The sequence below is a fragment of the Scleropages formosus genome, chromosome 6 (assembly GCF_900964775.1).
Source record: "Scleropages formosus chromosome 6, fSclFor1.1, whole genome shotgun sequence".
In the NCBI taxonomy this organism is placed as follows: domain Eukaryota; kingdom Metazoa; phylum Chordata; class Actinopteri; order Osteoglossiformes; family Osteoglossidae; genus Scleropages; species Scleropages formosus.
This window is the reverse complement of record NC_041811.1, coordinates 4288928-4433106: the sequence shown is the minus strand read 5'-3', so window position 1 is coordinate 4433106 and position 144179 is coordinate 4288928. Positions and strand designations below refer to the sequence as shown.

General features: G+C 44.7%; 4 protein-coding genes across 10 annotated transcripts; 1 reads left to right on the top strand and 3 right to left on the bottom strand.

The window, feature by feature from the left end:
• The first annotated feature begins 8706 nt into the window (after positions 1-8706).
• On the top strand, positions 8707-15884 carry trim69 (tripartite motif containing 69). Of its 2 annotated transcripts, none has more exons than XM_018734423.2 (6): positions 8707-9290; positions 9382-9477; positions 9692-9925; positions 11288-11310; positions 11404-11534; positions 14608-15884. In XM_018734423.2, the coding sequence occupies exons 1-6, from the start codon at positions 8808-8810 to the stop codon at positions 15150-15152; spliced, it is 1512 nt and encodes a 503-aa protein (XP_018589939.1). In that variant the 5' UTR covers positions 8707-8807; the 3' UTR covers positions 15153-15884. The 2 variants fall into 2 exon arrangements, with proteins under 2 accessions (XP_018589939.1, XP_018589938.1); XM_018734422.2 differs by having other exon boundaries at positions 11401-11534.
• A 12133-nt stretch (positions 15885-28017) lies between these two features.
• Positions 28018-58669, bottom strand: LOC108923610 (bone morphogenetic protein 1-like). Its single transcript, XM_029252946.1, has 18 exons — positions 58406-58669; positions 47429-47716; positions 44235-44352; positions 43225-43403; positions 42809-42914; positions 37979-38103; positions 36957-37072; positions 36231-36333; positions 35063-35179; positions 34671-34816; positions 32033-32228; positions 31716-31841; positions 30811-30992; positions 30071-30251; positions 29290-29415; positions 28899-29026; positions 28545-28758; positions 28018-28411 (listed from the first exon to the last, which is right to left on the bottom strand). Exons 1-18 carry the CDS (start codon positions 58572-58574, stop codon positions 28041-28043), a joined length of 2991 nt encoding a protein of 996 aa, XP_029108779.1. The 5' UTR covers positions 58575-58669; the 3' UTR covers positions 28018-28040.
• Positions 58670-66530: 7861 nt separating this feature from the next.
• On the bottom strand, positions 66531-70236 carry LOC108923584 (neuropeptide FF receptor 1). Its single transcript, XM_074559697.1, is given in 4 exon segments — positions 66531-67328; positions 67330-67413; positions 68536-68566; positions 69929-70236. Coding segments are annotated over 4 exon segments (1221 nt in total).
• A 2811-nt stretch (positions 70237-73047) lies between these two features.
• kansl3 (KAT8 regulatory NSL complex subunit 3) lies at positions 73048-121999 on the bottom strand. Of its 6 annotated transcripts, none has more exons than XM_018734493.2 (22): positions 121629-121999; positions 120811-121084; positions 119090-119260; positions 118897-118987; positions 118093-118278; positions 117205-117351; positions 116938-117054; positions 116518-116619; positions 113798-113869; positions 113393-113467; positions 108235-108392; positions 108089-108152; positions 103311-103514; positions 99724-99880; positions 98928-99005; positions 98322-98501; positions 96106-96190; positions 95823-95935; positions 95485-95639; positions 94153-94357; positions 93924-94039; positions 73048-73484 (listed from the first exon to the last, which is right to left on the bottom strand). In XM_018734493.2, exons 2-22 carry the CDS (start codon positions 121020-121022, stop codon positions 73482-73484), a joined length of 2691 nt encoding a protein of 896 aa, XP_018590009.1. In that variant the 5' UTR covers positions 121023-121084; positions 121629-121999; the 3' UTR covers positions 73048-73481. The 6 variants fall into 6 exon arrangements, with proteins under 6 accessions (XP_018590009.1, XP_018590012.1, XP_018590011.1 ...); XM_018734496.2 differs by having other exon boundaries at positions 98949-99005; XM_018734495.2 differs by having other exon boundaries at positions 117205-117336.
• Between the last annotated feature and the right edge of the window lie 22180 nt (positions 122000-144179).

Genomic DNA, 144179 nt, shown 5'->3' with positions numbered 1-144179 from the left:
ACTGTTGGGGACTGTTTGTATTTCCCAATATGTCAATACAAGTTTCTGCAGGCCCCTAGTGACTCACCTATCTAGGCTTGTGCTTTAAAAAATAAACAATTGTACTTCACAAGCAATAAATATAGCTGTGATTTGCAAACTTTTTCTTTCAAATGCCCCATATAGTACTGATACCAATACACTATTCAGTATGATATGTAAATATACTGGTACCTAAAAACTATGGGTGATAGACAAATTCTGAAAACATATTTGAATTCAGTGTGCAAAAAAACATTGAAAAGAGGCATTTTTTTCATGGGATAAAAAACCTGTTCACCGGTGTTATCATTACAGTTAAACAGTAGGCATGGCAGCCTATGCAGCTGTGTTCTGCAGCAGTGGGTGAAACATCTTTCCAAATTTGGCAAAAAACACCTTATTACTGAAAAAGGCTTTTTTGCACCCAGCTTTTCGGAAGTGCTGGACTCATGATCACACACTTGGTGTTTTCTGATTGTGTACTAACATCGATTCAAGTTTTCTTCATTTTCACCAAAACTTTTCCCCATCTTTAATCTAATTTCACTACATCTTCACCCCAACTTAACCCCATCTTCTCCCTGTCTTCACTCCATGTACACAACATCTCTCCTTGTCTTGTCCCCGGCTTCACTGCATCTTCACCATATCTTCATTGTATCTTTACAAATGTGTCCACCCCATTTTCATCACATCTTCACTCCCTCTTTACTTCATCTTCACCCTGTGTTTACTCCATCTTTCAATTCCATTCAATTTATTTTATAGAGCGCTCTTCTCACGCAGTGACACAGAGCGCTTTAACACAGGCATAAGGCAAGAAAAACAAATACATCAGATAAGAAACAAAGAAGACAGTTGACTACTGACTACCATAATATAGTACTTTTATAGAGCTATAAGTATGCCTACTGGTCGCGGAGGAAAGGAACAAAAATTCCCAACTGAAAATCGAGGGAGAAAAAAAACCTCTAGGGATCCAAGGGCCAGTGGTTGCCCACCCCTCCTGGGCATTCTAGATTAAGTAATAATTCTAAGCCAGTTAACAAGTAATAATGATATTCTTGTTATACGGTATCTTGAATCCCCAGCTCAGCATTGTACGTCTCGTCCATCATGGCAGTTGGTTATCATCTTCAATTAGCATGGGATTCGTCTCTCACCACCAGCCGGCCTTCTCAAGTGTTACGTAGCGAGACAGTGCTCAACAAGAAGAAAGAACAGAGTTAGTAATTTGTAACTTAAACAAGTTAATTTAATATGCATTTGTATAAAGGTGGTAAAAACAAACACGGGCATCTTCCCTCCTTCACCACATCCCGTCCATTCTAGTGCAACTGTGGCTTCCCAGATGACCAGAGTGGTGACGCTGAGGATGGACAGGACAAGCCAATTCATCAAGACAGGAGAACAGATACAGCCCTGGGGGGCCTGGGGGAAAAGCCTGCCAACAGGGAACGCCTTGATTGCTGTGGCCTTGCTCTTTGAGCCAGAGACCGAGTTATGTTTGCCTGTCTGGCTGCGGAGGCGGCATTTCCTTCATGAGTGTCTTCTGGGAGCTTTCTCAAATTTCCCTGCTGGTGGGGCCCTGCTCCCTCCTGGCATCAGGCTTGCTTGCTGTGCAGCCCACATGTGTACAGCCAGGGTGTGGTCACGGCTCTGGTCAGCCTCTTTGGATCTCAAATCCTTAGGCACTTTAGTGCCAGAGAAATAGAGATCAACCTCTGTGGAATGTGTCAGAGTCAGAGTCGTTTATTTGTCACTTGCACAGTTATACTGGGTACACTGGGCATTGAAATGCTTGTAACGAGGCTCATATAGATGTGAACACACACACACACACACATTTTCAGAACCGCTTGTCCCATACGGGGTCGCGGGGGAACCGGAGCCTACCCGGTAACACAGGGCATAAGGCCGGAGGGGGAGGGGACACACCCAGGACGGGACACCAGTCCGTCACAAGGCACCCCAAGCGGGACTCGAACCCCAGACCCACCAGAGAGCAGGACTGTGGCTCAACCCACTGCGGCACCGCACCCCGCAAATACAAGAACAATAAATAGTAAATAGTGAATACTGAGTACTAATGTCCAAGGGTCTGGAAGAGTAATAATAAAGGGTCAGTAATAAAGTGTTGCAGTGCAGGACTACTGGCTGTTGAGCAGTCTGATGGCCCATAGGTAAAAGCTGTTCTTCAGTCTTGTTGTCCTTGAACGGATACAACGGAGGCATCTGGCAAACGACAGTGTCACAAACAGGTGGTGAGCTAGGTGAGTGCACTCCTTAATGATATTCCGGGCCTTTCTCAAACAACATGTTTGGTGAATGTCCTGTAGGGCCAGAAGTTTATTTCTAGTGATGAGCCTAGCTGTTCTCACCACTCTCTGAAGAGCTTTGCAGTCTGAAGAAGAGCAGCTGCCATACCGTACAGTGATGCAGTTGGTCACAATACTCTCTATGGTGCAACGGTAGAAGTTATACATGATGCCAGAGGAGATGCCAAACCTCATGAGCCTCCGCAGGAAGTAGAGATGCTGACAGGCTGCTCTCACTACTATGTCTGTGTGGAGGCTCCAGGAGAGTTCCTCTGAGATGTGTACACCCAGGAACCTGTAATTCTTAACCCTCTCCACCTTGAACCCATTGATGTGGATAGGAGCATGACCCCCTCTTTGTGACTTCCTGAAATCCACAATCATCTCCTTGGTCTTATTGACATTCAGGGAGAGATTGTTGTTGTCACACCATGTTGAGAGTGCTCTGACCTCATCTTTGTAGGATGTCTTGTCACAGTTGGTGATGAGTCCTAGGATGGTTTTATCGTCAGCAAATTCGAAGATGATGTTGGAGCTGTGCTTAGCAGAGCAGTCATGGTGGACAGGAAGTACAAGAGGGGGCTGAGCACACATCCCAGTGGCGCACCAGTGTGTGAGTGTGGAGGATGTGTGGTTGCAAATCCTGCCCACCTGGGATCTGCCCATCAGGAAGTCCAGAATCCAGTTACATAGGTGACTGTTAAGACCCAGATCCTTCAGCTTAGCTATGAGTTTGGTAGGGATGATGGGATTGAATGCAGAGCTATAGTCAATAAACAGCATCTGCATGTAGGTGTCTCATTCCTCCAGGTGTCCCAGGGCAGAGTGCATAGCCATTGCAATGGCATTGTCAGTGGATCTTTTAGGTGGTAAGCAAATTGGTACAGGTTCAAGGTATCTGGTAGAGAGAAGCAGATGTGGGATTTGACAAGACGCTCAAAGCACTTCATGATGACTGATGTCAGTGCTATAGGGCAGTAGTCATTCAGGCAGGAGACAGCAATTTTCTTGGAACATGGATGATGGTGGTTTGCTTGAAGCATGTGGGGATCACTGCCAGATTCAGATTAAAGATGTTAGTAAAGACATCTGCTAACTGATCAGTGCAGGCCATCAAGACATATCCATGGATGCCATCAGGTCCTGGAGCTTTTCTAGCATTGACACTCTTAAAGGCCCTGCTCACTTCGGGAGTAGTTAGAGCCAGAGGGCGGGTGTCATGGTCAGCAGGTGTTTTCACAGCAGGGAATGTATTGCCTGCCTCAAAGTGATTGTAGAACATGTTGAGCTCGTCTGCTAAGGAGATAGATGTAGGCCCATCACTGCTTTTCCTGCCTTTGTAGTCTCTTATAGTGCGCAGACCACTCCACATGTGTTTGGGGTCAGAGCCTTGACAGTCTGACTCCACTCCGTCTCTGAAGTCTCTCTTGGCTGAATTGATAGCTTTTTGAACGTCATGCCTGGACTTTTTGTAAGCAGTCAGGTCCCCAGAGCTGAAGACTGCGGCTCTTCCTATCAGCCTGGCGCACACCTCTCCATTGACCCATATGTCCTTCAGCATGTACAAAAGTTATGCAACGGGTCATTTGCATTCATTCATTTACCTGATACTTTTCCCCAGAGCAACTTACAGTGTTGAACTATTTACACATTTATATAATATTTACTGTGTCAATTTAGGGTAAGTACCTTGATCAAGGGTTTTATAGCAGGAGATGGGATTTGAACCTGGGTCATTTGTATGGAAGGGAGTAGGTCTAAACACTATACCACATGCTGCTTTATATGATTGCTCAGCTTCTAATGCAAAAATCAGCAGAGACAGAAAAAATTTCTATACTTTTTCCAAAATTTTTCTACAGCACCTTAAGTAACTGGAGAGTTACATACGTTAATGGTTACAAAAATGTGTAAAATTTTACCTTTAAAAAAACTGCACACATGCAATGTACTTGTTAATATGTTCCAAAGTAAAGTCAGGCTCCCTCTCCATTCCTGATAAAAAACAACAAAGTAATTTCACAGTTTTTTGGATTATTTAATGAAAAAATTTTAAATGTGGTGATGGCCTTGACAGACTCGAAATGGCTTGGTAAAGTAGGACTATGAGGGTATAGACGACGGATGGAGGCAGCAGTGGAGAACTGAAGTAGTTGGACTGAAAAGGTTTATTTTTCTTTACTTAAAAGATGGTCTTCAAAACACATTAACCTCAACCAAATACAAAAAGAAACACACACACACACACACACACACACACACACACACACACACACACACACACACACTTTCAGAACCGCTTGTCCCATACAGGGTCGCGGGGGAACCGGAGCCTACCCGGCAACACAGGGTGTAAGGCCGGAGAGGGAGGGGACACACCCAGGACGGGACGCCAGTCCATCGCAAGGCACCCCAAGCAGGACTCGAACCCCAGACCCACCGGAGAGCAGGACTGTGGTCCAACCCACTGCGCCACCGTGCCCCCCAAAAAGAAACATTAAATTACAAAAGAGCATAAGGCCTATGAGCCAGGGGCTTCACCCCTTACCCCAACAGCAATACACAACTCTCCTATTTGCTGTGTGAGTGCCTGTCTGCATAAGTTTGCATCAATTGACCACACCCACTAGTGACCTAATACAAGCTTACATAGCAATAACTCCACCCTTCTGACTACACCATACAGCCTCAACTATTCCAAAGTGCATTTCCCCCAAAAAATAACATCCAACATAAGTACAAAAACATACAAGCCATACAAAACATTTTTCTGCTATAAATATCCCTATGTTACAACTTAGAAAAACTTTTTACCCATTGCACAGTAAAACACCCCTATCAAGTTGGTTGTGCCCAAGGACTCCCAACCTAGAAATACCTCAGATGGTTCACTCCATCTGGTTTACAATAAAAGGTACCAAACACCACAGAATGCCTAACAGCTGAATGGTACGAAAAAGGATTACAGAAATTATTTTTGAAAATAATAAATGTATTTACTTTTAAAGACCAAATGCATATACTTGTCATACTTTTATAAAAAATGTTCGCGTTAATGACAAGCAAACAGATACCGGTAGGCCTTTCCCGGCACCCATCTAGTTCACACAAAAAATGTTAAGTGGAATACTGGACCAAAATAAGCAGTGTAGCAGCACAAGGTGAAATGCATGATGTGAACAGACAACAAGAGCAACAAGGTTCAGCACTTCATTGATGGTATTTTGCCGGCATCTTACCGATTCCTTGCTACCAATATGCCCGTCACAGCTCAGTATGTGACAAGGACTTTTTGTAATGGTTTTTTAATTGAGGAAATCTGATACAGTTTACTGTATGTTACATGGGGAAAGTGCCTAGGCCACTTCCACAGAAAGGGTCCTCTTAGGAAGTTGAGGGACTCTTCAGCCAAAAGAAATTTAACTGTAGGCGCTGTGGATACTCCTCAGAGACACTGCTGGCATGTGTTTGCATGTATAAACAGTGTGTGTGTGTGTGTGTGTGTGTGTGTGTGTGTGTGTGTGTGTGTGTGTTCTCAGGCATTGGGCTATATGCTATATTTGTCTGAATGTGTTTATGTTGATCATTTGGTGTTTATATGTCTTTGTATGTGCAGGCAAATATTGTATAGAGACTGGTGTTCAGCTTATGAACATGTTTAGGACTAGAAGTCCGTAATTCATTTTGTTTGTAACCCCAAAGTCATTTTAGCACTAAGTCATAATCGGTAAAAAGTAAATTGTTAAACAGATTTTAAATGACTGAAAATAAAAAATGCGTTGTGTCCACAGTCTCCTTGTCATTTTTGATTGATTGTTATCCGTTTTGTCCTACAAACATGTGCAGAGCTCATCTTGTTATTGGTCACCGACACTGAAAAACACCAGTCATGAGCTGTAAACACTTCATGGAAGTGAACTGCTCTAAGGAAGTTCCACACTCCTATTGTTTTGGTGCTCCATATTATCATCTATTGACTCTCCTTTCCACCCGGAGCATCAGACATTTCTGCCCGCATTGCTGCCTGTCGGACATCTTTGCATGGATGTCTGATGACCACACACACACACACACACACACACACACATTTTCAGAACCGCTTGTCCCATACAGGGTCACGGGGAACCAGAGCCTACCCGGTAACACAGGGCGTAAGGCCGGAGGGGGAGGGGACACACCCAGGACGGGACGCCAATCCGTCGCAAGGCACCCCAAGCGGGACTCGAACCCCAGACCCACTGGAGAGCAGGACTGTGGTCCAACCCACTGCGCCACCGCACCCCCTGTCTGATGACCACCTCCAACTCAACCTCTCCAATACAAATATTCTTCACCTCCCAGCTGGCCTGTCCTCTTGTCACGATCTATCGATGAAACTGGACAACTTGCTCATTTTGCCTACCTCCTCGTCTAAGAGTCTGAGAGTGACTGATGCAAGTCTATTTTTCTCTCAGCACATTGCAGCCACAACCCAGGCCTGCAGATACATCCTGCATAATATTCGCAGGATACGTCCTTATCTCACAACTGACTCTGTCCAACGACTTGTCTAGGCCATAGTGATATCCCGTCTGGACTACTGCAACTCTTTTCTGTGTGGCCTTCATGCTACTGCCATCAAACCTCTGCACTTGATACAGAATGCTGCTGCCCAAGTTGTGTTCGACTTGCCAAAGCATTCCCATGTATCTCCTCTATTGTTCCTCTGCACTGTGTTCCTATAGCTGCCTGGATCAAATTTAAGACACTGGTTATTGCCTACAAATGCATCAATAGAACTGCTCCTAGTTATTTACAAGACTTGATCAACCGCTATACCTCAACCAGACCCCTTCGATCATCTATTTCTGCTCACTTGGTGGTCCCGCACACAAAATGTAAAGTACAGAGGTTCTCGGTTCTGGCTCCATTGTGGTGGAATGACCTCCCCCTCTCACTCAGAACTGCTGAAACTCTGCCTTCATTCAAGAACTCACTTCGCCCAAGATCTCTCTAGCTCATGTACGGTGCAAATGTTCATGCACCATAACTTTATGATCATCCCCAGGTAAGCCTTTACACAGCCACTAATCCTGTATTGTATGTAAATGTTTGTGTACCACAGGGAGTGAGGTGGCACAGCGGGTTTGGCCAGGTCCTGTTCTCTGGTGGGTCAGGGGTTTGAGTCTCACTTGGGGTGCCTTCTGCTGGACTGGTGTCCTGTCCTGGGTGTTTCCCCTCCCCCTACTGCCTTGTGCCCTGGTTGCCAGGTTAAGATGTTGTGTGCGTGCGTGCGTGCGTGCGTGTGTGTACCTTTTAAGAAAATTTTTGTAGGAAAGTTATCAGGATTCCTCTGTCCTACATTTTATGCACATACTCGAACAATGAACATTGGTGTTTCAAGTGGAAAGAAACAAATTGGGTTTACTTAAGTCACACGTTTACATCTATGTCTCCTCCGAATGTAAAGCACAAATTGTATTTTCGCTGAGATGTACGTTACATTGAAGAAAAGCATCTGCTAAATGAATAAATGTAAATTTAAATACAGGTTGTGTTTTTATCCACTACACATCTTTTAAAAATTATAGAAAATTGATGGGTGGTTGAAAATAAGTAAAGTAAGTAAAAACAAAAAATAAAAAGGAAAGGATTCATATTTTTGAAAATGGATAGTTAATGAACAAGTTGTAGCATAAAGAGATTTTATTCATAGGTACCTGTATATTGATTTGCCTGTGTATGTTTTCAAATGTGTGTGCAGCCACTTTGGAGATTTGTAAGATCATCGTGTGTGACAGCTCAGCAAAAAATAACAGGGCTGATTCCAGCCATGAGATCATTCCGCAGCATATCGGAGTAAGGTTTTGGGAGATACCACAAAGTTTTTTGCCCCAGGGTCTGTTTTGCACTAGAGTCCAACTTTTTCTTATTGTGCTTCTTCACTCTATCTACACACACCTCCTCTGCGCTGTCAAACATCACAGATTGACAAGGAGTGTTTGGAAACAGCTTTGTGAAGTTTCCAACCCAAAAAGTTACCATTACTTGAGCAGCACATTAAGAGCACAATTGCAAGCAGCACAGATAATAGGAAACATCTGTTGGACCGCTGCACAGGCACCCAAACATGTAAAAGCTACGTTGGTGCTATCAGAGTGTAAATGAAGTGAACCCAAGGCGGCGATGGAAGCGGGTTCTGTCCATCCCCATTGACCTGGCCACAGACGCCACCCTACCCCTGTAAACAAACAGCGTGAGGATAGAATGGCTGGAGGCGGGCCTCCATTTCCGGAGCAGAGCCTGGACTGAGCCAGAGACAGGGGTCCCGCCTCCAACCTCCTCCCCCATCCCCCATCCCCTTCCTTTCCCACAGTGTGCAGGAAAAGTGAGTCTAGGCAGAGGAAGAAGGAGAGAGGAGCAAGCGCCAAAGACAAGAGCAGGAGCAGCAGGCGGTTGATAGGGAAAATCGGAGAAGCAAGGGAACCAATGGCAACCCGTGCGCCGAAGGGTTCATCCCAGCGCCTCAGCAAAGACCTGACCTGCTCCATCTGCCTGGACCTTTTCAAGCAGCCTGTGTCGCTGCCCTGCGACCACACCTTCTGCCAGACCTGCATCACCGGCTTTTGGACCCGGCCGCCACATCAGCGTCACGCTCAGGAGCAGGAGGAAGGAGCCCTCTCGGTGGCCTCTTGCCCCCAGTGCCGTGAGGTGTTCCCAAGCCAGAGTGTTCGGCCCAACCGCATTGTGGCCAACATTGTGGAGAGCTACAGCCAGGGCCTCGAGGAGGGTGAGCTGTCTGGGGTGGGGCGGCCGGTGCAGGACACCACTCCTCAATGCCCTCGTCACCTGGAGGCCCTAAAGCTCTTTTGTGAGGAGGAGCAGGAGCTTGTGTGCTTGGTGTGCGGCATCTCGCAGGAGCACAAAAGCCACACGCTGGTGTGCATCCAGGAGGCACAACAGAGATACAGGGTGAGGAGGCGGCCATAGAAGTAGAACCAGGCGAAGAATACACAATAGAAACAGGCTGTGCCTTTCTGTCTGTCTTTGTCTGTGTATCCAGGCCTCATTGACTAGTGTGGTTGCTACCCTGCATGCTGAACTTGGCACAGCCATGGAGTGTGAGCGGGAGACTGAGGAGGAAGTAAAGAAGCTGAAGGTGGGACCCATTCTATTTGTATGCACTTTCCTGCTGTGTTCACCTTCCAAGCACTCCTTCACCCTCCTCTCCCTCTTTCTTTCTTAGTTTCAACCTCTTCTGTCCTTCCTCCCCCTGTTCTCTAATCATACTTTGAGTTCAGCTACCACACTCATGTTTTTTTCAAAAAAATCGCCTTGTCCACCTGGGCCTCACAGCACCCTCGCATCCACAGGAGCATGCGGCCGACCTGAAGCAGCGTATTGAGGCTCAGTTCAGCGACCTGCACCAGTTCCTGTACCAAGAAGAGAAGATGCTGCAGGTGAAGCTGAAGACAGAGGAGCGGCGGGAGCTGATTCGGCTGGACGAGCACCGCGCTGTACTCAGCGTGGAGATCTCCCGTCTCCGCCGGACCCTTGCTGACATCGAGGACAAGCTGAAGGAGAGTGACCCCTACCAGCTTCTCAGAGTGAGTCAGGGGTCCGTATCTCATAGACAGGTATAGACCAATGGGTGAAGGACTAGAATCAACCTTGAACCAGAGGATTGTGGGTTTGAGGCCTATGGATATAATCTGCCTTGTTTCTCAGAAATAGAAGACAATTTATTAAATTAATACAGAAAACATTAGATTATTACAGTATAGCTGGGGCAGAGGGTACTGTAATATTTAGTCATTGCATTTGAACCAAAGGATCCTGTATTACCGTTGAACAAAGTACTTACCCTGAAGTGATACAATAAAATTTACCCTGTTGTATAAATGGGAAAACCAGTCCAACTAGCTTAATGCTGCAAGTTGCTTTTGACAGAATCACAGATAAGTGAATAACATTAGTACCAACCCTACAAATGTTAGTTCGAACTTTTCAAAATAGGCCACATAATAAAATTTTTATCCTCTGCAAGACAATTCCATTTTTATATCCCTAGCTTGTTTCATTTATGAGCCCTGCTTTGGGTGCCTTGTGGCGGATTGGCGTCCCATCTGAGGTGTCCCCCCTCCCCCTTTAGCCTTGCGCCCTGTGTTGCCGGGTTAGGCTCCAGCTTGCCACAACCCCACTTGGGACAAGCAGGTGTAGACATTCTGTACGTGTTTGTGTGTGTTTCATTTATGAATTAAAGCAAGAAAACTTTTAGTAGCACCTAGGCTCCTTACTGTAAATTTATTCATTTAGCTGACACTTTTCTCCAAAGTGACTTAGAGTACCAACCTACTTAAAATTATTTACCCATTTATACAGCTGGCTAATTTTACTGGACCAGTTTTTAAGGTAAGTACCTTGCACAAGGGTGCTAGAGAGTTGGAGGTAAGATTTGAGATCTCCTGTTTTAACACCAGTAAGAGTTGTTGGTTCCAATCCAGCTGGGTTAAATGTGAGTGTCAGTGACTGGAGGAAAGGGTTAAGTGTCTGGTGTCCAGCAGACAGGAGGTTAAACAGGAGTACGGGTGGGATCTGCAATAATAACGTGCTTTGGGACCCTCCCCATAGCATGCAGAGCACACACTCATCCCTGCTACAGAAAAACATTGGCTGCACAAGTGGAAAATATAACTCAGAGCAGCCAGCTTTGTTTTGCTTGGTGGACTTCATTCTTCGGCACGGAGTGTTGCGAGGTCTTTCAGGGGGTTCCGGGTATGTGTTTGGTGCTGTCACGGAGACAGTGATGCAAGCGCAGTGCAAAAACATGGAGCGGGGATTTCCGCACAGCTGGGCCACGACTCAGAGGAAGGATGTGAGCTGTTTAAGACAGTGACGTAATGGGGAAAGCAGCTTGTCCTGTGATCAGATCTCACAGTGCCCCCTCTTGTCCCCCTCCACCCCAACAGAGTGCCAAGGCCCTCCTGCAAAGGTGAGCTTGACCCTCCGTGATCTTTCACATGTTCAGTGTGGTTTACAAGACCTGTTGTGCTCACATGGACCGGGGCGGCCCCTTCTTCAGCAGGCAGCCTGTAAAGTTTGAGAGGCCATCACTGACTGCACCCACCCTGGCAGCACCCACCCTGCGCGAGGGTCGCTTCGCAGGGCCTCTGCAATACCGTGTGTGGAAGTCACTGAAAGGCATCCTCTATCCAGGTAACATGCAACCACGAGATAACATGCTTTGCATGGGGCTTGAAGAAAGCATGCCTAGCAAAGCTGGGGTTCAATCACATTACTCTTATTTAATACATACCATGCTGGTTTAAATGTGATATTTATTCATTCCTGTGAGGGGGTGCGGTGGGGCAGCAGGTTCGGCCAGAGCCTGTGCTCTAGCAGGTCTAGGGTTTGAGTCCTGTTTGGAGTGACTTGCGATGGACTGGTGTCCCGTCCTGGATGCGTCCCATCCCCCTCCAGCCTTACGCCCTGTGTTAGGCTCCGGTTTGCTGCGACCGCACTTGGGACAAGCGGTTTCAGACTGTGTGCGTGATTTATTTGTGTGTATATATATATATTATATTGTATATCTATAGGGGGGTGCGGTGGCACGGTGGGTTGGCCCAGGTCCTGCTCTCCGGTGGGTCTGGGGTTCGAGTCCCACTTGGGGTGCCTTGCGACAGACTGGCGTCCCGTCCTGGGTGTGTCCCCTCCCCCTCCGGCCTTACGCCCTGTGTTGCCGGGTAGGCTCCGGTTCCCCGCGACCCCGTATGGGACAAGCAGTTCCGAAAATGTGTGTATGTGTGTATATCTGAGTGTGTGTATGCAGATCTGTGTGTGTTGTTGCATATGTGCTGCTGTAGCCTTATACAGTTTCTTTTGTGATAAAAATACTGGATTTTTGTGGAATAATTGTGGAATATTAAAATATATCAAATAGGAATTAATTATTATTATGTTTGTTGGGACATAACACAGTTCACACCTGAGGCTGGAAATCCATGTCACAAAGCACAGTGATACAAGGTGCTTGTAAAATTCTATTTCCAACTACTACATGGTGGTGGTGCAGTGGTTAGAGCTACTGCCATCCACTTGAAGAATGCAGATCTAATGTAGAGTAAACTGTCAGTCAAAGAAATAAATGTAAATTCATACAGCTGGGAAATTTCTCCTCTATCAATGCAGAGGAAGTACCATGATCAAGCATACTATAGCAGAAGAAGGATTTGAAAGTTGGACTTTTGAATGGCAGACAACAGTTTTATCCACTACAGCACCTGCTGACCCTTACATCACCACAAATAGGCTGCAGGTGTCAGACTTGGGGTGACAGCCCTGCTGTTGTATGCTGAAAGGATCTTATCTTGAAATCATGAATGAGAGGATAGCGATCAAGACCTAAATTTGCAGGACTTATGTTCTTAATTAAAGTCCTCATTTGGACAGGAAAAAAAAGTCACTACACAGGTACACATTAAATGGGTACATGGAAAATCAAAAATTTATAATTACTGTAATACATACAGGGGATAATGGCCCACCTCTGATATACATGTACAGAGTTTGTTATTTGTAGGCTGCAGAGAGTGAAGCACTGTGTAAACTGGATTTAAATTACTGCTGCACAGCTGTAGCAGTGGAAAGTTTCGAGCTTCACTTCAGCTGGTAGCCTAGTGGTTAGAGCTGCTGCCTTTGGACTCAAATGGTCACAAGTACAAATCTCAATTTGAACAAGGTACTTTCCCTAAATTGCTCCAGTAAAATTATCCAGTCATGTAAATGGGTAAATAGTTGCAAGCTGCTTTGGAGAAAAGCATTGGCTAAATGAGTAAATGTCAATGTCACCCCCACAAGCCAAGCAGCTGCACCTGATGGTAATCAAGGCCAGGGATAACGGCAGCGCCATCCCAGCACAAGGTTGTGGAATCTTGCAATGCCTTGACTTGTGAAGGCCGCGGGTCATCCTTGTGCCGTGGTCCTTGGGCATCTGTTTACTTGGCTTTTTACCTCTGCTTGCTTTCCCTTGTTCTGAATACTGTCTTACCCCCGAAATGATGTTTGCACCCCAATCGACTGGTGCCTGTCCCTGACTACCGATTTTGTCTGTCTCCGTGGGATTTTTGGATCTGGGATTACCTCACCTGCGCTTCGGTCCAAACCACCTGCTTCCTGTCTGTGACAGTCAAGGACCTGGTTTAAAATCTTACTGTAACACCTTTGATCAAAGTAATTACCTTGAACTCATACAATAATAATTATTCTGTTGTATATATGTATAAATGACTAAGTAGCTTAGTGTACAACTGTCACACTGTATGTCACTTTAAAGAAAAGTATTAGCTGAATAATAGTGTTACCAAAAGTTAATTATTTTAAAAGTAACAACCTGATCCTTATAAAGAGTTAGAGAGAGAAATACACATAAACTCACCAACCAAAGCATCTCAAAAGGGTTTGATCACTGACCATGCAAATGTTTAATATCTTTGATCACTATTGTATTATTTATATATATAATATATATTTTGCTGAGGTTAAAAACAGTAGCTCCTCGTATTACAAATGGTGAAGTTACAATTTTTTCACTTGTTTCCTGGAATCTTAGTTGCAAGCAGAGCAAATGTGACCTACATTTACATTTCAAGTGGAGAGATGGCAGTAAAGAGCACCCAAACAGAATATGACCATAGGACCTCTCCAACCGAGTCAGTCCGTGTTTACAACTCCTGCCTGGTGTTGGTGATGAATAACAAGATGAGGAAGGTTGCAGATTATGGGATGAATCAGTCAACAATCAGCACTGAAAAGGACACTGTGGAAACTTCTTTTTTTGTCATTTTAAATTGGCTTTAGTCAATTTAGTTATAATGAAGGTCAGCATTATTGTAAAAGTAAAAACTCAGTCACTTACTCAGTCAATCTTACCAAGTATCTATTTATTACCACTATATGTGAGCTTTTTACAGAACCTAACCTGTAAGTAAATTAAGAGACATCTGCATCATCAACCTTTAATTATAGGTTAAGGGTAGAGCTTAGAGGTAAAAGTGACTTTGGAGTTACGAACAGAATGAGTTATGGACCGAATTAGTTATGAATAGAATGAGTTCTGTTCCTATGTTGTGTGCGTTAGTCAAGATGCCTTGCAATGTCACGCAGTACACCATCAGTTTGTCTGTCCTGGAATTTGAACTAGAAGCTTAATGACTTCTTAAGTGCCAGTTGGCCCTCTGCTCCTTATGAACTCCAGTACTCTTTACCACCCATCCCATTCCCTCCCATCCAGCTCCAGCAGCCATCACCTTCAACTCAAGCACCGCCAACCCCTGGCTGAGCCTGTCCCCATCACTGACCTGTGTGCGCTATCAGACGTTCCATGCGCCTGTGCAGGAAAACCCGCAGCGCTTCAACGCAGCTCTGTCCCTCCTGGGCAGCCAGGGCTTCACCCATGGGCGCCACTACTGGGAAATCGAAGTGTACAGCAGCACGGTGTGGACAGTGGGCGTGGCCCGTGAGTCTGTAGTCCGGAAAGGTGTGATCAAGGCCCTGCCTACAAATGGCTTCTGGACGCTGTCCTTGTCCTATGGGGTACAATACATGGCGGGCACATCACCCCCTACTGTGCTGTCCCTGGAGGAGCCGCTGGCCCGGATCGGGGTCTACCTGGACTATAAGAGGGGCCTTGTGTCCTTCTACAACGCTGAAAGCATGGCCCATCTCTACACCTTCCATGACACATTCACAGAGACCCTTTACCCGTACTTCAACCTTGGCTTCCTGGACAAGGTCCACGAGAATGAGCCCCTCAAGGTTTTCCTCCCTAAAGTGTGACTGCAGAGACTAGAAGCAATTCTCCAACTGTGACCTTCCCAGGGTGGTCCTGGAGGGATTTGACTCATGGGCTGGTCCCGAGCACCATAGCTAATAACCCAAAGGAGTGTGGATAAGCTCATTACCTCCACTCCACTGATAGGTTCTCCAAATACACATAGGCACAGTTAATATGCAGAAGAGACAGCACATAGACAAAGTGGAGAATGTTACTCACCTTGTACATAATAGACATATTAAAAACCACTGAAAAACACCCGCATAAGCAATATATTAAGGAATATGTGCTGCTTCTTGTTGGCCTACCAACGTGTTACGTGTTACTCAGAATAAACACATATAAACAATGACTATTTTGATCAGCCAAATGGGTGTCCGACCCACCCTTTACATGTCTCTCATCCCCACGGAGGTGGCAGATGAGCTGAGGGATGCAACAGTTGCAGCATCATGAGCACAGAACTGCAGAAGAAAAGCTTGCCTGCACAGGAATTCCATGCTGTGCCCTCTAATTAAAATATTAATTCCAGAAGAACTGTAGAGTACATAAAAATTTCTCATTTTGTATACCAAACATGTAACAGAGAATGGCAAAAAGCAATATATGTTAAAAGGTGGCTTATAACAGGTCAACTTATGTTACATTATGTTACATTATGTTACATATATACTTTTGTAACTAATTTCAATGCAATACTGAGTTTCACCCATATGTAAAATATATTATGTATATATATATATATATATATATATCTTTTATGTAGCCGGGTAGGCTCCGGTTCCCCGCGACCCCGTTTGGTACAAGCGGTTCAGAAAATGTGTGTGTGTGTATCTTTTATGTAGTTATGGCTCAGAATAAAATATAAGCAAAAATATTAGAGCATTTTCCATTTGCTGAATATTAAATGCCTATACTTTCAGATTAAAGTACTTTCATGATGCAGTTTATGGAATTCAGAATACATTTTTACATGTGTAATATATGTAATTTAATATATAATAAATGCACATATATATATTTCAGTATATGAAATTTATTTATATTAGGTATATACTGCAGCAGTTCTACCAGCCTGACCACAATATCTATATTTTCAATTTACAATTTTCACTTTTTTACCAGCAGTGGCCTATTGATCTATCCAGCAATAGAAAGAGCTTAAAAGGCAAAGGAATACAGGTAAAGCATTTTAATGAGTAGAAAAGACAGGATATCCTCTGCTCTGAAAGACTATATGTTTTCAAAATAAATTAATATATTGTCAGCTAAGGGACAGATGACAAGTGAAAGACAGAACAGTGGGAATCTTTCCTTTTGTTTTCTTGAAGAGACATTTAGTTTTTTTTTAAACATATTAAGTGCTCATAACAATTTATGAAGCATAAACTGCATTCTCAGACAGGGAATGTTCATAATTAATGCATCAAAGGAATGTTGAAAACTAAGACTAAGCTGAAAACTGTTTTCCATAGGAAGCCAGAAAAAAAATAATGCTACAGGGGCTTTCTATCTGACTTGCAAACCAAGGATCCTAGTACATAAAGCAGAGAACCCTTACATAAATCATTTTGAGCCTAAGAAACCACTTATATATCCATATGGGCCACACTGGACCATACGCATATGGACCAGTGAATCCACTGATATATTCACATGGGTCAAAAACCCATTCATATGTTCATATGGGCTAAAGAACTCCCTCATATTTCCATATTTGCCAATGAGGAATGCTGAATCTCTGTCCACATTTAAAAATGGCCTGAAAACTCACCTCTTCCAGGCTTACTTTGCCCATAATCTCTTAACCTCATGTAAGACATAAATGTTCATACACTGTAACCTTATGATCATGCCCAGATAAGTCTTTACACAGCCACTACTCCTGTATTGTATGTAAATGTTTGCGTATTATATTTTGCACTGGAGGTCACATTTCGGATACGTTTATTGTTGCTACTGTTTTTTCTCCAACGAGCATTCTTGTGTAGTTGTGTGGATAGACAGAAGCAATCGTTTATCTGTTTGTGTAGTTGTCAGTGGTATTTTTATTAATTTGTTTTATTAAACTGTATCTTGCAGTTTATTAGGGCACATGTAAAGCTAAACAGTTCTGTGCCTCGTAGTGTGGCATGGCCGTGACTCCATCGATCGATTAATAGCGTCTGTTTGCTTATTTGTTTTGGTCGCTATTGTTGGAGTAGTTTCGATTAGGAATCTTCGCCCCCTACCCCTTAAATAGCGTGGAAGCTGTTGATCCTGTTCATTGTGCATTACATTTTGTGTTGGAGGTCCGTTGCTGCAGTTTGTCATGTTTCAGGTGAGTTTATTGTTGCTTCCACTTTTTCCCAACGTACATTCTTGTCGTGTAGTTGTGCGGAGAGACACAAGCAATGGAATATGTTTGTGTAGTTGTCGGTGGTATTTTTATTAATTTGTTTGTTGAATTGTATTTTGCGGTTTGTTAGGGCGTATGTAAAGCTAAACAATTCTGTGTTCCGCAGTGTGGAGTGGGCATGACTCCGTCGATCAGTTGATAGCATCTGTTTGTTTGCTTTGGTTGCCCTTGTTGGAATAGTTTTGATTTCGGTTAGGAATCAGCTGACAGGAATTAGCCTGATTTGAGTAGCAGTTAGTGACCCGCCGTGGCAGCAGTTGCGGCAGCCTCTTGGTGCAAGGACTCAGGGTGCAAAGACAAGGGAGTCTACCTGTGGGAGTCCACTGAGGAAGGCCACCGTCATTGTGTTCCACGAGGGATGTTGCGTCAACCATGACGGCCATCACAGTGGTCTACGGCAACCAAGCTGCGCAATGTTGCCACCACCGGAGACCCGGACACTCCTGCTGCTACAGTAACCTGGTTTATTCTCGTCTGTCAAACCCACCATCCTGCTTTAATTTCTCCATGGGACTCTGGAACTGCTAGTCTGCGGTGAGAAAGGCTGACTTCAAACTAGCCTACGCCTCCCATCTCTCACTGGACCTCCTGGCCCTAACTGAAACCTGGATCACCCCAGGCAACTCAGCCATACCCAGCTCTCTCCACTAACTACTCCTTCTCTCATACCCCTCGTCCCTCCGGTAGAGGTGGAGACACAGCCCTGCTCATCTCTTCCTGGTGGGAATATTCTGCTCTTCACCTGCATGATCTGTCCTCCTTTGAATGGCATGCTGTCTCTATCACTGCCCCAATCACTTTTGTTGTGGTTGTTCTTTATCACTCTCCTGGCCCTCTCGGCTGCTCCTTGGATGACCTTGACATCTTGTTGGGCTCTCCGCCAGGGGACAACACTCTGTTGATTCTTCTGGGTGACTTCAACCTGCATGTCAATGGCCTTCTGTTGCTCCTACAGTCCTTTGATTTGTCCCTGTCCCAATCCCTTGCTACTCACAAAGCAGGCAGTTGCCTTGACCTTGTATTTTCCCGTAACTGTGGCTGTCCTTTCCTCTGTTACTCCGCTGCATGTCTCTCATCACTTTTTCATTTTCTTCCAACCCTGCCTCACTACTAATCCCTCGCCTTTTTCTGCACCCATTGTCACCTTCCGCTGCAACTTAAAATCTCTCTTACCTTCCTGCTTTGCTCTGCCACACTGTCTGCTCTCCCTTCTGCTGCACAATTCTCGGATCTATCAACAGACGATGCCACTAACATTTTCCTCTCTGCCCTATCTTCCTCCCTTGACTCTTTCTGTCCACTATCTTCCAGACCAGCTTGCCCCAGTGTCACCCCATGGCTGAATGATACGTTACGTGCTAACAGGACCAAACTTCAGGCTGCAGAGTGAAGATGGCGAAAATCCAAGACTCGCTCAGCCCTAGATGACTACAAACTACTCTTAGCTACTTTTCACTCTGCTGTCTCGTCAGCTAAAACTACCTTCTTCCACAATAAAATACAGTCCGCAACTAAAAAAACCACCCAAGTTCTCAGCATCACCCTGCCCGCTTCGTGTTGGACCTCCCTGCGAAGTCATGCTCTCCAAATTCAAGCCGCTCTCCAAATCTGAAATCTCCGACCTCCTGATATCACACAGAGCCACCACCTGCTCGTTTGACCCGATCCCGTCGTCACTCTCCATCCAATGCAACCCTCTATGTTGATCTCTAAGATCATCAACCCCTTGCTCTACTCTGGCTGTTTTCAAGCTGCCTTCAAAAGTGCTCTCATTACACCTCTGTTAAAGAAACCCTCCTTGGATCCCAGCTCGGTCCAAAACTACAAACCAGTCTCCCTCCTCTCCTTCCTGTCTAAAACTCTAAAGCGGGCGGCCTGTGATCAACTATCTGAATTCATCACCTGGAACCATCTCCTTGATGGATGTCAGTCAGGTTTCAAAGTTGGTCACTCCACAGAGACGGCGCTTCTGGCGGTGTCTGATGCTCTCCAGTTGGCTAGAGCCTCATCCTCCTTGATCTGTCTGCAGCATTCAACACTGTCAACCAGCAGATTCTACTTGCCTCTCTTAGTCAGCTTGGGATCAAAGGAACGGCACGAAGATGGTTTGAGTTCTATCTATCTGACAGTTCCTATCAAGTGGTCTGGCAGAGCTCCTGTTCTTCTCTTCTGCCTCTCTCAACCAGCGTCCCACAGGGCTTGGTACTGGGTGTTCTTCTCTTCTCGATTTACACCTCCTCCTTCGGCCCGGTCATAGCCTCCCATGGATTCAAATACCACTGCTATGCTGATGATACCCAGCTCTTCCTCTCCTTTCCACCCAGAGCATCAGACATTTATGTATGCATTGCTGCCTGCCTGTTGGACATCTCTGCATGGATGTCTGATCACCACCTCCAGCTCAACCTCTCCAAAAGAGAGATTCTTCACCTCCCAGCTGACCTGTCCTCCAGTCATGATCTATTGATGAAACTAGGCACCTCACTCATTTTGCCTACCTCCTCGGCTAAGAGTCCGGAAGTGATGATTGACTGAAGTCTATCTTTCTCTCAGCACATCAAAGCCACAACCTGGACCTGCAGATACATCCTGCATAACATCTGCAGATCTGTCCTTACCTCACAACTGACTCTGCCAAACTATTTGTCCAGGACATGGTGACATCCCGTCTGGACTGCTGTAACTCTCTCTTGTGTGGCATTCCTGCTACTGCCATCAGACCTCTACAGCTGATACAGAATGCTGCTCTACGAGTTGTTTCATTTGCCAAAGCATTCCCATCTATCTCCTCTACTTATTTCTCTGCACTGGGCCAGTATAGCTGCCCGGATAAAATTTAAGACCTTGGTTATTGCCTACAAATGGATCAATAGAACTGCTCCTAGCTATTTACAAGACTTGATCAACCACAATACCCCAACCAGACTGCTTCGCTCGTCTACTTCTGCTCGCTTGGTGGTCCTGTGCACAAAAGGTAAAGCGAGGAGGTTGTCAGTTCTGGGTCCGTTGTGGTGGAATGATTCACTCAGAACTGCTGAAACGTTGTCTACGTTCAAGAAGGGTCTGAAAACTCACCTTTTCCAGATTCACTTCATCCATAATCTCTCAAGCTCATGTATGGTGTAAATGTTCATGCACTGTAACTTTATGATCATGCCCTAATAAGCCTTTGCACAGCCACTACTCCTGTATTGTATGTAAATGTTTGTGTACCTTTAAAAAAAATTGTAGGAAGGTAAACAGGATTTGTCTATCCTGAGTTTTATGCACCTACTCGTGTGATGAACATCGGTACATATAGTGGAAAGAAAAAACTAGGTTTACTTAAGAATCACATCTGCAACTATGTCTCTCTTTCTCTATGTACTAATTTAATGCACAAGTTGTATTTTCTCTGGGATGTATGTCGCTTTGGAGAAAAGCATCTGGTAAATGAATCAATGTAAATTTAAATCTGCCTAACAGGAAGGTGTGAATTATGGACTATGGATTCAGTCAGAACCTGATTCCATTCCCAGATAAAAATATTATCGTGCCATTGGACAAAAAACTTTTCTATAGTTTTAAACTCGTAAATAGTCCATTATGTCCAGGTGGTGCAAATGAAGCAAAAGGGCATATATACCCATTTAATTGGCCTAAAGAACTCACTTTGACCGGACAGGAGATGGTCAGACCTCCCATCTGAGCCCTGAATCTTGTGTATCTTATAATATTTAAAAAAAATGGTGGGAGGATATTGGGATTTGTCTATCCTGTGTTTGATGCACCTACTCGATCAATGAACCAGCAAGTGGTAGGTAACAAACTAGGTTTGCTTGAGACTTTCATGTCTGTAGCTATGTCTCCTTCTCTTAATGTAATACATAAATTGTACTTTTGCTGAGATGTACGTTGCTTTGGACAAAGGCGTCTGCTAAATGAATAAATGTAAATGTAATAAACACAGGTGTTTTCATACTCCTCCATCGCAGAAGGGGCTTTTAGGCTGCAGTCCAATGACCAGCCACTAGGGGGCACATCTTTCCTAATTATTTTTCATAGCCCCTTTCAGGAAACAGCACACCTTCAGCTGTTTGTAGATTCAAAGTTCTGCTGGTTTCCAACTTACCCTCAGGCAGCAGTTAGTGGTTTGGATTTAATACATTTAGACACCAAGTTACTTTGCCAGGGGCTCTACCTGGGGTGGCACAGTGGCTCAATAAGCAGCACTGCTTTCTCACAGCTTGGTGTGTGTGGAGTTTGCATGTTCTCCCTGTGTCTGCGTGGAATTCCCATAAGCAAAAGACATAGGTACTGCTCAGGTGGGTTGTTGACTCTAAAGTCATTTGTTCTGTGCGTGCGTGTGTGCGTGCGTCAGTGATAGATGGATGAATGGCTCATTGTAAGTAGTGCATTCAGCATTGTCACCTTGGGTGAATAAGGTGTGGACTGAATTAATAAATGCAATGTAAATGGCTCTACCTGTAAATCACTGACTGACACGTGAAAGTCTACAGGTAAGGAAAAGTCCACTTGGACTGAAGGTGTGCAGCAAGGAAGTGTCAGACTGACTCATTCAACCAGGAAACCAGACTGACCAAGTGCTTCAACTGGTTAGACAGAAACTGGATTAGTTGAATAACTAGTCCAATTGGGAAACCAGACTGCTCCTAGGTGGGAATTGGCCATCTTCGGTTTTTCACCCAGCATAATGTCCTGTTCTGGTAATACAATAAAGCATATAAACAAATAAAACATATAATAAACCTCAGCATCCTTTCTTGAATATTTGTTTAGAATAACCCATCAGCAATACAGATTAACACTGTACAAAGATAGTCTTTAACAAGTTTGCTGCATTTTTAACAATTTTAGTTTGATCAATGTCTACAGCTGGCAATCTTTTGACTGTGAGAGCTCTTGTTTCCTTATAGGTAATATTAAAATTAATGTTTACTGAGTAATAGTATTAATATCAAAATAACTACACATACCCATCTTCTTTCCCCGCATTTCTCATATGTGCACAGATAAGTGAGAACTTTCTAAGGATCTTTCACTTAAGACAGGTGATTAGCGCATGATTGGACTATAATGGTCCAAGAAGACACTAAGAGCAAAACATTTTACAGTCATTTTGAAGGGTGTGGCAAATGTAAAGCTCACACAGTGAGGTTAAAATTCACAGTTCTACACCCATTTGAGTAACACAGTAGGTGAAAAAAATGGGCAGAGCTGCCGTGAAGATCGCGAGGCCAATGACTTATTTATCATCATCACATGGATGTAGATAGAGGGATGATCAGAGAGGCATTCACTGTGAAGGAGGGGGAGTGGCAGCCCTTGTTGGGACAGTCTATATTTTCTGAGTTTGGGAGCACTTCAGATGAATCAGTGCTCTCGAACTGATTGCAGTTTCACAGAAGCCCACAAGGCGATAACAAAACTTCATTCACAGAACCCGGTCAATGGTCTTTCAATGGCCTTTCAGGAAAGTAAGCGATTACAAAAAGCAAGAGAAAATGAGCAGAGTATGCAAGAACAGAAAGTACAGATATTCAAAAAAGACCTGCTAATTTTTGCACTCAGTTAAAGATATGGTGATACCAGCTATGATTCTTGATGAATGAAAATATTCTCTGTATGCACAAAGAAAAAACACAAAGTAATTCTGAAGTAGGTAATGAATGTAGAAAACATGACTGATACACAATAGCAATAAAAAGAATGGTCCAGAAGAAACTAAAAAAATATTGGAGAGTTCTTCAGTGCAATGAAAAACACTGAGGTTTCACGTACTGAGCAGTGGGCTAAAGATTCAGGTACTTTTGAGGCTATGAAGCTGTAAAATGTTGTTTTATGACGTTATGGGCCTGGTTGTCTTCTGAATTTGTGGAATAAAATACATCCACACATACTGACACTCACTGAGGCCATTACAAGAATTGAAAACCTCCTAAGTTCAAAGCTAAAGGCTGATTGGTTCCATTAATTAGGTACTTAAATACAAACTAAACCCTGAGATTTTAAGCCTGTCTGTAGCACACATATAAAAACATGTTTCTGACCTCACCTGAAAAAACATATGTATCCTGGTTTGCATTAACTAATGTTCCACTATCTAGCTGGGGTAGGAACTACCACCTTATCAACTGTGTATGAAAACAACACTGGAGGAAATTAAGCTGACATCCTAAACCACGTCACCATAAATCCAGCATGGTGGCACAGCAAGTAGTGGTGATGTCCCACAGTGCTTGGGTGGTGGGATATGGGTTTGATCCCTGCTCAGTCTGTGTGGAGTTTGCATGTTTGCCCCGTGTTTGCATGGGTTTCCTCCCACAGTTCAAAGACAGGCTGTTCAGGTGGTCTGGTGAGTAAAGTCCCCCATAGAAAGCACATTTCACTGGTGTATGGGTGAGTGACATTGTAAATAATGTATCTAGCATTATAAGTCACCTTGGATGAATAAGGCCTGGGCTTATAACACTACATTGTGTTCATTAGAACTTACTTTGGAGAAAAGCTTCTGCTAAATGAATAAATGCAATTGCAATGTCTACAACTGTTTGTCCAAAGTGGGGTCACGGGAAGCCGAAGGCTACCCAGTAGTGCAGGGTGCAAGGCCGAAGGGGAAGGAGACACACCATTGACGGGACACCAGTCCACCACAAGGCACCCCAAGCGGGGGTCAAACCTTAGACCTGCCACGCAGTGGGCACAGGCCAAACCCACTGAACCACCACGCCCCCTGCAAATGAATGAATGTAATCCACTAAATAGATGCTCCCGATCAATAGTTGTTGTCTTGTCATAGTGGTTGGGCTTGTGCACTGCCGTAACCCAAAGGGCTATACTAACTGGAGTAACACTTCTTCGGGTTGAACCTTGTCAGGAAGAGCAATGGTTAGCAGTCAGAGAAAGAGCAGTGAATCTCATACTGGGCAGCTGCAGTATGGGTCGGTGTTGACGGCGGAGGATCACATTTCAGTGACAACGGCAACAACACGAATATTAAGAGCGTGAAAAAAAGGCCTGGCAATCTACTTAAGTATCCTGCCACAAAAACTCTATGGATATTAATATAACTATCCACAGAGTCACCATGAGTCAGCATCGACTTGACTGCACCTAACAACAACAAATACATGCTCATATTTAAAGAATTAATAACTGACAAATATAGAACCCTATTAGAAATTCTAGGTGATGTTTAACATGTCACTCTTTCAGTCACTAATAAAAATGATTTTGAAACAAAATCATGTTTTTTTTTTTAAGCAGTTTTAATTGTACATTATAAACCTCCAAATGTCTACTAAAGGCGTGCTGCAAGGCTCAGTCTTTGGTCCCAGCTTCCTTTTTTGTGTAAATTGCAAAATCCTCATTCCATCACAAAACTATAGCAATTATAGTGCTTTTCAGTTTTCTAAGATAGCAGCACCAATAAAATTTTAGACCCTAATTATCAATCCTGATTCAATGAAAATGCAAAAGAGACAGCATTACTTTTCTCAATATATTCCTTTCTCAGTATAACATTTAGCATGACCCAACACATAAGGATTTATTTTACTTTTCACTAATATTCCCATTTAAATAATATTCCTAACATTGTGAACAAAGACCAGATTTAACCCAAGCAATTGAGAACAGTACTTGATACTTAGTCAGTTTGCACTGTTTAGGTACAAATTTCACTCTAAAGATTATCTACTGTACATGTTTAGCACTGTGGTCTCACTAATCCTCGACAGTCCCTTAACAGTCACACTTGAACTTACTCATTTTTAATACACACAGCTGACAGAAGTACATGTTACCTTTCCAACTTCCTACTTTAGACCTTTAAAGGAAAGTACAAAGAGAAAAATTTCCCATATATTCAAATGGCCTTGTCCAAAGCCAACACTGAGCACAATTTCCATATTTCCGACTTGCTACTAATTATTACAACTTGTTTAATACAATCCTGACACTTAATTGTCTTCTGTTTATACAGACCATCATGAAAGTCAAATTTCAGAGAGTCAAGGACTCTAATGGTAGTTTGCCTCTGCATATTATCAAATACAGAATTGTATCATGATCACTGGAGCACTGGACTATTTCACAATATGGGAGTATTTGCACAGAAATGGCACAGCAATGGAGGCTGCATCAAATTTCCCCTGGAAAGATTGAAAACTACAATTGGACAGCAAAGCAACCACAAAAGCAAACAGAGAAGCTTCTTGCCTCACTCTGAAATTGATTGTTGTGAGACAAGGCTAACAAAGAGATTGATAATGCACACAGAAAAAAGACAATTATTTAGCCAAATGTGGAGTAAAATCCAATATTTATATGTATACTTCCTATGGACATATCCTTGACCCACATGGCTATTGTTAATGCCATGAAAGAGAGTGACAAATCTAATTTTCACAGGCATGGCTGCATTAAGCATGGGAAATGAACAACAAGAATACCTGGGCCACAACAGAATAAATTTATTAGTTATTTAATAAAATAATTATTCTTTTTATCTTCTTGTTAAGGCAATTATGGAAATTAGAGCTCACCTCCAGTTACCATGACAACAACAATAATTACTGTTGCTGACCCACCTGTCTCTCTGTAATTATATACAAATAGCAACCCCTGCACTGTATTTAAAAAAAAACAGTCAAGATATGATTGCGAATCTTCAAGAGTCCTTATTCCGAAAGGAAGCTTGGGCAATGTGGAGAGCTTTATCCCAGAGAAAAGAAGGTGTTTGACAGGAAAGTGATACAGCTGGATGCCCTCCTGATTGCTGTTACAAGAGCAGGGTTCTGAACAGCCAATTCCCACTTTCCTCTAGATCCTGAGAAATGTATCTGCTTTGTTCTGCTTGTCTGTGTTGTTTTGAAGGAATTCACTTTTTTTAAAAAGAAATAAAACATCTAAAGTTCATAAATTTCTCTCCCCTAAAACTCACCCAGCCATAACCCTTCCCCAAAATCTATCCTACTCTACCCCACCTGCGCACATCACAATAAAGTTAAAACGTCTACAGCAGAATGGCTTTACTCCTCACAGTCCATAGAGACAACCTAGAGCACTTTGGGCACTGAATTGCCACTCCTGCTGCTGGGCCTTGAGACCTTGGTGACCAGAAGACTTTGAGCATGAAGCCAGTGCCTCCGGTCCCTCCCGCCCCTGCCCTCCTACCCTGTTGGGTCACTTGCTGGAATGCAGTGTGTCCTGGAACTTGGTGCTTGTGTAGCGAATGTGGAAGCCCTTCTTGTCGATGGTGTCATCAGAGCGGAATATGATGACGAAGGAGTCGCCAGCGGAATAGATCTCTTCTGGAGGCTGGTAGACAGGTGAGGAGTCAGTGGATTGAATGAAGGGCAGAAGAAATTTAGGTTAAACACCTCATTCAAATGTATGACCACACTTTGGGCCAATTGTGCTGAGAGAGAACTATATAAAAATCAATGGAATTGAGCTGCACAGCAGGGAACCTTCAGAGACTTGAACCTGTAGACAACTGGCATATTAACCACTTTTCCACACAGTCAATAACATCAGGCTCCACTGTTCAAACATTTTTACTGCAAAACAGAAAACAGACATAACTAACAGACAGACTAATCATGTACAGCTCAGTAGTCATTCCAGTGGCTGCCTGTGCCGGTTTCGTCAAAAGCCTTGCTTCAGTGCCAACAAGTTCACTGAGCGCACTGCTGAACAGCTGACATCATCACATTGAGACTGACCCAGAAAATCTGCTTTCTGCCCCACTATCCCTGCTCTGTCACATGAACAATCCGAGTTTGCAACTACCTCTCTAATGTGGGTACCATAGAATAGCCTATAGATACTGATGGACATATTTTAATACAGTAAGTCAAATCAGTATGCATCTGGGTAGTGAAACCAAGGGAAATGTATGGCTCAATTCATCAAGCGCACACAAAGTGCTAAAAAATTCATGACATTTTTTTTTCTGAGGGCAAGTGCAAGAGTTCTTTAAAACTGAAGAGTAAGAGGTGGGTCTGTTCAAATGCAGTAATTCTGGCTGGAATGGTTGACCTAAATAAAATAATTAGAATTAGGAAAGGGGGCTATGTAACATTTTGTGGGGAGGAAAAGTGATCAAACCAAGAGGTATGCAACTCGGCACTCTCAGGGGAAGTCGGATGTTTTTGACTCAATAATAGCTTCCAACACAATTCCAGCTTTTGAAGCAGAGAAATCCCCACCTAAGAATGCTGAAAACTATTTAAACAAGTAAACCAGTCTGCTGTTTAAATCAAAATTACTCCAGTGTATAAACAGGTAAATAATTGTAGGAAGCTTTATGCTGTAATTCACTTTGGAGAAAAGGGTCAGCAAAACAAATAAACCTAATGCAAATGTAAATCACAGTGGGTGCCACAAGTATTTAGACCACAATAGCTGCCATACTATTAGAAGAGTGGTTAATGACATGGACTCGTAACTGCAATGGCTGACAGCTCAAGTCCAAGGAGAGACTCTGTCATCGTATCCTTAAGAAAGACGCTTGACCTGTAATTCTCTGATGCAATAGCAAGAAAAATGTAATCTGAGGTGGGAAAGAATCATTGGCTAAGCAACTACAAAATGATAAGAATCTCACCCCTGACCCGCAGTAGCGGCCTAGCCTGGGTGCCTTGGTATCTCCACCATCAAAGAGCTCCACGTAGTCGTAGCCACAGTCGGCCTCCTCCTCAACCTCGAAGGTCTGGAAGATGAGCTCCACACCATAGCCCTTCTCAGCTGAAATCACCCACTGGCAATCTGATGCACTTGGGTAGTTGTTGTCCCCAAACTGGGCATGAGAGTACAGGTCCTTGGTCTTCACCTCGGCCTTCAAGCTACCACCACACTCTGGACACGAGATACAGGTGCATGCACATTTTAAATGAGAAAAATGTACAATGCTATCTGACCATGGCATGGACCAAGGAGTCCCTCCCAACCCTTCTCTCCTGTCTGTTTGTTAAAATCAAAGCTGGCCTACCTACTGAATGGGTAGCCTCAAAGCCCTTCTTCTGCACTGAGTTGTCAGAGAAGAAGTGCAGGAAGATCCTGTTGCCACTGGAAACAAGTGGTGCTGGCTTCTTGACACCGCAGAAGCGGCCCAGGCTGGGGGCTCTGCCATCGTGACCGTCAAAGATCTCCAGGTGGTCATAGGCACACTCCATGTGGGTCTCCATGTCAATCTCATTGAAGGCCTGGAAGAAGAAAGAACTGAATCATGTACTAACCTAATCTGTGCTGAACTCTGTGTGTGCGTGTGTGTTGACAGAAACACAGTGAAGAACCCCATTGAGACAGCACACCAGGACAACATAAGTGTTACATATTGACATACAATTTTGATGCGGTGGCCGGGGGTTGTGGATAGAGCCCATGTGCATGCCTTCTTGCTGGGGTAGTTATTGGGCCAGTTGGGGCTGGTGATGGTGCCCATGATGCTGGTTATTACATGATCACAGCCCGCTGTGATAGAAAAACACACAAGGTACAGCTTCAAGCTTTACCAGCCACTGGCTGAGCAATCTTCATAGCATCTAGAGGATGCATAGAACATACAATATAGAACAAATATCAGAACCTTAAGTACAAGGTCCTCAAAAGGGCAGCAGATAAAGTGACTAAGTGGTCATGGATAAGTAGAATGAAATGGTCTAACCAGTTCTGTATCCAGGGTCTAACAGAACTCAGCTGCACTGCTAGCTGAGACTAGCCTCGGTATGCTCTACCTTCCTTGCAATCATGTCGATTGTCGTGCAGAACAAAGCCACTGCGACACTGGCAGATGTAGCTCCCGAAAGTGTTGACGCATTCATGCTGACAGCCGCCATTCTCCTTGGAGCATTCATCCTTATCTGGCAAACAAGGACAGGAGGAAGTCACAAGAAGGCAGCACAATACTGGCCGCCTGCCCCACAAGTGACCTGCCAGCTCTGTCTTGCCCCCAGAGCAAAGGACTGTTAATGTGTGTCTGACACCAGCAGGGGCTGCTGGATCTGAAGACAAGCTGTGTGATCCATGCCCAGATCAATGTTAACTGTGCACTTCCATAGCTTCAGATCAATATTTTCAATCTGGCAAAAAACTGGACACAAACTTCTAATTTAACTCTGACCATTGATTTTAGCTCCCCAAATCAGCCAGCTGTCTGCTAAACTCTGACACTTGCCAAGATGAACCCCAGAAGTTTGGGAGCACTGACCCCACAAATTAACACATACTAGCATATCGATGCTGCGTTTTAATTACTGCATATGCATGTGTGAAAATGTGTGGCATCTCAAATGGCTGGGGTAACATGACATATTGAGGGAAGGTTAACTGGTTATTCTAGCTCATGCCAAACTTGACTTTGCCCCATTCAAACTGCACAAGGATTTTGGAATAATGGGATCACACTCCCACCTTGTTCACATGAATTTGCACTGGTCCATGCCAGAGGGAGAGTTTTACTATGCCGGTATACACCCTGCAGAGGAGAGAAAGTCCCTGTCTCCACACAGTACACACCTGAGAAGAACTGGGCCTTGAAGCCTTTCTTGGACACAGTGTTGTCTGACTTGAACTCGATACGCATGTTGTTGTACTGGGAGGTGATACTCTCGGGTCGCTCCGACCCACAGTACTTCCCGTGCAACTTTGAGTCTGCTGACAGCCCACTCCTCACCTCCACATAGTCGTATTTGCACACCTGGCGGCATAGCGTGGGACAGGAGACATTTAGCTTTCATTTGGATTCACAGAACAGAGGAGTGCAAGGTCACACAATCACTGGCCCTGAAGAGTCAATAAGATCCAGTGATATCCTTGCAAAGCAGCAGGGCTCAAGTCCCAGTGAGTGTCTTGTCCTCTGTTTACCAGCAAGGACAGGAAATAACTACATAACAGGGTAATTAAAAGCCAATGAAGGTTGAAAATTAAATGCTATTACTTCTTAAGGTAAAAGCATGCAAGTGACTGAATTCTCTCAGTCTTCTTGAACATGAACCTGTTAAATTTATGCATTCATATACTTAGCAGACTCAGAGAACCATATAAATTCTAAAATTTTTTGCTTGCAAAGTCACTTATCCTGGCTTGTAGCTTTAACTTTTAGCTTTGACGCCTCATGTAATATACTATAACTAGGTATTTTTTATGTTAATTTAGTGCATTGATCTGAGAATCAATGGTATAACAGCGGGTTTTTTCTGGGGTTTGAATCGCCAACCTGTCAGTCAATACTACTCTACTACTTGGTCCAACACAACAGCCCATAACTGAGTGCTCACGTCGTTGCCCTCAGTCTCGAAGATGTCGAACTGCAGTGTGATTCGGTACTGCGGGGGTGCTACCAGCTGCCACACGCAGTTCTTGTTTGGTGGGTACTCCCGCGGCCAGCCGGGGCTGGTGATGGAGCCATTGAGCTTGGTCAAGAAACCACCACAGGCAGCTGCTGGGGTGACAAGATGGTGTCAGTACCGGTGATTGTTGAATCTGGCCTCCAGATATTTGTGGATGTGGAAAGAATGTTGCACATTCAAGGCATTTTGACTGGTTAAGATCTGTCTATTATCTCCATCTACCATGTGCAGCAAAGATGCCTTTCTTACCTGTATGTAACACATTGCAGATATACAGTAGTAGCAGTAAAAACCAGAAACCTTCACATAACTTGGAAGAAAATTTACTCTACAGAGTTGGTGAGGTATAAAGAGTGGAAGCAGAAGCAGTGGAAGAAATAATAAACAGATCAGTCTATGATCATTAGATTGTGATCTCAATCTAATGACTACATTAAATGGCAACTTTGATATGGTCCTTGAAGACCTTCTAAGAACCCAGTCCAGCTGGGAGCAATAAATGGCTGTGCCTTTCAACCTAAGAAAGATCAGTCTCCCAAAGACTCTTAACCAACCTGTCCATTATTCAGAGCCCTCCCTGCTATGGGTGGACTAGACAGACCACCAGCCCAGAAATGTTTTTGTTTTGTTTCTATTTATAAAACCATTGCAACACACAAGCTTTCACTGCATTTTCAGTTCCTGGGTAATTTTGAAATGCATTCTGTTAAGCTTCCATCAGGTATTATGGTGTAGTTTCAGGTGAGAAAAGCCTTCACTCAAGATCACGGATTCCCCAGAAGGAGGATATCAGCACTAAGGCAGACACTCACCCTCACAGCTGAGTTTGTCTGGAGCTAGCTCGAATCCTGGGTCACAGGCACAGCGGTAGCTGCCCAGTGTGTTGATGCAGCGCTGTTCGCATCGGCCATTGTCCGGCTTCGAACATTCGTCCATTTCTGCAGGTTTTCAACCACAAAATAATAACAAAGCTGCTGGAGATCCAACCTCTACCCTAAACTACCATCATCCAACCCAAACCCTGTCCTAATCTACCAATGGGTGGTGCGAGCTTCCAATCCAAACTTTATCCTAAGATTCCATTAGGTGGTCCCATCATCCAACTACAGCTCACCCAATCTGAGACTACCTTTGAAGAAGTGTGCAGCGAAGCCGGCCTTGTTGACGGAGCCATCTGACACAAACTTCATCCACAGCTGGTTGGAGCTGGTCTTGATGTCATCAGGCTTGTCGTAGCCGCAGAAGCGGCCCAGCAGGGGGCTGCTGTCAGAGTTGCCATCACGCACTTCCAGGTAGTCATAACCACAGCTATCATGCCTCTCAATCTGTGGTGGGGGCAAGGGAAGAGCTCCTAATGCTAAATGTCATTCACAGGCTTAACCATGTTGTCATGTCCACACCCGCATCGCAATCAACAGCACCTCATGCCGATCAAGCACCTGATGACAAACAGAGCACTTTGCTTAAAAAGACCCTCCTCAGCTTGTTCACATTTGCAGAATCTCTTCAAGACAACCGTCCTCCTTTGCACCTATGTCATCGTCGTCGTCGTCGTCCCTGGCTCCTGCTGTTCCTTCCCTGGCTTCTGACCATTTGTCTCGCCCCCTGACTCCATCTATGGCTCTTCGCTCCCACTCTGACCGCCGATCAATTGATTCGTCACCCGTACTCAACAATGAGAACTCGCCTGATCCCTCAGTTCCAGATAAACGATCCTGCACTTGGGTCCAGCCTTCCTTGCGTCCTCTGTTCAGCGTGACACATTAGGATATAAATCATTTTTATAAAGCCACCCAGGATGCTGCACAAACAACAAACAACCCACCCATCCTCCTCATCTCTCATCCTAGCAGCCAGTCAGATGTTTACAGACTTCTGATTTACACAATGTGATTTGCTGTGTGGAAAAGTAATGCATTGATTTGCAATACTTAGGAGTTCAGCTCTGATGTAAAGTTTCCATGAAGCTCTGAGAAAGGGGCCCATGTGCCTTTATGCAACATTGGTTGTGGTTATGATTATATATCAGTCTAAGAACTTGTTCCATAGCACATCATCTAACACAGGTAACTAAAATGGAACCCATAGAACTGCTGTGGGAGTGCAGCTGTTCTAGAATGGGACATTCCTCTCTCGGGACAAATTGAAATGTCATATAAAAAGTAAGACCAGGAGGATCCTCAGCAGTGACTAGATATCCCACCTGAATTCCTATTTGCTAGTCCAGAATTGGCCATTCCGCACTAGTTTGCCTGGCTACACAAACCACTTATGACATAACTGATGAAATACAAAATCTTGCTAAAGTGATTCATCTCCTTAGTGTAATGTTGACAAATGTATTAAATTATCTACATACATTTTTTCCAAGGTGGCTTAAATATGATTGGTCCATCAAGCTACTTACACTGATTTAGTAATTCATAGAGCACGGTAACTTTGAAAAATTACCGTTAATCAAAGAAGCTTTCTCAGCAGGTGCAAGGATTCAAACCCAGGTTCTTTTATTGTAAGGCATTATGATACTGTTAAATATGATACTATTATGATAGTAATAAATATTGTAGGGTCCCCCCATGGAGCTACTGGAGACAGGATTCTAGGAAAGTGCTTTTTATTGAATGCATACATGTCCTTTCAATAGCAATCATGACAAAGACACCACAGACAGTACAAGGAAGTCTGCTGAAAACTTGAGAGTTCCCCTAGGTCACTCTGGCCCCCCTTCTCCACACAATGCTTAGGGGGTCACCCCCATGAACTCCCGAGAGTTCATCCATGACAGACTAGGCATCAGCAATATAATAGCCAATCAGAAAGGAACACAGCAGTATGTACAGGAATAGACACTAAAAACAACTACACACACACACACACACATACACACACACTGTCTGGACCCGCTTGTCCCAGTTGGGGTCGCAGGGAGCCGGAGCCTAACCCGGCAATACAGAGCGTAAGGCTGGAGGGGGAGGGGGACACACCCAGGAGAGGACGCCAGTCTGTCGCAAGGCACCCCAAGCAGGACTTGAACCCTAGGCCCACCAGAGAGCAGAGCAGGACCCAGTCCAACCCACTGCACCACTGCGCCCCCCTCTAACAACAACTATTTACATTAATCCACATCAGCCCTCCTCATCCATTAAAATATTAATTAGGTGACTAATTTCACACCTTTAGTACTTCAGACCAAAAATGGAAACAAAAAAAAAACCTCTCCATGATCTGCATCTTAAGATAAATCCCTTAATCTGAACTAACTCCCATACTCATAAAGATGTATTAAAATGAATCAAGAACTAGGTGTGGCTAAGTAAACTTCATTGAGACTTCAATGCTCCCACTGGTGTGTGGGTAGTCTCTTGTAGTCTGATGACTGTTTCTTCATGGAGATACTTCAGGTTTTTTTCTTTAAACTTGTTATGTCTCTTAAGTCACCTGAGAGCATCGTACTTTGCTTCTCGACGGTTGTGAGCAAACAAGCCATTTTATTTTTAGAGATACTATTAAACGAATTTTGCTCATTATTTTGTTTGGTTTACCAATCAAAATTTGTGGATGCCTAGAGAACTTCCTGACAAATCGCCATCAGTGTTGATACTGTTTGTGTTTTTTTATACACTGTAGGTGTACAGAAGGTAGTGCTTGATGGGGATGACAAGATGCCTACATGGCTCACAGGAGGCATTTATAAAGTCATCCCTAGTGACCTCTGAAGCATAGTGATGGCCTGTTTATTACAATGATGGTTTCTCTGAGCTCCTCACCTCAAAGGACTGAAAGGTCAGGCCCACATGGAAGCCTTGTGTCACAGTCACTTTCCATATGCAATTCTTGCTGGGTCTGTAGTCATCAGGGTAGTTGGGGGATTGGATCTGTCCACTGTCCCGACTCATGTCACCACCGCAGATTGCTGTGAACAGCAGTGAGGGCGTTAAACTAGTCAGCACGTAAATTCACGTGTCAGTCCTGCAACACCCTGCTTGAGAACAGAAAGTCAGAGAAAAGCAACCACAAGACCTCACAGGGGTTGTTTTGCTTCTCCCTCAGGCCGCAAGCTGTGTATAATTAAAGTGTCACAGGGTCCCTGCAGGACATTTCTCAACTCCCACACAGGTTGGTGGCCACGAGTGTCATGCAGCCCATTTTGGGACGTTACCTTCATAGGACGCTGAGAAGCCCCTGCCTACCCAGTTGCTACTGCTGCGGAATTCAATCCACAGCCTGCTGTCCATCGAGATGATCGGTTCAGGCAGCTTGTCCCCACAGAAACGCCCTGAGAATCACACCATGCATTATATTACACTACACTTGTGATTTACCAGCACCTCCAATGACTTTAAAGATGACCTACTTCAACTCAACAATTTAAATAATTGGAGCCATTTTATTAAAGCCTTTTCCTCTCACAAGGCACTAATGAGTGCTGGAATATTCAATACTATAATTACTGTAAGATTTGTTTGTATTAAAGAAATTGCTGTGTTTTTTCATATTATTAAATGGTTTTATGCCATATGCAGTTTCTTAAATTTTGTTTTGCATGTGAGATTAGCATACAGGCAAACTAAGGCCTAATGAACCCAATGCTGTTGAAGACATCATGAAATATCAGTTAATGATCCAGTATTTTTGAAAGTATTTTAACTAAATAGTAACTAACTTGGCCTGGCTTAAAATACTACGATATATGGTGCAATTTTATTGTTAGTAATATTTAATTTCTGTGAAAAAGTAACCTCCAAATCTTCAATCATTTGTCTGGCTGGAAATTCCATATGTGATGAATTCTCAAAAGACCAGAAAATTATATTACTGTTATAGTTATTGATCAGCGAATCACCATGTTCATCATCAGCGAAAACAGTGAATTTGAACACTTTTATCAAAATTAAGCTATTAAAAGCAAATCATACATTTTGTTATAATGTAATTTCCCCAAAAGTAAAACTAATATCCTACTAAATGGCTACATAGATCTGATATGAAAACCTTTTTGCAGTAAAATATGATTAAATCGGAAGTTACTGTGACACGTTTGCTTAACTCAAGAACAAGCTGCCTTCCTCTCATCCTTGAACAAATAGGATGTCAGTGAATTTACTACAAGCAGAAATAGTTCTTTAATTTAAACCTCTAAATTTAGTGTCATTAGTGGCAGCTGGTTACATCCTTTTAATAAAGACTATCACTTTAATAAGTGTAAGCAGCAATACACTGGTGTATGAACTAAGCCAGTGTAAAGCAGTGGTGTGAAGACGAGGACAAGAAGACATTCTTTCCAGGTAAGGTGATGGTCGACCACCGATGAGTCCCATGTGAGGCACCTTTAAGAGCTGCCTTCCGCCAGTAGCCGTCCCTGATCTCCACATGATCGTACCAGCACAGGTGACTTCGATACAGATCCATGGAGGTGAAGTTTAAAATGATCTGGGGACAAAAATTTTGGAAGTTAAAAGCTAAAAAGCTCAGAACTCTTTTTTGCCAGTGTATTGAATATTGGAATTGGTTGTCGTTCGGAGCAAAACATTAGACACAGTATAAAAATGGTGAAGGACAAGACAAGAACAATATAAAAAAGAGAACAGGACAAAAAATAACAAGACAATAAAAATACACGAAACAATCAGCATATGCAAGTAATGAATAAACAACAACCAGATTGCAAACAAAAGCAGTGGTGCAAATAATATACTCTACTGGAAATGACTGCAGTGTGCCAAGAGAAGTGCAACTGAGAAGACAGGTAAGATTTAGAATACAACCTGAAATAATTGAACTTTGCCAGTGACACATTACTTAAGGCATTTATGTTAGGCCACTATTTAACTTTCATCACTCATATTAATTTCCAACATACATGATTTCTTCCCTTCACATGACAATCAGAAAGAAGAGTGTGAGTTAATACACATCCAATATACATGCTTGTTTCAGAAGATCACATCCTTCCTAATTCGTGAAAACAGCTATCTCTTGGACTTTACTCAGCATTTGAAAGAACTTTATATGTAGTAGGAATTTCCAGCATGCACTGGGCCCCTTGAACTGACCTTCTCTCCAGGCGTTACAGATATCCTCCAAATGCAGTGCATGTAGGCTGGATACCCATTGGGAAAGCCTGGGGACGAGAAGTTCCCGCTACTATCCTGCAGACTGCCACCACACCCTGTCCACACAGAGGACACACCCAAATGGAAGCATCTCATTCATTTACAGAATGATGGCAGGAACATACACAGCACAGTCAGTAAAACAAATTCAGTACAGTCCAGCACATATTCAGTACAGTCTGTGTCACGTATCAATGGAAACACCCACCAAAGGACTGAGTACCATTAAACCCAACAATTTACAAACATTCTGGTTTCTCAAGGCAACATTATATTATATTAATTTATTTAGATGACTTTTCTCCAAAGTGAGTTACAGTATTAAGCTATTTACACTGATTTACCCATTTGTACTGCAGGGTCATTTTTATGTATTAATTCAGAGCTATGTACCTTGATTAATGGTGCTGGAGCAGGAGGATGGATGGATTCAAATGATGGTTCTTTGATTGCAAGTCATTCCAATATATAATATACCCAAACAGACACAGAAACTGCTTTCTCCAAGGGGGGTTGCGGTGAGCCAGAGCCTAACCGGGCAACACAGGGCACAAGGCTGGAGGGGGAGGAGACAAACGAAGGATGGGCTTTGGCTGGGTCCTGCTCTCTGGGGGGTCTGGGATTCAAGTCCTGCTTGAGGTGTCTTGTGACGAACTGGTGTCCCGTCCTGGGCGTGTCCCCTTCCCCTCCAGCCTTGCACCCAATGTTGCCAGGTTAGGCTCTGGTTCGCCGTGACCCCACTTAGGACGAACGGCTTCAGACAACGTGTGTGCATGTGTCTCCACTCTGCCCCCCATCCCACCTATCCATCCATTCTGCTATCTCTGCTTGTCCTCTATACTGCTGACTTTGACTTCCTCCCTGAGTTGCCATGGTAATGCCAGTGTACCCCCAACCATTAATAAAATGAAAGACTGCACAAATTGGCCGGAATGATGGTTCCTGCAAGAGAAAGCTCTTACTTGAACAGCGGTAGAGCTTGCGTGCCTGGGCAATATCCCCTATACTGAGCCGGGTCCTCTGGCCAATGGATGGACGGACTCCATTGACATCGTAGCGTGGCAGGATGGTGTCCAGGAAGACACCCCTGCGTGTAAAGGAGAAACACACACACACACACAGACACAATCATGTTAGTATTATTTGGCTATTTATTGGACTCTTATCTGGTTGTACATCCATTTGTAAAATAGGCTCATCCATGACCCGTTTGAGTCCAGCAGAGTGCCAAACTGCTCCTGAGAAAGATCAACCCAGCCTGAATGGTGTGTTTCAGTAGGAAAGACCTCACTTTTCCTTAGCTAGGGACATGTTTGAACAACGTGGCAGGTTCAGCCAAAAGTCTTCCCTTGGCTTTTCACTGTGTTTCAGGTTTAAATATTAACACAAAAGGTACAGCAAAGGGTGAATGTAGAACAAAACTGGGTCACAACAACATAAAGACAGTTAGTGTATGGAGAAAATGCAAATATACTGATAATACAAAACAAGGTGAAAATATACAAAAAGGGTGACCAAATATTTCAAAAACTTCAGAATTATGATGCAGGCTGAATGTTAAATTTTCTGCTGGAAGAAAGTAGGACACTTCAGTAAACCACATATTTGAATAGAGAGTTTCTCGTGCACACCTTGTTATTAAAATAAACCTCCTTGCCAAAAATGTAAGATAATCAACCCACGTTCCATAACTTCAGATACACATGGTAGGTTGTAGTTTGATGAGTATAAAGACAGGCAAAAAATTAATGACTTGAATAAACAGTGACCCAGTGGGCTTGTATCTTGTTACATCCCCAGAATGAACATGTCCCAGTGGAGACCTAAAGTTAAATGACAGCTAAGGTGTCCCTGGAAACACCTTATGAAGGCTCACAGGAGCTAAAACATGTAAAATCTTAGAAATGTTTATTTAAATACAATTAAGAAGAGATCATACATATTTCTGCAGTTTCTGGTTCTCACTGTGGGCCTGAGTCTCCACCAGGGAGTCACAGTGCCATCAGACTGAATCGCATTGAGAGGGGCCATGTGCATTCATGCCCCTTTTCGGAAAACAGCTGGCACTGGTGTGCAACAAACACATGGGTTGAAAGTTCTGCGGTCCTCGCAACATGCTGCAAACAACTGCACAGTCCTCAGCTGAGCTGAGCGCCCAGAAAAACAATAGCAACAGCGAAGAGCCACATCAGCAAAAACTTCTCTCTCTCTTTCTCTGTCCCTCCCTGCCTCTGTTTTCTTTGTTTGTTTTGTTTTGTTCCATTCCTTTTCATGCACAGAGAAGGCCCATCCTCCTGACACTCTGGTTGACACTAAACTACCTCGGACTCTCCCCTTTTCCCCTACCCCGTTCCCATGGTAACACACCCACAGCCTGAGCAGAGGGTTGCACAGGAGCCAGCCCACTCCGTGGAGACAAGCACTGGGGGGGAAAGATGCGCAACGAGGTGCCTCCAGCTGGTATCTGGACACACAAAGAACGCACTGCTGGCCCCTTATTTGCTTTGGTCGAATGCCACAAAAACAAAGGTCCCCCAAGCCGTCGAGAAGGAAACAAAAAAAAAAAAAAAGAGCCGGGTGCCACGCTCAGGACAAAACAAAACGAGGGGCTGCCGTGAAATCTTTCAAACAACTGCAGCAGCTCAGAGCTGGCTTCCCACGGTGCTTTACAGTGGGAGAGGGCCATCAGGGGGCAACAGTGATCTCTGAGAGGACGTCTGTTTCTGGACCTTCCCACAGGCAACCCCAGGGGAAGCTTCACATGTACTATTATTATAATAATAATAATAATAATAACAACAATAATAATAATAACAACCTGGGCTCAAATCCCACTGTGCTACCCTTGATCAAGGTACTCTCCCTGAACTGAGACAGTCAAAATTATGCCAGTGTAAAATGGGTAAACGATTGTAAATAGCTTAATATTGTGAGTACCACTGGAAAAAATTGATATATACCTAATTATTATATTATCTTACACCTTTCTCCAAAGCAATTTAGAATGACTTTGCCATTTATACAGTAGGTTGATTTTTACCACATCAGTTCAGGGTAAGTATCTTGATGAAGGATATTACAGCAGGAGGTGGTATTCAACTCAAGTCCTTTTAGGTGACAGCGCTAAGTAATAAAGCACCTGCTGCCATTTTATTTCCAATCATGGGATGACATTGAAAACTCTGGTATTTTCTATTATTTCTACTGCTGCTGTACTTAGACTGTCCTTGTTTCCTCTGATTCATGTCTACCATTCAGTCACTGGATTCAGCCAGCTGTTTCCTTAATAATGATGATGTCATGACCTGTTACGTTAAATACGCCGATTGCATGATTGCAGTATGCAAAATAAATTGGTTTAGTAAGTTTCCTCTGTTTGACAGAGGTGCTCTTTCTTATTATGAATAGATAAAATAGCATCTGTATAGTTTGTCACATTGCTGTTTTCTAAGACAGTCACTTAAATTTTGGATTAGCTCCAGAAGCCCGTAATTTTAATTTTTTTCCTTCCATACTGGTTTTAAGTTACTACAACTGACAGAACTTGACAAGCTTTGATCCAAGATGACAAGGATTATCCAGTTTTTTTCAACACGCTCTCAGAAAGGAACTAAAAGAGAGCCTGCCAAGAAAAGATTAACAAACAATTTTTTAAAAAAATTAAGCACCTATATAAAAACCTGAGCCTGTGGACAGCTACAGCCTGGACCCGTGTGGCAGAGGCATTCCTCCCCCATGGGGTTACCACTCCAACACAAACAGAGGTGGTTTTGGGAGGGACCTCACAGAGCATCCCACGTAATTACAGCATGGAGGCCATGGCAGGATTGCTTTAGGGATGCAGCCACATGTCTCTACTTAAAAACATTGACCGTTTTCATGGTGCATGTAACTTCCTGAGTACAACCGAGGACTGGTTCCCCATGCGTGGCTCACTCCTGTCCCAAGGCCCTTGGTATTTGATCTACTACCAGATGCATCCAGCTTTATCCCACCAAAAAATGTGCAGCCAGGCAGTTATGAAAGTTCTCAGACCCATTATTGCCACACCTCTCCGTAAAACAGATGGCTACAAAAAGAACAAAGAAATGACAGCATGAGCACAAACACAATCAAATAAATACTGATTGTGAATTAAGTTTAGAGCTTTGTTTTCAGATGTTTATGTTATTCAGACATGACTTTTACAACAGGAGTCACAATGGCCTGTGATGCGTGAGTCCAAATAATAAGAATATTTATTCAGGAGCACCTAAAATCATGTTCTACATTTCTGATGGTACCTCAGAGCCTTTCTGATGAATCTCCATATCTGTGCAGTTGTGTTTCCAGATCTGCAAATATTCTATGTCAGTAATTGAATTATTATTAACTGACACCTTGTCAAAGGTGACTTAATGTTGTAGGCTTATATAACTTATTAAAAAATAATTTATACAAACTTCACCATGCAGTGACAGCAGGGATTCAAACCCATGACCTTCTGATTGCACAAAAATGGCTCTAACCACCACATTACCCGTTAATTTATTCACCTGTACATTTCATCTGTGTATCCTTTTTCCAGAGTGCAGCCAGACTAGGAGTTCCACACAGAGTTTCTCTGGGAGTCTCAGAATTCCAGAACAACAGATATTCATCCTTATCAACTCGTTCAGCAGAAACACAGCAGCGGTTCTTTTCTTCTCATGATGCAGCATGTGCAGAATCAATTTAGACAACAGTAGAGTAGTGCTACTGAGGGACATGAGCGCTCACTCACTCTATTCATGCACACCCTCCATTAATGATTCTGGGGTCAAAGTGGCATACTAAGCATCTCCAAGTTTTATCATGCTTCATGTATCATGCTCAATGTGTGAGGGTAGACCTCATTATTTAATTTACATTTATTCATTTTGCTGATGCTTTTCTCCAAAGCAACTTACAATGCTACTTATAATTATTTATCCATTTATACAGCTGGGTAACTTTTTACAGGAGCAATCCAGGGTAAGTACCTTGCTCAACAGTACTACAGCTGAAGGTTGAATTCATATCAGCAACCTTTGGGTCAAAAGGCAACAGCTCCATCCACTACTCTATCAGTTACCCTATTTAAGGCAGGGACTTGTGGTGCAGAGGAAAATGCTGATGCATCACAGCAACTGGGCAGTGAGTTGGGACACAGGTTTGAATCCTACTCAGTCTGTGCAAAGTTTCCATGTTGTCCTCATGTTTGTGTGGGTTTCTTCCCCATAGTCCAAATATGTGTGAAAGAAGGCAATGGTAAACCACTTCCTTACCAGAGAAGCCATATGACTGCCCCCCATGACTTGAATTGATTCAGTGAAATAACTATTAAAAAGTGGAGCTCTGTGTGGAACAGGACCTTCGGGAGGGGGAGAAAAAAACCTGAACTTCAAAAATCTCTACAAAGCTTTGTAAAAGTATTTTGAAACATTGCAATATGGCTGCTCCTATTTCAACAGCTGTGGCAGATTTCCCATCCAACCCACATCATGTGTATGGCCATTATGCAAATGGCCGAACAGATAATGACTGCTTAAGCTGCTTTCTCATTTGACAGAATGTGGATGTGTGTCAACAACATGGACGAGGACATGGCGATTAATGCAAGCTGGTAAACTGAAACCATGCTGGCTTTGGCATCCATTCCCTCTGTACAACAGGTACAATTCAGTGCAAAGCAGCACATGTATGTCAGAATACAGACAAATGCAAACAAATGCAAAAGTATGACAAAAAACTACAGTTAAAACCCTTTGATCATTCAGGGAAGGGCCACAGACCTGGAGAAAGTGTTCCTGGCATAATGCATGATGCTGTCAAAGTCGTATGTCTCCCCCAGCGAGTCCACCTCACCTGGTTCCATCTTGAGGAAGTTGTACTCCTGCCCTGCAGAAAGGCCTTAGGGTTAGGATGAGGTTTAGGGGTTAGAAGAACAGGCGGGGGAGATGCAGAGAGCAACAGGGCACAGTGCCACAGGTGACACCCTACCCTTACAAGATTACACCATGTAGGTTTTATCACTGCCACCCTTGAGTCCTTTACAGTCAGAGCCAAGCCAAGCATTCTAGTGTGCAACCATGGAACAGAATGCAGGATATTAAAATTATGTTACTGTAATGGCAAAAAGTGAGATAAGAGCACAAACAGGAACTGAGGTGGGACTACAAGCAGAAAGCGATGCCACAAGGCAGGCTACCTGGCTGGATGTGGTCCCTGACGATAATGACGTGCTCATCCCTGTCTGGCCGCGTGTGTTCATGCCAGAAGCCGATCACGTGACCCAGCTCGTGAACCACAATGCCAAACTTGTCGCAATTCTTCCCAATAGAAATGGCCTGCGGGCCCCCTCCTCTTCGGCCCACATACGAGCAACACCTACAGGAGCACACATGGGTGTTACAAGGCTCGGAAAAGCTCTGTATCTCCTTTTTGACTAACAATGATTGATAGTCAACTGAGAGGAAAAATACTGCTTAAATAAAAAGGTCAGAAAAATTGAGAGGCAAAACTAAGGAGACAGTATTTCTCTTTGATTTGGTTTAACACAGTGACCTGACATGTTTTGTGTTTTGATGAGACAGATAAAGAAATGGAAAGGTATTTGTATTTTCTTAACTGGAACTAGAATGTTGGTCCATGGTTAAACGGAGTCAGCTGGAGTCCATCAGCTGGGATCATTATCTTTGCACCTCTCAGTCCACAGGTATTGAGAGGTATTCAACAATGAATAACAAAGGCAGAAACTGCTTTTAGGACATGTGGGAGCTGCAGGTGGAGAAGGGGCTGTGCGCACCAGCATACATCATAGCCGAGATTTAGCAGCACTGAGAGCGGCAGGTGGGCTCTTCCTCCCCACTGTGTAATGTAGCACGAGGGAATTTGGAAGAGCTAAAATGTTCATGCAGCCCTGACATTCCTATGATTCACCACAAATGCAAAGAACTCCTTCTTTATGATTGATCTTAGTCCTTATTCACATTTCTTTCTTTTTAGAAGGTCATTCTGGACAACATCAGTTGGAAAAGAACAATGGAGGAAAACCAATCAGGTGTGGGATGTTGCAGAGTTACTGAGAGGTAACTGTGACTTGGGTTAAGCCGAGCTGCAGACACTTGCAATTTATGCCAAAACTACCCAAACATGGGCTTTCACATACACACACACACAAACACTAACACACACTCCTGCTATTTCGGCAAAACCCACCCGCATGGTCGGTATGTGAAGACAATGTAACTCTCCTCTGTGGTCCTCTCGATAAAGGTCACGCACGTGTGTTTCTCCCAGTGACGCATGGCCTGACGAAATATCGCCCTCTGGCTCCCTGGAGGAGAACAGACAATCGTTTTTGCTGTCTCAAAATCGTGTCCTGGAGAGTACCAGTCCTCTGCACTCTAGTAGAATGGCCTAAAGACTAATGAAGCAAATGTAGCTGTAAAATATAGATTTGACTGTTCAGGCTGTAGCTGGCATGTGAAATGCTGCCAGTATTTATAGCAAAATGTTTTACATCCAAGTTTCAGAATTGGTCCTGCTGTTTTACCTTTGGGGGAGTTACTGAATATCTATTGCTCCACTTAAGGTATTCCATTGTGCAAAACATGCAAAAGCTTCTTGTACCAAATGATAAATTCTTTGTTGTGCAATGTGACTTCCAACAACAAGTTTCACAAAGGACATGGGGTACTTTGGTTTTACATGGAGAGAGAACAAGGTTTCATATTTGCTTTTGTGGTGCCTGTTGTTCCTGCATTTTAGAGACTGTGTTCAAACTAGTGGCAGGATGTTTATGGATCAGCCACTTCCTGCACCCAGAACCCCACACCCCTCCACCCCCCTGCAGGAAACACTATTGGATCAAAGGCACCTTGGCTTTTGTGGATGGCAGGGGTCAGTACAACACTGGACTTGACTGAAACTGGGATGAAAACTGGGGCAAAAGAATAGGATGAAGAGATAACTTATTGGTTTTCTGGAGTCATGTTTTTGCAATCCATCACTTCTAAATTTCATAAAATACTGCACAAAGCACTCATTAAGGCCTACACAAAGTTGTCAAAGAGAAAATAGGATTTTATTTTCACTAACTAATGTAAGCAAAACAACTGCCCAACTATCTATATGCTGCAAAGGATAGACTTCCAAATTATACATAAATTATACACAGCCTGGAAAGTGAAATATTAATAGATCAGTAAATCGGAGCATGTTTTTACCGATATGGTTTGAATACATATTGGGAATAACTAATTATGTGATAATTGTTGCTTGCTATGATCTGCATATTGCTTGCAAGAGTCAAGGAGCATGGGACCAAAGACAGAGTCTCGCAGCTTCCCTTTGGTTACTAAGCATGTGTAAAAGAGGTTTGTAATGATCCCTTAGAATCGATGAGAAGCTTTATATTTTGTCTTAATCAGCTGTCACTTGTTTCTCATGTTAATATATTGATTAGGTCATGCTTCTTCCAGTGGAGAAACATAGGCAAATTAAGGCGATTTCTATGTAAGCAAGATGCTGAGAAACTGGTTCATGCTTTTGCTTCAAGAAGGCTGGGCTATTGTAATGCTTTATTATCAGGCTGTCCATACCAGGCTGCATCCAGGCTACAACTGGTACAAAATGCAGCTGCCAGAATTATTACTAGAACTAGGCAGTACAACCATATAACACCAGTACTGAAATCTCTGCATTGGCTCCCGGTTACACTTAAAAGTTGATTTTAAAATCCTACTTCTGACATATAAGGCAGTACATGGCATTGCTCTGGCTTACCTTTGTGAGATTATTAATTCTTATGTCCCGGGAAAACATCTTTGTTCATTAATAAAGATTAATAAATGCATTGATAATGGGGTATGCCAGTCTGTAGTCAACAGTTTTGTTTGTTTCTCTGTCAGATGAATTTTTTTTTCTTGCCCTTTTCCCTTTGTTCAGCGCTCTGTGTTGCAGTGTGAGAAGAGCACGCTATAAAAATAAATTGAATTGAAATTGAATTAATGATTTCATTGAGTTGAAAGGGGATCATGCTGAATATGTTACTCATGACATGTAACAGAGTTTTCCAGGTTACCTTAAAGTACCTGTAATCAATAAGCACCTTTTAACATAGAGCACCTAAACTGTGGAACAGTCTACTAGTTACTGTGAGAAATGCCCCATCTATCTCAGTCTTTAAATGCAGGCTAAAGACTTACATGTTCACTTGGGCATATCACTAAGAAATGTCATTTCACTTGGCTGTGTTTCTCTGTTTCTGTTTTCCCCCTCTGTATTAAACTGTAATTTCTTTAAATTATAAATTACTAACAATTTCTTCTTGTTGAGCATTGTTTCCCTACAAAAAGACCTGAGGAGTCCAGCCGGCCGGCCATTGCTCCAGCACCCCATGCTGACTGGAGCTGATGACCAACCATGATGGATGAGACGTACCTTGGTGAACTGGGAAATCAAGTCAACAAACAGCAACAATGCTATTATTACCTGTAAACTGACTTAGAAGTCTTGTTCAATCTAGTATGTCCAGGAGAGGTGGGCAGCCACTGGCATTTTGACCCCTAGAGGTTTTCTTCTACCTTGACTTTCATTTCGGAGTTTTTTGGTTTCTTTCCTCCATGGCCAGTAGGCATACTTATTGCATTAATAAATGCATTGATAATGTGCTATGCCAGTCTGTAGTCAACAGTTTTGTTTGTTTCTTTGTCAGATGTATTTGTTTCTTGCCTTTTTCCCTTTGTTCAGCGCTCTGTGTTGCAGCGTGAGAAGAGTGCTTTATAAAAATAAACTGAACTGAAATTGAATTGAATTAATGATTTTATTCAGTTGAAAGGGGATCATGCTGGATATGTTACTTAAGACATGTAACAGGGTCAATTTTCAATTGAGGAATTATTAACCTTTATTTAGTCAATACTTTTGTCCTGTGAGCCTACAGTGCTGGGTTTTTACACTAAGCTGATCACAATGGTTGACCAATTTATACAGAGCAGCTGGTAGCGTTAGTGTACAGAATTACTGTCTTTGAGTCTGAAAGTTGCTGGTTAAAATTCTACGTACTACTGTGCTTACCCTAAAGTGCATTTTCTCCAAAGAGTGATTTACCCATGAGTAAATCACTGTACATAGCCTAGCACTGTAAGTTGCTTTGGAGAAAAGTGTCACAAATATACAACTGAGCAATTCTTTCTCTATCAGTTCAGTGTAAGAACCTTGATGAAGGATACTACAAGAGCAGAGTTTCAACCCAGGTCTTCTGATTGCAACGAGTTTTTAACCACTGCGCTATCTACTTCCATTACCGCTTGCTTTTTCCCCAAACGTCACAAAAATCATGTGAAATGATGGCTGAAACAGGCTTTCTGTGGTACTGGTGTGCACAAGAAGAAAGCCTTGAAACTCACCACTGAAGTTTCCACTAATGACGTACGGAATGACTCCTTCTGGCCATACCCTCTCAGGCCTAGCAGTAGCTGCCCTCTTCCTGCGGAGCGAGGCATGTTTTGCGCCCTCCATCGTACTTTGAGGGGTCTTACTGTTCGTAGACTCTGTTGCCACAGTCGTAGCCTGAGATTCGCCTGTGTCAGTGAGGTTGATGACCTTAACCGCCTGGTCTGCCACATTCACGATCATGCGCACCTTGAGGAGACGCAGGTCCTCCTCATCCAAGGCAATGTCCCCCAGAAAGGCAGCTGTGAGCAACACAGGAATGCATGGTTACACTGACAGTCAGACATGGTGAGAGACACAAACTGAGTAACAACAACAGACCAGAGACAAGTGGAGTCCATGGAGAAACTAATCATCTATAGCAAAGCAGTAGTGAGTAGAGCACCGTAGTGTAGTGCTTGGAGCCGTCGCCTTGCAGACAAAAGCACCCCAATTTGGCTCCCATCTCCTGCAGTACTTTTTATTAAGGTACTTTTCCTGAACTGAAACAGAAAAATTGACTAGCTGTGCAACAGGGAAAATCTGTGTAAATAGCTTAGTGTAAACAGAAAATATTGTAATAAGTTACTTTGGAAAACACACACTGGCTGAAGCCACTTGCCCTGAGCGGGGCTGCGGCGAACCGGAGCCTAGTCCAACAACGCAGGGTGCAAGGGGACACACTCAGGACGGGACATCAGTCCATGGGAAGGCACCCCAAGCAGGACTCGAGCCCTAGCCCCACCAGAGGGCAGAACCCGGCCAAGCCTGCTATGCCACCGTGCCCCCCATTTTGGAAAACACTATCTGATAAATAACAGTTAATAGATGACTCACTTCACATTCTAAAATGTCATGTCCTTTGTCAAATTTCTTTCTATTGTTTGGTGAGAGATGTGCAGCAATTGACCACTTAACAGAACAAATTAGATGCAAGCAAATTGCCAAACACAAAAGGAATTATCTGTCTGATTAACTTATTCTCCCAGACTTGTGGATATTTAATTCATCCAGAAACTAATTCATATTCCACTACCAATTTGTACAGAAAATGGAGATTTAACTGAAGTATAATACCCTTTGTCTTTTTATGAAGTCTAGTACATCCTCAGTAGCAGATTACCTTCACAGAAGAGTCACAGCAGACAACATTCAAGAAGCATGAAATTAATGAAGGCCAAGTGCTCAGTAAGATCCCAATCAAAGCTTGCTGATTAACAAATTGGGGTTGGGAAACTGCAGCAGCAGTGGTCACCCAGGGGCCGACATGATAGGAGAACCGTTTTAACGGTCACGCTACATGCTGAACCAGTGGGTGACCTATTATGAGCCAATACAAAGACATAAAATGTAAAGGTAAAAAGTCTTGGAGCCTCACTAATATACATGGCAGTGATGACTATGAAGGGCTGCGGCTTTGAAATACGCACAATAGTCTTAAATAAAAATGACGCAATGCAGTTCAGAGGTTTTCTGGAGACTAGCTGGTAGGAGGATTGCAGACTTACCCTCCCACCGTTCCTCCATCCCCAAAATGTATGTAAAGACCCTGACATCTCCTGGTTACATTTATGTTTATTCATTTAGCTACATTTACATTATTCATTTTGCAGACCATTTCCCCCAAAGCGACATGCAACTCAAGTAAGTGAATGTACATTTCAGCAACTGGCAGGTACACATTCATGCAAACACATGAATTATGAAGTACAGTAAACTTATTCCAATACTGTTGTTTTTGCCAGCATACATTACAAACAGCTATATATGGGACTGATGGGGAGATTTTTTAAACAGATAATGTAGTGAAAGTTAATAAAGCAGATAGGAGGTAAGGAGAGAAGTGGGTCTGAAAGAGATGGAGTCTCCCTGATATACATAACAGTGATTACTCTTGAGACTCTTCTTGAATGTTGAGAGGAATTCAGCAGTAATGAGGGACAGAGGGAGCTCATTATGCCAAAAAGGAGCCAGAACAGAGAACCTTCAGGCTCTTGATCTTGATTCTCTTGTGCTGCATAGCTGACACTTGTCTCCAAAGCAGCTTATAATATTAAGCTATTTACAATGATTTACCCATTTATGCAATGGCTAAGTTTTAATGTATCAATTCAAAGGTAGAAAGATACTATAGCAGTAGGTGGAATTCAAAACTGAGTCATTTAAGTCCAAAAGCAGTGGCTCCATTACCACCATGCTATCTCATTGCCCCCATGCCTCCTTCTCATACACACTGACACTTTCACACAGTGTGGTCATAGGAACACTCACAACACAAACGCACACACAGACACAGGCTGAAACCACTTGTCCTAAGTGGGGTCATGGCAAACCAGAGCCTAACCCAGCAACACAGGGTGGAAGGCTGGAGGAGGGAGAGGGGACATACCCAGGACAGGATGCCAGTCCATCACAAGGCACCCCAAGCAGGACTCAAACCCCAGACCTGCCAGAGAGCAGGACCTAGACAAACCCACCACACCACTGCACCCCCCTAACACTCACACACACACACACACACACACACACACACACACACACACATTGACTAAAACCTCTTCTCCCAAGTGGGGTCACAGCAAGCCAGATCCTAACCTGGCAACACAGGGTGCAAGGCTGGAGGGAGAGGGGACACACCCAGGACGGGACACCAGTCCATCACAAGGCACTCCAAGCAGGACTTGAACCCCAGACCCACCAGAGAACCGCCAACAGGTTAAACCTGTTGGGTCACCGCACCCCCTTGCCACTCACAAACACACACACACTTTCTGAACTGCTTGTCCCATACGGGGTCGCGGGGAACCGGAGCCTACCCGGCAACACGGGGTGTAAGGCCGGAGGAGGAGGGGACACACCCAGGACGGGACGCCAGTCCATCGCAAGGCACCCCAAGCAGGACTTGAACCCCAGACCCACTGGAGAGCAGGACCCGGTCCAATCCACTGCACCACCACGCCCCCTTCCCACTCACAAACACTTACATATATTTAAAGGTTGCATTATATTTATTGAGGTAGCTGATGCTTTTCTCTAAAGTGACTTACAGTGTTAAGCTGCTTACAATTATTTACCCATTTATAGAGCTTGGTAATTTACTGGAACAATTCAGGGTATCTTGCTCAAAAGTACTACAGCTGGAGGTGGGATTTAAACACATACACACAGTTAGAGAACAATATTTTTGAGGAAAAAAAAAAAGTATAAAAAGTACTTTTTTGAAGCTGTAGCCAAGGTGGAAAGTGCCGCGACACAGATTTCCAGAGAAGGGGAGGTCCCACTCACCAAGGAGCTATCAGAGTGCAGCAGACGGTGCAGCTGACACATTAAAGTGACACTTGCTGAGGCAGGAGGTGATAACAGGGCTTTTTTTAATCTGAAAAGGCTACTGACCCCTGTCTGTACAGACACAGGTCTCTGCAGGGGTCCTGAGGCACAGATTGGTAGAATGCAGAGACTGTCAATTGGTTTTCAACAAGAAGTGGCAATTCAGCTGCCTTGTCCAGATTTCCCCTAGCAAGTGTTTTACAGTCAGTGTGGCAACAATAATATCATCTTAAGTATTTGTGTCTATAAAGTACCAAGAGCATTAAACCTAGTCAGACAGGTCAAATACTGGACAGAAGGGCACAAACCCTGAATTTTTCCAGCAAAAACTGGCAAGTATAAATGGAAAAATAATTGTAAATAGTTTGACACTGTAGATCATTCTGGAGAAGAGAATAGTATAATAACTGACAGTAAATGTAAATGAAAAATAAATAAATGGTCAGTGCAAACAAAATCATTATCTGTCACTTTTTTCCAAAAAATTTAGTGTGAACTTTGTACACAAGTTTACCATTATTTACATATTAATGGAGCTGTTGAATATTTTCTGAATCAGGTCAAGATATTATCTTGATCAAGGGTATTGCATTAGGAGTGGAGATTTAAATCCAGGTATTTGCAAGATGACGATTAACCAGTTCACCACCTGGTACCACATACAAGTTTACATGTATACAAGTAGTTAATGGGGCAGGGACAGATGGATGAGAAGTTCATAGGACCACCATAGTTGTCAGTTATCTGGGAATTAACGAGGGGGTGGGGTAGGGCAGGGGGCACTGTTTGAGCCCATCTGGTTCACGGTGGTGACTGTGGCTTTCATGGTCAACCGTTGCCCCTGAGTGTGAGTGCATTGTCTGAGTAGATTAACACTGTGGGAGGACTAGGCGGAGTGCTGCAGGCAGCTGTAAGGCTGACTCCAGGGGTGGGGCAGTGGTCTTACACCTAGAGAAGAACAGAGACACAAAGCTTTCCTACACTGCAGGGGAGGCATCTACGGAGGGGCCTAATGCGGCAATTGTCAATCCTGAATACTTTAGTAGACTTGTGAGGCATAGTATGTAGCTTCCTCAGAAGACCCAACATGGATTTTATTGCTCATTAACGAACACTTTTCTCTAAGGCAATGTTAGTTTGTCCACCAATCTACTTATAGTGATTTACCCATTTGTACAACAGGATAATGTTCACTGCATCAATTCAGAGTAAGTACCTTGATCAAGTATACTACTGCATGAGTGGAAATTGAAATCATGTGCTGCAGCTGTAAGACAGAAGCTTTAACCACTATTCTACCAGTTGCCACAATGCAAAAACACTCAAAATATTGGTTAAAGCATTTAAAGTTAAGTCTGCATTTTCAGGGTCTACACTACTTGTCACATAGAGTGTCATGCTTATTATATCACCAAATGGAAACAACTTTTGTCAAAATTCTTAACGGTTATTGTTCTAATTTTGGAAAGATTGGAGGTTGTTACAAGCCCGTTTATTTGATGCCCCTTCAGAAAGCTCTTGAATCAACCAGCAATCCACTGTAAAAAAAAAAAAAAAAAATCACCCCAACATCTCACTAACATCATAGGTCACTTCATCATCCCTCCAAAGTCATAGATTGCAATTCATTGTCATTCCATCTTCCCACCAGCACCATAGGTCACAACACCATACATCCAATGGCAAAGGTCATCCCAGCATCCAAACATCCCACCAACATCACCAGTATCCGCACTTCCTGTAATCCATCATTCATCACGTACTGCCACAGGCATGTTTTTAGATGGTTACAAAGAGTATGGTCTTCCTCTGAGGTGGCACTGGTCAGCAAGGGGTGCAGGTGTGCAACTTTACAACCACAACCAGTGGCACCAGCAGCAGACATGCATGCTGAGCCAGGGCTTCATTTTCTACAGCTTTCTGGTCGTCCTGGCTACACAGCATGGTTTGATCCAAATTAATTCCTCTCTCACGTAGTATAAATAATCCCCTCAACCCCCTCCCAGAAATCTTTTCAGCCACTTTGGGAGGTCAAAGTAGAGGACACACTGGTGATGAGATCAGCAACAGAGGTTATGAAGGCAGTAGCAGAGGTGATGAGGAGACGGGCAAACACAGTCTTCTGCTGGAGGGAATTGTCCATGCAGACAATAAGAAACCAGCAACTCAACAATGATATTAGCTGAAGATTAAGATAGATGTTTTTCCAAATACCTATGATGCATTGCACTAGAACTTCAAACTTTTCTTCTACAGCAAACTTATATTTATTTAGCAGATGCTTTTCTCCAAAATGACTTCCAACAAACTCCATGAAATGTTATCAGCCCATATACCTTATTCACCAAGGTGACTTAGACTGCTAGATACACTACTTACAATGGGTCACTCATCCATACATCAGTGGAGCACGCTCTCTCTATCACTCCCACTCTATGGGTGAACCTGAACAGCATGTCTGTGGACGGAAACCCACGCAGACACGGGAAGAACATACAACTCCACACAAACTGAGCAGGAACCAAACCCATATCCTCTCGCACCACCCAGGTGCTATGAGACAGCAACACTACTTGCTGTGCCATCGTGTTGCCCTTGATGACAGAATTCCTGGATACAGTGGCTCCAGCAGGCTATAACTAATATATCCCTTGATATGATAAATCATGTAAATCATATTTGTAGGAACTGCTTTGAAACAGCTGTGCTGGTGTGCTTATTTTAAATTTCTTTCTTCATACTTCTCTTGTGAATCAGTGGGTTTATGCTTCTGAGATTAGAGATGGTTTTTAATCATTAAATTAAACTAGCTCCCAAGAATAATTATGAAACACACACACACACACACATTGTCTGAAACGGCTTGTCCCAAACGGGGTCACGGCAACGCAGGGTGCAAGGCTGGAGGGGGAGAGGACACACCTCAAGCAGGACCCGAACCCCAGACCCACCAGACAGCGGGACCCAGCCAAGCCCGCCGTACCACCATCCCCCCAAAATCAAATGAAACAGTATGATGATATTTGTTGGACAGCCAAACTCATCCTTGCATTCAGTCATATCTTTGATCGTGATAATAAGCACTTCCTTTCCATATTGCATTGCTCAGCCACATTCTCTGCACACTAGGAGGACATCCACCCACTGAGGCACCGCTCAGCATGCAAAGTGCACAGCAGGGAGGTTCTGACTGACAACTCGCCACCACAAAACATTCTAATCTTTCCCACTTCCAGACAGAAGGTCCACGCAAATCGTTTTATTATCATAACCTCCATGCCATTTTATCTCATTGCTCCCTTGGCCTTTGCACGGTAGCAGCCACAGCCAATCGGATTAGCTAACATCAAATAACAGCCAATCGCATTGCTTCGCTCTTCCCAGGGGGTACAGAAGAGCCCCATGTGCCACATCAGGTCATGAAGGACACCTTATGTGGAGGTTGATTACAGCCTACAGTGTCCACCTATGCAGTGTAGCAGAACTAACACCAGTAACTTTAAAAGGAAGTACCAGCATTCCACCTGCGGCCAGTGATTACAGTAGTGTTGTTATTGTCCTGCTTTTTTGTTAACACTTATGTAGCTCAATACAGTAGATCAATACAGTCCTACCCTGCAGCACATGCAAAGTTAGTAATAAGCCAATTGCTAAGAAACCAGCAATTAAAATTTAAATAAAGGTCAAAGGATTGATTCGGAGCCGTCAAACATGCAAATTTTTCTGCAGGTGAAGGAGAAATATATTTATGGAGTAAACTGGTCAATGGTAAAAATGATTATGTTTACTCAGGCATTGCACCTCGAAATGTAATTCTGCTTGGCTGTGTTTGTTTTTCCCCACCTCTGCACCAATACAAACTGAATTTACTTGTTTAAGTTACTAATTACTAACTATTTCTTCTTGTTGAGCAGTCTCCCTACATAAGACCTGAGGAGGCCAGCCGGCGGTCACAGACGCACCCCTATGCCGACTGAAGATGATGACCAACTGCCATAATGGATGAGACGTACCATGCTAAGCTGGGAATTCAAGCTACCATACAGAAACAATATCATTATTATTTGTAAACTGGTTTAGAATTGTTACTTGATCTAGAATTCCCAGGAGGGGTGAGCAGCAACTGGCTCTTGGATCCCCAGAGGTTTTTTTCTCCCTCGATTTTCAGTTGGGAGTTTTTGTTCCTCTCCTCCGTGGCCAGTAGGCATACTTATAGCTCTATGAAAGCATTATATTATGATAGTCGGTAGTTTAATCTTTTTCTTGCCTTATGCCTGTGTTAAAGTGTTCTGTGTCACTGGGTGAGAAGAGAACTCTGTAAAAATAAACTGAATGGAATTGAACTGAATTATGTCATTTTCAAAAGCAGAGCCTACTCATCAAATGAATGCTGGTAAGCAAAGGTACCAACAAAGGTTGTTACGGTCCTGGGACTAGAATCCCTCTTCTCCATTTGCTTATAAATTGCTTCTTTGAAAAAATGCAACTCCAAATTCCAGTCCCATGTACATATTGACTTAGAACTCTTAAGCTTGGTCTTCCCTGAGAGATAAAATCTACACTTTCTTTTTGAGTCACATTACCATACAGGACAGAGTGTAAATCATATTCCCCATTTTCCACCTGATTTACTGATATTGTAGCAAAAGCTATGAACATATTAAACTCTGCTTTGCAGTGGTGGGTGAGCCACATGAGTGATAAACATTCTCAAGATTTTGTGCAGTGCAATTTTCTATCCGAAATCAACCTGGCCATATTTCTTTGCCCCCCAGGCATGCAAAGACCCCTACTGGGCTTGCTAAAGCTGAACAAATACAACAGAGGACCACATGCTGCCCTGAAATGAAAAGCACAGAGCTACAACATGGATTATAAGTGAGCGAGAGAAAAATATAACAACGAGGAGGCTTAAACCAGTGTGGTCAAAACATGTTCTACAGTGGCCTTTACAGGTCAAAATGCTCGGTCAGCAAAGTCCACTGCTCTGCTTCAGGGTGCCCAACCAGGAGTGAATAAATGACATGGTGCTTTTGTGTTGCAGACAAACCATAAGGTATAAAACACACACACTGTCCAAACTGCTTGTCCCATACAGGGTCGCAGGGAGCCGGAGCCTAACCTGGCAACTCAGGAGGGGGAGGGGAACACACCCAGGATGGGACACCAGTCCATCATAAGGCACCCCAAGCAGGACTCGAACCCCAGACCTACCAGAGAGCAGGACCCGGTCCAATCCACTGCGCCACTGCACCCCCGTATGAAAAACAAGATTGAAAAATTATATTTATATATTTATGATGACCGGGGGCGCGGTGGCGCAGTGGGTTGGACCACAGTCCTGCTCTCCGGTGGGTCTGGGGTTCAGGTCCCACTTGGGGTGCCTTGCGATGGACTGGCGTCCCATCCTGGGTGTGTCCCCTCCCCCTCTGGCCTTACGCCCTGTGTTACCGGGTAGCCTCCGGTTCCCCGTGACCCCGTATGGGACAAGCGGTTCTGAAAATGTGTGTGTGTGTGTATTTATGATGATTTTTTTTTTGCTTAAATGAGACATTAATTTTTTAAACTTTTTGTTACAACTGCGTATTCTACTGCAGCAATAGATTAAGTACTTTTCTCAGATGTATAACAGCAGATCCTATCCTGTTATTAATAGGCAATCTTCCAGTCATATGACCGTATCCTTAACCACTGGGCTACCTGGTGTATGGCCAGCATAACAGAAAGGAGCATAAAACTATGTACCAGAAAGGTACTACTAAGTATAGATGCGTAATATAAGAATAAGAAACAGAACTAAAATATTTAGTAGGTGTATAAATAGGTAAAGTGGGGGTGTGGTGGCACAGTGGGTTTAACCAGGTCCTGCTCTTCGGTGGGTCTAGGGTTTGAGTCCCACTTGGGGTGCCTTGTGATGGACTGGCGTCCTCTCCAGCCTTTTGCCCTGTGTTGCCAGGTTAGGCTCCAGCTCCCTGTGACCCAGTATGGGACAAGCGGTTTCAGATGATGTGTGAGGGTGTGTGTAAATAGGTAAAACAGACACAATATAAGATTGAAACCTGACCTTTAGAGAGATATGGGAAATTTCAAGGGATTTAAAGAACTACGAAGAAGTTCCCTGTTCTCCTCTGCAGAGGTTTAGCAAAGGCCATCCTCTGTAAGGACTTTGAAAAAGGCCTTGCCTGCTCTGTGGAACTTAGTATGATTCCTATAATTTAGAACTTGTAGCCACATTTTGGAGGTTTGTTGAGCCAACCTGTGACAGCGTTCCAAAATCAGCCATAACTATAAAAGGAACCACATTATTAAGACTTCGGATCTATTGCTGAAGAAAATGGAAGAGTTTGGCATGAAGATGTGGGGTTATTCCTGGTGGTGTGGGACAGGGTGAAGGAGGGGATGTCCTTAGTCATCTAACACACTCACAGGTCCCATCTGAAGAGGACAAGATGACCTCTGTGAAGAGGAGGTCAGACAACACAAGAGCAAGGTCAAGCGAACATGCAACGGCTTTCAAGTCAAGGAAAAGGGGGAGCATTAAGGTCTCAACTTTGCCCTTTAAACACCAATAGACTTTGGTGTTTTTTTTTTTTTTGCCATAGTTAGCATTTGAGGAAAATAGTGTCCTTGACAGTAGACAACAAAATGTTGTTCAAGACATTCACTCACTAACTCGTGCATAAAGACGTGTGAGTTTTGTTTGTCTTCGCCTAAACCAATTTGATGTTCCACATATCCTGCTACAGAAACACTACAAACAGTGCTACCCAGCTGCATGTGTGGCCTTAGCATAACAGCTGACAGCATAGTAGTTACAGCTGGTGCCTTTTGAACCAACGGTTGTAGACTTGAATCCCAGCTCTAGAACCCTAGCATAAGGTGCTTACTCTAAAATGCTTTGGTAAAAATGCCTAACTGTGTAAATGGGTGTGGGTAGCTTTATTTTGCTTTGAAATGCATAAGGTAAATTTAGTTCCTTGGCAAGGAGTCTCCTTCAGACAGTCCTGTGATCTACCTCTCTGATCACTGTGCAGTATGGTATTTCTCCAAGATCTCCTGGAGTACCTGATCCCTGGACCATATGGACGTGTCTCCTGTTTGTACAGCTTGTTTATTGTCCCACAGCCTCTAAAAGTGGGACACTCGAAACCCCCCAAAGCACCCCATCCCAGAGAACCCACACAATCATGGTTCCGCTTTGACACCTGTCTACATGTGTACAGAAAATAAACCTTTCAAACGGCCAACAAAGCCTGGACCTCCAGCCTGGGGTCCCCTGGAACTGAATCACAAATTGAATGTCTTGCGGGTGTTTACCACGGTGTGAAAAACAAGGATAAGCTATCGATCATGCCTGGTCATTTCGTGTCAAATATTATTATGTAATTGTAAAGAATGCGAATTAATCTTTTTCATTTTCATTTCCCTTACGTAGAATTTGCGGACATTTTGTATGCGGCGTGGACCTCCGGCGATCCGACAAGCGCTCTTGGGAGCGTGTGCACTAGAAAAATATCAAAGGGAAAGTAACAGTCCACGAGCCAGAGGGGGGAAACGTAGTAGACCGCCGGAGAAAGATACAATGATACAATGTAACAAAGTGTCAGTATCACTCCAGGTCTTACCTGCTTTACACGGATCTTTGTAGTCGATATGATCTGACGTCCCCGTGTGGTACACATAGCCGGGCTCAGGGGTTCCCAGGTTCATGGCCAGCTGGACGGGGACGCGGGACAGGAGACACAGGAGACTCGGGAGGGCCAAGAGACCAAGAAACCGGGCTACGGGATGCATGTTGAGCTCCGTGGTGGAGCTGAGAAGAGGACCTCTGTGGAAAGACCTCCTGCAAAAGGTTCTCCTGTGGAAAGAGCGCAACACGAGGTCCAATGAACGAGGGGACACAGAAACAAAAGTTTTTTTTTTTGGGGTGGGGGATATCAGGGAGAGTTCTCTTGGGAGGGCGGGTTCAAAGCTGGAGTACAGCCCCTCTCCCAGCGTGATCGCTGTGGACCTGTGATTGGATCTCAACGGGCTCGGAACCAGAACCGGGCGGTCTCCCCTGGACGCTGCAAACTGCACCACTATCGGAATGACTGCCATGACTTTCCGTTAGATTGGTTGAAACCAAGCACGTGAAATCCAGTTGATTCCGTGCGTTGCAGCACTCATGAATCTCTCATAGAGAACATAGTCAGAACTTCTTTTCATGTTTGATGAGCGCTTTTGTGAAGATGATATTATGCAACACAGCATATAATCACACAAATGAACAAGAGAAGTGTACGTCTACGTGTGATTGTCTTGCAATGGACTGCTGTCCCAACGGCGGATGTACCCTACCTCACGCAGAGGTTCCGCCAGCATGCTCGGGACATCTATACTGAAAACGCAATTAATAATAAATGGATGGATGTCTATCTGCAGATCAACGTAACCTTGTTTAAGCACAGATGTCGTTTAGTCATCCAATGTCAAAACACCCCAATATCCTTTTTGCATCAAAACATTAGACGCAGAGTACTGCATGATCAGTGGTGTTGCTTATTTTATTTGGTCTAAACACTGGGCTGAATTTTATGATTCATGTTTCTTTCTTTCTTTGGTATGTTTAAATCCGTATATTTATTTCAGTTCTAATTAGCACACTTGTGAAGTCTGCAGATTTTTGGCAATGCCAGTGCAGAACAGAAACTCTTCTCCCCTGCTTGGTACCTTCAGGGTTGCTGTGAAATTTTGTTGAAGGTCTGTGGTGTTGTGGGCTCATACACAGATTTAAATTGCATAATAAAACAAAATAATGTTTTTAATTAGCAAGATACAGGATGGAAAAAGATTTTTTTGAGGTCTTCAGACTTTGAGAAAAACATAGTTAACAGAGCCTCCAAACAAAGTGTGATGGCTAACCAGGATTTGTTTTGATATCAGCATTTTTATGTGTGGTTTGTTTCTACATGTTTCTTTTTTTGGACACTTTTTGAATCATTTTCACCAAATAACATTTAGATGTACAAATAAAAAAATGAATTTCTACATCAGGCTTTATAAAAATCCTTTAGGGATTATAATATTTGAAAATGTATTTAATAATTTTTTCCAAATTTGAGCACTGAAGGCATTCATTGCAACCTAGCAAGCTAGTGGCTTTGCTTTTCAACTCTTTGATTCAAACACAGTTTCACAGGTTTGTGTGAACATGAGATTTTTTAAAACAAGAATCTCACTGATCCATGACTTTGTGATTCAGAAATGATGGCCACACTCTAGGGAGCTAATCCATACAATCAAGGCTCTGCCAAGCCTGTGTCATTGCCACCCACAGTTCACGGCAGTGCTCTTGGTGGGTTTGTTGGTACTTGTCTCAGTGTTGTCAAAACTCTACTGCAGAGGGGAAACAGCATCCCACTGGGGGCAACAGGTGTTTCTCTTTGGCTGCACCAGAAGATCAAGCAACACAAGGCATCATTTGGCACCAGCACAGTTATCAAACAGTAGAGTATGAAACAGTACATGGTACAACACATCAGGGCAAGTGGCCTGCCCCATTACTGCACCGCAAGATGCAAGACTTGTTGAACAGCAGGTGGCACAGTGGTTAGAGTTCAGTCTGAAAGTTTGAATTCCACTCCTTGATCAAGGTACTCAGGTGGAACTTCTACAGTGAAAATTTCCCAACTGCATAAATACAAAAAATGATTTCACAAAAAAATTGAATATATAACATTCTAAAACACTTCAGAGATTTGAGTCAGATAAATTAAAAATGTAATATGTTAACCTGAAGATATGACAGAACCAGCAGCATAACAAAATTCCTACTCTTCCTCAGGCTATGGAAGTTAATCAGTTTTTCCTGTATTTGTTTTCCTTTTTTATCTGGGTGGTTTGCTTTAAAGTGAACTCAACATACAAGGAGACGGGCAAAGCCAGAAAAGTGTGTTCATCATTATAACTGCACTTTAGAGTAAAATCAAGATGGGTTACGGCACAAATGCAATGCTGAGAAAAACACAAGCATGCTCATGTCAAAAGATACTGTAAATACATTACCAATTTCATTTCAACAAACTAATTTCAGTTTAACACAAAATATATTAAAAAGGATCAGTATCTTCAATAAATATGAACAAACTAGGCAAAAATAAATTAACCAAAATGATAAAAAAAAAATCCACTTAGCTCCCTATTTAGAGAATGAAGTTCATGCTTTGTTAAAGTTCTAACCAACTAACCTACTGGTGGTCCTGAGAGAGACTGTTGCTGAAGGTTGTGTTCATTAATATGCAGCATCCGTCAAACAATAGCAAAAAAGGACATTTGGAATTCACTTTGACATGAGTAGAATAGCTTGTGAAATAATTTTTGATATTTTTCCAAATACCATTTTCCTTTCATTTCAGTATAAAAATTATCCTGGAATTTTATTCCCATTCTCTTCCAAAAATGTTGTACATGTTCCATGTACACACACTTTCAGAACCGCTTGCCCTATACGGGGTCACGGAGCCCACCCGGCAACATAGGGCGTAAGGCTGGAGGGGGAGGGGACACACCCAGGACGGGACGCCAGTCCGTCGCAAGGCACCCCAAGCGGGACTCAAACCCCAGACCCACCGGAGAGGAGGACTGTGGTCCAACCCACTGCGCCACCACACCTCCATGTTCCATGTATGTAGGCTTAAAATGTTTATTAAATTCACAAAATATGCATATTAAAAAATAATTTGTTTCTGTGTATGACATTAACAAATTCTTAACTGGAAGAATGCGTCCAATTCCATGTTTAAGCTCTGTTTACCTTAAATAGACCTGCAAATACCAGTATAAATGGTATATATTTATGACATCCATAGACACCATACTGGCAATTCAGATTATACAACAAATCGATTTGACAGGACTTAATACATTCAATACTCCTAAGCTGTGCCCTTACAGTGCATCAATGACCTGGAAATGAGTAGGCCTCCTATTGCATGATCCCTCTCAGAGGTATGTGTTCACAACAAGGTTCCTCTCTGTCCTGTTCTTGGTTCTGTACTGATTTCTCTGTAAAATTCATTTTGTGCATTCACACTGTTCCACAAGATTTGCATGAGATTTCTGAATCAAAACTTCTCCTCTGGGTCTATCTCAAGCTGTTGCATTTCAGAATCAAACAATTTTTTAAGCAAAGTAACATAATGGCATAACTCATCTGTGGCCTGTTCTGCATTCCCTTTGAACAGGTGCTGGTGTGTAGAGTGTGGTTTGTGTAATTCTGTCAAGAGTATAGAAAAACACAACTACAAAAACCTCAGATTTTCTGTGAAGCACAGGAGATGAAATCAGCATTGAACAAAATCAGTTCCACACAAAATCTTTCTTAAATGTTTCAGGACATTTTCCAACAGGAGGAAAACAGAGGAGGGTGACTGGAAATCCACTCATCTGAAAAACCTAACCAGCATGCTTTGCTGCTGCATGAGTCTTTGAGGATGAGGGTGGATTTTAATTGCATTTTTTCTTATCATTTTTATTTGTTGTCCAAAAAAGTTGTTTGCACTGGAGACCATAAGACCTTAGCCTCCCAGTCAAAATGAGTAGGAGTGTGGAACCTCTTTAACTGTCTCACTGCCACAGCATCCAACAGCTCATGTCTTGTGTTCCTGAGAATTGATCAGAGGTACTTGTGGTGGGTGGTGATGCTAAAACTCTCAACATAATTACGTTAAACTATACAACAAATGGTATTACCTTCAAGCGTACCGATTGTGTCAAGGATTTGGGCGTCCTGCTGGATGGAAAGCTGTCATTTGTATCGCATGTAAATGCTTTGACTAAGTCATGCTTCCTTCAATGAAGGAGCATAGCTAAAATGCGGCGATTCCTTTGTAGACGGGATTCAGAGAAACTGGTTCATGCTTTTGTTTCCAGCAGGCTGGATTACTGTAATGCTTTATTTTCAGGTTGTCCGTACCAGACTGTATCCAGGCTACAGTTGGTACAAAATGCTGCTGCAAGAATTGTTACTAGAACTAGGAAGTATGACCATATAACACCGGTACTTAAATCCTTGCATTGACTCCCGGTCTCTTATAGAGTTGATTATAAAATCCTACTTTTGACCTATAAGGCAATACATGGCATTGCTCCGGCTTACCTTTGTGAGATCATTAATCTTTATATCCCAGAACGATATCTCCGTTCATTAGATGCAGGTTACCTTAAAGTACCTGTGATCAATAAGACCTCAGTAGGAGGTCGCGTCTTTAGTTATAGAGCACCTAAACTGTGGAATAGTCTACCAGTTACTGTCAGAAATGCCCTGTCTGTTTCTGTTTTCAAATCCTGATTTAAGACTTATATGTTCACTCAGGCATTCCACCTCGTAATGTAATTCAACCTGCCTTGGTTATTTATTTTATCACCTTTACAAAAATGCATTTTAAATTTACTTAAGTAACAAATTACTAACTCTGTCCTATCTTCTCATTGAGAACTACCTCGCTACATAAGAAATGAGGAGGCGGGCCAGTGGTGACAGATGAATCCCATACTGACAGAGGATGATGTCCATCTGCCGTGATGATCGAGACGTTCCATGCCGAGTCGGGGATCCAAGATGCCATTTACCAACATTATAATTACTTGTTAAACACTGACTTACAAATTGTTATTTTCTAGAATGCCCAGGAGGGGTGGGCTACCACTGGCCTGTGGACCCCCAGAGATTTTTTTCTCCCTCAACTTTCAGTTGGGAGTTTTTGTTCCTTTCCCCGGTGGCCAGTAGGTATACTTATAGCTCTATAATACATTTTTCATTATGGTAGCCATTAGTTGACTGTCTTCTTTGTTTGTATCAATTTTTCTTGCTGTATGCCTGTGTTAAAGTGCTCTGTGTCACTGCGTGAGAAGAGTGCTCTATAAAAAATAAAATAATAATAATAATAAAGACAAGAAACATTGCACCGGTTTAGGGGATGAATCTATCAACAACTGGCATTTAAAATGATTTTGTTCATGTTCTTTATTTCCAGTCACTTAAGTTTTAGTTTTAGTGTATTAAAGGTAGTAAAAACTTTAACATAAAAAGGCTTACTATACATAAATATATAGTGCTGGGCAAAAATTTGGGCCAAAAGAAAAAAAATAAAAAATTTTAGGCCCTTGGTTGGGGAAAAAAGTTGTAAAGTGAGAATGCTTCCAAAAATAATGCTCTTAATTAATAAACTTCCTACAAAGCTTAGTAACCATCCACCATCAGCAACCACTTGTCCCGAGCAGGGTCCCACTCTGTGGCAGGCCTGGGGGTCGAGTACTGCTTGGGGGGGCCTTGTGACAGGCTGGCATCCCATCCTGGGTGTGTCCCCTCCCTCTTCAGACTTGCACCCTGTGTTGATGGGTCAGGCTCTGGTTTGCTGCAGCCCTGCTCAGGACAAGCGGTCTCAGACTCTGTGTGTGTGTACTTTCTTTAATGACATACAAAACCCTTACTGTAATACTGTAACTTTTTTGCAAAAGGAATGCTTGGAAATCTAAAATATGCTCTTTCTCATTGACATTAATGCAGAAGACATTAAATAACCATCTAAAATGAATACTTTTGTGAAATATCTTAGTGCCTAAGACTTTTGCACAGTACTGTATATATATAAATAAACATATGTCTTTTCCTTTTATTGACTGTGATTTAGTAATGAAAATTATCTTGGGGTTTTGTTCATAACGAGATATGAATAATCCAGTTTCACCTGGAACCAGTGCATCAATACAGTATGAACTTAATAGACAGATGGATGAGGTTGCCTTAGATAGTATGCAATGTGCAGAACATCGTCAAAATCCAAAGGCAGATGGAGAAAGTGAGAGCATTAATACAGCCCCATTTTCCTGGTAGCTTTTTAAGTGAAAGCTGTCTCAGCTCAATTAAAAACAAGAACTTTGAATACAGTCACATCCTGAAAAAAGCATAAGAATTACATATTACATGCAAAATATGACCAATGCCCCAGGTAAACAAATTACACATCCTAGCTTTATATAAATACATCTTGAAAGACCTTCTGTCACTGGGTAATATTCCCAAAATAACAGTCAATATGCTGCCATGGCAGCAAAGCCCTCGCTATGTTGTCAGTAGTGGAATTTGGAAAATGTTAGGTATATTTTTTCCATCCATTTTTTCACTATGCTGCATCTGCATGAATCTTTTTGCAATTCATCCAGAATTTTAAATAATCATTCTGCACAAAACATCTTCAGCTGCATCATCATCTTCACATGTTGCTCAAGGCTCAATGCAGACCTCTTGTTAATTTCATCGATGTCTCAAACATCTGTGTGAGGCTTTACGTACTGGACATGTACACTGCATGAATACTGTACAGTGTCCTGCATGTACAGTACTGTGTAAAAGTCTTAGGCACTTAGATGTTTCACAAAAATATTTGTTTTAGATGGTTATTTAATGTCTTTTGAATTAGTGTCAATGGAAAAGAGCATATTTTAGATTTCTAAGCATTCCTTTTGCAAAAGTCACAGTATTATAGTAAGCGTTTTGTATGTTGTTAAAGAAAGAAAGTACACACACACACTGTCTGAAACCACTTATCCCAAGCAGGGTCGCAGCAAACTGGAGCATAACCCAGCAACACAGGGCGCAAGGCTAAAGGGGGAAGGGACACACCCAGAATGGAATGGCAATCCATTGCAAGGCACCCCAAGCAGGACTCAAACCCCAGACCAACCAGAGAGCAGGATCCGGCCAAGACTGCTGTGTCAAGCAATTGCTGACAATGGATGGTTACTAAGCTTTGTAGGAATTTTATTAATTAAGAGAATTATTTTTGGAAGTATTCTCACTTTACAGCTTTTTTTCCCCAAATGCCTAAAACTTTTGCACATTACTGTATATCTTGGCCAGCTCTACTATGAATTTGAGAAAAAATCTGTTTCTTTTTGTCTTCGTTCCTCAGCGCCATCTGATGCCACCAAATGGGAATTGTGCAGTGCAAATGGCTATTCTTGCTTTTCAGTTAAAGCTCTGAGAGCAGGTAGCTTTTGTTAATTTCACATGCATTGGCCTTGTGCTTTTTTATTTGTTCAGTCTGAGATATTACACTTTTGCAAGCTGGTCCCTGGTGACATTTCTGTGTCTGAGAGTCACGGTGACGTGAGCACTGGGCATAGACTCCGTTGTCCTCCCCCCAGGCCTTTGGTAGCCTGTATGACCCATCCTCTCTTCTGCATGAAAGACTTGAGGCTGTTGGGAAGGAGAATCTTGTGTGTGGGTGGTAGACAAGTCTCCATGGAGAATACAGTCCATTCAGCTGCTGAGTCTTTATTAAAACCAGTAATAACCAGGAGGGCAAGGACTTGAGACCTGGATGAGGGTTGGTGCGCAGTGTTTCTCACAGCCAGGAAAACGTCACTTTGAGCAGCAACCTGTCATTAAGGGGGAGTTCTTGTTCCGAGTATAATCTGGACCCAATTTAAGCCTGTGAACTTGTTCAGGAGCATCTGGGGGGCTCTCAGATCCACTCCCAGAAGTTAGAAATGAAGTGGTTCTTAGAGTGTGCCAAGGCAGATTGCAGATTGGAGCATACAGCCTTGTTCGCAATCCAGCAGGGACCGCAAGGAGCCAGAACTCCAGGGCATCTTTTGTATCACAATGGACAACTGGGTTGGACAAGAGTGCCGACTAAATAAATTGATAGCTTTGAATACATTATCATATAACCATTAGGCTATGGTAAATAAATAAGCAACTTATTACTCCCAGGCACTGGTAACTTGGTTGGGAGCGGCAATGCGATTGATGCCCTCCAGCAGAATTCCCTGGATACCTGGTGGCATTCCCCGTGGAAAGACAGTCAGACGTTGGTCTGTGTGGGGCAGCGATCGCGCTGAAACACCCGGATTCCTGCTGGACACCTTGTTGGGTGGCAAGGCGGACCAGCAGCAGCCTGACGAGGTAGGGGCCTCCATGGGAACACAACTGTGACACACCACAACTGCCTGGAAGCCCCGGCGGAAGTTCTCACTATAGAAGCCATATATGACCAAGTTGATGCCACTGTTGGAGAAGGCGAGCCAGTGCGCAATGGGGAACAGGTAGCTGCTCAGGAAGTCAATCTGATGTTGGTCCAGATCGCGGTAAATGGCCAACAGCATAAGCATCCACAGCGGCAGCCAGGATACCAAGAAGAGCACCGCCACCATGATGAACATCTTGACCACCCTGGCCTTGCGGCGGGATTGCATGCGTCACCCCTCAGCCAGGCCAGCCTGCTGCAGCTTGCTCACGAGCTTGATAGAGATATAGCCATACATCACACTGATGAGGCCCAACGGCGCCAGGTAGACGTGCACAAAGATAACTGTGGTGTAGATGCGCTGTAGCCTAGGACGCGGCCAGTCCTCGTAGCACACAAACAGGGGGTAGGTCTGGTTGCCCTGCACCATGTAGGTGTCCTGCAGGTGCATGACAGTCAACGTGGCGGCTGAGGGGAAGATGATGGCAAACGCCAACAGCCAGATGAGAAGGATGGCCAGAAGGGCTGTTATGGGGACGCGTCCTGTGCCGGAACGGGTACACAATGCCCATAAACCTGGGAAAGAGGAGGGATTTGTATGTTTGATTTAAAGGTGTCAGCTATAATAACTATGCCACCTTGTGCGTTATGGTCTCAGTCTTCAGTTATTATTATTATTATTATTTGTCACAGACTGAGCTGTGACAGGCAAGTTGGTTACAAGGAATCAGTAAGATGCCGGCAAAGTACCACCAATGAAATGCTGAACCTTGTTGCTGTTGTTGCCTGTCACATGCATTTCACCTTGTATTGTTATATTGCTTGTTCTGCTTTAGTATTCCATTTAACACTTTTTGTTTGAACTAGATTGGGTGCCGGGAAAGGCCTACCGGTATCTGTCTGTTTGTCATTAACTAATAATATTTCTTTTATAAAGGTATGGCAGGTATATGTAACTGGTTGTGGAGAGTGAATGTATTTATTGTTTTTAGAAGATCATTTCTGTCGACTTTTTCCTTACCATGCAGCTGTCTGGTATTCTGTTGTGTTTGGTACCTTGTGTTGTAAACCAGATGGCGTGAACTATTTGGGGTATATCTAGGTGGGAGTCCTTGGGCACAACCAACTAGGCAGGGGTGTTTTATTGTGTAGTGTGATAAATGTTTTTATAAGTTGTAACGTAGGGATATTTATAGTAGAAAATGTTTTGTATTGTTTGTATGTTTTAGTATTTATGTTGGATGTAATTTTTGGGGAAATGTACTTTGGAATAGTTGAGGCTGTTATGGTATAACCAGAAGGGCGGAGTTACTGCTATATAAGTTTGTATTAGGGCACTAGTGGAGAGGGTGAATTGATGCAAACTTATGTAGACAGACTCTCATGCAGTAAACAGGAGAGCTATGCATTGATGTTGATACAAGGGGTTAAGCCCATGGCTCATAGGCCTCATGTTCTTTGTAACTTAATGTTTGTTTTGTACTTGGTTGGGGGTTAATGTGTTTTGAGGAATACCTTTTAGTAAAAGAAAATAAACCTTTTTCGTCCAACTACTTCAATTCTCCACTGCTGCTTCCATCTGTCGTCCATACCCTCACATTATTATTCACATTTCTCCAAAATAACTTGCATAGACCATGTATAGAGCTGGGCAATTCTTTCTATATCAGTTCAGGATACTCACAAGTACTCACACAGCTTAGTGGTACTATAGCAGAGGTTCATTATATCTAATAAATCACAGAAATCCCCCCCACACACAGGCTTACAGTGATTTTTGTGTGGGGAATAGAGGCGTGCGTGTGCAAACGTCTGCAAATGTGTATGATAACACGTTGCCACCTTCCCTGTAAGTAGCTTTGCAGGCTGGACAGGTGACACATTCTGCAGGTGACGTGTGAATACACAGTTCAGGTGATTATTCTGCCACTGCACTGTTGGTACAGAGTGCTAACAAGAGACCCATGACACATATTTTAATTTGGTGCCTCTCTGTGGGCCAGGCGGCTGGCAGTAAAGCTTTCACCGGGGAGTGTGGTTTCCTGCTGCAGATTAGCAATGCAGACACTCGGCATCTGTGACTCAGTGGGATTAAAAAACTGATTTAAATAAAATTAAATATCAAAAAATGTGACCACTGCAGGAATTTCTTACATTTTCCTAAAGCTTATTATAGATTAATAACTGTTAACTGTGCACTGTTTAGGGAAGCTTTTGGTTTTGTAAGGGTCTGCATTACACTAGTGTAACACAGCAGGTACCACTGGTGCCTCATAGCTCCTGGGCTATGAGTTTGAATATGGGCTGGAATGTAGCTCAGTAAGTGGGGAGTTTGCATGTTCTGCCTGTGTTTGTGTCAGTTTCTTCCTACAGTCTACAGACATGTATTTTAGATAAACTGCTACCTCCAAACTGCTCTCAGTCTGTAAATATAAGTGTCTGTGTGATTGCCCTGTGATGGAGCTGTCCTGTTCAAGGTGTATGCTGCGTCACAACTGTGTATACTTCTGGGGTAAGCTGGACCACTGTGACCCTAAACTGAACAAGTTGTTACCGACAACGTATATAAAAATTGGTAGGAGGGTATCAGGATTTGTCTATCCTGTATTTTATGCACCTACCTGAACAATGAACATCGGTGCAGCAAGCGGAAGGTAACAAACTAAGTTTACTTGAGAGTGACATATCTGTAGCCATGTCTCTTTTTCTTAAAGTAGTGCATAAATTGTACTCTTGCTGAGATGTATGTCACTTTGGACAAAAGCATCTGCTAAATGAATAAATGTAAACGTAAATATTAAATAAGAATGTATGTATGAATTTATGACTTTTGGATAGTTTCATGAGTGAAATGCCATATCAACATACACAATGGATTATTATTAAGAATTCATTGCTCAGCTGATGCCACAGTCATTGGGCTGACTGGTGATGTATTAAGTGCAATAATTTTACATAAATGGTTTTAAATCATAATTGATGGAGAAGGCTGACACATTGAGTGGTTTCCATGATAGCATTTCCCAGAATCAATCATCCACAAAAGTAAAATAAGAACAAGCAACCAAACAATAAAAAAGGCGGCACACTTTACACCAGCTGCAAGGAGGTTTGGAGTGGTCAAATAAGTATGTCCATGTATTTCTTAAAAATGGCAGCCCACTTGTTATGAGGCTGTCAATGAGGGTGGTGGGCACACAGAAGATACCCACAAGCAGGTCACTCACAGCCAGGTTCAAGATGAAGAGATTGATGACAGAGCGCATGCTGCGGTTCCGCAGCACAACCAAGCATACCAGGGCGTTGCCCCCAACGCACAGCAGCAAGACTAGCAAGTTGAACAGCACATAGCCAGCAGACACGCTGACTGAATGCAAGTAGTACGGCAGGTAGGTGCTGTTGGCTGCATCTAGGCTGCCGTTTCCTGTGGTCTGGTTCCTCATGATGTCTCCTTTGGGAACAGATATATGTGGGAAGACTTGGGGATGGCACATGTGCAGGTGTTCATGGGAAACTCCAGTAACATGACATATCAACCAAATGCTGGTTCCTGCATTGTTTTAGGCTGAGATAAATTGGACACATTGCTTTGATTGATCTTCAGGAGAAGTATGAATAGGATCTATTTAACATTTCATTCACTTCTCTGGCACTTTTCTCCAAGGTGACTTACAAGGTGAGGTTTACACAGTAAGCTACTTACATTTACTCATTTATACAGCAGGGTAATTTTTACTGTATGTTTTCAGGGTGAATACTTTGATCAAGGGTGCTACAGCAGGAGCAGGGTGTCAAACCCAGGTCCATCAAGTGCACACCAATAGTCCTAACCAATATGCCATCTGCTGGGCCAAGTAGTGCCACCCAATTCCTTCCTAACTCATGTAAATCACAGAAGAAGAACGTAACAGAAGAAAGTGGACAAAAGAGACATTATTATAGATTATTATTATAGATATTAATAATCATCTCTTCTGAAAAAAGCGTTTAGATATTTTTGAATATATGTGACCATTGATGTGAAGTAGTTTTATCTTGGCTTGTCTGAAATACTAAAAGGACACAAACTGAGAGAGAAATGATCAAATATGAATGTTACTTACTTTGGCATCAATAAAACCTGTGACCAGATGGTAATTGAATAGCTAGATTTATTATGCATCAGCCTTGAGCCTTTGAACTTAATGCCCAGGATTACTAAGATCCATAACTGTCTTTGAGAAACTGAACTGGAGCCGTTTTCCCCAGACTCAGCTATGGGATTTCAACTCTTTCAGTTTTGTCACATATTGATACGTCACCCGATGATTCACGGAGGGTGAGGAGGGTTCACTGTCTGCCACAGTTATTCTTAATTACAGTTCAATTAATACCTAACTGTTTTCTGGACAAATTTATCATACCCCAGTCTGCCGGCACTTCAGGTATGTTTTAAATATAGAGCCATTTTGGGCGCTTTTAAATTCTAAATATGATGAGATACAGGTACCCTGCGCTGCAATCAGTCAGTAATTCAAAAGATAATTGAGGGCTTCTTTTCCTTAGCAATAAATCTTCCATAACAGGTTAACACACCACAACGCTCTATATTACCTCCCTCTGTGGAATGGCAGACATCCCATACCAACCTGTGGCACTACATTCCCCCATATGACCTTCTCCTGAGCTGTAGATATCCCTACCAAGAGGTGAAAACACAGTAAATGATGCTGCAGGACAAAAGACCTTTTTTATGTTGAGTCCAGGTTTTTCCAGACCCCAAGAATTACCATCACTTTCTCATAAATATCACTTGCTGTATAAATCCCACCTGGTATAATTTAGGTCTATTATGAGTTCTTGTTTTTTTTGCCATTCAGGGACAGAAGTTGTGGCTGTTACAGTGCCCAGTTCAGCCTGCTCTTTTCCCTGTTACACCACAAAATTATAGACACAGAACTGCACAGGGAGTGGTGCAGGGCATTTGGCCTGTTCCTGCTCTCTAATGGGTCTGGGGTTCAAGTCCCACTTGGGGAGCCTTGCAGTTGACTGGCGTCCTGTCCTAGGTGTGTTCCCTACCCCTCCAGCTTTGCGCCCTGGGTTAGGCTCCGGCTCACTGTGACCCTGTCTGGGACAAGCAGTTTCTGTCAATGTGTGTGAACTGCACTATTTTTAAGCCCAAAGCTTGTATTAATAATTCGCTGTGGTCAATCTGCAAATTGTTGTATTAAAAATAAGCTCATATTTTCTCCATTTCATTACACTTAAATCATTGAACTCCGTTTAAACAAATTTGTTCAGTGAAAGATAGATTTTGGTGTTTTATTCGCAAACCCTACTGCTATACACGGAGCTACTGTGGCTGGAGGAGAGGTGCAGGCTGGGAAAGGTAATTCAGTTCACACCGTTCACATGAAAAATTACTATGAAAATTAGAACAAAGTGTTTCATAAAGACTCAAGGGCAACTGCTAGAGGCTTCAAACTGTTGACAGTCTAAATGCAGCTCAAACCTCATCCTCCCTGAAGCATCTCCGTAGTGGACCTCACCAAGTAGGAGTCCTACGACAAATAGGGGGATACTGGTTAGAGCCATTGTCTTGTACTGGAAGAATCAGCGCAAGTTTACTCTGGTAGGAGCAGTCACATGTGCTGGAGGAATATCTCCTTCGATGACCGTGACAACACAGCAGTCCATTGGTCACCTCTGGTCAGTCTTGCCATCTACTGATTTGCTCCAGTTGACTGTCCAGTGTGTGCTTGCGCAGTCATTTGTTGACCTTCTGGTGACAACGGTAAGAATTTTTTTGGATGACCCAAAGAAAACGGCACGTATTTTACAAAGAACTGGTAAAATCACTCAAGTGTTCACCAGGTGGCACGGGAGCACAGCCAGTAGCACTGTTGTTTCACACTGCCTGGGTGGTGTGGGAGGACATAGGTTCAACCCCCGCTCAGTCTGTGTGGAGTTTGCATGTTCTCCGTGGGTCTGGGGGGGGGTTTCCTCCAGGTGCTTTGGTTTCCTCTCACAGTCCAAAGACATGCTGTTCAGGTTCACCCACAGTGTGTGTGAGTGACAAAGAGCATGTGTTCCACTGCTGTATGGATTAGTGACCCTTTGTAAGTAGTGTATCTAGCAGTATAAGTCATCTTGGTGAATAAGATGCGTGGGCTGATAGCAACACTACACAGAGTTCATTGGAAGTCGCTTTGGACAAAAGCATCTGCTAATAAAAAAAAAAAAGTAAATGTAGGATCAGTGGTTTCTACAGCAAATGGGTTTAGTGATTATTTTATTTTATCAAGAAAAATGCTGTCTTGGTATTTTTAATACAGTGCTGGAAAATACGAGCTAAGTGCACAGCCTCCTTGCCCCCAAGTGATGCTGCTACCCGAGCGCACACACACAACTCAGCAAACAGAAAAGAAAGAAAAATGACAAGGAACTTGACATGTAACAACACAAACGGTTCTAGAGCACCCTCAGACAACACTGTAGCAAGTCTGTCCTCTTTGACTCTAGGCTCCAATGGAGAACAGCAGGGGTAGCCTATGCTGGCTTCTTCTCCCTCCAGGTCTGAAGATGTGGCAGCAGGAAGAAGGTGATGGTAGCAGTGGTCCAGGTGGGGCTGCTGTGCCTTCGCCACTCAGCATTCTGGTTGGTGGCTACACTTTTCCAGGGTCCTCAAGGTTTCCAGAATGGCTGCCAATCACTGGGGGAAAGACAACACACTCCATTTAGCTAAAGAGCACTGGACACATATAGCTTGAAGCAGGGAAAGCCGGCTTCAGAAGAAGACGAATACAAACTGTTTAAAACAAAGAAAAAAAAAAAAAAAAAACTCATGTATAAAACAAAGAAAAAAAAAAACTCAAACATTTAAAGATATTTCCAACTATACAACTCACAAAACATAGCAAACAAAACAGAACTGGAAGGAACGCTCATAGTTTCTGGACCAGCTGCTTCCCTCTCATTAAGTTGTAGTGGTAGCATACATACATAACACAAAAAATTATGAAATATGGAACAGGTCAGCAATGGTTGTACATGCCACATCAGACCTTTTATGCGCACACCCTAATGTTTCGAATAATTTAATTAAAATAACACATGATTATTGTCCAGATAAATGTCACATATATGATAGATTGGAATGACTGCTCAATAGCATGCCCAGACCCCCATTAGTCATGCAAAACAGTACGGAAACAAAATTCATGTGTTGGTTCTGCATTATGAATTTCAATCTGGGAACATCTAAGGATTTCTGTCCAAGAACAACATTCAATTTAACAAAAGACATGGACAACAGATGACTCCAAAAACAAAACCTCTAAATAAAACCCAGTATTGATTTACTAAGTTCTGGTTCATGATTTGCCCTTCATAAACACACATAAACCTGACATAACTTGATGTATTTTTTCCAGTGCATTCCTTATCTGTATGACAAACCACTGAAAAATTAACACACTAATAATCTTGTGGATAAAACAGAAACATGCTTTAGGCTGGTTCCAGCTTCTAAACTGAACTGATCTTGGAACATGGGGAAAACTAAGGGAGGAAAAAAGGATTTTACAATCCACAGAAAGTAAATGACAGACTAGCTGTTAGATGCATCCTATCACCACTGCATCTGGCAATCAACAGATGACAGTGGTACCATTCTACTCATGCTGGCAGATAAAAACTATTCTGTGCTAATTAAAGTGTAAACACCAGTATTCTAGGGACATTCAAATTTTTATCTGCTGAAATAAAAATTATAGAGGAGACCTATGTGAGGAGACATAAAATTTCATACTTATTCCAAGCAAACTGGTAATTTGCAATGAAAGCTGAAGAGTTCCCCTCCATGTCTCCACTCCCTTAGAGAAGTGGACATTTTGAAGTAATACACTTTTGTTTTTGTTGTTGATGATGTGACAGTCACTAAGACCATCACCACACGTGCCAACCAGAAGCCATGGATGACAGCAGAGGTCCGTGGGCTGCTAAAGACCCGTGATGACGCTTTCAGATCGGGAGACAAAGCAGTCCTCAAAACAGCAAGAGCTAACCTGTCCCGTGGCATCAAGAAAGCAAAACGGTTATATGCACTAAAAATCAATAACCACTTCAGTGACAGCAAAGACACACGGAGTCTGTGGCAAGCTATTCAGACCATCACAGACTACAAGCCCCTGCCACAGGCCTGTGATGACGACACATCCCTCCCAGATGCACTTAATGAGTTCTATGCACGGTTTGAAATGCAGAATGACAAGTCTGCACACAAACTACCCACACCTCCCAATGACCAGGTGCTCTATCTGTCTCCAGTCGATGTTAGGAAGACCCTATCTAGGGTTAACCCACGCAAGGCTGCAGGTCCTGACAACATACCAGGCCGAGTACTGAGGGACTGTGCTGAACAGCTGACTGATGTCTTAACAGACATCTTTAACATCTCATTAAGCCAAGCAGTTGTCCCCACATGTCTCAAGTCCACCACCATCATCCCAGTACCAAAGAAGTCACCTGTGTCCTGCCTGAATGACTATCGTCCCATAGCACTGACCCCAATCATGATGAAGTGCTTTGAGAGGTTAGTCATGCACCATATCAAATCCAACTTCCCCAACACACTTGACCCGCTCCAATTTGCATACCGTCCAAACCGCTCTACGGACGATGCCATCTCCTCCACTCTCCACCTGGCTCTTACCCATTTGGAAAACAAAGACTCTTATGTTAGATTGCTGTTCATCAACTTCAGCTCAGCATTCAACACAATAATCCCACAACAGCTCATCAGCAAACTAAACCTGCTGGGCCTAAATGCCTCCCTTTGTAATTGGATCCTGGACTTTCTAACCGGAAGACCTGTCAGTCAGTCCGTGTCGGCCACAACACCTCCAGCACTACCACAATGAGCACAGGTGCCCCACAAGGCTGTGTGCTCAGCCCGCTGCTCTTTACGCTGCTGACCCACGACTGCACTGCCAAGTTCAGCTCCAACCACATCATCAAGTTTGCTGATGACACAACGGTGGTAGGTCTCATCAGCAATAATGATGAAACACCCTACAGAGAGGAAGTGGTACAACTAGTTGAATGGTGTGGTGCAAACAACCTGTCCCTCAATGTGAGTAAGACAAAGGAGGTTGTGATGGACTTCAGGAAGAACTCTGTTGACCACCCCCCACTGACCATCGACAGCTCGACTGTGGAGAGAGTCAGCAGCACTAAATTCCTGGGAGTGCACATTACAGAAGACCTCACCTGGACCACCAACACTACATCACTCTCCAAGAAGGCGCAACAGCGGCTCCACTTCCTGCGCCGACTTAAAAGAGCAAGTCTCCCTCCTCCAATCCTCACCACATTCTATAGGGGAACAATTGAGAGTGTGCTAACCAGCTGCATCACTGTCTGGTACGGGAACTGCAGTGCAGCAGACCGCAAGACCCTACAGCGGACAGTGAACACAGCTGCAAAGATCATCGGTGCCCCTCTCCCCTCCATTCTGGACATTTTCCTTGCACGATGCTCCAGAAAGGCCACCAGTATCGTGAAAGACCCCACTCATCCCTCTCACAGTCTCTTCCAGCCCTTGCCATCAGGAAGACGGTATCGGAGCATCAGAGCCCGCTCTGCCAGACTGCTCAACAGCTTTTTCCCCCAGGCTGTGAGAGCCCTCAATTGCAATCACCTTGCCACCCTCTGAAACCTCATCCACAACCTTAGCTCCTGAAACCAGGATCCACTCCCCAACCCACCACATCACACGCACCACATGTAAACTGTTGGATACCTCCTGTGGAAACACACTCTTTTCCTTTCCATATGCAAACCAACTGTTTTTTCTTTTCTCTATATGCACCAGACACTTTCTTATAAAACCTCCAATGTTACAAGGACTTAACAAGATAACACAAATGTTTACTTGTGAATGCACTACAAATCATATTGCACTATTCCTTCTTAAATACCTCTACTGCACAGTTATTATGTAAGTACTTGTATTGTATAGTTAACTGTTTATAGTATATGTATATTTGCACTAATTTCAGATTATCGACTTAGTAAATTAGTTATGTAGGTCTAAAAGCTGTCCTTAGGTCTAGTGTTGCATGTTTATATTTATGCTTATTTTACACAGCACCGTGGTCCTGCGAGACACGACATTTCGTCCTACTGTATGTCCACACATGTAGTGGAATGACAATAAAGCTTGACTTGACTTGGTTCTTATAATTGGAAGCAGGGCTTCAAAACAAATGATAGCCTCGCTGAAGAAGCCAGTTGCAGCTAAAAGAATGCATAAATAATTGGCAGAAATGTGCTGAAAGGTACTTTGCATACAAACATCCACCAAACATGAAGAAGCAAAAAAAAAAAAAAAAATCACTTTTGATATTGACAGTGACAGTCTTTCCTTGCTGGAGAGGTTCTAGTGAAATTGTATTTTTTTTTTTTTAAAAAACTGTATCTGGCCTCCTTAATGCACTTAGATGTGGCTTTTTCCAATAAACAAGCAAAATAACAAACCATGTTTCCACAAAAATGCCAGAGATCAGTTTAGTGAAAAACTTGGCTTTCATGAATGGCAGCCATCTAGGAGCTCTGTGTAATAAACGGTCAAGTTAACATTTTCCAGCTAATTTACTTCTGATCAACATTTTAATTAATATTTTCTTGACTTACATTTATTTAAGCAGATGCTATTCTCCAAAGCAACTTCCAATGGATACTAATTAATGTTAGCAGCCCACACCTTATTCACCAAGGTGATTTACACTGCTAGATACACTACTTACAATGGAAGTAATTTTACCACCATGTACACATTATACAAATCGCTAACAAAATGTTACAGACTCCCAAGCTTAATATTGGTCTGAGCATCAAACAACACCAGAGCTACCGATTTTCTTGCTTAGCTCTTAAAATACTTTACGGTGTCAAAAAAACATTTAGGAACAGAACAACACAAAGGAAACAATGAATGACAAAATAATCAGTAGAAAAATGGAGTGCTGATAAAAGAATTGAACATCCCTACACTAATTCATGTCAATATTTGGGAATTTGCCCACTCAAAAATGGACTGCTATCAGCATGACAATAAACCGTAAAGGTAAAAATCACTTAATGCTAGAACTACAAGCATGGAGGGATGAGACAACGAATTTGTAAAAGTGTCAAGACAACCATAGTTGTCAATTCTGCACTTGGTCAAAGACACAAATGAAAAGATACATTCTTGTGTCTGAGGAAATCCTGCCTCAATGTGCCGAGAAAGTTGGTGGAGGAAGGCAGTTATGCAGCCAGCGAAGATCACAACTTGCTTTAAAGTGTCAGCTGTCTGCACTCTCACAACCAAAACTGATATGCCACTCTCACAGGAGAAGGCTTTGAGCAGGAGAAAGAACAAATCTCTCTCAGTTAAGTGTTACTTTTACTCTGAGCACCTGCTTCCATAGTAACTCATGACTTTCAAACTGATATGCAGTGCTTAAAAGAATGGTTATTATTGCTTTGGTTACTGACAATGCAAATATGATCATGACTTAAGGGATGCAAATTTATGAACCTATCAAGATATCAGGAGTGAAGTGGGAAAGATGTAAGACTGAGAAGAATTTAGCTACTCTGAGGGCAGAGGGAACTCATTCCACCGAATTGGGGCTAAAACCTTTGAACTTTCAGTTTTGGATCCTAAATGGAAAATAACATATATAGCAGAAGAAATGTCATGATTCTAAACTAAGCAATGCTCAAATTAAACAGGTATACAGTGTGTTCCGCCTTTTGCTTCCCACTCACATTGGTCTGCAATGCACAAAATGAAGAAAGCCGACAGGTCACTGCACAACTGACAGGACTCCATGTCTAGTCCACATATCCCTGCACAAAGAACAGTAGCATGGACAGAGTAGAGTGAAGGGCTGCTCTGCCTTGTTGCTAAGGAACGGTCATGCCTGAGAAAGGTAGACTGCAAAATCATTTCCCAAACAAATGTCAGGTAAAGTTTAAAAAAATTCCCCAGAGGCTGCTTTTCTAATTTCAAGAGTGTTTTAGATGAAGCCAAGTGATGTAGCATATACCACACATAATATGAAATTGAACAGCATGTCCTATATCCATTTGTCTCACAATGAAAATACTGTTTACTTGATATTCAACAATGAATAATGATAACAAGAATATAGTTTAGCTTTGAGGGATCTGGAAATTGATATTTCCATCATCCAGCTGTCATCAGTATTTCACATTGTTTTTTTCCCCCAAGCCCACTGTTACTTACATTTACAATTAATCATTTAGCTAACACTTTTCTTCGAAATAATGTACAATGTAAAGCTACCGACAGCAAGTCACCCATTTATACAGCTAGGTAATTTTAGTGGAGCAGTGTAGGGCACCCTGCTGAAGGGTACTACAGCTGGAGGGTGGATTCAAACTTGCAACTTCCAAAGGCAGCAGTTCTTAAACACTGCACTTCAGTCCACTACTTCCAGTATAGCAGTTTTCAACACACAGGTTTTCCCTGCTTAATGGGCTAATTTGTTCAGTTTCATGTGGGGAGCTGCTAGAATGGAGTTAAAGAGTTATTGAAAAAAGTCATTCCTGTACTGCCCAGTCCCATGGTACTGTAGAGCCCTCATACAGCAGTGTGAACACAGAGAGCACATAAGGAGTTATATTCATCTCAAGATCTCATCACCTGACTGAAAAGAGCAACAGCAAAAGCATGTGGCATCTAATTACCACTGGGTACATTAAACAGAAGAAAGGCACAGTGAGTGGAAGGGTCATGGGGTAATATGTTCATCGCCAAACTGGAAGAGACCTTGAGAGGAAGGGTGTCACTGTGCTTCATGTTACTTAAAAAATGAGGACAGAAGCTGAATAACTAAACGAAGCTGCCTGTTACAAATGCACCCTAATGCATCCTGTAAACAGGGAATGTGATGCAAATTCAATTAAACACCCACAGTCAGGCCACGTCACACTATTTCTGAAAGTACTGCTTAACCCCTGCGTTCCGATTCCAAGACCAATGTGCATGGTATTTTGTGGGGACACTCCCCTTTGCCTTTTTCTCTCATTTGTCTGCTATCAAGAGCCAGAATAGGCTAACCAGAAACAAGCTAACCAACTACCAATTTTTCAGAATCTTTCCAAAGACCCAACCAGCAAATGTTGTATAAAGTGACTGACATTCTATCTCACAATGTTGAGGAGGCATGTTCTGGTCCTGTTTGAAGCACGCCCACATAAATGCACGCACACACAGATGCACGCTCTCTCTCTATGGGCCATCTGGGACCACCAATTCCCTTGAAACAGATGACTCTGGACTCAGGAGGAAGTCAGAGCACCTGGAGGAAACCCACACAAACATGGGGAGAACTTGCAAACTCCACATAAACCTATTTCTGAACCTACAGCCCACTGTGAGACCCCAGCGCAATCCACTGTGGCACCCTGCTTCTCAATTCAGATTACACTTGATCAGATCTTCAATTCAGCTTTTATAAAAGAGAGAAAATTCTCCCAAGTTTTTAATTTTATATATCCAGTTTTTTTTCTTTAAAAAAAACAAACAAAGGAACACTTTGAAAACACATCAGATCTCAATGGGGAAAAAATCATGCTTGATATCTATACTGATATGGACTGGGTAATGTGTTAGGAACGAAAGGATGCCACATCATTTGATGGAAATGAAAATTATCAACCTACAGAGGGCTGAATTCAAGGGCACCCCGAAAATCAAAGTGAAAAAATGATGCGGCAGGCTAATCCACACACATACACACACACATTTTCAGAACCGCTCGTCCCTTACGGGGTCACGGGGAACCGGAGCCTACCCGGCAACACAGGGCGTAAGGCCGGAGGGGGAAGGGGACACACCCAGGACGGGACGCCAGTCCATCACAAGGCACCCCAAGCAGGACTCGAACCCCAGACCCACCGGAGAGTAGGACTGCGGTCCAACCCACTGCGCCACCGCACCCCCTCTTCCAGGCTAATCCATTTTGCTGAAATTTCATTGCAGCAACTCAAAATGGTACTCAGTAGTTTGACAATGGGTCCAAGGATTTCATCCCGATACCTAATGGCAGTCAGGGTGCCATTGTCTAGCCTGTACAGAGGTCTGTGTGTCCCTCCATGGATATGCCTCCCCAGACCATCACTGACCTACCACCAAACCGGTCATGCTGAACGATGTTACAGGCAGCATAATGTTCTCCAGGGCTTCTCCAGACCCTTTCACGGCTGTCACATGTGCTCAGGGTGAACCTGCTCTCATCTGTGAAAAGCACATGGCGCCAGTGACAGACTTGCCAATTCTGGTGTTACACGGCAAATGCCAATCGAGCTCCACGGTGCCGGGCAGTGAGCACAGGGCCCACTAGAGGACATCAGGCCCTCAGGCCACCCTCATGAAGTCTGTTTCTGATTGTTTGGTCAGAGACATTCACACCAGTGGCCTGCTGAAGGTCATTTTGTAGGGCTCTGGCAGTGCTCATCCTGTTCGTCTTTGCACAAAGGAGCAGATAACCGGTCCTGCTGATGGGTTAAGGACCTTCTACAGCCCTGTCCAGCTCTCCTAGAGTAACTGCCTGTCTCCTGGAATCTCCTCCATGCTCTTGAGACTGTACTGGGAGACACAGCAAACCTTCTGGCAATGGCACGTATTGATGCGCCAACCTGGAGGAGTTAGACTGCCTGTGCAACCTCTGTAGGGTCCAGGTATCGCCTCATGCTACCAGTAGTGACACTGACCCTAGCCAAATGCAAAACTAGTGAAAAACAGTCAGAAGAGGTGAGGAGGGAAAAAAATGTCAGTGGCCTCCACCTGTAAAACCATTCCTGTTTTGGGGGGTCGTCTCATTGTTGCCCCTCTAGTGCACCTGTTGTTAATTTCATTAACACCAAAGCAGCTGAAACTGATTAACAACCCCCTCTGCTACTTAACTGACCAGATCAATATCCCAGGAGTTTAACTGACTTGATGCTAATACTCTTGATTAAAACATGTTCCTTTAATTTTTTTGAGCAGTGTACATATGAATAGAACAGACACAAAGGAAGCCAAGGGTACTACAGGACAGGACACACATTCTATTCCTTCTGTTCACGCCCCACCACACAACAGAGCTGGAGCCAAACGTAAGACTGTGTGGTTTTAAACATGTCTTCGCCCAATTGCTCACAATAAGAGATCGAGATAATGAGTAGTGACGTCATAACAATTGCTCGACTATGTCTCCACATAAGGAGAGGTTGAAGGAAGCCTTTGTCTGCACTAATTGCACTGCAGATCTCAAAGATTAAAGCTGGGACTGAAGGCGGAGGAATTACACAAAAGGTCGTCGTCACTTCCCACAAAGCCATGCTTTCATGACAATCTACGTTCGGAAGCCTCTACGTTTTAGAACCACATGACACAAAGTGCAAGTGAAGGTAAACTGGCTCAATAACCTTAGTCTTGGTTTGTTAATAGGTTACTCAGCAACCTAAACTCGCAACGTGACTATGTGCGCTCCTGCAGAGACCAGCACTTAACGCGTAGCTTTTAGATGTGTCCAAACTGACTTGTTTCATCCACATTGTCCTTACAGAACATCCCTTTCCACCAGAATACACAAACATTATCAGAGGGGAGCAGTAACATCAGTGTGGCTGTGCTATTTTGTCTGCTCAGTTGAAAGCAGTCGTCTACGTGAGGTAGCGAAGATGAGCAGTGCACAGACGTCACAAGCACGCAGCGTGGTGCTACAATCAACTGAAAACAGAAACAGAAACAAAAATAATCACTTATGAGTAAAGGTCCTGTATTGCATACTGATAAGGGTCCAATGAAACAGGACACTTGCACAACAACCTTGATCACATGCAACTTACAAACACCGTGATAAACAACTTCTGTCCCATTAACCTTATTTCATTATTTGCACTAGCAACATTTAGGCCAAATTCCCCATTGGTGACTGCTCCATCTGCTGTACTGTAACACTGGCTGGCCGCACTACAGCAAGGCACGGCATTTCTTCTTCGGTCTCAATGTTTAGGTATCCAAACGCAACTGTTTTGCTGACACAACCTTTAGTCTGTGCTTCCCTTGAAGTTACTCACTTTTTTCTTTAATTTAAAATGCCTAGCAGGTAAAAATGTGAGTTCTGATGAGAAAAGGTAGAAAACAACAGATTTAGAAACAAAATTAAAATAATACTGTACCATGAAAATAATGTAATTCTATTATTGTTCCATCGGTATTATTTTAACATGAATAAATTGTCAAAAAATATCAAGTTCAACTTTGTCATACGTACAAGTACCATATACAAGTATCATGAAATTCTTCTTGAATGCTTCTCCACAGACTATGTCCAAAGACAGAGACAATAGAAATACTGCACAAACAAGACAATGACAGTGAGTAGTGCAACAGCAATAAATAATGGTAACAGTAATAACAATAATACCAGTTGACAGCCAGAAAACTCAGAACAAGAGAATGAGAATGCTTAAAGTGGTAGTGTAATTTACCAATGTGCTTGGAAGGAGCAGTCCCAACTTTAGTTACTAAAGGTGGCACATTGGTTAGTGTTGTATACTCTTACAGCAGTGGGGTAAAAGCTGTTCCTGTATCTGTTGCAAACCCGGCTTCAGTGCCTCAAAGTGGCGCAACAGTGGCAATGGCTGTCTGGTAGCTATGGCGGTTGGATATACTCTGTATATCCTGGTAGGTTCAACCATGCCGCATTGGTACCGGACTATCGGTCATGCAGGTGGATCGCCTTAGCAGAAGCGGGCGTATGGTCCATCCTGTAGAGGCTGGAAGCTAGCTAAACTGAAGAGGTGCAATGGCCTGCCCGCCTAGCCAGCGGGGTGGCGTCATTTTCTGGCTAAAACAGCACGAAGAAATGGGCCTCAGTACCCTGCACGTCAATCGGACCGTGCCACGGCGGCGGTACGCCATCCGAGCGACGAGAGGCCGCTAAGAATCTCAGGTTCCAAGAAGCCGCCACGGAACAGGACTAACCTTGCCATTTGCACCTACAACTGCAGGTCTTTGGCAAGGGGGAACAATCCGTTGAACCACCTGATGGAGGAGAAGATGAAGATCAGATGCGACGTGTTGGGTCTGTGCGAGACTCGGCAGAAGAAGGAGATGAGTGCGAGGTGGGAAGATGGATGCGCTGTAAGACTAGGAAAAGCGGATGGTAGCAGATCAGTTGGGGGTGTCGGGTTCATCATAAGCAAAGAATGGACTACGAAGATCGCCTCATGCCATTTTGTGTCATCGCGTATCGGAGTGCTCAATGTGAACCTCTCGGGAAAGGCCACCCTTAAGATCATCCAGACCTACGCTCCCACCAGTGCCAGCGACGACGATGAAGTGGAAGAGTTCTATCGCCAGCTAGACATGGTGCTAGCTCGGAAATCCACTTACACCGTCGTGATGGGAGACTTCAATGCAAAGGTCGGAAAAGGGAGGCAAGGTGAAAGGTATGTTGGAAAGTTTGGAACTGGAGAAAGAAATGAAAGAGGGGAACGTTTGGTCACTATGGTAGAGGCGAGAAAAATCTACATCGGGAACAGCCTGTTCAAGAAGAACAGCGAGAAAAGATGGACCTGGATAGCCCCTAACGCTGCACATCGCAATGAGATCGACTACATCCTGGTCGACAAGCGGCGCATTCTGCAAGACGTCTCTGTCGTAACGCCATTCAACACCGGCAGCGATCACCGCCTGCTCAGGGCCAAGATCGTCATTGACAGGACAAAGGAGAAGAAGACACTGCAGCTGACGTCGAGGGAAGAACGTGTGAAGGTCTACGATGGAAAGCGACTGCAGGAAGCGATGGAGAGGAAATCCTGGTGCCGAATTGACGGAATTGACGATGATTATGACTCACTGATCGAGAAACTGAAGGAATGCTTGAGGGAGGCAAAGGAGGCGGGCCCAAGGGAGCAGAAGGGAAGAATCTCGGAAGAAACCAAAAAACTTCTCGAGAAGAGAAAGAACATGAAGAGGACTGCGGAAGATCACCTTGAATATTCCATTCTCAGCAGGGTGATACGACTGCAGCTGAAGAGAGACTTCGAAAAATACCGGATGGAAAAGCTCCTGAAGGCCGCCGAGGAAAGGAAGAGCCTCAAGAAATGTGAAAGGGGGATGGCACTCTATAAATCGGAAGTGACGAAGCTGAAGAACTCGGATGGTGCTACAGCCGATGAAAGAGGCGAGGTGGTAAAGATCTGTAAAGACTTTTACACTAAGCTTTTTAAATCTGCTGTGAAGATTGAACCACCACCGTCACTTCAAAGGAAGGAGAATGTGCCCCCCATTCTCGTAAGTGAGGTTGAAAGGGCCGTCAATTTGATGAAGAGGGAAAAAGCACCGGGGAAAGATGGCATAACATCTGAAATGCTGAAGTTGGGCGGTGAACAGCTCTGGAAAATCCTCGCCGAACGGTTCAGTCACTATCTGAACACGTGCAAGATACCATCGCAGTGGAAAGAGTCGAGAACCATCCTGCTGTATAAGAAGGGAGATAGAGAAGATCTGAAGAACTATCGTCCCATATGCCTCTTGTCCCACATCTACAAGCTGTTCACGAAGATAATCCTAACACGATTATCAGAACACTTGGATGGACAACAACCAAGGGAACAAGCAGGCTTCCGAAGAACCTACAGCACGATGGATCACATCTTCACTCTGACCCAATTGCTGGAGCGAGCGAAAGAGTACAGGCTGCCACTATGCGTCGCGTTCGTGGACTACGAGAAGGCCTTCGACAGCGTCGAGATCAACGCAGTGCTAAAGTCGTTGGAGATGCAAGGAGTCGAGGCGCAATACATCGAACTCCTACGGGAGGCGAATTCCGGATGTACCACCGACATCGCTCTGCTGTCGTCGCCGATTAGAATACCAGTCGAGAAGGGCGTCAAACAAGGAGACACCATCTCTCCGAAGCTCTTCACCACATGTCTCGAGCAGATCTTCAGAGACATCGACTGGAAGGGCGGCGTAAACATCAACGGCGAGCTACTGACCCACCTCCGTTTCGCTGACGATATCGTCCTCGTCGCCGAAACCACAGATCTACTTCAGACCATGCTAACCGAGCTAGACATCAGAAGCTCGAGAGTAGGCCTCAAAATGAACCGCATGAAGACCAAGTTCATGCGATCAGATTACGCAACAAGGGGCCGAATAGTGGTTCAAGGCGATGAAATAGAGGAGGTGGAGGAATACGTCTACCTTGGACAAGAAGTAAATATGCGTCGAGACATGGAGAAGGAAATCTCGCGGAGAATAAGGGCCGGATGGAAAGCGTTCAACTCCATCAAGGATGTGCTCAAAGGAAAGTTGGATAAGACCACCCGCACGAACCTCTTCAATGGCACAGTTTTACCTGCAATGTTATACGGCAGTGAAACTTGGGCCACCACGAAGAGAGAAGAGCAAAGGTTGGTAACTGCTCAAAGGGCGATGGAGAGATCTATGCTGGGAATATCACTAAGAGAACATATTCGGAGTGAGACGATCAGAGAGAAATCCGGCGTGAGGGACGTCATCAACGAGTACGAGAAGCAAAAGTTGAGATGGGCCGGACACGTTGCTCGGTTCACCGACAATCGGTGGACTCGCGCAATTGTCGAGTGGTATCCGCGTGAGCGGAAAAGGCCACGTGGAAGGCCTCCAAAACGATGGATTGACGACATAAGAAAAACATTTGGAGCTACGTGGATGAGGAAGGCGCGATCCAGAGAGGAATGGAAAGCGTGCTGTGACCAGCGGAGTCGATTCGACGCCCGATAGTCTGGTCGGTCAAGTGGTCAAGTGGTGGTATCTAGCAGTGCGGGTTTGAATAGACCTGAGCTGCTTTCCAGATGGCACAGAAAAGTGCCCGTGCGGGATGACTATGATCTTTCATGATGTGCATCATCTTTCTGAGGCAGCGTGTGGCGTAGGTGTCTTAGGCTGCTGGTAGCTGTGTGCCGATGATTCCCTGAGCTGTTTTGACCACCCTCTGTGTAGGGCTTTCTTGTCCTGTATGGAGCAGCTGCCACCCCAGAATGTAATACACCCTGTGAGGACGGACTCCACAGCAAACCTGTAGAAAGTGGTGAGGACTGTAGTGGACATCCGGGCTTTCTTCAGACGTCTGAGGAAGTGGAGATGTTGACAGGCGTTTTTGATGGTTGATGCTGTGTGCTCAGCCCACGTGAGTTTAGCAGTGAGGGTGACTCCTAGGAATCTGAAGCTGTTGACCCTCTCTACAACGTCACCTCAGATGTAGATGGGTGCATGGATAGTATCCTGTTTCCTGAAGTCAATCACCAGCTCCTTAGTTTTACTGACATTGAGAGACAGGTTGTTGCCCTGGCACCACTCTCCCAGGAGCCTCCTCTCTGCAGGCCGTCTCATCGTTGTTGGTGATCAGACCCACAATGGTGATATCATCAGCAAACTTTATGATGGTGCTGGAGCTGTGCTTGGCCACACAGTCTTGTGTGAACAAGAAATACAGCACCAGGCTCAGGATGCTTCCCTGTGGAGTGCCAGTGTTGAGGGTCAGTGGGGAGGAGGTACTACTGCCAATCCACACATGCTGGGGTCTGTTGGTGAGGAAATCCAGGATCCAATTGCACAATGTGGCATTTGGTGCCAGCCCTAGTAGTTTGTGGATCAGCTTGTTGGGATGACAGTGTTAAATGTTGAGCTATAGTCCACAAATAATAGCCTTGCACAGCGGTTTTTATTATCCAGGTGAGACAGAATGGTGTGAAGTGTGTGTGATATTGCGTCTTCAGTGGATCTGTTGTGGCAGTAGGCAAACTGCAGTGGGTCCAAAGTGTCTGGGATGGTGTCCTTAATGTGTCCCAGCACGAGCCTCTCAAAGCATTTCATTGCAATGGCGGTCAGTGCCACTGGGCGACAGTCATTAAGGCAGCTCACGGGGATAATGGTGGCGTTTTTGAAACAGGTGGGTATAGCTGAGCTTTTTAAGGAGGTGTTAAATATGTCTGTGAACACAGCAGCCACTCCTCCGTGAACCGCCACCTTACCGTGGTGGAGGGGTTTGAGTGCCTGAATGAGTCCAGGAGCTATGCTGTCTGGGGCTATATGCCACTGGTAGGTCTCCCATGGCAGACAGGTCCTGGATGACAGACGAGACAAAGCGCGGTTCAAAAACCCCTTATGAAGAAAAAATCAAGGCTTTCGTTTACCCCGCCCGGTATGGGGTCACTGGGGCCCCACCCTGGAGCCAGGCCTGGGGGGGGAGCTCGCATGCGAGCGCCTGGTGGCCAGGTCTATGCCCACGGGGCCTGGCCGGGCTCAGCCCGAAGCCACAACGTGGAGCCGCTCTTCGGTGGGCTCACCACCTGCCGGAGAAACCGTAAGGGGCCGGTGCATTGTGATTTGGGCGGTGGTCGGGGCCGAGTGCCCGGCCGACCCAAACCTCGGGCGCCAACTCTGGTTTTTGGGACTTGGAATGTCACCTCACTGGCGGGGAAGGAGCCTGAGCTGGTGCGGGAAGTTGAGAGATACCGTCTAGATATAGTCGGGCTCACTTCCACTCACAGCTTGGGTTCTGGAACCACTCTTCTCGATCGAGGGTGGACTCTCCACTATTCTGGCGTTGCCCAAGGTGAGAGGCGGCGGGCTGGTGTGGGCTTATTAATAGCCCCCCAGTTCAGCCGCCATGTGTTGGAGTCTACCCCGGTGAATGAGAGGGTCGTCTCCCTACGCCTTCGGGTCAGGGAACGGTCTCTCACTGTCGTTTGTGCTTATGCGCCTAGCGGCAGTGTAGAGTACCCGGCCTTTTTAGAGTCCCTGGGGGGCGTGCTGGAAAGCGTTCCCACTGGGGACTCTGTCGTTCTACTGGGGGACTTTAACGCCCACGTGGGCAGCGACAGTGATACCAGGAGGGGCGTGATTGGGAGGAACGGCCTCCCTGATCTGAACCCGAGCGGTGAGTTGTTATTGGATTTCTGTGCTAGTCGCGGTTTATCCATAACGAACACCATGTTCATGCATAAGGGTGTCCATCGGTGCACTTGGCACCAGGACACCCTAGGTCGGAGGTCGATGATCGACTTTGTAGTCGTTTCTTCTGACCTTCGGCCATATGTCTTGGACACTCGGGTGAAGAGAGGGGCTGAGCTGTCAACTGATCACCACCTGGTGGTGAGTTGGATTCGATGGCGGGGGAAAAAGCTGGACAGACCTGGCAGGCCCAAACGCATAGTGAGGGTCTGTTGGGAACGTTTGGCGGAGGCCCCTGTCAGAGAGGTCTTCAACTCCCACCTCCGACAGAGCTTCAACCAGGTCCCGAGGGAGGTGGGGGACATCGAGTCTGAATGGACTATGTTCCGTGCCTCCATTGTCGGGGCGGCGGTTCGGAGCTGCGGCCATAAGGTCTCCGGCGCCTGTCGCGGCGGCAATCCCCGAACACGGTGGTGGACACCGGAAGTAAGGGATGCCGTCAAGCTGAAGAAGGAGTTCTATTGGGCCTGGCTGGCTCATGGGACTCCTGAAGCAGCTGACAGGTACCGACGGGCCAAACGGAGCGCGGCTCTGGCAGTCGCCGCGGCAAAAACTCGGGCTTGGGAGGAGTTCGGTGAGGCCATGGAGGAAGACTTTTGGTCGGCCTCAAGGAGATTCTGGCAAACCGTCCGGCGACTCAGAGGGGGGGAAGCGGTGTTCCACGAACACTGTTTACAGTGGAAGTGGTGCGCTGCTGACCTCAGCTGAGGATGTTCTCGGGCGGTGGAAGGAGTACTTTGAGGATCTCCTCAATCCCTCCGACACGCCTTCCGTAGATGAAGCTGAGGCTGGGGACTTGGAGGGGGACTCGTCCATTACCCTGGCTGAAGTTGCTGAGGTAGTCAAAAAACTCCTCGGTGGCAAGGTTCCGGGGGTGGATGAGATCCGCCCCGAGTTTCTCAAGTCTCTGGATGTTGTGGGGCTGTCTTGGCTGACACGCCTCTGCAGCATCGCGTGGAGTTCGGGAACGGTGCCTCTGGACTGGCAGACCGGGGTGGTGGTCCCTCTTTTTAAGAAGGGGGACCGGAGATTGTGTTCCAACTACAGGGGGATCACACTCCTTAGCCTCCCTGGGAAAGTCTATGCCAGGGTACTGGAAAGAAGAATCCGACCAATAGTCGAACCTCGGATTCAGGAGGAGCAATGCGGTTTTCGCCCTGGCCGTGGAACACTGGACCAGCTCTATACCCTCACTAGGGTACTGGAGGGTTCGTGGGAGTTTCCCCAACCAGTCCATATGTGTTTTGTGGACCTGGAGAAGGCATTCGACCGTGTCCTTCGTGGCATCCTGTGGGGGGTACTTCGGGATTATGGGGTTCGGGGCTCGTTGCTACGGACTGTTCGTTCCCTGTATGACCGGAGCAGGAGCTTGGTTCGCATTGCCGGCAGTAAGTCAGACCTGTTCCCGGTGCATGTTGGACTCCGCCAGGGCTGCCCTTTGTCACCGATTCTGTTCATTATCTTCATGGACAGAATTTCTAGGCGCAGTCAGGGAACGGAGGGTGTCTGTTTTGGTGGCCGCGAGATCTCGTCTCTGCTTTTTGCGGACGATGTGGTCCTGTTGGCTTCATCAAGTCAAGACTTGCAGCGTGCACTGGGGAGGTTTGCAGCCGAGTGCGAAGCGGCGGGGATGAGAATCAGCACCTCCAAATCCGAGGCCATGGTTCTCAGTCGGAAAAAGGTGGATTGCCCCCTTCGGGTTAGGGGGGAGTTGCTCCCTCAAGTGGAGGAGTTTAAGTATCTCGGGGTCTTGTTCACGAGTGAGGGAAAAATGGAGCGGCAGGTTGACAGACGGATCGGTGCGGCGTCCGCAGTAATGCGGTCACTGTACCGGTCTGTTGTGGTGAAGAGGGAGCTGAGTCATAAGGCGAAGCTCTCAATTTACCGGTCGATCTACGTTCCTACCCTCACCTATGGTCATGAACTCTGGATCATGACCAAAAGAATGAGATCGCGGATACAAGCGGCAGAAATGAGTTTCCTCCGCAGAGTGGCTGGGCGCACCCTTAGGGATAGCTCAGTCACCCGGGAGGAGCTCGGAGTAGAGCCGCTGCTCCTCCGCATCGAGAGGAGCCAGTTGAGGTGGCTCGGGCATCTGTTCCGGATGCCTCCTGGACGCCTCCCTGGGGAGGTGTTCCGGGCTTGTCCCACTGGGAGGAGGCCTCGGGGCAGACCCAGGACACGTTGGAGAGACTATGTCTCCCGGCTGGCCTGGGAACGCCTTGGGGTTCCCCCAGAGGAACTGGAGGTGGTGTGCGGGGAGAGGGAAGTCTGGAGGACTCTGCTCGGACTGCTGCCCCCGCGACCCGGCCCCGGATAAAAGCGGAGGAAGATGGATGGATGGATGGACACAGCAGCCAGTTGTTCACTGCATGTTTTTAAAACTCGCCCTGAAATTCCATCCGGACCAGCAGCTTTACGGATGTTGACACGGCTAAAGGTTTTTCTCACTTGTGCTACAGAAACGGTGAGACTGGTGTTATCATGCAGTGCTGTGGGGATCCGCAATGGGGGTTTTGTTCTCAAACTCGAAGCGGCCATAAAACGCGTTCAATTTGTCAGGGAGAGACGAAGCGGCACCTGTCAATGTCCCCATCTGTGGTTTATAATCTGTTAATGTTTGGATTCCCTGCCACAGCCTACATGCATCTTCAGTATAGTTAAACTCTGATTCCACCTTCCTGCTGTATTCCCATTTCGCGCTGGCGATGGGTTTGCGAAGCTCATATTTGCTCTTCTTGTAAGCGTCTGTCTCTCCGGACTGAAACACGTAAGTTCGAACGCGGTTCTTATTTCGGATTTTGGTGGTTATCCATGGTTTTTGGTTGGGGAATGAGTGGACTGTTTCATGTGGTATGCAGACATTTACACAGTACCTGATGAAGTCTGTGACCACTGTGGCATACTCGTCCAGACTGGAGAATGAGTTCCTGAACACGTCCAAGTCCATGGAGTCGAAGCAGTCCTGGAGCCTTTCCTCCGCTTCTGGTGTCCAGCGCTGTACAGTGCACGTCACAGGTTCCTCTCGCTTCAGTTTCTGCTTGTAGACCAGGAGCAGTAGAATTGAGGCGTAATCTGACTGCCCGAGGTGTGGATGCAGCAGAGAGCGGTACGCACCTTTGTGTGAAGTGTAGCAGTGGTCGAGGGTATTCGAGCCTCTGGTGGGGCAGGAGATGTGCTGATGGTACTTTGGGTACACATTCCTGAAGTTGGCTTGGTTAAAGTCCGCAGAGATAATGAACAGTCCATCTGGGTGCTTGTTCTCATACTTAGTGACGATGTAGTACAGTTCGTTCAGAGCGCTGTGTGTGTTCCCTTGGGGTGGGATGTAAACTGCAGCCATGAGCACAGCCAAGAACTCCCTGGGCAGGTACAACGGTCGGCATTTGATCAGAAGGTATTCAAGGTCCGGAGTGCAGTTCTGTGCAATCACTTTCACATTCATACACCAAGCATCGTTAATAGGAAAGCATACGCCCCTCCTCTCTTTCTCCCTGATGAACCAGTCCAATCTGCGCGGTAGACTGAGAAGCCCTCGGGCTGGACCGCGTGGTCCGGCATGCTGACGGTGAGCCACGTCCCCGTAAAGCAGAAAACACAGCAGTTCCGTAGGTCTCTTCGGAATTTAAGTCGCCCTCTGAGATCGTCCAGTTTGTTATTACAACATTATACAACATAGCATTCATACTTGCTGTTAATATATCCAATGTTCATACTTATGTTTATACTGCATGTCCTTATGGCCACTGATTATATAATACAATATAAGGGGGTTGACTTATCACCAGGTCGCTGGAAGGAAGCCTGGTGTGAGCCAAGGACCATCTGCACCCTCAGACCCTTACACAAATGCCTATAGGAACACACAAAGCAGGGGTAGTAACATTATGTTTCCCACTCTGCCTCCTCACACACTCCGAGATGGTGCCAGAGCTTCTTACAGCATGCGCACGCACGCCTTACAAACTGCAGCTCATACACTCCTCTCCAGATCAACTAGAGTTACTCTTTGACTTCAGAGACACTAATCACATAAGCTGAAGAACTATCCAGTTTGGAACACTGATAACTAACACAGATATCCAGTTACACCAGTCATAAATATGGTATATTTAATCAGATTGACATGAGGTTTATGGCAGCCTCAGTAATAACCAGTTTCACTGAATTTTCTGTGTTTTATTCTCATTTTTTACATCTGTGGTGTGTGCAGTGAGATCTGAGGAGTAGAAAATGAGTGGATTACACTATAATAAAGAGCAAAGTGTACCAAATGCTAGATTCTAGAGTTCTCTCTCTTTCTGTCTCACACAAAATATCTTTTCAGGTAAATGAGGTCTATAGACCATAAATTCCAAAAAAGAAGTGTCGAACTGGTAACAGTGACAAGAAATGAAGTTGGTTAAAAGGTGTAACACTGGATGATCATCTTTTTTAATAATTTCTTTATAATAAAGTTATCATGAGATGTCCAATTGCAAATAGGAACACAAAATAAAAAGCAGTCTGGAACACCCCCAGGGGTTAATACACTTTTGTTTACAGTAAGGCAGGGATTCTAAACCTCTTCCAGGCCACAGAGCCCTTTAAGAAAGTGATGAGAACTAAGGACTCCCAAGAAAAATGTCCCTAAATATACTCAGGGGAAATGAGTATATTTAAAAAATAAAACCGATTAAGCACACCCAATAGCATAGTAGTTAGAGCTGCTGTCTTTGGACACAAAAATTGCAAGTTTGAATCCCACCTCCAGCTGTAGCTATGCTTAAGTAAGATACTTGCCTAAATTGCTCCAGTAAAATTACCCAGCTGTATAAATTGGCAAACAAAAGTAGCTTAACATTGTAAGTCACTTTAGAGAAAAGTGTCAGCTAAATGAATAAATGTAAACGATAACATTCAGTAAACACCTTCAGTATTTATTTTTACAAACTGAGCATTCAGAAATAAAATATGGAAATGAATTATGTCAGACAATTTTATTTTTAAGAAAAATTCATGGGACCCTAAAGGAGATATGTGATGAAGATGTAAATACTGTGGCCTCATGGCCTACTGCAGGGCACGTAGGCCTACCTGTGAGTCGGAGGGCTTGGCCAGGGTCATGCCAGCTCCTGCCTGGCTGAGAGTGGTCAGACGGCTTGGCTGCCCCCGCAGAGTAACTGTAATGGTGGTGGGAGCCTTGAGTCCAGCTGACACAGAGCAGTGGGTGATATACGTTAAAAATCAATCAAACCATTACATTATACAAAATCATCATTCTGCAGCCACTCTGATGACTGATTGACCCCTTTCACACACACACCTCCGGCCTGGTTTGAGATGTGGGCCAGTCCAGGCAGGCTGCTCGCTAGCTTTGCCAGCCCGCCATTGGTGAGCAGCTGGTGGATGGCTGTGGACTTTGTGCTCCCGGGACCACCTCCTGAGACCACCGGCACAGCCCGAACCAGGGCCCCACTGCCGCCAGTGCTGCCGATGGAGCCCAGAATGCGCGTCTTTCCTGCCGGGCCCTGCAGAGATGCAACCAATTAAAACTCAACCGTTAGCAGCACACCAATTTATACCCATATGTATATTGCAGGACCATGATCAATCAATGCAACAATTCAAGAATCAATTTGTCATTGTTTGTTCAAAATGTCAGAGAAATTCATTTACATCCAGGTATGAGCAGCCCTGGTCAACAAACACAAAAGTTCACAAACACATGCTCCCCTTGAATAACTAATACTCCTAATACATCTGTACTTTTCACGTCACGTACGGCGTGATCAACTCACACTTAAAAGAAACACCACAGAAAAAGACATTTCAATTCCAAATATGTGTTTTGGCAACAATGAGTACCATACAAAAAGAGCAGCCGACCTACCATGTTGCATGGCCTCTCTCACAGGTTAGGTCACCGTATAGATTTGTACCTGCTTGCAGGCATCTCTCAAAAATTTATGATAATACCACTATGTGATCATTTGATTATCACATTGTGAACCTATAATAATAATAATAATAATAATAATAATAATAATAATATTATAATATTATTATTATTATTATTGCTATTATTATTAAAAACCTCCAAAAAATATTTTAAGAAAAGTGTTGAAAAGACAAAGGAAAACTATCAGTTTAAAACTTGAAGTGAAAAATGCATAGTTTGCTTGAAGGGCAGCATCATTATGAATAACTTTGTGTGATATGACAGAGGTTATATAAACATTTTGAGTGTTTACAGTAATTGCATTACAAGAACTGCTTCAATGTTCTGATATTCTGGACTTGGTTTTGAATTCAATTTTCTCTGTTTAAAAGAGAAGGCTGCAAAGTGATACACATATAAACACTTTATGGTTTAGAAAAGCATTTTACTTTTCCACTTAAATAACTGGTGATAAAGAAATATTTAAAAACAATATATGTATAAAGTTAAACAATGTATAAAGTCACGAAAGCTTGTAGCGAGTTGCGGTGATCAGGACCCATGTTGTGCTGCACTCCTGCCATGTCTTGTTCATGCAGTGGGACTCAGAGAACAGCAGCAAACAGGCAAATGTCACTGTTTTCAGCTCTGGGCTGGCTGACATAAAGAATACACCATGGGTAAGGAACAGGTTGTTTTGTGCATTGAGTGAGTTACCTGTGCGGAGGAGGCTCCCGGCCTGTTCCAGGTGTATGTAACCTGCGTACTGCCACCCAGGCCACTGGCTGCTGTAGAGGGCAGGCTGGGGGACCTTGTGACTATCTCCTGAAGGCTGAAGCTCAGGCCCTGGAGAAGGCTGCTGGCAGAGGGTGCTGGAGTACACATGTACAGATGTGAAGACACACACACACACACACACACACACACACACACACACACACACAGAAACAAAGCTACATCATAACCTGTCTTCATTCTGGCACCAGGCAAAGCCCCTCTGACAGGGAAGAGGCGGGAGCAGGAGTAAGCAGCAACAACAGTAGGGGGCAGCCTACCTTGGGCAGCTGCTGGGGTCTGCGTGTGGAGCAGGCCATGATGGGAGCCCGGGGTCCCGCCCAACGACGCTCCAGGGCTCAGGGCACTGGGCACCTCCGAGAACCCTCCAGACCTGCAGGGCCACAGTCCCGCAGATCAGTGATGAGTCCTAGGGGAGCCCCACACACACAGCCCAGCACTGGGGACACAGGCCCCAAGCCTCACCCAGCTCTCCAGGACCCATACCAATACCCTATAATTTGAGCACCATCGTCAAGTCCATCACCGTGTCTGTAAGCCTACCTTTGTGCTGTGAGCAGCCCGGAGAGCTCTCTAGCACCTGGTATAGTCTGTCCTGCACTGCTGAGCATCTTGCCTGGAGCTCCAGCTGTGATGTGGGGAGGGGAAAAAAACAGCCTCCATCACACTCTGGGTTCCTTTGCTAGCACCAAGGGGAAGCGTCTGCCTTAGAAACTATTTTACACAAGATACTCTGCAAGGTTCCAATTTAAACAGCGATTCACCACAATAAACAAGAATGCATTATCGCAAATTGCAAAAAAAACAGGGAATAAAAAAGAATGAAAAGGAAGAAACAATGGGGGGAGATTTAAAAGTAATAATGTGCTGAGAGCAACTTGGGGTAGGAGCGCATCACCAGGGCTCAATGGGGTCAGGGCCCTGTTTACCACTTACACTTGGAGGAAAGGGAATTAATTCAGATTACTGAGAAAATGTAGAGGCACATAAGGCTGTAAGACAGTAATTGTGTATATAAGGGATGCAGTTGTAACTACAAGTGTTGCACTGGGGTACTTGGCGCACCATTTCTGTGCAAAACAACACCATGGAGACACTATGACAGACTAATTTACCAATGACCTACAAACACAACCGCTCACAATAATGACAGCAGCTGTCACTTCTACAAAAAGAATTTTTATTTAGTTGGGTAACCCATGCATTTATTAAAACCTGGTAAGTTCAACCCTTTTGAAAGATACATATTTTCTGGGAGCATCTGGGTCAAGGTCTAGGACTTGAACTGGACCTCTTGAGGTTTCAAATTTCTTGCCAAACTTCATGGTTTAATGTCTGAAAGAGGCAACGGGTCCTGCAGGTAGCACAATCATTACAGCTGTTGCCTTCCAACTACACGGATCTGAATTCACGTTCCTGCTAAAGCACCTTTCATCTCGATCAAGGTACTTACCCTGAGTTAATGCATTAACAATTATTCAGCTATAATATTTATTCATTCCTCCAAGGTGACTAAATGTTAGATTGGTACACTAAGCTACTTACACTGATTTACCCATTTTTACAGCTGATAATTTTGACTATATAGATTTAACTACCCATTAATCAAGGGTACTACAGTAGGAGGGGAATTTGAATCTGCATGTTTCAACTGTAAAGTGATCGCTCTAACCACTATGGCATCTGTTGTCCCTCCTTATCAATGGTAAAGCAGGCTATAGTATAAACAGCTTCACTATATTATGAAAATCAGGTTGTGAATTTTCAAAGATCTATACATTCTCTTGCTTACATATCTGATTACATGTTTATGAGATCTATTTTTCTAAAATCACTCTGTAAATGTGAAGCTGACCTTTATTTGACCTGTGAATCAATAGATGGCAGTAAAGAGCACAGAAGCAGTAGAGTATGGGACCATCTGGCCCGAATTCCCTTCCACAGTGTTTACAGCTTGTGTGTGGTGTTCCTGAGCATCAGACATCAATAACAAGATGAGGAACTCTCCATGTGTTTATGGGATAAATTAGTCAACAATCAGTACTGAACAGGAGTTTGTGGAGACAAGTTTATTTAAGGGATAATTTTAGTTTGAATTTTATGTGGCTGCAAGTTAATAAAAATGTTAAAATCAAAGGTCACAAAGCATTTTATTCATTATAGCTAAATACAAGATTTTTAGAAACATCAAGCTGTAAATGACTCAAAGGACATGTGTATTGTTAAGCTCTTAATGATTTGTAAATAATAAAGTCAAATAACAGCCAGAAGCTGAAGAATACCACACACATTTAGATGATGGACTGGTCAGCAATCGACACTGAATAAGAGGTTCTGGAGGTGACATATTTTCCATAATTTTAACTGCGCTGCCCATGGGGTGCATGCTGCCTCACACCCTGGGCTTTTGGACCACCATGACCCTGCCCTGGACAAGCAGTTACTGACAATAGGATAGAAGAGTTACAGAGATTTATTTGATATTATAACTGTATCTGCAGTTTTTAAAGAACCTGACCTGTGAATAAATAGAGGGACACCTGTATTATTAAGCTTTTATTGTGACTTGATGTTAGGAGACTTTGGAGTAAGGAACAAGCTTCTGGTTGCAGTGTATGTCACCTCGCGGTGTAAGTCACCCCAGATAAACTTGTGAGCTAAATAAACAAATATAAATGTAATTAAATAGGTAGGGGGTTATTAAACACTCTAGACATCTACCTGGTGCACAGACCTCCCCCTCCCCCTCCATTTCTTACAGTCCTGTGCAGCAGCGACACTGGTGCCCCCTGCTGCATCTCCATGGGACAGGATGGTGACTTTGATCTTGGCTCTCTTGGAAGTCTTGGTGTGCGTCGGGCTAGGGGTCTGCCTTCTCTTCAGGTGGGCACGCAGGTCGTCTCGGTCATGCCCCTCGGATGGCTCACTGGAGACAGGCACTATGGAGCAAATGCAGCAGATCACACACATGCTCATACACAAATGAGCGCATGACCCTGTCCCCATCGTCTGGCCTCGCCCCCCTTCCAACTGATATGTGTTCTTAAGTAGACAACTGAGACGCCTCCCACCGTGGCGCAGACTTGCAAAGGGAGGTAAAGACAAAAAAATCACAACCTGCACCCTGGGTGGTGACCCCTTTGTTCCCTCATCACTGGGTGTATGAGTGCAGCACTCACCCAGCAGGCAAGGGGCAGTAAGGGGTATGTGTGGGTGAAAGTCTCACCCAGCAGGAAAGGGGAGGCAGTGGAGAGTGCAGTATTCACCCAGCACAAGATGGGGGGTGGTGGGGTGGGAGGGAGTACAGTATTCATCCAGCAGACAATGAGTGGGCAGAAAAGGATGGGTGTGGGTGCAGTACTCACCCAGCAGACAAGGAGGGGTACCTGTGGGGATGCTCTTCCTCACCAGCAGGTTCTGCTTCATAAAAGCAGCAAACTGAGCTGATGGGGCCCCACAGTCATGAGATGAGCAGGAGAGCAGAGAGAAACATACAGCAGAGTTACACACAGACGCACACAGAGTCACACACAGAAACACACACGTGGGGTTACAGAGAAATCACACTGTGATTACAGCTACACAGAACGACACACAAAGACACAGCACAGTCATACAGAGAGATGGTGTTACAAAGAGAAAAATAAGCTTCACTGAGAGAAGCAAAAATATGTTAGTTAGACAAACAAACCAGAGTTACACAGTGAGTGAGTGAATGAGTGAAACAAACACAGGGACGAGGCATTGTAAATAATGTGGAGGGAAAGAGAGCGCTAATCAATCGCTGACTGATCATGCGCCTTGGAGACTCCAGGACTCTAAACAAACTCGAAGCTTTGAACACAGATGGATTCTCATCCTCAGAGTGTTCCTCGGACAATGCTTTGGTCCCTCACGCCAAAGGAGGACCAGCTGAACTTCTATGACCTAAAACACCTTGAGGGATCAGGGGCTGTCACACTTCTAAAATGATTAAAAGAACACAACCTGTTCTGCAGCATCCTTCCTCTGACCTTGTGGTTTGCTTTAATTGTGTCTTACTGGTGAACCTTGTATTTCTGAAATGATGCCTGTTGTCACGGATACAGCAGGAATGTCTTGTTGGGGGGGGGGACAAAGCTCTTGCGGGTGGGGCGAGGCAGGTTGCAGCATCTGGCCTACCTTGAGCCTGCCTGTGTGTGAAAAGACCCCCGGAGCGCTGCATGTGGGTCTTTAGAAGCTGCGTGGCAGTGATGAGGTTGGACTTCTGTGCGGGTGAGAGGCCTGAGGCACGTGGTTTGGGGCTGGAGGCAGGGCTACTGGAAACACTGGACAAGTCCTGGGAGGTAGAGAAGGCGGTGGCAAGCAAGAAACAGCAATAAACCATTTATCTTTTAATTCAGTAGACACTTTTCTCCAAAACGATGCACAACAAAGTAAAAGTGCTTCGACAACAGACAAAGTTTTAGACAGATACAAGATTATCGACACGCAGCTTGCATGTCTGATGGCACTATGTTGCTGGTTCACATTCCTCAAGGAGCTGCCTATAGAAGTGGCATTAAAATAGCAAATACAGTGATAAACACAGCAGATGGCGTTGGACTCATTTAGTCAGCTGTCAAGTAATCAGGAGAGAAGTGGCCCAGAAAGAGATGGGTTTGGAAACCCTTGAATTCTGGCAGGGATCTTGGACATCTCTGTTTAAATGTCTAACCCCACCTACAGCTCAACCTCTCCAACACAGAGATCCTCCACCTTCCAGCTGGTTCTATCTCCTGTTGAGAACTCTCTATGAAACTGGACATCATCTTTATTTCACCTACCTTATCAATTAAGAGCCTGGGTGTAATGATCAACTCAAGTCTGTCCTTCTCTCAACATATCGAAGCCACCTGTAGACATCCTGTGTAACATCCACATGATCCGCCTTAATCTCACAACAAATTCTACACAACTCCTGGTCCAAGCCATGGTGATATCCTGTCTGGAATATCGCAATTCCCTCCTGTCTGGCCTTCCAGCCCGTGCCATCAAACGTCTGACAAAGAAAACTGCTGCATGAGTTGCATTTCAGTTGCTGAAGTGTTCCAATTATCCCTCCACATTGGCTTCCTATAGCTGCCTGGATCAAAGTTAAGACTGTGGTTACAGCCTACAAAACCCTCAACAGGCTCTGCTAAAAGATACGTACAAGACCTGATTATTTGCTACACCCTAACAGATTGCTACGCTCCTCCACCTCTTCCTGCTTGGTGGTTCCATGCACAAAAGATCCAAAATTAAAAGCAAGGTTTTTGGTTCTGGCTTCAGTGTGGTGGAATGACCTCCCCCTCTCATTCAGAACTGCTGAAACACTTTTTACATTTAAGAATGGTCTCAAAACTCACCTTTTTCAGAGTAACTTCTCTACTGATCTCAGAAGTGCTCAATAAACACATATGTATCTGTTACATTTATTCATTTAGATGCTTTTCTCCAACGTGACATACATCTCAGAAAAATACAATGAGAACATTAAATCAATAGGAGATTTATTTATTGTATGATCAAAAACAGATCTTCAGCAACATAGGGCAAGCTTTAAGCTTTAAAACTGACTTCAGTTTAACATCTACGTAGGAGATAATTTAATACTAACAATTAATTTAATTTAAAATTAAAAAATATTTAAAAAATATATTTGTTTAATAATGGAGAGCCTACATACACCTACTCTAGTAATGCATACTTGTTTGTATGGTGGTATGTAACTAATGGACTGTACTAAAGAATCACATGTCTGTATCCAAATCTTTCTGTCTGTTGATATCATTTACATTTATTCATTTACCTGACACTTTTCTCCAAAGCGACTTAGAATGTTAAGTTACCTACAATTATTTACCCATTTATAAATCAGGGCAAGTTTACTGGAACAAGTTTAGGGTAAGTACCTTGTTCACAGTTACTACAGCTGGAGGTGGGGGTGCGGTGGCACAGTGGATTGGACCAGGTCCTGCTCTCCGGTGGGGCTAGGGTTCGAGTCCCGCTTGCGGTGCCTTGCGATGGAGTGGTGTCCCATCCTGGGTGTGTCCCCTCCCCCTCCAGCCTTACGCCCTGTGTTGCCGGGTTAGGCTCCTGCTCCCCGCGACCCCGTAGGGGACAAGCGGTTTAGACTGTGTGTGTGTGTGTGTACTACAGATGGAGGTGATACTCAAACTTGAACCTTTAGGTGCAAAGGGAATAGTTCTAACAACTATGTTTCCAGTTGCCCCTGTTCATGTAATTTACTTTTTGTATTGCTCTCTGGGATGTATGTTATTTTGGAGAAAAATGTATGCTAAATGAATAAATGTTTTTACAGAGGAAAAATAGTAAAGAGGACCACAAAGCAGCCAGAGGTGGGAGAGCATAGTACTCCTGCTGGAACCTAAGAAGCAAATGTCTGGGAGGCAACAAGCCAATTGTTCATTTCAGAGTGACGGTGATGTTTTAAGATCCAATTAAAACCAATCACATTCAAGTGTTTTGATAATTTTTGAAATATCACTGCTGAGGCCTCACAGCATGCATGCTATGCATTTGGGTATAGGTTTGAATCCAACTCAGGGCAGGTGAAGGATGCATGTTCATTCAGTGTTCTCAACCTAAAGGCACATGCAGAAAAAGCAAATGGCAAACCTCTACTGTACCCGCCTTTGGCATGAAAACCACGTGACCCCAATGGCACTTACGCTACACTGTATGTCAGCTCATATAACCACACATTGCCTGTGACCAGCAAGGATGAGACCACTTTTGCTTTGAGGGTTCTGCGGCCAGGCAACGGCAGACAAATGGGGAAAAAAAAAAGATGAATGCTGCAAGTTGCCATCTGACATTTGAAGTGGACTTAGTGGGGAGCTAACTAAAACACGCAGATGTTTCTGTTAACTTTTCCTGCCTTTGATTACAGGGCACTTCATCAGCATATGGGACGGTACTTATTTGCAGATTTTAATCATGCTCCAAGAAAAGGTTTGGGAGAGAGAAACTGCTACAATATTTTATTTCTCAATTTACTTTGCAAAATGGCCCTTGTCAAGGAGTGGAGTGCAAGCTGTTTGTTCTTCTAACTGGGTTTATATTTCTGAATAAGCAAAAACACTGGTGCCTCTTGTTACTAATGGCGTAGTGAGTTGGAGACCAATAACAAGATGAGGAATGTATCAGTCAGAAATCTACATTTAACAGGAGTTTGTGGAGATATTTTAATCCAATTAGTTAAAGTTGAATGGAGCTTGAAATTAACAAAAATGCAGAAATACAGTCATGTAAAGTATTAATTTACTATAGCTACATTCAAGGTTTTTCCAGAACTTAACTAGTAAATAAACAGAGGGAAATCTGTACTATTAAGTTCTCATTGGAACTTTGACGTAAAAATGACTCAATTTCCAAACACAACGAGTTACAAACAAATATTGCTTTTACACAGGAAGTGTTGAAGGAAACGTGAAAAAATTGAAGTTATACTGAAGGACAAATGAGTAAAATCATAGTAAACAAGAGGGGTTTTCATCTGCAGGCAGCAGAAGTGTAGAAGGAAAGTAACAACGAGAGTCATTGTTTCTTTCATTTCTGGTCCATTTTTCAGCCAAATCCTCAAAGTGTTAATTTCTTGAACATAAAAATAAAGTGCAAAACATTTTATAAATAAAGTGTGGTTTCCAGGAATTCAGAGTGAATCACACAACCACATGTATTCCCCACAAAAAGTTCCAGAGGAGCATGGCATAGCAACTGACCTCTGATCCTGAAGGGGAGACGGGCACCCGTGAAGCCTGCGAAGAGCGTCCCCTCTCCAGATCGAAGGGTGTGTCCCGCCTTGACTCCCGCGGCTGCTTCTTCTTCTTCCTCTTCTCTGTGTCCAGGTCGCGGGGCTCCATGGTGCTATGGCTGTGATTCTCAGCGCGTGTCAACACCCCTGTCAAGAAGTCCGCAATCTCATCCTGTGGGGAGAGGGATTATGGAGCAAGAAAGTGCTTCTGAAAGCAGTGCTGCACACACAAGCAAACCACAACCACTGTCCTTCAGGGAAAGCAGCACACAGCAGGGGAGTGAAAACCAAACACTATGTTGAAACAAGGCCCACAAGTAAGGAAAATAAAATTTTAAAATTTTTTCTGATCTCTCTGCACAGGGAGCAGATACACCACCTTTAAGAAACGGGACCAAAGAGTACGTTTCAACTATACAGAGATCACACCCCTCCAACCTCCCTGGTAATGTCTGTACCGGAGTACTAGAAAGGAGTCTCCACCTTACAGTTTAACCTGTTCAATGTGGGCTTTGAACTAGACCAATGGTTGTGAGAATTTCTGTTTGTGATTTTCATGGACAGGATATCAAGGCACAGCCGAGGCTTGAAGGGTGTCTGCATGTGGTGAGGACTAAGGGTGGAATCTGCTTTTTTGTGGACGATGTCCTCAAAATTCTCAGAGTGTGACCCTTGGCATGCACCTAAACGGACTGCTGCTGAGTGTAAAGCAGCTGGTATGAACATCAGCATTTCTAAGTCTGAGGTCATAGTCCTCTCCTGGAAAAGGGGGGGGGGGGGGGACTGCTTTTAGTACGAGTTCAAATATTTTGGGGTCTTGTTCACGAGAAACAGAAGGATTGATCATGAGATTGAGAGGCAGATCAGTGCAGCATCAGCTGTTTTGCAAGCACATCACCATTCTGTTGTGGTGAACTAGACATTTTCACACAAAGCTTTCAGTGTACTTTTCAATCTATATTCGCATCCTCACCTACCGTCACAAGCTTTGGGTAATCACCAAAAGAACAAGATCATGGATATAAAAAAGCTGAAATAAGGTTTCTCCACAGGACTGCGTGGCTCACTCTCCACAATAAAGTGAAGGGTGTGACGATACGGGATAGCCTCAGAGTCGCCGCTTCTACGGAATGAGAGGCGTCACTTGAGGTGGTTTGAGCATGTTAAAACAATGTCCCTGGGGGGCTGCCGCAAGAGATGTTCTGGGCACATCCCACAAACAGAGACTGCAGGGCAGACCCACGACAGGATGGACAGATTATTTCTCGTGGTTAATCTGGGAATGCGTGGGAGGAGCTAGAGCGTGAGGCTGGGGATAGGAAGGTTTGGACTTACTTGCTCACTATCACTGCGACCCTCAGCAGGAAAAGCAAAAGGAAACTGACTGAAAAAACACAACTCTGAAAAGGGTACAGACAGCCAGAAATGTCACATCAGAAAATGCCCCTAATAATAATTTTAGTGAAGGGATAAACTACTTCGGTGGGCTCACCACCTGCCGGAGAAACCATAAGGGGCCGGTGCATTGTGATTTGGGCGGCGGTCGAGGCCGAGTGCCCGGCCGACCCAAACCTCGGGCGCCAACTCTGGTTTTTGGGACTTGGAATGTCACCTCACTGGCGGGGAAGGAGCCTGAGCTGGTGCGGGAAGTTGAGAGATACCGTCTAGATATAGTCGGGCTCACTTCCACTCACAGCTTGGGTTCTGGAACCACTCTACTCGATCGAGGGTGGACTCTCCACTATTCTGGCGTTGCCCAAGGTGAGAGGCGGCGGGCTGGTGTGGGCTTATTAATAGCCCCCCAGTTCAGCCGCCATGTGTTGGAGTCTACCCCGGTGAATGAGAGGGTCGTCTCCCTACGCCTTCGGGTCAGGGAACGGTCTCTCACTGTCGTTTGTGCTTATGCGCCTAGCGGCAGTGTAGAGTACCCGGCCTTTTTAGAGTCCCTGGGGGGCGTGCTGGAAAGCGCTCCCACTGGGGACTCTGTCGTTCTACTGGGGGACTAACGCCCACGTGGGCAGTGACAGTGATACCTGGAGGGGCGTGATTGGGAGGAACGGCCTCCCTGATCTGAACCCGAGCGGTGAGTTGTTATTGGATTTCTGTGCTAGTCGCGGTTTATCCATAACGAACACCATGTTCATGCATAAGGGTGTCCACCAGTGCACTTGGCACCAGGACACCCTAGGTCGGAGGTCGATGATCGACTTTGTAGTCGTTTCTTCTGACCTTCGGCCATATGTCTTGGACACTCGGGTGACGAGAGGGGCTGAGCTGTCAACTGATCACCACCTGGTGGTGAGTTGGATTCGATGGCGGGGGAAAAAGCTGGACAGACCTGGCAGGCCCAAACGCATAGTGAGGGTCTGTTGGGAACGTTTGGCGGAGGCCCCTGTCAGAGAGGTCTTCAACTCCCACCTCCGACAGAGCGTCAACCAGGTCCCGAGGGAGGTGGGGGACATTGAGTCCGAATGGACTATGTTCCGCTCCTCCATTGTCGGTGCGGCTGTTCGGAGCTGCGGCCATAAGGTCTCCGGTGCCTGTCGCGGCGGCAATCCCCGAACACGGTGGTGGACACCGGAAGTAAGGGATGCCGTCAAGCTGAAGAAGGAGTTCTATCGGGCCTGGCTGGCTCATGGGACTCCTGAAGCAGCTGACAGGTACCGACGGGCCAAACGGAGCGCGGCTCTGGCAGTCGCCGCGGCAAAAACTCGGGCTTGGGAGGAGTTCGGTGAGGCCATGGAGGAAGACTTTCAGTCGGCCTCAAAGAGATTCTGGCAAACCGTCCGGCGACTCAGAGGGGGGAAGCGGTGTTCCACGAACACTGTTTACAGTGGAAGTGGTGCGCTGCTGACCTCAGCTGAGGATGTTCTCGGGCGGTGGAAGGAGTACTTTGAGGATCTCCTCAATCCCTCCGACACGCCTTCCGTAGAGGAAGCTGAGGCTGGGGACTCGGAGGGGGACTCGTCCATTACCCTGGCTGAAGTTGCTGAGGTAGTCAAAAAACTCCTCGGTGGCAAGGCTCCGGGGGTGGATGAGATCCGCCCCGAGTTTCTCAAGTCTCTGGATGTTGTGGGGCTGTCTCGGCTGACACGCCTCTGCAGCATCGCGTGGAGTTTGGGAACGGTGCCTCTGGACTGGCAGACCGGGGTGGTGGTCCCTCTTTTTAAGAAGGGGGACCGGAGATTGTGTTCCAACTACAGGGGGATCACACTCCTTAGCCTCCCTGGGAAAGTCTATGCCAGGGTACTGGAAAGGAGAATCCGACCGATAGTCGAACCTCGGATTCAGGAGGAGCAATGCGGTTTTCGCCCTGGCCGTGGAACACTGGACCAGCTCTATACCCTCACTAGGGTGCTGGAGGGTTCGTGGGAGTTTCCCCAACCAGTCCATATGTGTTTTGTGGACCTGGAGAAGGCATTCGACCGTGTCCCTCGTGGCATCCTGTGGGGGGTGCTTCGGGATTATGGGGTTCGGGGCTCGTTGCTACGGACTGTTCGTTCCCTGTATGACCGGAGCAGGAGCTTGGTTCGCATTGCCGGCAGTAAGTCAGACCTGTTCCCGGTGCATGTTGGACTCCGCCAGGGCTGCCCTTTGTCACCGATTCTGTTCATTATTTTTATGGACAGAATTTCTAGGCACAGTCAGGGAACGGAGGGTGTCTGTTTTGGTGGCCGCGAGATCTCGTCTCTGCTTTTTGCGGACGATGTGGTCCTGTTGGCTTCATCAAGTCAAGACTTGCAGCGTGCACTGGGGAGGTTTGCAGCCGAGTGCGAAGCGGCGGGGATGAGAATCAGCACCTCCAAATCCGAGGCCATGGTTCTCAGTCGGAAAAAGGTGGATTGCTCCCTCCGGGTTAGGGGGGAGTTGCTCCCTCAAGTGGAGGAGTTCAAGTATCTCGGGGTCTTGTTCACGAGTGAGGGAAAAATGGAGCGGCAGGTCGACAGACGGATCGGTGCGGCGTCCGCAGTAATGCGGTCATTGTACCGGTCTGTTGTGGTGAAGAGGGAGCTGAGTCGTAAGGCGAAGCTCTCAATTTACCGGTCGATCTATGTTCCTACCCTCACCTATGGTCATGAACTCTAGATCATGACCGAAAGAATGAGATCGCGGATACAAGCGGCAGAAATGAGTTTCCTCCGCAGAGTGGCTGGGCGCACCCTTAGGGATAGGGTGAGGAGCTCAGTCACCCGGGAGGAGCTCGGAGTAGAGCCGCTGCTCCTCCGCATCGAGAGGAGCCAGTTGAGGTGGCTCGGGCATCTGTTCCGGATGCCTCCTGGACGCCTCCCTGGGGAGGTGCTCCGGGCTTGTCCCACTGGGAGGAGGCCTCGGGGCAGACCCAGGACACGTTGGAGAGACTATGTCTCCCGGCTGGCCTGGGAACGCCTTGGGGTTCCCCCAGAGGAACTGGAGGAGGTGTGCGGGGAGAGGGAGGTCTGGAGTACTCTGCTCGGACTGCTGCCCCCGCGACCCGGCCCCGGATAAAAGCGGAGGAAGATGGATGGATGGATGGATGGGATAAACTAACCAACACTGAAAACTAACTGAACTGTGAGCTCGACACACAAGTGCTATTCAGCATGAATACAAACCAACTCATTATTTTTCCTGCACACTTGACAGGTTGAGTCAATCAATACAAACTGTGCTCGTCTCCTCAGTGAAACATCGACCTCGAGTAGAACCTGCAACCCACTATGAGGAATGGAACTGTTCCATGTCCGACTGTGGTACCCAGACACCAACCTGAATGCAGCGGTCCACCATGGTCTGTGTCAATCCTTCAGCTTTCATCTTTGCAGAACTGATTCTGGAGAAAGAATGAGGGCAAGAGGTGAGCAGGAAGGGGACTCTTGAACCCCAACTCAGCCTAGGCACCCAGGTGCACTCACCGGAGGTTGTCGTCGGCTCCCCCAACTATCACCATGCTGTTATCAGCCCGCAGCTGCTCCCGGAATTCCTCCATAGCTTCTGTGCTGCACTGTAGGGCCTTCTGGCCAATCACAAACAGCACTGGGGTCTTCATGTCCAGCAGAGGGTCGTCCACATCCTGTGGATGGGGATGTGTGATACTACCTCCTGCTCTAAGACAAACAATCCACCTATCTGCTATCTATAAGCAGTTGCAGGGTAGAGTGTCTTGGTAGTCCAGAGCATACCCTGGACAGGAAGCTAGCTCCCTTGAAGGACAATCACAAACTCATTTGCTCAGTTTTACACTGCTGGCAGAAAGCCAAGCTCCCTTGTCTTTATTAACGGCAGCCTATCCCTCGATTTAGCACACTTTCACACTCCTACACGCAGCAGTAACACAAAGTCCTGCTGTCCGAAGTCTCTGCCAGACACCTGCATTTCAACTCCTTTTATCTGAGGAGGATTGGGGGTGCTGCTTTTTCTCCTGTCTTCCACATCCTCTAGAATCAGAATCAGAACGAGCTTTATTGCCAAGTATGTTCACACATACAAGGAATTTGTCTTGGTGACAGAAACTACCACAGCACACACAGAATGACGGTGACAAGACACAGATGGGAAGACAGAATATGTGAATGAAGGATAAAAAAATATATATAAAAAATATAAAGTACCCAATATACAAAAATACAGGTTTGTTCTATAGAAATGCAATGGAGTGTTAGTAAGAGATGTGATGTGATAAATAGATACAAATATAAATAGCATTGTGTATTGCACTGGTTTACTCTCTAGGGGGGATTTAGCTGTTCATGAGGTAGATGGTCTGAGGAAAGAAACTTTTCTTGTGCCTGGCTGTCTTGGTGCTCAGTACTCTGTAGCGCCGGCCAGATGGCAAAGGTTCGAAGAGGAAGTGGCCTGGATTTGAGGGGTCTAGAATGATTTTGCTAGCCCTTTTACTGACTCTGGACAAGTGCAGTTCTTGGAGAGCTGGGGGGGTGTGCCAATGATTCTTCCAGCAGTCCGAACTATCTGTTGTAATCTTCTGATGTCTGATTTCATAGCTGAGCCGAACCAGACAGACAGTTATAGAGGTGCAGAGGACAGACTCGATGACTGCGGAGTAGAATTGCATCAGTAGCTCCTGTGGCAGGTTGAACTTCCTCAGCTGGCAAAGGAAGTACGACCTCTGTTGGGCCTTCTTCACAATGGAGTCTATGTGGGGCTCCCACTTCAGGTCCTGTGAGATGGTGGTGCCCAGGAACCTGAATGACTTCACTGTTGCCACAGTGCTGTTCATGATGGTGAGTGGGGATAATGCTGTGGTGTTTCTCCTAAAGTCCACAATCATCTCCACTGTTTTGAGCGTGTTCAGCTCCAGGTTGTTATGACTGCACCAGACAGCCAGCTCTCGGACCTCCTGTCTGTAAGCAGACTCGTCACCATCTCGGATGAGGCCAATGAGTGTGGTGTCGTCTGCAAACTTCAGGAGTTTGACAGAGGGGTCTTTTGCGGTGCAGTCGTTGGTGTACAGGGAGAAGAGCAGTGGGGAGAGCACACATCCCTGGGGGGCGCCAGTACTGATCGTGCGAGTATTGGATGAATATTTTCCCGGCCTCACTAGCTGCTGCCTGTCCGTCAGGAAGTTGGTGATCCACCGACAGATGGAGGTGGGCACAGAGAGTTGGGTTAATTTGGACAGGAGGAGGTGTGGGATAATGGTGTTGAAGGCCAAGCTGAAGTCCACGAACAGGATCCTCACATAAGTCCCTGGTTTGTCCAGATGTTGCAGGATGTAGTGCAGTCCCATGTTGACTGCATCATCCACAGACCTGTTTGCTCGATAAGCAAACTTCAGGGGGTCCAGCAAGGGTCCAGTGATGTCCTTCAGGTAGACCAACGCCAGTATTTCAAATGACTTCGTGACCGCAGACGTTAAGGCGACAGGTCTGTAGTCATTAAGTCCTGTGATTTCGGGTTTCTTCGGAATGGGGATGATGGTGGAGCGTTTGCAGCAGGAAGGAGCTTCGCACAGCTCTAGTGATCTGTTGAAGACCTTTGTGAAGATAGGGGCCAGCTGGTCAGCACAGGTTTTTAGGCAGGCTGGTGAGACACCATCTGGGCCAGGTGCTTTCCTTGTCTTCTGTTTGCAGAAGACCTGACACACCTCCTCTTCACAGATCAAAGGTGCGGGGGGGGGGGGGTTACTGGAGGTGTTAATCGATGAGAGAAGATCAGAATGGGTGTGGGGTGTGAGACAGGGTTTTTCAAACCTGCAATAAAACTCATTCAAATCGTCGGCCAGTTGTTGAGTTGACATGGTGCTGGGGGATGGTGTCTTGTAATTGGTGATGTCTTTCAGGCCTTTCCACACTGATGCAGGGTCGTTGGCTGAAAACCGTTTCTTCAGCTTTTCAGAGTAGTTTCTCTTAGCCACTCTGATCTTCTTTGCCAGTGTGTTTTTGGCCTGTTTATACAAGTCTCTGTCCCCATTCCTGTAGGCGTCTTCTTTGGCCTGACGAAGCTGTCCGAGTTTTGCAGTGAACCACGGTTTGTCATTGTTGTATGTTATACGAGTCCTGGTAGGGATGCACATATCCTCACAGAAACTGATATAAGACGTTACAGAGTCTGTGAGCTCATCCAGATCGGTAGTAGCAGCCTCGAAAACACTCCAATTGGTGCACTCGAAGCAGGCTTGTAAGTCCTGCTCTGCTTCCTCAGTCCATCTTTTAACAGTCCTTATTACAGGTTTAGCTTATTTCAGTTTCTGCCTGTAGGTCAGTATAAGATGAACCAGGCAGTGATCAGAGAGCCCCAAAGCTGCCCATGGGACAGGGTGATATGCATCCTTTATTGAGGTGTAACAGTGGTCCAGTATATTACTGTCTCTGGTAGGACATGTAACGTGCTGTCTGCATTTTGGCAGTTCACGGGAGAGATTTGCTTTATTAAAGTCCCCGAGAATGATTATAACAGAGTCTGGGTGTTGCTGCTCTGTGTGTGATCTGATCGACCAGCTGTTGCAGCACTGCGTTCACACACGCTTGCAGTGGAATGTGAACACTTACGCGGATAAACAAGGAAAACTCCCGTGGCGAGTAGAAAGGCTTACAGTTGATGAAGAGCGCTTCTAGATTGGGACAGCACATCTTCTTCAACGCTGTTACATCTGTACACCACCTTTCGTTGATGTAGAAGCAAGTCCCACCGCCACATGATTTCCCCGCTGATTCCGTCGCGATCCGCTCTGAACAGCTGGAAGCCCAGCAGATGTAGCGCGCTGTCCGGGATGGCTTCATTCAGTCAGGTTTCCGTGAAACACAGAGCAGCAGAGTTTAAGAAGTCCTTGCTTTTTTGGGACAGGAGGAGAAGTTCATCCATTTTGATGGGTAAGGAGCAGAGATTCGCCAGATGGATACTAGGCAGCGCTGTTCTAAAGCCGCGCTTTCGGAGCTTGACTAGCGCGCCGGCTCGCTTTCCATGCTTGCGCGTCCTGAAGCGCTTGAGCAGCGCCGCTGCACCTCCGACTACAATGTCCAGCAAACCGTCAGAATAATCGAACACCAGTAAAATATTGGGTGGTGTGTGCTGCCGAATGTTCAGCAGTTCTTCCCTGGTAAAACTGATTGTAGGAGTATAACTAAAGACAGGACAAACTAACAAAAACAATAAAACAACTGTGGAGCTCCACACTGAGGCGGCCATTCGCGGCGCCATGTGAAGTGATAGAACACTATAGAACAGGAGCTAGTGGCTCTCGGGGGGGTTTGGATAGCTTGTCATGTGGATTTCATTTACATAAATCTGCTTTCTCCTGTTCCCTTGTCATGGCTGACTTTCTAAGGGTCTCCTTTGGTGATTAAATACATCTGACTAAACACCTCCTTTCAAGCACACTTCCACCCCAGCTGCTCCAGCGGCACCACTCATACAACCTCGATGAGTTGCAACATCCTGTTGAGGCAAAGGGTGACCGTTCTGGATGGAGACGCCATAAGCCATATGCCCGAAATCCAAATATTAACACGGGTCGGCAAATTCTGATTTCTATCATTTCTAAACTTCTGAAGCATCAGATAAAAGTGTAAATAAAAACTAACAAAATGTAAAGATCTCATCACTATTTATTCAATAGCAATATTTATTATTCCTATTTATTCACATATCTGACACTTTTCTCCTAAGTGATCTGTCATGTGAAGTCTGTACACTTAGTTACACTGATTTACACATTCATACAGCAGAAAATTTTTACTGTATCAATTCAGGGTGGTTACCTTGATCAACAGTACTACAGCAGGAGTGAGGACTCCTGAGTCCCTTTGTTGCAACAGAAACAGCTCTAAGCAACACACTGCCAAGATCGAAAGTTGAGCTTAGGATCATTTCCGACAATAAGTAGGCTGCAGAGTGAGCCCTGCACGGCCTTCCCCATTCATCTGTCCAGCCACCACAACCCCTCCTAGATGTCAACATGCCCTTACACCTGCACCACCAGTACCCCTCCAAAGCATTTCCCTGGCCCAGTGAGCCCCATCATCCTCCATCCCACCACATAAGATATTCTCAAAGAAAGTTATTACCAGAAGAAGCCTCCAACTACAGAGTCCACATTCACTAACCACAATTACCCTAAGCAAGTTTTTTTTAACATTTCCTGTTCAAAGAAACTAAGAACACTTAAAACTTCATATAGTGTGTTTTGATGTTTGCCAATCACTGTCCCTAGGATCCAGCTGAAAGCTTCATTCTCTGGATTTAATTAAACTTTATCGCTCAATGTACTCTTTCTGTTATTCCATATGTCTTGCCAGTACAGAGCATTTTTCTTTAAAAAAAGCTGGAAAATTTATTACAGTATTAAATCATTAGACAGAACTGTTTGATTTTGTGTTTTTTTTTGCCAGTGAAAATTAAACTACATTTACATTTATTCATTTAGCTGATGCTTTCTCCAAAGTGACTTACAATGTTAAGGTTACCATTACTTACCCATTTATACATAATTAGCAATTAAAAACGACAATTTTTGCTAACTAATGAAAACTGAAGCAACTGAAAAAATAATGTGACTGAGATATAACACACACTAGGTCCACAAGAGCACTCCAGATGGATCTAATAGGGCCTTACCCCCCTGGGACCATTGATAGTGAGAAGAGGGAAGCCTAGGCAGACAACCGCAGTCACGTACTCCATGAGGGACACCTAGATAGAAGTGGGCATACAACAATCAGTACTCCTAACAGGACAGATCTTTCTCTTTTACAAACACACATACACACCAAAAATGAAACACACAAGAGTGTAGAGACAGACAAATAGAGCTGCATTCTGAATAGGGCTGGACAGTCATGCACACACCCACCAGCCCACTCAACTGGCTTCATTCTGAATAAGCATTTCACTTAATCTCTCTTACGCACACAGACACACACAGACACCCTGTGAATTCAACTGTAAACCAAGGCCTGTAGACAAACAGCTTCTAATAAGCCTAATAAATAAAACAGAGGACAGTGAAGGGGCTTCACTTACATGACAAGCAATGAGCGCTCCAGTGTTCCAGCCCACGAGGATGATGGGTTTGTGGGGGAAGTGGCTGTGGACCTGTGAATCAGACAGGCACACAGATGAACTCAGCACAACAACAAAGCAAAAAATCCCCAAGCCTTAGCAGCACAGTGCCGAATAGTCCAGATAAAAATCATTCTTGCACTGTAGCTTTAACTACTCTGAAAAGCTGAAGAAACGGTTTTCAGCCAACAACCCTGCATCAGTGTGGAAAGGCCTGAAAGACATCACCAATTACAAGACACCATCCCCCAGCACCATGTCAACTCAACAACTGGCCGACGATTTGAATGAGTTTTATTGCAGGTTTGAAAAACCCTGTCTCACACCCCACACCCATTCTGATCTTCTCTCTCATCGATTAACACCTCCAGTAACCCCCCCCCCCCCCGCACCTTTGATCTGTGAAGAGGAGGTGTGTCGGGTCTTCTGCAAACAGAAGACAAGGAAAGCACCTGGCCCAGATGGTGTCTCACCAGCCTGCCTAAAAACCTGTGCTGACCAGCTGGCCCCTATCTTCACAAAGGTCTTCAACAGATCACTAGAGCTGTGCGAAGCTCCTTCCTGCTGCAAACGCTCCACCATCATCCCCATTCCGAAGAAACCCAAAATCACAGGACTTAATGACTACAGACCTGTCGCCTTAACGTCTGCGGTCACGAAGTCATTTGAAATACTGGCGTTGGTCTACCTGAAGGACATCACTGGACCCTTGCTGGACCCCCTGCAGTTTGCTTATCGAGCAAACAGGTCTGTGGATGATGCAGTCAACATGGGACTGCACTACATCCTGCAACATCTGGACAAACCAGGGACTTATGTGAGGATCCTGTTCGTGGACTTCAGCTTGGCCTTCAACACCATCATCCCACACCTCCTCCTGTCCAAATTAACCCAACTCTCTGTGCCCACCTCCATCTGTCGGTGGATCACCAACTTCCTGACGGACAGGCAGCAGCTAGTGAGGCCGGGAAAATATTCATCCAATACTCGCACAATCAGTACTGGCGACCCCCAGGGATGTGTGCTCTCCCCACTGCTCTTCTCCCTGTACACCAACGACTGCACCGCAAAAGACCCCTCTGTCAAACTCCTGAAGTTTGCAGACGACACCACACTCATTGGCCTCATCCGAGATGGTGACGAGTCTGCTTACAGACAGGAGGTCCAAGAGCTGGCTGTCTGGTGCAGTCATAACAACCTGGAGCTGAACACGCTCAAAACAGTGGAGATGATTGTGGACTTTAGGAGAAACACCTCAGCATTATCCCCATTCACCATCATGAACAGCACTGTGGCAACAGTGAAGTCATTCAGGTTCCTGGGCACCACCATCTCACAGGACCTGAAGTGGGAGTTCCACATAGACTCCATTGTGAAGAAGGCCCAACAGAGGTCGTACTTCCTTTGCCAGCTGAGGAAGTTCAACCTGCCACAGGAGCTACTGATGCAATTCTACTCCGCAGTCATCGAGTCTGTCCTCTGCACCTCTATAACTGTCTGTCTGGTTCGGCTCAGCTACGAAATCAGACATCAGAAGATTACAACAGATAGTTCGGACTGCTGGAAGAATCACTGGCACACCCCCCCAGCTCTCCAAGAACTGCACTCGTCCAGAGTCAGTAAAAGGGCTAGCAAAATCATTCTAGACCCCTCAAATCCAGGCCACTTCCTCTTCGAACCTTTGCCATCTGGCCGGCGCTACAGAGTACTGAGCACCAAGACAGCCAGGCACAAGAAAAGTTTCTTTCCTCAGACCATCTACCTCATGAACAGCTAAATCCCCCCTAGAGAGTAAACCAGTGCAATACACAATGCTATTTATATTTATATCTATTTATCACATCACATCTCTTACTAACACTCCATTGCATTTCTATAGAACAAACCTGTATTTTTGTATATTGGGTACTTTATATTTTTTATATATTTTTTTTAATCCTTCATTCACATATTCTGTCTTCCCATCTGTGTCTTGTCACTGTCATTCTGTGTGTGCTGTGGAAGTTTCTGTCACCAAGACAAATTCCTTGTATGCGTGAACATACTTGGCAGTAAAGTTCATTCTGATTAACTGCACTTCCTCAGAGAGCAAACACCAACAGCCAAACAACCTCCGAACCCTGAATAGCCCATTTAAACAGTGTCTTTTTTTTTTTTTTTAATTTAACTCTTTGTTGTCATACAATATTCTATTTTTAGCAACAGCAAAAAGAAACTGACTTCTATTTCTGGTCACATTTAGTATTATTTATTAAATTTATCTGACATTTTTTCTGCAACACAGACAATCTGTGATATACAATGTTATATTTACATTTATTCACTTAGCAGATGCTTTTCTCCAATGTGACTTACAATGGATACTATGTAGTGTTACTAGCCCACACACCTTATTCACCAAGGTGACTTACACTGCTATTTATACACTAAACTTCTTACACTAATTTACCTATCTATAAAGATGGGTAATTTTTCCTATATTAATTAAGGGTAAGTACCTTGACCAAAAACACTACATCAGGAGTGAAGATTCAAAACTGGGGAAGGAATTCAAACCAGGGCCATAGCCTGCAAGGCAACAGCTGTAACCACTAGGTTACCTGTTGATTTCTATCACAGTTACGTAGAAACACTATCAGGGGACAGACTCTTCAGTGTAGAAACAAAGAATGTGACCTCACCTCACGGACTTTGGCACGCACACCTCCAATCATGTGTTCGAGGCACTGCGCAATGCCCACGTTGCTTCCGCTGTTTACCAGGTGTGTGGAGATGGGGATCACCTGACACCAGAGACCAACCCAAAGACATTTAATTGTTATTTTTTTAATTACATGTAAAGAATGATCGCATACCAGGATTTCAGTGTCCCATTTTCTGATCAAAGGACTAGTTCCTTAACCACACCACCTGCAGTCTTTCGCTAATGCTGGTTTATCAGTCACAACACCAAAAACCAAGAGCTGAAATTTTGTAGCGCTATGACATTGTTGATATCATTTAATAAAATCAAATACTGCAGAGAACAAGACTGAGTGTTCGAGCAAGTGAGCATACTGTGTGTATGAGAGGGTGGTTTATGTGACAGAGCACACCCTGACCTTGCCCAAGCAGGACAACTGCGATTGCCAGAAGCGCAGGCGTCGGGAGGTTGAGAAGGCAGGGCTTGTGGGCCCTGAAGGTGTAATCAGGATCAGCGGGGAACCGGGGAGCTTGCTCTGGGAAGAGAGACACACACAGTACCACATCAGTGCAGATGCCACCATGGATGGAATCAAGCAAAGCACACCACTACACTACAAACGCCAACCAGGAGAGGCTCCACCTTCCCAGTACATAAAAGCCAAAGGTGGCCCCACCCCCAATACCGGCTTATTGTGAGAGAGCACCCCGACAGCTGGGTCCCATGGCCGCTTAAGCAGGAGCGAGAGCGCCTCTGCTCCAGTGGCACCTGTCTTCACGGAGGAGGACAGCAGCATGCGGTCAATCAGCGTGGGAACCTGTATGGGACCGTCCAGTGGAGGGGAAAAGAGAGCCGTTCACTTTAGACAGTGGAGAAGTCACGGTCCTCCAATGACAAAAGTCAAAGAGCAACTGAGCTGTTGTTGGCCATCGAACATGAACAAAGCCATAGGTGATCCATCCTGATGTGGGATGCTGATCTCCCACAGTGTGTCTAAGAAACACCATGGTACACAGTCATCACAGTTTCTTCCTACACTGACTTCTCACAACATAAACCCAATACAGAAGGAGAGTCAAAGGCATGATACTGACTAAAGCCACAGTCTTTGGGCTCAAAGGACCCAGGTTCAAACCACACCTCCTGCTGTAGTACTCTTGAGCAAGGAACTTATCATAAATTGCTCAAGTAAAAATAAACCACCTGTATAAATGGGATGATCACTGTAACTGTCTTAAGAACATAAGGCGCTTTGTAGAAAAGTGTCAGCTAAATGAATAAATACAAACCATCTTTTGTTATTCAACTTGTCAATTTGTACACTTTTAACACTACATCACAGGTTAGGTTATGAAAAATGTTTGACATAGGTATCAGATTAAAATTTCAGAAAACAGACTGGTGAAGAAAATGAAACTTAAAAACTAGAATGTTATTTAGTAAAACACTGCACAAAATCTTTGAACATTCCTAATTTCATCTTTAACAATTCATAACACAACATGCCAGGGTATTTAGTCTTCAAAAATTAGAAGGTCCCAAAGCCAGGAAGCGCCACAGATTCCCTTGTCACCTTGCTCTTGAGGGTTTGCAGCACATCCAAGTAGGCAGCTAGCATGGCCAGGCTGAGCGATTCTACCAGGGTTCCATGGAGCCACTGGATGAGCTTGGTGTCCCAGCTGACAGCAGCCAGCGCGTGCCGCACCTTCCGAGCACACTTGTCCACAGCGATGCGCCGCAGCACTGGCTCGTTGCATGCCTGAGCACAAACATAAGACAGGGAAGAAAGGACAGGAGGGGAGGACTGATCACGAAGGGGATCCAACAGAATCCAGGTCAAACTAGTGTTAAATATTTAATTGATTCTATTAACTATTATAACTAAAGCCACAATACGGCAAATATTTTATTAACTATTCACCTTTGCACTAAATTATTATGGCTACCTGATGGATGAGTGTGTGTTCTGTGTTCAGGCATTTAGTTTAGTTTCTTGCATTTGTGTACCTTATTCTTTATTTGAAATTATTTTTGTTTTTTGTGCTGTCAATGTTTTTTAATGATGAAACTTTTATTGTATAGATTTTAAAATAGGCATGATGGTTTTAAACTATTTATTTCCAAAATAACACATTTTTTACCAAACAGAAAAGAAGAATGGAGAGACTATGATTCATTTTGGACAGGCTGGGGAACCAGACGGGGCACGGACACTTTGGCTGTCTTGGTATCATTCACTCTGACCCATTATAGTAAAATGACAGAACTGATAGGTATATCATCATTCTACTGCTATACAATAAAGGCCAAGTGACAAATTCTGTTGCTCAATGGTTCAACATTCCACCTCTGCCAGACCTCCACAGTGAGAACTTACCCCCTCGTTGGCCAGCCGGGCCTGTCGCTCAGCCTGCAGTGCCTTCACCACTTTGTTGAACAGTTTATTCTGAGCCATGGACCAGCCCACCCTATGAGACAGTTGAGACCATGGCATCAGAAAAAAATCCTCTTTCCAAAGTCGAAGCAGCAATAAAAACAGCAAGTTGAACCCAGGCCAAACGGAAGCTCACTTGTTAACGTGCTCCTCCCAATCATCAGGTGGCGGCGGGGCATCAGCGGCCGTGCGGGCAAACAATACATGTCGTTCGCATTCGTTCATCACACTGCGTGCCTTCTGGTTGTCATAAAGGGGCATAGCTGCAGGTGTGACTGTCTCCACATCAATTGAAGTGTCAGTCTCCCTGCAGGGGGCAGCACGGGACACACCCAAGTAGAAAAATTAGTCATGACCCACAGAGCACACAAAACCATGACGACAAACTGGCATTGAAGGTGTCTGAGAAAAAACTGAGTGCTTGGGGCATAATACTGAATAAATTCATGCCTATCTTTCCTGTACTTTATTTTGGGATTTTCTTTAAAAAAGTTTTCTGGGGAGTACAGTCAACCATTCAAAACAGCTAATATACACTAGTTCCTCATCTTATGAATACACCCGAGATCAGAAGTCTTTTTAATTCATTTTGAAACAGTATTTACTCTTAACAGTGAGATACAATAAATAAAACTGATATGTACCTTCATGTACATTTATTCATTTAGCAGATGCTTTCCTCCAAAGCGATGTACATCTCAGAGAATACAATTTGTGCATTACATTAGGAGAAAGAGACACAGCTGCAGACATGTGATTCTTAAGTTAGTTTTTTTTCCCCACTATACTTGCACCAATGTTCATCACATGAGTAGCTGCATAAAACTCAATAGACGATTCCTGATCACCTTCCGACAAATTTATTATTTTTTTGGGCGATACAAACATTTACGTACAATACAGGAGTAGCAGCTGTGTAAAGGCTTATCCGGGCATGATCATAAAGTTATGGCGCATAAACATTAACACCTTTATTTACTGATTAGATTCTGTAGAAATGTCAGATTAGGTTACAGTGCTGCTTGAAAGTATGTCAACCCTATACAAATAAACATTTTCAAAAATACTTATACAATCTAAATCTCAAAATAAATGTATAAAGTGAATGCATGATTATGATTTACAGACCTGATTCTATTTATGCCTACTTAGTTTAACCAATGCAACTTGGGGTTCACATTTTTTGCACCAGCACTACTTCTATTTTTCTGCTACACATATTTCCTCTAAAGCAACATATGGAATTGGAAATTATCTATTATGTTAGATGAAAAAGACTGGTTCTGATTAAAAAACAATGATTTTGTGGTAAAACTAAGGATTCACCTACTTTTCAAGTAGCACTGTATAATAAAGTCAGATTTTTTAATTTAGAACTCCTTTAACTTTGAGGTACATAATAGTTTTCACTGCTTACTGTTTAATCATCCTATAAACATATGCAACACTCCACATCTTGTTACAGATCCTAATCACCATCTCTCAGGAACTACAGGCAGAGCTGTGAACACTAAGTGAGATGAATTGAGGTGATCAAAAATTGACATTTAGTTTGGGATGCTGTTTACTGCTATAGAAGTAAACAGATCATGTTTGCTGCACTGAAAACAGAAATTTTTAGGAAACAGATAAAATACCATTAAAATAAGTAAGCAGGGAAAATTTTTTTAGTTTTAAAAATTTGTAACTTGAATATTGGTAACATGAGGAGCCACAGTAATGTCAATCACAAGGTCAGCCTAACATGCTGCGGTACAGAGATGAAAAACGTGAGCCTTTAAGTACAGGCAAATACAGCAGATCAGGCCGAATTGGGTCGGTTGAGGTGGGCCCAGGCCAGGCTGTGCCTTCTCTTACATGGTAGTTTCCTGCTGCCGACGCGGGGTGACAAAAAGCATGCGTGTAGGCCGTGCACTGCTAGCATCTGGGTGGGCACTCCATGGCTTGGCATAGCTATGGTCGAGGCACACAAGGTCGAGCTCCCGTTCGTGCGCCGACAGCTGGAAAAGCAGTGAGGTGCCCATCCTCCGTGCTGATGACTGGAAGTCCCGTTCGCTACCACGGTGCATGGCGTCCCGGGGGGAGTAGGCAGGGTAACGGAGGAAGGAGTCTCAGCAGGGCACCCTCAGTACTAACATAGACACACAGTCAGAAACACATCACACGAAGGGTTTTCAGCTAAGTATATGCACAAGAACAAGAAGAACAAGAAGATGCGCTACTAAAAATGTTTACTAGTGTATATCTTTCATATGTTTACAGATATATAACATAATAATGTAATTATAATGAGGTTCAAACAAAATCACACACAAATAATGTTCCAGCAGCACACGCCATGGGCATTCATGCATTTTTATTCGGCATTTAGTTAGTGTCATACTTTCATCATGGTAAGAAAAGATACATGTCTAATGCAGCATATGAAATTCACACGCATGCCGAGTCCGGGCAACGGCCGGCAAGCTGTGGGTCTACAAAACTGGAAGGCCGGTCTGCGCTAGCAGGAAACATCCTGGCTTCCGCGGCCTACTGCGCCCCAAAAACACTCGGTTAAAACAATTGCAAACGGAGCAGGAGCCAGCCACGTTTGATAATGTAATAATACATATTTTCGGTGTGTGTGAAAGATACAATATTTTTCTACAACACCTCCTGCGGGCGGGGTTACTTACTCACTGCGATACAAAATCCTCCTTGGATGACAATAATAATCACAAACCAGCTTGTTCTGTTCAGCAGTTATCTTACGAATAAAGATTAATAAATTAGTGTTCACATAAGGTATGTAGTTCCACTCTGACGCAAACCTTTTTGTTGGTAAGCGGAACTCCGTGCTTGCGTTTCACCAGCGCGCCACAATGCTACCTATCACTAAAACCTGGACTGGGGTAGAACTGGATTCGGGTTGGAGTTGGACTAGAGTATGACAAAAGAGCCGATCTCACTGGACTGGATCTAGTCTAGACTCAGACTAAACTTCGAATTAAATAACAGAAGGGATCGATACTTCTCTGTCAGAAAAACGAGGACTGCACACACCTCGAATCCGAGAACCAGAACAGGATTTAGATTGGCTCACGGCTGAGCCCGCCTGACGTATAGTAGACGAAGGGTTGCCACTTGAGAGTAAAACCTGGACTGGATAAAAGTAGAAGCGTCTCACTCACAGTAAATTTTATGGATGATGAAAGTAGGTGCAAGTGTGTAAGGTTGCGCTGGTAGACAGCCACACAGTATTACAGCATAATTAATGAAAGGAAAATGCCTGGTTATGTTGTGTTATAATAAGCAATTTAATTAACCATGCCCAATGTAATAGGATTTGATGAGATTGTAGCATACATTGGTCTCAATTTTGGAATTCAGGAACTCATTTATATTTTCTGCCATGAACCCCAGAAACACACTCGGCAGACCTCCGAGTGCAGCCTCCTGCACCTGTTCAATCAACTCAGCCAGGATAAAAGAAGCATGGCACAATCCAACAGCGCAGAATGTTAAAAGGGAGCATGCAACTACTGACCAATATTGGCAAACGCAAACACACACACACACACACACACACACACACACACACACACACACACACACATTTTCAGAACCGCTTGTCCCATACGGGGTCGCGGGGAACCAGAGCCTACCTGGTAACACAGGGCGTAAGGCCAGAGGGGGAGGGGACACACCCAGGACGGGACGCCAGTCCGTCACAAGGCACCCCAAGCGGGACTGGAACCCCAGACCCACCGGAGAGCAGGACTGTGGTCCAACCCACTGTGCCACCGCACCCCTGCTATTGGCAAACATTACAGCCTCATTTTTTCTTTTCTGTCCTTGTTCTTGTTCCTGCCATTAGCCCCAACGTCCCAAACCTGCAAGCCACTACGTTGTTATAGTTCTTTCTCAAGCCTTCTCTCCTACACTAGTATTTCTCCCTTTGTAAATAAATTGTGCACCTGGGTTTCACCTCAACACTTGTCATTACAGGGAGTCCCCGGATTATGAACAAATTCTGTTCCTCAGTATGTCTTTAAGTCAGCTTTCTACGTAAGTCAGAACAGTTAGCTACGGTTTGTGTCTAACGTCAATTAGTCAAATGTTTGCCTTAGTATAAAGTATATAGTGTATCTTTCTATGCATAAAAAACATGAAACACTTCCAGATACCCTAAAACATCTTTAAAATAATAATAGACACTCCCGCTGCTACAGTAACCTGGTTCATCCTCGTCTGTCAAGCCCTCCATCCTGTTTCAACCTCTCCATGGGACTCTGGGAACTGCCAGTCTGCAGCATTCGACACTGTCATCCACCAGATTCTACTGTCCTCTCTTAGTCAATTTAGGATTAAAGGAACAGCACTAAGATGGTTTGAGTCCTACCTATCTAACAAACCTATCAAGCGGTCTGGAGGGGCTCCTGTTCTTCTCTTCTACCTCTCTCAACTGGTGTTTTGCAGGGCTCGGCACTGGCTTCTCTGCTCTTCATGATGTACACCTCCTCCCTCGGCGCCATCATTGCTTCCCATGGATTTAAATATCACTGCTACACTGATGATGTGAAGTTCTTCCTCTCCTTCTCACCTGGAGCATCAGACATTTCTGCAGGCATCGCTGCCTGCCTGTCGGACATCTCCGCATGGATGTCTGATCACCACCTCCAACTCAACCTCTCCAAAATAGAGATTCTTCACTTCCCAGCTGGCCTGTCTTCCTGTCATGATCTCTCAATCAGACTGGACAACTCATTCATTTTACCTACCTCCTTGCCTAAGCATCTGGGAGTGATGACTGACTCACGTCTATCTTTCTCTCAGCACATTGAAGCCACACCCTGGACCTGCAGATACATCCTGCATTACATCCACAGGATCCATCCTTACCTCACAACAGACTCTGCGCAGCTACTTGACCAGGCCATGGTGACATCCTGTCTGGACTACTGCAACTCTCTCCTGTCTGGCCTTCCTGCTGCTGCCATCAAACCTCTAAAACTGATACAGAACACTGCTGCACAAGTTGTGTTTGACTTGCCTAATCGTTCCCATCTATCCCCTCTACTTGTTTCTCTGCACTGGCTTCCTATAGCTGCCCAGATCAAATTTGAGACCCTGGTTATGGCCTACAAATGCATCAATAGAACTGCTCCCAGCTATCTACAAGACTTGATAATCCGCCATACCCCAGTCAGACTGCTACGCTCTTCCACATCTGTCCGCTTGGTGGTCCCAGACACCAAAGGTAAAGCATGGAGGTTCTTGGTTCTGGCTCCATTGTGGTGGAATGACCTCCCCCTCTAACTGCTGAATCTTTGTCCTCATTTAAAAAGGGTGTTAAAACTCACCTCTTCTGGACTCACTTTGCCCATGATCTATTAAGTTCATGTAATGTGTAAATGTTCATGCAGTATAACTTTAAGATCATGCCTGGATCAATCTTTGACGCAGCTACTCCTGTAATGTAATGTAAATGTTTATATGTATTGCACAAAAACTAGGAAGGTGATCAGGAATCATTGACATTCTGATAAATTTTTATGCAGCTACTTGTGTGATGAACATATGATATGGTGCATATGGTGAAAGAAACTAAGTGTACTTAAGAATCACGTCTGCAACTATGTCTCTTTTTCTCCTAATGTAATGTACAAATAGTATTTTCTATGAGATGTATGTCACTTTGGAGAAAAGCGTTTGCTAAATGAATAAATGTAAATGTAATACGGTAATAACAATAATACAATGTAATAATGATAACAATAATAATACATGTAACGACAGTATTTACAATAGAGAGAGACAAAGAAAGAGATAATAAATGTAGCCCCTATGCAACTTGTTCCCATGTGTAGTTGGATATTTGGGGTGGAAAATAGTTATATAAATATGCAGAGGGTTATGGTTTTGTAACGTGACGTTTTTGTTATTCCTATATTGTACGTTTTTTTGGTGTTTATTGGTGGGAGAAATGTCATTTAGGGACTGCCCAATCAGTGCTGGTGGGGAAAGTGCTCGCGACCTTGTGGGGCGGGATGTTCCGGGAGAGAAGGGGAAGAAGATGGAGTAGGAAAGAGTTGTTGGAACACCGCGTGGGGAGAAAGGGAGTTTTTTTTTTTGGAGACCGGGCGAGGAGAACAAGCCGGTTTGGATTCGTTCTCGCTCGGGTGTTTGGAAAAAAACGGCGCAAGCAACACAACTAGCCGGCATGCGTTAGGTTTGAGTAGTTTAGTTTAAGAGAAAGAGAGGGAACGGAGCACGTGTGTGGGAGACACCGCGTTGCACCTAGACTAGTTTTTTTCCGGAGTTGTTGGGCAGTGGAAGTGTTAGGGTTTGGCCAGCGCGACTGGACCCAGAGAGAGTGTCGCCAGGACTCGCCGTCATCGCTCCACCCTTGCTGGAGAGAGGGTGGATGTGAGGACAGGTCGCTGTCGGTTTCCTGCACCGCACGAAAACCATGAGTAACGGCGGGAATTTCCCCCGTGGTGGACAAGGAGCTCCAGACTAAAGCGCGCCAACGAGACGACGGTACCAAAGACTGAGTCATAAAAAAAAGAAAAAACCCGGGCACAAAAAAAGTGTTCGTTTTCTTTGTTGGTGTGAATACTGCAATGTTTATTTGTGTCGACATTTTATATTAATGTTTGTTGGGGTTTATTTCACCTGAATGTTGTGACAGTTCCTGTGTGGGTGTGAATGTTTTTTTTTGGAGGAAAGGAAAAGGGGCTGAGGTTGCTAAGTGTGATGCATGGGAGGTTTGTACTCACACAGTATAACAGTATAGCTGCACAACGCTAACTGGGCCTCTCCTCACCCTAGCGAGAGTCATACCCTGCAATTGGGGAAGTAACAGTACACGCATCCCAAAGTTGTGTTGGAGACACCACCGCAGGCAGGAGACTGAGGTAGGTGTGGACCCAGTTGCAGAATCTTTATTGTTGGTACACAAGGGAGCAAGCGAGATTCGTGGTCGGGGACAGGCATAGGACGATCGATGCACATAGGTCTTGGGGAGAATCCAATGTTGTAGTCGAGGAGGTGATGCAAGTGTTGGGAGCTGTGGGCGTCAGCAGGAACGAGGGATTGAAGAGGGTGAGGGACTTGGAAGGACAGATAGATTGTTGTGGGTTCACTCAGGAGTGCTGAGGAGACAAGTTTCTCAAATGAGCTATGTAGACGGCAATGTTTTGATGAGCATGGCAAAGTAGTGCCCATTTGTTATTACGAACCATCCATCCATCCATCTTCCTCCGCTTATCCGGGGCCGGGTCGCGGGGGCAGCAGTCCGAGCAGAGTCCTCCAGACTTCCCTCTCCCCGCACACCTCCTCCAGTTCCTCTGGGGGAACCCCAAGGCGTTCCCAGGCCAGCTGGGAGACATAGTTTCTCCAACGTGTCCTAGGTCTGCCCCGAGGCCTCCTCCCAGCGGGACAAGCCCGGAACACCTCCCCAGGGAGGCGTCCAGGAGGCATCCAGAACAGATGCCCGAGCCACCTCAACTGGCTCCTCTCGATGCGGAGGAGCAGCGGCTCTACTCCGAGCTCCTCCCGGGTGACTGAGCTCCTCATCCTATCCCTAAGGGTGCGCCCAGCCACTCTGCGGAGGAAACTCATTTCTGCCGCTTGTATCCGCGATCTCATTCTTTCGGTCATGATCCAGAGTTCATGACCATAGGTGAGGGTAGGAACGTAGATCGACTGGTAAATTGAGAGCTTCACCTTACGACTCAGCTCCCTCTTCACCACAACAGACCGGTACAATGACCGCATTACTGCGGACGCCGCACCGATCCGTCTGTCAACCTGCCGCTCCATTTTTCCCTCACTCGTGAACAAGACCCCGAGATACTTAAACTCCTCCACTTGAGGGAGCAACTCCCCCCTAACCCGGAGGGGGCAATCCACCTTTTTCCGACTGAGAACCATGGCCTCGGATTTCGAGGTGCTGATTCTCATCCCCGCCGCTTCGCACTCGGCTGCAAACCTCCCCAGTGCACGCTGCAAGTCTTGACTTGATGAAGCCAACAGGACCACATCGTCCGCAAAAAGCAGAGACGAGATCTCGCGGCCACCAAAACAGACACCCTCCGTTCCCTGGCTGTGCCTAGAAATTCTGTCCATAAAGATAATGAACAGAATCAGTGACAAATGGCAGCCCTGGCGGAGTCCAACATGCACCGGGAACAGGTCTGACTTACTGCCGGCAATGCGAACCAAGCTCCTGCTCCGGTCATACAGGGAACGAACAGCCCGTAGCAACGAGCCCCGAACCCCATAATCCCGGAGTACCCCCCATAGGATGCCACGAGGGACACGGTCGAATGCCTTCTCCAGGTCCACAAAACACATATGGACTGGTTGGGCAAACTCCCACGAACCCTCCAGTACCCTAGTGAGGGTATAGAGCTGGTCCAGTGTTCCACGGCCAGGGCGAAAACCGCATTGCTCCTCCTGAATCCGAGGTTCGACTATCGGTTGGATTCTCCTTTCCAGTACCCTGGCATAGACTTTCCCAGGGAGGCTAAGGAGTGTGATCCCCCTGTAGTTGGAACACAATCTCCGGTCCCCCTTCTTAAAAAGAGGGACCACCAACCCGGTCTGCCAGTCCAGAGGCACCGTTCCCAAACTCCACGCGATGCTGCAGAGGCGTGTCAGCCAAGACAGCCCCACAACATCCAGAGACTTGAGAAACTCGGGGCGGATCTCATCCACCCCCGGAGCCTTGCCATCGAGGAGTTTTTTGACTACCTCAGCAACTTCAGCCAGGGTAATGGACAAGTCCCCCTCCAAGTCCCCAGCCTCAGCTTCCTCTACGGAAGGCGTGTCGGAGGGATTGAGGAGATCCTCAAAGTACTCCTTCCACCGCCCGAGGACATCCTCAGCTGAGGTCAGCAGCGCACCACTTCCACTGTAAACAGTGTTCGTGGAACACCGCTTCCCCCCCTCTGAGTCGCCGGACGGTTTGCCAGAATCTCTTTGAGGCTGACCGAAAGTCTTCCTCCATGGCCTCACCGAACTCCTCCCAAGCCCGAGTTTTTGCCGCGGCGACTGCCAGAGCCGCGCTCCGTTTGGCTCGTCGGTACCTGTCAGCTGCTTCAGGAGTCCCATGAGCCAGCCAGGCCCAATAGAACTCCTTCTTCAGCTTGACGGCATCCCTTACTTCCGGTGTCCACCACCGTGTTCGGGGATTGCCGCCGCGACAGGCGCCGGAGACCTTATGGCCGCAGCTCCGAACTGCCGCCCCGGCAATGGAGGCGCGGAACATAGTCCATTCAGACTCAATGTCCCCCACCTCCCTCGGGACCTGGTTGAAGCTCTGTCGGAGGTGGGAGTTGAAGACCTCTCTGACAGGGGCCTCCGCCAAACGTTCCCAACAGACCCTCACTATGCGTTTGGGCCTGCCAGGTCTGTCCAGCTTTTTCCCCCGCCATCGAATCCAACTCACCACCAGGTGGTGATCAGTTGACAGCTCAGCCCCTCTCTTCACCCGAGTGTCCAAGACATATGGCCGAAGGTCAGAAGAAACGACTACAAAGTCGATCATCGACCTCCGACCTAGGGTGTCCTGGTGCCAAGTGCACCGATGGACACCCTTATGCATGAACATGGTGTTCGTTATGGATAAACCGCGACTAGCACAGAAATCCAATAACAACTCACCGCTCGGGTTCAGATCAGGGAGGCCGTTCCTCCCAATCACGCCCCTCCTGGTATCACTGTCGCTGCCCACGTGGGCGTTAAAGTCCCCCAGTAGAACGACAGAGTCCCCAGTGGGAGCGCTTTCCAGCACACTCCCCAGGGACTCTAAAAGGCCGGGTACTCTACACTGCCGCTAGGCGCATAAGCACAAACGACAGTGAGAGACCGTTCCCTGACCCGAAGGCGTAGGGAGACGACCCTCTCATTCACCGGGGTAGACTCCAACACATGGCGGCTGAACTGGGGGGCTACTAATAAGCCCACACCCACCCGCCGCCTCTCACCTTGGGCAACGCCAGAATAGTGGAGAGTCCACCCTCGATCGAGAAGAGTGGTTCCAGAACCCAAGCTGTGAGTGGAAGTGAGCCCGACTATATCTAGATGGTATCTCTCAACTTCCCGCACCAGCTCAGGCTCCTTCCCCGCCAGTGAGGTGACATTCCAAGTCCCAAAAACCAGAGTTGGCGCCCGAGGTTTGGGTCGGCTGGGCACTCGGCCACGACCACCCCCCAAATCACAATGCACCGGCCCCTTACGGTTTCTCCGGCAGGCGGTGGGCCCACCAAAGAGCGGCTCCACGTCATGGCTTCGGGCTGAGCCCGGCCAGGCCCCGTGGGCATAGACCTGGCCACCAGGCGCTCGCATGCGAGCTCCCCCCCCAGGCCTGGCTCCAGGGTGGGGCCCCAGTGACCCCATACCGGGCGGGGTAAACGAAAGCCTTGATTTTTTCTTCATAAGGGGTTTTTGAACCGCGCTTTGTCTCGTCTGTCATCCAGGACCTGTCTGCCATGGGAGACCCTACCAGTGGCATATAGCCCCAGACAACATAGCTCCTGGACTCATTCAGGCACTCAAACCCCTCCACCACGGTAAGGTGGCGGTTCACGGAGGGGGTTACGAACCATTATATGTAATTAAAATTTTTAGTTTAAAAGGCTTTACATTTACATTTATTCATTTAGGAGACACTTTTCTCCAAAGCCACATACATCTCTCAGAAAATACAATGTGTGCATGGTATTAGCAGAAAGAGAGACAAGATGCAGACATGTGATTCTTAAGTGCACTTAGTTTCTTTCCTCCATGTGAACCAATGTTCATCGCATGAGTAGCTACATAAAACTTTATCAGAATATCCATGATTTCTGATCACCTTCCTAGTAATTATTTTTTTTTTTTAAACGGGTGTGGTTTGTAACTACGGATTGTACCTAAGTCGGATGTTCGTAACCGAAGCACTGCCTGTACTATTTTTTTATTGCGTTTTCATTTTTAAACATTAAAACTAATGTTTTGCAGTTATGTTTACAGTTTATGGGAGATTACATTAGGATGGTTTTTCTGGAACAAATTACCTTCCTACTTTCAGAGGAACACAGTATGTAGTGAGCGACAGCTTATGGGAAAAGTATGCACAAGGATGGAGCTTTGCAGGGGTCCCCTGTCTCTGTGAGTGAAACGCCCCTACACCCACAACCAAAGCATCCACTTCAACTACGAAAGGCAACGAGGGATTGAGGTGCTGGTGCAACGAGGTGGTTGTAAACAGTTGTTTGCGCTCCTGGAATCCCTCCAGGGCCTCTGGCTGCCAAATGAGTTGGGACCCCTTTCCCTTGAGCAAGGAAGTGAGGGGAGTGGCGATGCTACTGAAACCATGAATGAATTAGCAGTAGAAGTTTGCAAACTCTTGGAACCTCTGTAGAGCCTTTATGGAGGTCGGACGGGGCAAATGTAGCACTGTCTAAACTTTGGCAGGGTCTATTGCCACCCCGTCTAGGCCAAGGATGAAGCCCAGGAAGGCCACGGACTCCTGGTGAAAGAGGGATTTCTCTTCCTTGACAAAAATATTATCCAAAAGATGGCGTAGGACATGACATAGATGCTCCACATACTTGGCCAATGGAACGTGAGAACACTAGTATGTTATCCAGGTACACCCGGCCGCATTTGCTCACCAAATCCTCCAACATACGGGTCCATGAAGGTCTAAAAAATGGAGGGAGCTAGCCCAAATGGCATCACCAAATATTCATAGTGACCCAAGGCAGTGGTAAATGCTATCTTTCACTCATCACCCTCTCTAATGCTGATCAGGTTATACATGCTACGTAGATCCAACTTGATGAAAACCTGCACCCCATGGACTGCTTCCTGTGCTGCATTGATCAACAACAAGGGATGGGTGTATTTCACTGTTATTTTTTAAGACCACAATAGTCTATACAAGGACGCAGCCCACCGTTGTTCTTTCCCACAAAAAAGAAGGACTGCAGAGGCCAGCGAGGTAGATGGTCTGATGATGCCTGAGGCTTAGGCTTTGATCATATACTCCTCCATGGCCTTCTGCTCAGGTAGTGAAAATGGACATACATGTTCTTCGGAGGGGAAGTTCTCGGCAGGAGGTTGATCGCACAGTTCCACGGTCGATGTGGGGGCAGGGCAGATTCTCGAGCCTTACTAAAGACCTCTGCAAGGTCTTTGTATTCTTCCAACACAGCCAGAGGCTATACGGACCCAAGGCTTTTGATGGAGATGGCTCTACAGGGCAGGGGCAAACAGGAGGTAGCACATTGCTCTTCTCAAGAAACCAGCTCTCCTGTGTTCCAGGAGAATACTGGGTCATGTTGCTAGATGTATCCCAGGATAACCGAGTTGTCAGGGGATGCAATGAAGAAAAAGGAGACAGCCTTCCTGTGGCAAGCCCCTACCTGAAGTCCTACTGCCTCAGTGCAGGACTCCACTACACCCTTTCCCAGCAGTTGCCATCAAGTGCACGGACCGGTAACGCTATGTCACATTCTTGCATGGAAATGCTATGGTAGCTAGCAAAAGCGCTCTCAGTAAAGCAACTGGCCACCCCAGAATTGTTCCTGTGGCGAGGGTGTGGAACTGCAGGGCATATTCAGAGACAGAACAGTTGCCCTTTTGCAGAGTCAGCAGATGACTGTCAGCTGTTTTACCGGCAACAGGATGGTTGAAGATGGCCTCAAATTGCTTCTTGAATTGTTCATACGAGGTGGATATGCAATGTTTCCAAATTGCCATAGCCCAGTCAAGGACGGGACCAGTCAGTAGTGACACCAAGTAAGTTATATGGCTGGAATGAGTGTGGTAGATATGTGGCAAGCTTGAGAAAATTGTCTCGCATTCCAGTAAGAAACCTTAGCACTCCTCCGGATTACTGTAAGATGGGGGTCCATCGCTGTGAAGGCGTGGAGGGTGCTTGACAGTGATGCGGGTTCTGGCATCTTGGTCTCCGGATTTCTGTCCTGATAAAGCAAACTTAGGACCTCCTGCATTAAATCTGACAGTTCTCGCAGCATCTGCTCACGAGATCCGAGAAACACTCCTTCAGCGGAGACAGCCTGCTGTAGTTGTTTGATCTCTGTTGGGTCCATGTTAATATCAGAATCTTCTGTCATGATAAACAGAGAATACAGAGGAAGCGTGACCCAAGTGCAGGATCGTTTCGGATTAGGCTTGTTCTTGTGTTCAGGGACAAGTGAATGGTTGGCCGATCAGCAAACTGGACAGAGGCGAGGATCTGACATCATGGGCGAGGGACAAGGCAAGTGGTCAAAACTACGGAGACACTGAGCAGGACTAGGGGATGATGAGGAACAGGACATGGGACAGGCAGGGCAGGGTTTGAGAGCATAGAGGGGACAGCTGTCTCAAGTGAGATTCCACGACTGGGAAATGGTAGAGTGTGCGCGCATGCGCGCACACGCACGCACACACGCACACATTGTCTGAAATTGCTTGTCCCAAGCGGGGTTACAACAAGCCGGAGCCTAACCCAGCAACGCAGGGCCAAAGGCTGGATGGGGAAGGCACGCACCCAGAATGGGACACCCGTCCGTCACAAGGCACCCCAAGCAGGACTCAAACCCCAGACCCACTGGAGAGCAGGCCCTGGCCAAGCCCGCTACACCACCGCAACCCCCTAGTGGTAGAGTGGTGCTCTTTAAAATATAAAAAGACATGCTGTTCAGGTTCTCCCCTAGTGTGTGAGTGACACAGAGAGAGTGTGTTTCACTGATGTATGGATGAGTGATGCATTGTAAGTAGTGTATCTAGCGGTGTAAGTCACCTTGGGGAATAAGGTGTGTGGGCTGAGAACACCACATCCTAACCATCAGAAGCTGCTTTGAAGAAAAGCGTCTGTTAAATAAATAAATGTAGATGTGAAATATGTGTTCATCGACTGTTTATGTTATCAGTAAGGCTTCCAGTCAACGGTAGGCTATTAGTAGTTAAGTTTTTGGGGAGTCACAAGTTATATGCAGATTTTCAACTGTGCAGGGGGTCGACATCCCTAACCCTCACGTTGTTCAAGGGTCAACTGTACTTGCTGAAAACCACTTTTTTCATAAGTGACAATGTTTAACATCATAACATTCCTTAGTGGGTTTTGCTGTAAAATCCTGATTTAACATGCCCCGATTTACTGTGGATTTAGATATAATGCGATGGGTCATTGGACCCTTTTCTGCTCTTTCCGGAATGTGAGAAACTACATTAAAAACTTCAAAAGTTGGCAAAGTTGGCTGGTTGGCCTCCTGGCATGTGATGGAGTAGGGTGGAAGTGAGGAGCTCTGCTGATACATTACATTAATATGGTCATCTGAACATTCAAAAAGTTAATTAAGTAGGGACTAAGTGTAATATAACTACCTTAAGGCTTAACATCAAGATTCCGATATGAAGAAAAATCTACGGAAGGGGAACGTGAAACAAATTCAAAAAATGCTAACTCCTTTCGCAGTCAGCAGTTCAAAGATGGCGGATAACGTGGCGGAGACCTCTCAGGATACCACACCGGAGAATACTCTCTCTCTTCGGACTTTAAGAGAGGAATTACAGGTATCTAGGGAAGCGGTGCTGGCGCAATTAAAAGCCGAAATGGCGACATCGTTTGTTGATATTAAAGCAAACATCTCTGCTCTGCATGAGGAAATGAAAGCAGACATTCATGCTATACGTGATGAACTAGCCGGTGAGCTAGCACATCTTCGCTCGGCACATGCAGAGATAGTTAGTAATGTCGAAGAAATGGGAAACACAGTCAGTGAAACGATGGATAGAGTAACAAGCACAACAATCGATCGCTAAAGAATGTAAGAAGTTACAGGATAAATGGTTCTAGAAAACAGAAGCCAGAAAAGAATCTAGAAAACAGAAGCCGGAGACAAAACCTACATCTCGTGGGTATCAGAGAGGGAGTTGAAGGTGGAAACATAATCAGATTCCTGAAAGATTTCTTCCCTGAGGTGCTTGGTACTGAGAACTCTGACTCTCCGGTGATAATAGACAGAGCGCATCGCACTCTAGCTCCGAGGCCGACTGGGGAGGGGAGACCCCATACTATACTTGTTTGCCTGCATTACTACGCGGACAAACTCAAGATACTGGATCTCGGAAAGACGAGAGGCAAACTCACATACAAAGGGGCCCAGGTACATATTTTCCCTGACATGAGCCTGGAAGTGTAGGGACCTGCTGGGGATTTGCTGAGGCAGAGCGTCCAGAGCGAAGCAGAGCGTCCAGAGCGAGGCAGAGTGTCGAGTCACACACCGGTTGCTGAGATGGCGTCTTTGGAAAGAATGGAGTCCCTGTTTGATATAAGTTCTATCCTGAATGTATCGTCTGACGGCATACTTGTGTGTTGTGTATCATGTAACATGTTTTGTTTGGTTGCACCTGCTGACATTGTAGAACATTTCATTTGCTCAAAATGCGTAACAAATAATGACTTGGTGCAGAAGGTCCGCGATTTAGAAGAGCGCATTAAGAATTTGATTTCTATAAGAGAAATGGAGAGTTGGTTGGACTCGGTGTGTCCCGATACCTCTGCAGTGTTGAACTCGGCGTCAACACTTACAAGCCCCAGTACAGCTAACGAGAAGCCGGGTACCCCGGAGCGCTCTCACGGCGACTGGGTTACGGTTCGGAGTAAGAAGTCGAATAAAGCGAAGCCTAAGCTACGGGTTCCTAGCTCGGATTCTCCCGTCCAAACCCAAAATAGATTTTCGGCTCTAAGCAGTTCACCTAATAATAATAATAATGTGCTCATTTTGGGGGATTCGACTGTCCGAAATGTTAAGGTTCGGGGGCCTGGGAATCGAAATGTAAAGGTTAAGTGTTTCCCATGCGCGTGTGTCTGACATGGTGGCTCGTGTTGGTTCTCTGGCTGATAATGCCATGTCAACTATGATGGTGCGTGTTGGTGGTAATGATATCCATTATCAACAGTCTGAGGTGTTAAAGAGCCGATTTATTTCTATGTGTTACAAGGCCAGAAGGAAATGTCGTTTTCAATAATAAATTAGCGAATATCCGCAAAACCATAGTGCCTTCTAGTTCGGTTTTAGCAAACATAAGCGCTTCTGACGATGATATTAGTTGTCCGCACTATCTCAGTAACTTCGACGCAATAACTGTAGAAGAAATTACCGTGCTAATTCGCTCTATGAAAAGTACTACCTGTCCTTTAGACCCAATCCCCACTAAATTACTGAAAGCTGCAGTTTCCGTGCATACAGAACCTATTGTTAATATTGTTAATGCGTCGTTACTAAATGGATGTGTTCCAAAAGCCCTTAAAATCGCCGTTATTAGACCCCTGCTAAAGAAATCGGATCTGGACTGTAGTAACCCATGTAATTATAGACCGATCTCCAATTTACCATTTTTATCCAAAATTCTTGAAAAAATCGTAGCGTCCCACATTGTAAAATATCTTAATCACCATAATATATTTGAAAAATTTCAGTCTGGTTTCCGCACTGGTCACAGCACTGAAATGGCACTTACACGTATTGTTAATGATATTCTTATTTCTTCTGATGCTGGTCAGATCTCTATTCTTATCTTACTTGACTTGAGTGCTGCGTTTGATACTGTTGACCATGGTATCCTACTGAGTAGACTTGGAAACCTGGTTGGACTAAGAGGTACTGTTCTGAAGTGGTTTGAATCGTATTTAGCAAACCGTGAACAATTTATATTGAAATCCGACGACAGCACCCCGTCCATCTCTACTATGGTTCAGTATGGTGTGCCGCAGGGCTCCGTGTTGGGTCCATTACTTTTCTCACTTTATATGTTACCACTGGGTGATATTATTCGCAAGCACAATGTTAATTTCCATTCGTATGCTGATGACACACAGCTTTATGTATCGTTCAAGCCTGATGATCCATCACATGTGGTGTCGTTAACTAATTGCTTTACCAGTATAAAACTGGATGAGTAATAATTTTTTATCTCTAAATGCAAGTAAAACAGAGGTACTTGTGGTGGGTGGTGATGCTAAAACTCTCGACTCAATCATGTCAATCTTTACAACAAATGGTATTACCTTCAAGCGTACAGATTGTGTCAAGGATTTGGGTGTCCTGCTGGATGGAAAGCTGTCATTTGTATCGCATGTAAATGCTTTGACTAAATCGTGCTTCCTTCAATTAAGAAGCATAGCTAAAATGCGGCGATTCCTTTGTAGACGGGATTCGGAGAAACTGGTTCATGCTTTTGTTTCCAGCAGGCTGGATTACTGTAATGCTTTATTGTCGGGTTGTCCGTACCAGACTGTATCCAGGCTACAGTTGGTACAAAATGCTGCTGCAAGAATTGTTACTAGAACTAGGAAGTACGACCATATAACACCGGTACTTAAATCCTTGCATTGGCTTCCCGTCTCTTATAGAGCTGATTATACAATCCTACTTTTGACCTATAAGGCAATACATGGCATTGCTCCGGCTTACCTTTGTGAGATCATTAATCTTTATATCCCAGAACGATATCTCCGTTCACTAGATGCAGGTTACCTTAAAGTACCTGTGATCAATTAGACCTCAGTAGGAGGTCGCGCCTTTAGTTATAGAGCACCTAAACTGTGGAATAGTCTACCAGTTACTGTCAGAAATGCCCCGTCTGTTTCTGTTTTCAAATCCCGACTTAAGACTTACATGTTCACTCAGGCATTCCACCTCGTAATGTAATTCGACCTGCCTTGGTTATTTATTTTATCACCTTTACAAAAATACATTTTAAATTTACTTAAGTAACAAATTACTAACTCTGTCCTATCTTCTCATTGAGCACTACCTCGCTACATAAGACCTGAGGAGGCTGGCCAGTGGTGACAGAGAAATCCCATGTTGACAGAGGATGATGTCCATCTGCCATGACGATCGAGACGTTCCATGCAGAGTCAGGGATCCAAGATGCCATTTACCAACATTATAATTACTTGTTAAACACTGGCTTACAAATTGTTATTTTCTAGAATGCCCAGGAGGGGTGGGCTACCACTGGCCTGTGGACCCCCAGAGATTTTTTTCTCCCTCAACTTTCAGTTGGGAGTTTTTGTTCCTTTCCCCGGTGGCCAGTAGGTATACTTATAGCTCTATAATAAGTTCTTCATTATGGTAGCCATTAGTTGACCGTCTTCTCTGTTTGTATCTGTTTTTCTTGCCTTATGTCTGTGTTAAAGTGCTCTGTGTCACTGTGTGAGAAGAGCGCTCTATAAAACATAAAAATAAATAAATAAATAAAGTCAGCAAGATGCGCGTGGCTTTTAATCCGGTGAAAAGGAAACTCCGCGATGTCAATGTCACTTACAGCCTATTCTACTCAGCCAGACTTACCATCACTGTGGACGGCATTAGGCACTCCTTTGATTCTCCGCGAGCGGCCAAAGAATTCTTCAGCCAGAACTTTATTAAAATGAGCTGAATTCCATGCAAGTAACATGAATGTCATTCATATTTATAGTCTGATACATTTGGGTATATTTTGATAAGAAGTATTTGTTGATGTAAGGTATTATGTATCGAGAACTGAACGAATACAAGTGAACATTACTAAACTGCAGGAGCTCAGGTTTATGATTATGTTAAACTGACACGGATGAAAAATATTATTTTTAGTTTCCTTTGTGGTTATTTGCTCTTGCTTTATGGCTAAATTTAATGGCTGATTGAGGTTCAGATGTCTAAAATTGATAAATATCAAAGAGGAGCGGATAGAATTTTATTTGGCTGTTGTTTAGTTTACTCTCTCTCCTTAAGCTGTAGAGAATAGCAATGTGTTTTTTAGTAAACACGTTATTCCACTGCTACTTGTTGGGGGAAGTGGCAGGGGGTAGGGTGGGTAAATGTTAATGTTAAAGAGTTTAGAGTTCTTATAGGGTTGAATGTTATTGTATGTGTATGTATTTATTAGGTTTTTTTTTCTTCTCTTTTTGTTCTTTTTCCTTTTTCTTTTCTTTTTTTACTTCTCTTTTGGGGGGACACAAGGATATTCATTCATTTATTCTACCCTCTACCATTATAGAATGCTCTTAGAAACATGAGGGGATCAGGAACTTTGAAGACACTTGATAAGACGAATGTGCAGTTTGTCACCTGGAATTGTAAAGGCCTGAATGGGGCTGTGAAGAGAGGCAATATACTGGCTCATCTTGAGAAGCTGGGGGCAGATGCTGCCTTTTTGCAAGAGACACACCTTAAAAATCAAGCACATAAACAACTATATAGAAACTGGATTGGCCAATTCAAACTTTAATTCCAAGTCACGTGGAGTAGTTATCATAACAAAAAAAAAAAAAAAAAATCCCTTTTATCACTTCAGATATAATTTCAGACGCGAATAGTAGATACATTATCGCAACTGGAAAACTTTATAATACTCCTATAACTTTGGCAAATATCTATGCCCCCAACTACGATGATGAGAACTTTATAAGGTCAATATTAGCAATCCTTCCTAACCTTCATAGCCATAACCTAATTCTAGCAGGAGATTTTAATTTGGTGATGGACCCAGTATTGGACAGATCATCGAGTAGGCAACAACATGTGTCTAAATCAGCCAAATTGATCCAGAACTTTTTGAAATCAGCAAATATAATAGACATTTGGAGACATTCACACCCAATTCAGAAAAAAATATTCCTTCTTCTCACAGTCACACAATTCTTATTCTAGGATTGATTATTTTTTTTTTTGGATTCTAAATTGCTTTCGTCAGTGAATTATATTGATTATGATGCTTTTGTTTTATCGGATCATGCCTCATTAAAATTACAACTAATCTTCTCTTAATATACTTCCAGAGCCTGGCGAATGGATAATAGTATATTATCAAATGAAGCACATGTTGAGTTTATAAGATCCCAAATAGTTATACTTGCAAATTAATAGAACTCCAGGAGTTTCTAAAAGCCTCCTTACGTGGTCAAATTATTTCTCTTCTTCAAGGTTTTTTTGCAGAGGCCCAAATCAAAAGGAGGAATGGGATTGCCAAATTTTCAGTTTTATTACTGGGCGAGTAATATAAGAATGATGGCCTAGTGGCTACAAAAACAACCCCAATTATGGGTAAACTAAGAAGGAGCATGCTGTTATCCTTCTTCACTTTCAGCTCTACTGTTTTCGCCTTTACCTACTACGCATCTTGCTCCATTGGATAATCCAGCGGTTTTGCACACACTCAGGATTTGGTCTCAGATTCGAGGGTTTTTCGGTTGGCAAGCTGGTTCTCTCCAAAGCCGTATTACTAAAAATCATTTATTTGCTCCCTCATTTAAAAATACTATATTTAATGATTGGGTTGGAAAAGGAATTTATAGCTTTTCAGACATGTTTATTAACAAAGTATTTCTATAATTTGAACAGCTACAAAGCAAATACAACATACCTCGGTCAAACTTTTTTAAATATTTACAGGTGCGAAATTTTATTATACAAAATAATCCATTATACCCCAACTTGCCAAATCAATCTGTAATGGAATTGATACTGACACGTGATCCTCACAAGAAAGGGGGTATTTCATATATATATATGAAACGCTATTCCAGTTGAGAAGTATACCAACTTTAGAACACTTAAAGTCTTCCTGGGAGGAAGATTTGGGTGTAGAAATTGCAGAAGAGCAGTGGGAGGCAGCCCTTAAACAGATTCATAGCTCATTGGTGTGTGCTAGACACGGTCTCTTACAATTCAAAATAATACATCGTTTACACTGGTCTAAACAAAAACTGAACAGGATATTTCCAGCTATAGACCCTTCATGTGACTGTTGTGGGCTTGCGCCAGCTTCATGGGCCCATATGTTTTGGAGCTGCCCTAAATTGTCAGCATACTGGAAAGGTGTTTTTCTGACGCTGTCAAGAATATTGCAAAGGCTTATTGATCTAGACCCCCTGGTGGCGATTCTAGGTATAGTAGAATCCGAGATAGTAAAAAAACAGTGCTGAACACAGTATGGTCTCATTTGTCAATTTACTAGCACGGAGATTCATATTATTAAATTGGAAACATATTTCTGCCCCACACACATAAATTTAATGAGAGAGGTTATGAAGTATTTGGAGCTAGAAAAAATTAGGTTCTCCTTGCAAAAGAAAGAAGAAAAATTTTATAGAATTTGGCAACCCTTCATAGATTATTTCAAGGATCTTAATTCTACAGGTGACAGCTAAACAATACAACCCCTTAATATACAGTGATCAAAGTAAGAAGTGGATTTAATGAATATATGAGGTATTTAATAGCCTAATGCCCCCTGCCATTTATTACTATTTTTATTATTATGATTATTTTTTATTTATTTCTCCCCCCCGGACATTTTTTAACCTGTAAAGGTGACTAATGTCAGGAAAGTTTATGGATTTTGCAATGTAAATTGCTTTCTCATAGATTGTCAATTATACAGGCTACTCTGATAAATTTAGCTGTTTCTGTTGAATAAACAACAGGTTCAGGGAGGAGGGATGCTGACACTACTATGTACAAGGAGAGGGTTTCTTTTTTTTTTTGTGAAATTATTTTGTACATGGTTGTGGATGTATTGGTTTATGTGTTGTGATGTTTTGATATATTTGATAAAAATTAATAAAGTTTTAAAAAAAAAAGTTGGAAAAGTTTACAAACAGCAAACTGTCTTACAGCACGAGTGGGTTAGAAATGCTTCTTAGTCTTATAGCTGTCTGTCTCTCCTCCCACCATCAATTCACTCTCAGCAAATAACATGTAATGAACTCTGATGTTAATTTTAAAAGTCTGTTCTCAACTAATATCAAACACAACAAAATCTTTTTTAGAACATCCAACGAACGCAAACAAGTTTCACATAATCTAATCAAAACAAAGGCCTTTTGTTCCAGTATTGTCAATTAGTACACTTATTATCAATGCACTCAGTACCATGGCAGATCTCCATTGATCTGCCTTGACTGACAGGTCTCAGCATCCAAGTATCCAGACGTGGCCACCATGGCCTGTGACTGTCAACAAACAGCAAAAGCTAAGAATTTCTTTTGTTTTTTTTTTTTTTTTTTTGTCCTGGGTAGTATGTTATCTTCATTATCAGCAGCCACTTGGAGTGTAGATTTGCTTGTGAACACACATGCTGAGACTGCTGTCTGACCTTTGAATGTGTTTGAATTTTTTTGTGAGTTAATTTTGTTTTATTTTCTTTTTTTAAAATCAAAATGGAACAAGCTGCTAGAAAAAGGAAATCTTTTTCTGTGAAAGATGAACTTTACGCAGATGATGCGATCAACACTAAAACCTTGCTTTTTCACAATGACATTTTATAGACCCTAACGATCACATTATAACAGGGTTTCACTGTACATACTCTGTATCCATCTCCATGGAGTTCCTGCACAATTTTTAGGTGTTTCAGATTGGTATCTTGCTGAAGAATGAAGGCCTGCCCAACTGGCCATAACCCTGATGAAGTGTCATATCTCTGAAGTGTAATATGATAGTGTGCTGACATTGCTACAGACTCCTCAGAAGTCCAGCTTTTGTCTTTGCCCCTGGCAAATCTGGTTTCAAACAGTGGTATCAGCTTTCTCACACACACACTGGCTGGAGCTGCTTGTCCCGAGGGAGGTTGCAGCAAGCCAGAGCCTAACCCAGCAACACAGGGTATAAGGCTGGAGGGGGAGGGAAAACACCCAGGACGGGATGCCAGTCTGTCATAAGTCACCCCAAGCAGGACTCAAACCCCAGACCCCCCAGAGAGCAGGACTCAGTCAAGCCTGCTGTGCTGCTGCACCATCGTGCCCCCCTATCAGCATCTAGATGCTGGTAAATCAGTATCCTGCATTTGGTTTTTGAAAAAGCAAGTGAAATGCTCAGTGGATGATGAATTGGTCTCATTATTACCATTATTGTCACCAAATACAGTATCTATAGGTCTTTCTTTACTCTAGGCCATTAAATTCATGTGAGCACAAGAGGAACATAGAAGCAAAACAAAAGAACAAAGAACCTCATATTCTGCTGATCTTTATGACTTCAGAAGGTGAAGAGCAGAATTTTGGAAGAATGTGCAGAAAGTAACAGGTAATCTAACTAATCTGCTTGATTGGTGGTTCTGCGCACGAAAAGTAAAGCACAGGGGTTTTCGGTTCTGGCTCCGTTGTGGTAGAATAACCTCCCCCTCTCATTCAGAACTGCAGAAACTCTGTCTACATTCAAGAAGAGTCTGGAAACTCACCTTTTCCAGGCTCACTTTGCCCAAGATCTCTCCAGCTCACGTATGGTATAAATGTTCATGCACTGTAACTTTATGATCATCCCCAGATAAGCCTTTACACAAGCGCTACTCCTGTATTGTATGTAAATATTTGTGTACCTTCTAAAAAAAATTAATTAAAAAATTTAGTAGGAAAGTTACCAGGATTCATGTATCCTGTGCTGTATGCACCTACTCGAGCGATGAACATCAGTGCATCAAGTAGAAAGCAACAAACTAGGTTTAGTTAAGAATCACATGTCTGCAGCTATGTCTCTTTCTCCTAATCTAATACACAAATTTGTATTTTTGCTGAGATGTATGTTGCTTTGGAGAAAAGTGTTTGCTACATGAGTAAATGGAAATGTAACCAAGACACAGCTGAAATATTAAACTATCAGAATAATACTGTTTATGGCAGGCATGATTGACATCTACAGCTAGAAAGAGCTATCCTCTCCTGGACTGGGGCCTCATCGTGACGGAAGGGCTTGCGTGATCTAGGGATCTCCAGAGCTATATCGGTAGGGTCTCTCATGGCAAACAGGTCTGGAGTGAAGATCCAGATTAACACAATCCAGAAATGACCCATGAGAAACAGACAATGTTTACTCTGTCCGGAATAGGGTCACTGGGACCTACCCCTGGAGCTAGGCCTAGAGGTAGCGTTCCAGGCGAGCGCCTGGTGGCCGGGAAGTCCACGTAACCCGGCCGGGCTCAGCCCAAAAAAGCAACATGAGGAGGCCATGTGGGCCCACCACCTGCAAGGTTCAACAACAGGGGTCGGGTGCAATGCTTTTCAGGCAGCAGGAGGGGCCAGGGGGGTGCATGGTGTCACAGCCCCTTGTGGCACAAACTGACTCTTGGCACATGGACTGTAAACTCACTGGGGGGAAGGAGCTAGAACTGGTACAGGAGTTTGAGAGATACCAACTAGATATAGTTGGGCTCACCTGGACTCGCAGTGTTGGCTCTGGAACCAAACTCCTTGATAGGGGTGGTCTCTCTCTTACTCAGGAATTGCATAGGGTGAGAGGCGCTGGGTGGGTGTTGGGATACTCGCAAGCCCCCAGCTAGCTGCCATACAGCTGGAGTTTGTCCCGTTGGAGGAGAGGGTTGCTTCAATGCAATTTAAGGTCACAGAGAGGAAAACTTTGACTGTTGCTTATGCACCAAACAGCAGTTCAGAGTATTCAGCCTTCTTTGAGAGAGTGGGTAGGATTCTGGACACAGCCCCACCTACAGACTCCATAGTCCTGCTGGGGATTTCAACGCACACATTAGCAATAACTGGAAAATCTGGAGTGGGGTGATTGGGAAGAACGGCTTACCTGATCCAAACCATTCCACCACAGGGCACCCCAAGCAGGACTCGAACCCCAGAACTACCAGAGAGCAGGACCTGGCCAAACCGCTCTGCCATCGCACCCCTTCGCCTTTGGCTATTAGAATTGTTATGCTAATTTAGATAGATAGATAAATAGATGCTGATTACACTCCCTATTTCTTCCCCTGTGCCCAGCAGTAGAGAGAAAAGATTGAGGAGGAGAACGAGACAGAGGTGAACCCAAGTTCGAACCTGATCCCAGAGATGACACCTGCGTGCCGACCGACTCAACTTTCCCAGCCCCCCTGACCCACACGAAACCTCATCCTACCTGTTCCCTAGTCCCCCTTTTCCATCCCCTTCCTTCTCCCCTCTCTAAGGGCAAATAAAAGCCCTCATCAATGGGCAACTGCACTCTTGTCTCCTGCCTCATCTCTTATAGTGGTGCCGAAACCCGGGAGAGGCCAGCAAGATGCAGATGGACAGTGACCAGCTGGAGCGAATTCTGCAGCGGCTGCAGCTGCAGAAGTGGGAGTCGCTGGATACGATTATGGCGGTCCAGCTCACCGAATGCTTGGCTCTGGTGGATGCCCTGGCTGCCCTTGTGGACTGCTCTGCCCCACTGACAACTGGCCCAGTCTACCTCCCGAAAACAACCCGGAGACCT

Excerpts from the sequence above, each read along its gene's own strand:
- LOC108923610 (XM_029252946.1), bottom strand. The coding sequence starts at position 58,574 with ATGCATCCCGTAGCCCGGTTTCTTGGTCTCTTGGCCCTCCCGAGTCTC. Across the intron at positions 30,252-30,810 it reads TGAGCACTCAGTTATGGGCT|GTGTGCAAATACGACTATGT; the intron begins GTTGTGTTGGAC and ends CTATGCCGCCAG. Across the intron at positions 28,759-28,898 it reads CCGGCCACCGCATCAAAATT|GCCTTCAATGAGATTGACAT; the intron begins GTATGTCAATAT and ends TTCTTCTTCCAG.
- kansl3 (XM_018734493.2), bottom strand. The coding sequence starts at position 121,022 with ATGCACCGTGGTAGCGAACGGGACTTCCAGTCATCAGCACGGAGGATG. Across the intron at positions 117,055-117,204 it reads TGCTCTCTCACAATAAGCCG|AGCAAGCTCCCCGGTTCCCC; the intron begins GTATTGGGGGTG and ends CTCTCTTCCCAG. Across the intron at positions 116,620-116,937 it reads AGTTGTCCTGCTTGGGCAAG|GTGATCCCCATCTCCACACA; the intron begins GTCAGGGTGTGC and ends CTCTGGTGTCAG.
- trim69 (XM_018734422.2), top strand. The coding sequence starts at position 8,808 with ATGGCAACCCGTGCGCCGAAGGGTTCATCCCAGCGCCTCAGCAAAGAC. Across the intron at positions 9,478-9,691 it reads AGGAAGTAAAGAAGCTGAAG|GAGCATGCGGCCGACCTGAA; the intron begins GTGGGACCCATT and ends TCGCATCCACAG. Across the intron at positions 9,926-11,287 it reads ACCCCTACCAGCTTCTCAGA|AGTGCCAAGGCCCTCCTGCA; the intron begins GTGAGTCAGGGG and ends CCACCCCAACAG.